We start from the raw sequence: 144,179 nt of genomic DNA, 5'->3' as shown, positions 1-144,179 counted from the left end.
AAAATTAATTTTTTGAGCGACAGCTTGAAGCTCAAACAAGTGGAAAACATGGTGCAAATTGTACCTAGCTTCAAGAAAGGGATTTTAATGATAAATGCAATGGCACAGCAATACTAATCAGTTATAAAAACACAGTCCACCTTGGGCTGCTGAGTGAGTATCATACCCTTTCCTGCATTTTCTCTTTCCTGTGCAGCACACTGGAGGGAACACAGACTGCATCCATCACCCAGGCTGAGGGGAAGTGCTGGTGCCTTTGAGAGAGCAGCTGAGTGGGTTTGTGCTCATGTGCAAATGGCTGTGGCAATGTCCTTTGGCAAATGCTGCATGAAAATATTGCCATTACTGAAAACAGAGGTGATTGAACTTCCTGTGAATGCTGTGTTATTTACTGGAAACAAGATAGCTAGAAAGCGCCCTGTGAGCTGATTTATGTCTGTCACACACTGACAGCTGCCAGGTAAGGACAGGAATGTTGGCATCCTGATGCAGGCTTCATTCTGCAGCTGCAGACAGGACAGTCATCAGGGCAGTTCCATGAGTGCCAGCTGGGGCATTAAGCCTCGGTTCCTGCCTGAAATACAGCACACACCACCACCTTCTTATATTTAGGGGGATGCTCAGCTTTGTATGCTCTGTTTCTTTGGGGTTTCCGTGTTTTTTAGAGCAGAGAAGTCTTCTGCCTTTCTCATTGACACTTCAGAGACAATCAGGCAGCCTGTCCCTCCCAAAATGCTTTTGTGCATTGATGGAAGTGGAGGAGGAGCCTGGTTAGTCTTCCCATGGATTCCTGGCTCCAGGTAAATTAATTCTCCTCTACCTTAATTGAACTTCACCTCAGTGAACAAAAGACGTGTGTAGAACCCAGCTACTTCTCAGTTTCTCTTTAACTATGATTTGGCTGCCTTTACCTGTGCTAGTATTTTCTAAGTAACTGAAAAGCTGCTGATTTTATAGCAGTGAAATATTATCCTTACTTTTCTTTGTAAGTGTTTTGAAAATATCACTATAGCCTTTTTTCTTCCAGGTTTTAGGCTCTCAACTGGCATGTGCATGGGTGCAGGTTTTATTCAAGGAAACTTCCTAAATTTTCCATTTTGGAGCTAAAAAGACTGGTTTATTTACAGTTTATTTGTTCCTTTGGTTCTTTTTATAAGTGGAAATATAAAGTTACAAAACATTTCTGTGGTTGCAGTGGTAACTCAGCTTCTCTTGGTTTTCAAATACTATTTTGGGATTGGTTTTTAAACAACAAAACCAAGCTTACAGATTCCCTAGCAGTAAGCTGTCTTCTTATTTAAGTTTTGCTGTCAGATTTATTCATTGAAAGAATACTTGAGAAAAAGTACTATGAAATACAACAGTTTAAAAACTTTGGAGGAATAGTGAAGTAATTTACTGATAAAATAATAAAATATGATTGCTTGGCTTGAAGAAGGCTTGTTGTATGTCTGTCTCAAAAGGAAGGTGTATCTTCAGTTGATGAATGATCATGTATTTATGATTCCTTAGAATGGCAAGCAATGTGCTAAAAATGTACCTTTATATGGAGGTGAAGATGCCTAGATGTGCATGAGATACAGATTAACAGTGAATATATTGAATTTTTGTCTCCTTTTTTGCTTCCCTCTTTCAAGTCCTCTCTAAAAATTATGGTAATTGAATAGATAACAAAAAAATAGTGACATGTTGAGTGATAGGCCTGACTCTCATGCAACACCCTACTTATGTTAGTGAGATTTTACTCACTTCCAAAGAGGTACTGTTGGGTACCAGTAGAACAGGGCTCACCATAATCTCTGGGTTTCTGCAGCTTATTCCCTTCACTTCTCAACATTCCATTGCTTCCATTGCATCTTTGCAGCCTTTTTGAGTGATGTTTCCTAAATACAATTAAGTGACAAAATCTATCCCTTCCCCACCTAAGGTGAGATGAACCATTATGAAATAATTTCCAAACAAATGTGTCGCCGTTGTGCTATATGAAGCTTCTGATTCTTAAATCCAGATATTTGGGAGAAAATCAGGTACAGTTAATCAACTTCCTCCCCTCTTCCCTCCAAAATGATAGTTTTCTTATTTTAATAAAAGTCACTGTATTCATACTGAAAAAAAATGTTTGTCAAAACAACACATCTATTTTGGCTGTGGAGCATGTCATGGTGTATAATTTGCTTTCTTTATCTTAGAGCTATTATTGTTCTCCTTCAAGTTTCTTATATTCAAGGCTAGATGTTTTCAATTACTTCAAATCTGCTGTAGGTCATGTTTTCTGCTCCTACAGTCATCCCCCCTTTTCATTTTAATTTTAAAGAACTGAGATAGATGAAACAATAATTTTCAAACAACTGCAACTTTAATTCCTGGTTAAAACTGGGTAAAATGGAATGGTTATTTCATTTTTTTGCTAAGGAAAAATTTGTTATGTTTGTTTATCATTTCTGCAAACAGCTCTCAGAATTCTATTTCAGGTTTATGTTGAAGCTATAGCTTTTCCAAACAATCTAGAATTCATCAATAATCATACAGGAGCATGAGTGCAGCTCAGGAAAGGCACTGGAAGTGTATCCAGTCCTTCTGAAAACTGTAAGGGCTCCAGCTGCCTCAGGAGTGACCAGCACCTTCCAGACAATCCTGACAGTGCCAGCACCTTGGCAGAACATACCTGGAGGAAAGGATGATCAGAACGAGGTGACCAACTGAGTTTGGAGGAAAAAGTCAATGAATGTTGATTGTCCAAGCCACAAACTACAGGACAACATGCAGCTGTAGATTCCTGTCACTCCAGCAGTGTCAGTAGTTTGGAAGGGAGGAGAGAAAGGACAGGGAGGTCCCAAAGGAACATGAGAAACATCTGCTGCTGCTGTCCCCTGTGACCCTGGCATATGGACCCCCCTGAGAACTGGACTTTCTGGTCTGCTTTTCAACACTTAGCTGAGACCTCTGGGGGTCTCCTTGCTCCAGTGTGCTGCAGACACCCAGCTGTCCTTGCCTTCTGGAGCAGATGTGCTCTCCAGATGTCCCTGAGACTCAGAAGTACATGTGGAGCAGCATCCAGCTTTGCTCAGCCCCAGAGGAAGAGGGTGTTGAAAAAACCAAAGATATGCTTCAGGATTTTGACCTGGTGCTGGCTTCAACTCACTGTTCTCCTGCTGTCATTGGAACACTCTGGAAGGTCCTGCCAAAGAAGAGACTTTTCTCTGCATTGTCCTTAAGAGCCTAAACACATCCTATAAACCGATCACCACTAAGATGTGCTAGTGCAAGTTGGAGGTCTCAGAACTGAGAGCTAGTTATATAGCCACTTATGGGCTGATGGGACAGTGAGTGAGCACCACATAATCTTCAGTCCTTGTTGATTTCTCCCCCAAAAGTATTTTTGAGGGAAATCTTCTAGGGGTTAATCATATATAGAACTATAAAAGGGTAATTTTACCTCCTAAAATGAAGATATTCCTTGGCAAGCCTTTTGGAATCTGTAGTGAATCCATCCAAGCATTCATTTAGTAAAAAAGCAAACATAGCTTGAATGGAGTCAGTGCAAGGGTCAGCTCCCCAGGCAGCAGACTGCAGGCCCTTTATCTGGTGTGAAATTCTGAGTATGCTGCTGCTACACTGCACCCAAATTCTTCTTGAAGAGACTTTTCCTGAGCCTCTCATCCAGCCTGTTGGTATTAGCCCCTCCTGGCCATGTCTGACTCCTTTGGTTTATTTTATCACCTGTTTTCCATCTCTTTTACTCAGTACTCTTCTACCCACCACACTCTGGTAAGGTATGCATGCAGAACATAAATGCTTTGAGGATAGGAACAGCTAAGTAGAGAAAGAATAATGATAATTAATGGGGGACTTTAGGTGACATTTATTGCCTCTTCTCCAATCAATACATTCATAGCTGGTGAACAATGCAGCAGAATAATTAAAAAAGCAACTAGCATATGTCCTTTCTCACTAGGCAAGGAACTTAATCATGCATCATTTTTCTACATCTGTCATGAGATTGTAAGTGCTGACACCCTTGAGTTGTTAGATATTTTGCTCTGTAATTTGTTGAGTATGAAAGCATCTCTCAGCAAAAACATAATATTAATCTAAAATATTGTTCTTGGACTTTTACCTACAAATTTTTATAAACATATTCCTGAATAAGGCAACATTCAAGAAATAATAAATGCTAATCCCAAGCATATCTTTATTTTTATTGTCCTTTTTACATTCCTCTAACTTCTTTTCTTTTAAGAACATATAAACTAGATTCTATTAGCAGTAATAGACAAAAGATAAGAGAGGGGAAAACCACCACACAACCCACATAACTCACACACCACAACTCAGAACGTCTGCAGTGCAGACAGAGCATGGGTGAAGCAAGGAACTGGCTGATTTTTTTTTTTCTTTTTAGGATGCAATTTCATATGAGATGACCTACCTTCCTGCTGTGTCTAAATGCACCAAAAGTTAAAACAAAATACAAGCAAAGAAAACACGGTTCTAACCCAGAAAGAGGAGTGGAGTAATTTTGATTTATGATTGCTACTTTATTTTGCATTGTTGTAAATCCCCATCAGCCAATATGACCAGTCCTTCTACTGGACCATTTTTCTTGTCAATCATCTGCTAAGAATTTCAGACTCCAATTTTAAACAGTGGGTCTTTTTTAATCAGAAATCAGCTTTATCTTGAAAATAATTATCTCTTAAATTGCCATCATGGGAGGGGTGGACTGGAGAAGGTTTATTTTCCAATTTTTTCCCCAAGAGCTTGTCTTTTATAAACAAAGCCTATGGAAGAAAAGGCATCGTTATACACAGCAGCAAAGAATCCAAAGAAAGGATAACCTTTTCTCAAAGCAGGGGCAACTATTGAATGAACAATTCTTTTAATTTTTAGTCACCTTCTCCTTTCAAATGAAAAGCAATAGAAATACATGTCAAAGAAACCAATCATGGTAAAATCTCTGTGCAATAGGCAGACTCTGATAGAAAGAGATGATGGTATAAAGGACTGAAAAAAGCAGCTCATCTTTCTTCTTCTCTCTTTTGTTGTGAACACAAAGATAAGTGCTTGCAATCAGATGATTTTAATGAACAATCCAGTTGTTTGGTCTGGATGGTATATTTCCAGATGCAATCTATAGAGGTGTTTGAATATGAATTGGTTCCTTCCTAAATGTTCACTCACCTGGCAGGAGCTGTCAGGGCAGCCCTGTTGCAGTGGATGTGCCTTCTCCAGAGAGTGCAGGCAAAGGTTTGGGAGAGAGCCCTTGCAGGAAAAGTGGTTTCAGTGCTTTCCCCCCACACACACACTGTGCAAGGGTTCTGTTCTATTATGTTGTGCAGGACCTGTCTGGTTTAAGTGAGAAGTTCCATCTGCACTGAATAGAATACCCGTGGTGGCTATAAAATCCCTAAGCTCTGGGGCTGAACATTCTGCAGTGTGCAATGAAGGCATAATGTGATCTTTGTTGCACTTATTGGCTTGTTTTGGGAATGTCTGTGTGGGAGGCCTGATGCAGCAGTGGGAGACACAAGATCACTGGTAGGAGTAATTGAGCATCATCTTACCAAGAGATTCATCTGGTAAGTACACAGAAAATCTTCAATATTCAGTGAAACTATCTGGTAGGAAGATGCTTGGAGAAGTCATATGAGGACTGTTTTACCAAACACATTAACAGGTCTCTTAAAATTCCAGGTAAGTTTTGAGCAATCCAGGATTTGTGAACAGCATTTGCTCCTAGTCATGGGCCTCTTTCCCCACACTTATTACCACAATCTGTTCGATGATATATTTAAAAAATCAGGCCTCAAGCTGTGCTTTTTCCCAGGAGTGCCTGCCTTTTTCTGCTTTCCATCTCTTCAAAATCCAAACAAGTATTTTCAACACCTGAATGTTACATTTATGCAATAAAGTCAATGTTTTCTCAAAAGCAAAGTATAAAAAGTATCTCTCTTTGTACAGAAGTTGAGATGACTCCAATGTGTGAAGAACACCTACACTGTAAACAATAATTACAGTGTTCTTTTTCTCTCACTAATGGTTCCATTACTTGTATTATTACTTCTTTTCTTATAAAATGAATTATGTTCCTGGAGCTTTGTGAAGGGATTCATATCTAGTATCTAGGCCTGGGGGGGAGAAGGAAAATTCGTATTCACTTAAAGCATCTCATAGTGAAGTATGGAAATAATAACTAGTTGGAAAATTAAAGTGATTTCCATGGTTAGTAATTTGTGTGTAGTTCTGACTGTAACTACTAAGGGCTTATATTGGATCTAAATGTATAGCTTTATGCCTAAATTAAAAAGATCAAATACAGGTGTTAGAGGTCTCCTGGACTATTATGCAACTGTGCTTAGTTCTAATCTACTGAAAAAGATGCATTTTCAGCACTTGGTTTCAGTAATTTAGTACTGAGTGTTCCTTTCTCTGCTGGACCTTCATGAAGAGCACAAAGAGCACTCTAAGTTCCATGAAATGAGGGTTTCTCACTCTCACAGCTGGCTGTATGGAGGGATTGTGCTTGGAAAGAAGTGGCATCTCTCTGTGGCTTTGCACTGCTCAAGACTACAATGTACAGGTTTAGTTCTGCAGCCTGTACCTGATGCTGACCTCCTATGAGTTTACTGAGATGGCAAATGTTCCATCCTAGGATGTTTTATGAAATGCCTCCTAGGAAATTGCTGATAAAGGAAGCTCAGCTTTATATTATTATTTCTGTTCTTTTGGGAATACATATTTATCTGCCCCGTTACAATCAGAGCCCTTGTTTGACTGTTTTTCTTCAGTGTGAATCTTGAACGGCAGCATAGTACAGCAAATGTGGATTTTAATTCATTACCTTTAGAGATACACCCTCAGATTTCTAGCTGGAAGACTCTAGGGATTGATGTATGACATTTTCTTGAGATAGTAATCCAAAGTAATTAAAACACACAAGTCACGAATAAAAACATAACTTGAACAAACCCCAGAATTAATACATATTTTACCCTTTTATCTAGCCTTCTTATCAAAATGATAATGCTTTGTCTAGCTTGAAATGTTAATTGCATACTATAGGTAAAGGTTCAAGGGAAACAGTGCACATGAAAGTGTAGCTTTGCAGATTATGTATTTCTTGGTTATGTATTTCTTGTATTTCTATGTATTTTTTGCAGGATCTGTATTTCCCTGCTATAAGTGGCACTGGGCTGACACAAGACAAAAGCAATCCTTGCCCCTCAGCTCTAAACTGACCCTGTCCCTCCACCTTCCACAGAATCCCCGAATGGTTTGGGGTGGAATGGACTGAAAGCTCATCCAGTTCCACCCCCCTGCCATGGGCAGGAACACCTTCCTCTAGACCAGGTTGCTCCAAGCCCTGTCCAGCCTGGCCATCTTTTCTTTTTTCAACCTAAACAAATGTATTTTGCTTTCAGATGATAAAATAAATCAGTATTTAATAGAAATATTTTTTTCAATTTGTCTTGCATTTTTCTTATCCCTGTTTCTGTAGTCCTCAGTTGAGAAAATCCTGCATTAAAGCTCCTTGGTCCCTTTCCTAATGAGAGAAATTAAATTCAACTTATGCGACCTGCTGTGAACTCACACAGCTCTTTTGGGAAGGGGAAGAACACCTAAAATTCACAGCTGTACTGGTCTCTTGAACAGAAAAAGACAATACCTGCTGAAAAATATAATATTCCAAGAATATGAGTGCTGGATATGATGGATGTTGACAGATAGATGAGAGTAAACAAGATAATAGGAAGATATTTGTCAGTGTGACAGGGGCTGATCTTCCCATGCTCAAAGGCAGACTCCTATCAAGAGAAAAAAATCTTGAATCTCTGAGTGGTAAAAATGGGGGGTGTTGAGATTAAACAATGAGGTGATCTAGCAAAGTTTTGGGGAGCTCAGTAAGGAAGAAGGATGGCAAGCAGGACGGTGATGTATCTTTTGAAATCTGACATGCAGCTGGGGCAGGGTCTGGGGATGGTTCAGAGCTGTGCCAAGGGCTCTGTGCTGGAGGGATGAGCTGGCCTGGGAAGGACCAGGAAAGGCTAGACACTCAGTTTATGCCAGCAGAGATTGTAGTGGGGAAGGCAGTAAAACATGTGGAAATAGAGATGTCACACCAACAGGCCATGCAAGCAAAATGATCTTGCAGCAGAAATCAGAGTGAACAAAGGGAAAAATCTCTAGTGAGGAGATGAAAACTTTAAAAAGAGCTTTGTGCCTTGAGAAATCTAGGGAAAGCTCTATATTCTGGAAAACTTTCAGTTTTGGAATTAAGGTGCATAAAAATCTGTGTGACCTAGAAGGGGAAATGAAAGTATTGCCTGGGAAGTAGGACTGGATGACTGTTGTCTACAGTGGGAGAAAAGAAGATTTGGGAGGATTATGGAAATTCCTGTGTTTAGCTATAATGGCCTTGAAACAGAGGATATAAGTCATCAAAGGAAGATTCCATAAAGGTCACTACGATGTTTTAGAGAAAACAGCAAATAGTTAAATTTTCTGATTTTTGGGAACTGCATCAATTTTCTGCCTATGAGATCCTATTTCATATGTACAAGGTACTGCCTTGCTCGATGAACAGGAAAATACATTTGTGTTACTGTTTTAAGTACCTAAAAGTTATTTTAAATTTCTGTTACTATTAAAAGCTATTTTTTTGTGTATATAAATGGCAAACATATGGAAAACTTCTACTTTCTTGTCCTTTCATTCCCCTGTTCCACTGCTCTCTCTTCTTTAATTCCATGGTCCTTTCTACACTTACCTATGCAGAATAATTTCCAGAACTATTCAAACTCTCTAGGTTATTTAAGGCTACTGCCTACAAGCCATCCCAAGAGTTTTCTCTTTCAGTGTAAAACAATATGTGTGTGTCCCTGTCCCAAAACACCATCACCAGGCTTTGCAGCATGGATCTCATGGTGTTAGAGGAAGGATGAGAAATTAATAATAATTATTCACTCTAGTTTTGTTTTTCATAGAATGAACTCTGTCTCCAGCTTAAGAAGAGATTCTGTGTTTACATTAAGAGGTCTCCAAGGACAGATCTCTATAGTGAAGTAACTCTTGCTGAGGACTCAAGACATGCACTTCAAATCGTTCAGGAGATGAAAGCTTTGGTGTCCTTGAGAAGGAGCAGCTCAGTCAGCTACAGAAAACTCTGCTAATGTGGGGATTATGTGTAAAGTGTGACTTTTATTTCTATCTCTGCCTTGAGTTGTGATGTGGGGAGTGTCTCTGTCTTGTTAGTCAAACGTCAACAATACTTCAAGTAACATTTTCTACTAATAAAAGCATTAAAGAAAGAGAGATGTCTTTGACATCTTAAACACTCAGAAATGCTCTATAGATGGGGACTACACAAGGCTGTGGTGTTCTCCCTTGTGTGGTATAGAGCTGTTCTTACATCAGTGGTTTGGATGAGTCAGTCTTACATTTGTCTCTCAGGGACTGGAACCTTTTGTTTTGGATCTAGACACTGTCGTTCAGCAATGTTTATATAGTGAGGTTTTCTATTTTAAGTCAGTTTCTATTTCCTTCCTGACTATATTTAAAGAATTTTTATTACTACAGACTATTTCCCCAGAGTAACTGGATGAATATAGCTTTTTTAGCATTCCATAAATTAGAACTTTTTTTATTATTATTACTTAGTGCAGCTGTTCCATTTATTACCTTTTGTTGGGGAGAAAAAATACTTTGGATCTTTCATTTGCAAGTAATTTACTGCAGGTTGGTTTGTTTTATTGTATTCAGTGTTAACTTCCAATATGGTAGTGGAAAGAATTAAAAATTTAAGGACACACATTTTGGCATTGCATAAAAATACTGGGTTTTGCTTGGCTCCTAATTGCAGTTTCAGCTCTTGCTGTTACTGCTGTCTGAAACCAGAACAGAATTGTTACAATTTCTTCTGTATTAGAGGTCACAGACAGGGTAAACAAACACTGCTGTATTTCCAAATCCTAAAGTTTGCCTAAAAAGGGTAATCACGCAGGCCTAATCTGATAAAAATATAAGCAGTGTCCTTGCATCAGTTCTCTGAGGTCATTTGGGACACCTTGGGAGAACTGAGAGATCCCCTGTGCCTTTTCTGCCTCTGATTTCCAGCACTAAGCAGGAGAGCAGAAATATGACATAGCCTCATGCTTTACATAAGGTCAACTCCTTTTGCACAGGGGCCAAGTCCTTCTGAAAATAACAGCAATAACTCTTAACTTATTCTAACATCTCCAAAGATTTGTCTAAATGATCTTGGTTTCTGTCTTCCTGTTATGGTCCCAGCAGTGACAGAGGCAGCCAGGGGCAGTTCTTGTCTTTCATCCCTCTCCCAGGGTTTCAATCTCACCTCAGCTCTTCCAGACAACCGCTCCTTCTGTGCCCTTTGCAGGACATTCTACTGAGCCAAATATCAAGGATAGATACTTGGAACAGAATCTTCTGGAACACTGTGTTCTGGAGTCCCATGGCCCAAATCACTGCTGCCACCTGCTCCTTCAACTCTCATGCAGTGATGGACTTTGAACTGAAGTCCAAAGTAAAGGCTGACTTTACTGAGTCAAGAGAGGTCTGTTGCTGGCTTGATTAGAGCTTGAACTTCATCTTTTCCTATGGAGCCAATGAATATCTGACTGGACCACACATGCTAAGAAGTTTAAGCCTTTTTCTCTTTGAAAAAAAAAGGTGCAGGAATGCTGAACTTCCAGTTTGAGAAAATCCGGTTGCAAAGTCAAGCAACAAGTTTAGTAAATGCCACAAGACAAAGCCACATTTTGTGCAAGCCCAGGAATATTTGAGGGATGCCAGGCTCCTTTCATCTACAGGCTGAATAGTAATGAAGGCAGAAATTTTTAGAGAAGGAAGACCAAGCCTGCTCTCAGGGTTCAGTGGCTGGAAGCAGAACACTCCAGGTGTTCCTGTGCTGGCTGTGTCAGTGCAGCCCTGGGGGGGCTGCCAGGAGTGTCTGGGCCTGGGGAGGCTGCAGTGAGATTGCAGAACAGCTTCTTGCAACTCTTTTGTGTGTCTGTCTTTAAATAAAGCATTTCTGTATGCAATTTCTATTGGTTTATAAAGAACAGTTTTCACGTCTGCTGCACTACAAACTCCTCCATCTGTGACTCATCAGGCAGCCCAGCACAAAGAAACAGCCCAGATTAAAAATGCTTTCATACATGGAGCTGATGGAGATTTGTCAATGCCTGAAACTTTCCCTTCACAAGAGATTCTTTTTTCTCTTTTCTTTGGCTGCCACTGGCTTACATTATCATTCCTAATCTTTTAAGACTCAGGGAAAAAAAAAAAAAAACCCTAAAGAAGATAATTAAAGAGTTGTTAGTGTAACAGGAATGAAGGAAAGTTACCCTCTCAGTCTGTCCTTACATGGCTGCTTCATTTTCCTGCTCTCTTTGAACAATATGAATTGGACCCATAGTTTGATTCCTTTCCATAGACTCATTTGTGGCTGTTATCTGTTTCACAAGGAAAAGCCATCAATTCTGACATAATTTAATTTACTTTTATTAGCATACAATAGTAGAAACAGATGCTTATGTGTGGATTTGATTATACAGAAAATAAATATTTTTATGCTTTCAATAAATATGAATGGTTGCCCAATACTTCTCTTTTTATTGCTCCACTTTTCAAGCTCCCTTTGAAATTACTTGAATTTTGGTATTTATCTCAAGGTGACAAGTAAGCCTAAAAATCCTCTGAAGTTTTTTTTTTTTTGTTCTTTTGCTTAAGGATGGCTACAGGACTACAGGAGTATCAGGGATGTAGTTAACACAGAAACCACAATCTTATAGGTAATTTCTTAGAGAAGAACAATTCTATTGTGTACATCCAATTACCATGGAAATCAAACCTCTGTTGTTAGAACCTTTCACAGTTCATTTTTCAGCTTAATACACTATGAACTCTTGTTCTTCAAGTGTTATTAAATTGTCTATTTAAAACTTCTTTTGAGTGGTCACACACAAACACAGAATGACAGAATCCCCTGAGCTGGAAGGGATCCTCAAGGATCGCTGAATCCCAACTCCTGGACAGGAGCCTGCACAGGACCACCCCAAGAATCACACCATGTGCCTGAGAGCCCATAATAGCAGAAGATCACTAATATTACTAAATTAGAAAGTAACTGGTCACTCTGCAAACCTTCTAAAGCCACTTTCTACTACAGGACAGGAATTGTAGCTCATTTCTAGCAGAGTCTCATTCACGATGTACAGGGTATTAAAACTCCTCTGTAGGGGACATCAAGTGTGGACATTTCTGTTTTCCAGGGGACAGCTGCCACTCACCTTTATTCTAATCAAAGCATGACCAGAAAACCTAAATTTCAAAGTGGTTAATGTATTTTAAAAGTAGAAATATTATGCTTAGAGGCCATAGATATTGGCTCTTTTTATTCTGTATTCCCTCTGCAAAGAATTGTGGCAGGCACATTCTTCTCTCTCCCAGGATTTTTTAATAGAGGAGCACAGAGGAAAGAAAGAGAAAACAAGTTCTATTTCTGCTCCTTGTTTTTCCCATGTGGAATGTGTTTGGAGAACTGTTCACCTGGGGTGATTGCTTGGTTGGATTCTGGTGAGGATTGTTTGAGCTGATGGCCAATCCAATCCACCTGTGGCTGGACTCTCACGAACAGGGTCACGAGTGGTGAGTTAGATATGGTAGTTAGAAAAAGTAGGTATATAGTTTTAGCATCTCCTTTAAATAGGATATTAATATATTGTAGTATAGTTATAATAAAGAAATCATTCAGCCTTCTGAACTGGAGTCAGACATCAGCATTTCTTCCCACCAGGTTCACCTGCATTTACAATAAAGGATAGTCAAGGTTACACGATGACTTTTTAGAAACGTTTGTTTTAGCACTGGAAGCACCACTGGGTTTTACAATGTGACCTATTTCAGCTATTATGACAGCCTCAGGATCCTGTAGTTCCACGGCGTGGTGACACCCCCTCTGTCAAGCCCCAAATGTCACCATTACAGGCTCTAAACCTCCAGCCTGCTTTTCTGGGTGTGTTTACCACTGTGACTAGACTGACACTCAGCAGACAGTGTGGTTGGGGCATTCTGCTGTCACTGAATGGCAAAATGAACATTGCTCATGGTTTGCAGAAATCGTGTGGGAGGCAGGAGCAGCATAAATGACACATCAAGTCTATTAAAGCAGCAGCTGACGTCGGTGGCAAACTGTAGTTAAATTCTGACAGGGAGAAGCTTTGTAAATTACAATGCCAGGTGTTGGTCCCTTTTACCACGCTAAAATGTCCTATTGATGATGAATTTTGGGCTAGGATTCAGCAGGAATCAGGCTGTTTATCCTTTCACATCCTCAGAGAGCCCCCCAGTAATCAGACAAGTAATGATCACAGAGCCTTGTGACAGGAAGGTGTCATCTTCTGTCTGTTATCAGCCAGAGCCTGCAGGACCTCAGCTTACAGAGGAGGGATCAGCTGGAAGAAAACCTCCTACAAAATCCCAAACTTCTTGCAGAGATGCATCAATTTTGTCAGGTATTCCGCTGGAAATTTTCTCAAAAAAAGGAGATGTGGCTAACAGTTGCCTACAATAATCCTCTAGAGGTGTGAGAGATTCAAACTCTTGGAGTTGGATTTGTGACCTGATGAGCTGCTCACCCTCAGCCCTTTCCTCAGCACCACCCAAATCCCAACACAGCCTGGCATGGGTCCAACAGGAGGGTCGTCTCTTTCTTGCCCCTCAGAAGCTGGGGATGATAGGAAATCATCCCTGGTGGATTGGGAAAAGCCAAGGAGATTACTGGTCTCCTTTCTATTGTGTTATTCACTACAAACTTCCCTTCTGCAAGAAGAATTTTAATAATGTATCTTTTTAAGTCCATGAGAGAAATTAAATAACACCAGAAAATATAAAGAGTTCAAACCTTCCTAAAGCTTTAGATGTGATTCCTGGTATTAATTCAGTAATTACTGGATTAATTACTGCATGCAAAAAACCCACAATAGCAACAACAAAAAGACCATAAAATATCCCTTAGTGCAGAAATTGCTCAGGTTTTTCTGTTTGTTGGTTGGGAGTTTTTTAATAGTAAAAATCTGCAATGAAGCATTCTTTTGAATATTCCCATTGCTCTGGTGGTGCTCAACATGATGGGGAAATTGTTTGATAGGAAATGAAATGCTAATTGTACCTAAAAAAGGCAGCATCTCTTCCATCTGCATAACCTGACCTGTATGGCTGTCAATAACGCATCAAACCTCTAAACAGACAAGCCTAGTGTTTATGAAAACAATCTTGCCTTGAAATTGTGAATAGAGCAGAGTATTTTTGGTTCTGAACAGAATTTTTACCTTGAAGCAGCTGATCCATTTGCTGAGAACCAGAACAGAAGTGGGGCTGGCAATGCTTAAATGAAATTGGGAAAGGAAAAAAACTCTGTTAGTCACTAAGGAGTGTGTATAACACTGGAAACTGTGCAAACTTCATCTTACATGAAGGGTATTGTCAAATACAGATAATCCTTGGTAATTAAGTATTGATCTCATTTGCTTTTTATGTCTGGCAGCAGGAACAAAGCCTGTCCCCATGTAGCTGCTCCAGCTGCGTTTGGCACTTTAAATGGCACAGTCCATTTGAGTAGCCCTCCCTCTGTGTTGGTAGGTTAGATGCAGCTCCCTGTGGGTCAGCTCCACTCCTCAGCTGTGAATGTAGGTCAGCTGCCCGCCGTGAGGCTGTTCCTTATCTCTAAAAGCACAAGTCCTCACACGCAACTTCCCAGCGTGCTGCATTTGTCTGTCCCGTGAGAAAGCTCATTTTTCTGGAGCAGAGAGCTGATTTTGTGCCATTAGCAGTGCTACCAGCCTCCTTTTATCTGTCCTGGCCCATCTCTGTCACCAGCCCCTGTGACACAGCACTGCCAACATCCTGCCTGCTGTGGCACAGCCAGGATGTCCTCAAGGCCAGTGCCCATCATTTGTGCTGCATCACTGTGATGTGGATGCTTTCTTCCACCATTACAAAGAGAACAATTAAGTTACAATAAACCCCCACACAGTAACTCCCAAAAAACCAAAAAAAAAGCCAAAACATGCCAGCAAACTAAAATCTCACCAACTGTTAATGCTAGAGAGGCAAATTAAGTGTCTGTGGTACCAGTTTAAAGGAAGCAGTTCAGCAAAAGTTAAAAGAGAATTAAAAGCAGTAGGTCCTACCCACTGCCCAGTTTTAAATCTGTGTGTAGGGCTTGCGGTTGAGATTTACAGGTGTGAAAACTCAGTTCTGCAAGGAAAGTGCATGGTGAGTTGATTGAAGGTAATATTTCACGCCACTGGAATTAAAGACATGTCCAGTGCCAAGCCATCTACAAGGGCTGGTAATGCACAAGGAAATGGATTTTTGCTGTGAAGGTGACTGAGCACTGGCACAGGTTGCACGGAGAAGCCGGGGGCTCTGCACCCTTAGAGATACTGGAAAGCTGTCTGGACACAGTCCTGGGCACAGCTGGCTCTGGGTGGCCCTGCTTGAGTAGGGACTTGGACCATATGAGCTCCAGATGTCCCTTCTAACCTCAACCAGCCTTTTATGCAGTGAATTCAAAATGTGTGACCTAAAATGAGCACAGCAGCCCTTGTTAAAACTTCTTTCATTAATCGCATAGCTGCTGTGACCAGACTCTCTTGGGTTTGTGTCTTGCCTCGTTTTTTGTTCAGCAAGAAATTCCTTTACTTTCCACCCAGGATGGTGCTGAACTGTTTCTGTGAGTTTTCTGCCCTGAGCTACCTCGGGGTTTTCAGACCTGAAGCCAGCTTGGTTTTGTCCTCAGCATGACTCTGTCTGACTCGTGCACTTCTGGCCGCCTCCAGGGCAGACTGTGGGGGACCATGTCCTAGAAGAAACCCTCCTGTCACTGCAGTCACAGTTTAAGAGGAACCTGATCCTCATATTCTTTCCAATCTCTGCATGTTTTCAAATGGATTTTTTCTTTTTGTTTTGCTGTTGCTTTTTTTTCCTTAGTTTCAAGCACCATTAGGAAGCCCCCTGCAGTTTTACCTCATCTCTCTGTGTTTACTGCTGTTGGTTTATAGGAACAACAGTGGCCTTCTATGATCCATGTATTTATCTAGTGAAACATGGTTATTTTTTCTCTTAAAGCATTCAAGTTTTCCCCTTAAGAAATCAATTGACTCTCCTGTATCACTCTAAATGCCTCTTTAATAGGCATATTGCTTTCTCTTTCATTAAATAACTACTTCACCATCTCCAAAATACCTGTTTTGATATGAAAAAAGACAGATTTCCTGCCCATACCAGGGGGGTCTGAACTAGGTGATCTATAAGGTCCCTTCTAACCCAAAACATTTTATGATTCTGTGAAATTAATATGCCATATTTTCTTGCTCCTGTATACAAACCTTTATGCAGCTTCTCCTGCCCAGTTTTCTCTGTTCCCATTATTTTGCCTCAATAGAAATCCACCAGCAGTACTTAAGTTCAAAACAAAATAAGCTCTAGGAAGGAACAGTTTTCTCTTCTTAGGCAACACATAATTATCCACTCCTCAGTTCCTATGGAACTTATTTTCCTATTAGGCTTACAAGGGGCTGCAGCTGTATTTTTCCCTTCAATCTCCCCCAAAAAAAACTTTGTGTTGGATTTGCTTTCTGGTCATTTTAGAAAATCAGTTCAAAGTGAAACATGACCATAAAACTGCCATAAAATCTGTTGTTGTGATGCCTTAAGATTTTAGCTTTTATATTTTTCAAATCCTGTACTGCATTAGTGCATAACTCTAAACTCCATATAGAGTGTTAGCTACTGTCTTCACGTTCTGGTCAGACAAAACAATCCCTCTAGGCCTGAAATTCAAGGGCACTCTACAGCCTCAGACCCTGAAAAGTATAAACAAAAGTGAATTGGGAGGAAGCAAACTGGGGGAATATGACTTCGTTACCTGAAGCTGTAATTGGAGGATTAACCCCTGATATGTAAATGGACCAAACTTATATCTGTCTGAAAAACCCATGACCATTGTCCATCTTGGGTGTAGCCCCTCTCAGAGGCTCCTGACTACCCAAGGTATATCTTTTAAAGGCCTTTAATAAATACCCACTTTATTCTCTTAATCTTGTCTAGGCTCTGTTCCAGGTAGCCACTCCAAGGCATCCCTTGCTGTCGTGGAAGAGAGGGTTCTGTACCCAACAGGGTGAGCATTGCAGTGCTCTGAACTTGGCCCCAGGAATCAGGAAGCTGCAGCAGTGATGTGTTGGATTCCCTGTTCTGTGTAACAAGGTGAAGTACACACACAAGCTGCTCAGGATGTTTGCTCAGGATTTCTGCTTAAAGACAGGAACTGGCTTGGCAGCCACCTTGCAAATAACAGACTCAGATTTGATGTAACAAAGATTTTGCCCATGCTGCTAAAATATTTCTCTTTGAAACATTTTTTTATTTTAGGTTTTGACAGACTAAAACTGTCTTATAGTCTCTGCATTTTTATGGAAAAAATACTCTTCTGTTCTTTATTTCTGCAGTCCAAACAGTAATATTTGAAAGACTTATTGTGAACAAAGCAGGGAGATTTTCCTTGTTTAATTTAGTATTCAAAGTGAGTAGAGACGAAAGATTCTCACCATTCTCATAGTTAAAGCAGCAGCCTGCAGAGGCAGGTGGTGTGCTGAGTTTCTCAAATCTCAAAGATTTATTTCAGTTTCTCAAACTGAAATAAATCTGAAAGCATAAAGTGGCCACAGTGACCTCTGTCTGTACAAATTATTCAGGTTGGTTTAGCTAAAAACACTCCCATTTCCTGAAAGAAAACCTTTTACAAAAGAGTTCTGAAAAGGCATTTCCTCCATGTGAGCCTGAGCAGGACCTTCAGTGCTACCTTCTAAATCTTTCCATGGAAACCTCTCAGCAGGGGAAGCATCAGGCTCTGGCCATGGTTAGATTTTTTCAAAATAAGCATGAAAAGACATTTAAAAAAATTAGTCTTGTTGTAAATGTGAGCCAAAATACATAGATCTGTCTCCAGTTATCAACTCAGCATCTTTTTTTGTAAGAAAAAATGGTTAGGAAAGCTTCAGGAGGAGCATCACTCACAATATCCGGATGTGCTCAAGGGAAGCCCTGTGAACTCAGTGCTCTTTCTACTTACTGGATTTAGTTTTACTTTAGACCTTTGGTCCTTTACTGGTGCCACTGAGCCAGAGATTCTGTTAAACAGCCCCCAGGTTCCTATTTACCGTGTGCACTGCACAGATGGACAATCCCACCAGTCATCCCTTGAGTATTCTCTTATAATTCTGAACTGGTGGAGGAAATGATGCTGGGTTTCCATTAGAACGGTGAAAAAGAAAGCTTTCTCTCTTCTCCCATTATCACCTGACAAATCTCTGTAAGATGAACCTTCTCACCCTTCCACGCTTCTCTGAAGAACAGCATAAGGCAAATGGCTTTCATGAATCATCTCTTATTGACAAGACTGTCTACCTGTGTTTTGGGGAGATAAGGGCTTTTTATCTGGCTATTGAAGTTGGTTGTGGACAGAATGCATATGGCAAAAGTTTACAGAACATTCTTTTTCCACTGCTTTAAGATGCAAAGATACTAACAAATAAAACTTATCATAGAAAGATGATTCATTTACACTCATAAAATGTATTATGAGCCTTGGCCATAAGCTTAGTACAGTGAAGCACCTCCTAAAGACTGAGACGAGTTGAAAATTACACCACTGATGAAACCAGCATTTTGTAGTGGTGTTGCTGACATGGTTGACACTTTCTTCCAGTGATGGTTCAGTCCAGGTCTGTGAAGATGACTCCAAGAGTATCACAGGCTCATTTTGTTTCCTCCAGGAAGCATTGGCTCTTGTCTGTACATGTTAGGCTGTGCCGGGCTGAAGGCTGTGTTATCCCATCAGGTCATGGGTGCCACCCCAATAATGCTCACTTGGTGTGTGACAATCAGAAGACACAAAAAACTAATCTGGCTTCATTTGAAACTTTACTGAATCTCAGGGATTTTGTCACATAACTCCTGCTGATTCCAGACAAAGCACAAAGCCTTGTAAAGATCAAGAAAATCTGACCTACCTATTTGTTTAAATGATCATTATAAAAGGATTTTCATTTAATAATCTTTATTCCAATCACCACTGTGAAATCATGATAATAGATAAAGCATCAGCCACCATGTGTTATTCATTAAGCTGTGCAAACTCAACTGCAAGTGCAGAATCCACAGTAATTACATTTGGGCAATTTTTTCAGGAAATATTTTTGCACAGCAGACATCTACTCAGACAATTTATTTGCAAAATACTGACTTGTGCTGGTTGGCATAAAAGGAGAGTTAGAACAATCAGTTTTCATGCTCACGCAGTTTGGTCTCACTTTTCTAGACCTGAGACTGCAATTTTTTGACTGAGTTTGAAAGAAGGATTTAAAAGTGATGGGTCATTGACTGCTGGCTCCAAGAAAAAAGAGTGAAATCAGTTTGAATTTTAAAGTGCAGCATCAGGACAGAGAAAGATTTAGGGTGATAATATTTCAGGGAAAGGCTTCTAAACAAATCTCAGGTTTTGGAACAAAGACCAAGGCAAAAAGGAGCTGTCAGGCTTGTCAGGGTCAAGAAGACAATAGGCTAGGTAGACTAAATTATCTAGCCCTTTTTTTGAAAGCAATTTAGAAATTAGGCAAAACTGCTAAATACTGTATTCTGAAGTTAAGGAAGATGAAGACATCCCCTTCTGATGAATAAATTTACTTCTAAAGTTAGTCAATTGTTACGTCTCCAAATTCCAGATTATTTTGTTGGATGGATGCTCGCAGGACAATCATTCTGTGGCAAGTATTCAGTCTGAGCCTCACCCACTGCAGGTTAGGTATTTTATAAATAGTGGCTTGATTCTTTCAAAGTGGGATTTGTCCTTTTCGGCTCAGATGTCTGTAACTATACCGTAAATCATTGTCTACATTAATGTCTTGTCAGGAAAAGAAGAGGTATGCTGGGAATAGATTTAAGGGACCTCAATAAAGCACACCTCACCCTGGGAGTGCTTAATTCTTTCCTTTGACAACAAAGAGAGACTGTGTGTCCAGTTCAGACTGCCATTACCTCCTCTCTCTGTAAACCCCTCACCTCAGGTAAGATGAATCCCCCCCCAGGAGGTACAGAAAGGAGGCAGAGATTTGCTACAGCCACAAGCTTCTCATGTAGAAGGAACCCTGTGGAAAAGCAAAGCTCAGGCTGAGGTGTGGGGGATCAGTGGAAGCTCCCATCATTGGGAGGAAATGACAGAAGGAAGGATGACCTGCTGCAGGTGAATAATTGCTGGGTAATACCTGAGGGTTCTCAGTTAATGGAGTTGCAGCTTAATTAAACCTCATCATTCATAGCTTCCCTTGATTGCTTCTCTTTAACAGCAAATAGAGGATGGAGGCAAATAGTACAAACTCTGACAGGTAAGTGGGCTGTTCATATTAATGAGTGTGTATTGTGCAGTAACTGCAGTCAGCAGTGGCATCAGGCTGGGCAGGAAAGGGGATTCTTACCACAACTGCTCTCCCCAGCAATTAGGAAAAGCCTCTTCAGGAGTGGTTTTTTTTTTAAGCATAAAATAAAGACAAAAATTGTGTCTAAAATGTTATCTGAAGGGTTTTGTAAATAATACACAGCATAAGAATGCTCCCAGGCTGGCAAAGTGAGGTTTCAGAAGAGCACTGTGCATATGAAGTAGGTGTGATGCTATTTATTCCACTCTTTGAGCTTTGCTTTAATTTGGGGAGAAATTAAATCCTGGGGTCTAATGAGAAGGCTCATATATAATCAAAACAAAGTAGGTTAGAGGAGTATAAGCCAAACTGGCTAAAAGCAATTACTGACATTATAAAAAAACCCCATAATTTCAAAAGTTTTCACTGAAAAACTGGTACATACTTTCTCAGACTGTCATCTCCCTGAACTGTGTTTGAGTAAAAGGAATCTTCTTTCACTTTTTCCTGCTCTTACCACATATGGATCCATCCTCTAACCTACTTGGGTAGTTGTGGCACTGTTTGAACAATAAATAATCTGATCCCTGAATCCAAGCTGAACAGCATGAAGAAGGAGAAAAGAGTGAACCTACTTTCCACCACTATTTCAGTGATCAGATTTTTTCCTCCCAAGTAAATTTCTAATCAAAAAAAAGAAGAGAATGTTCTCTTACCAATGTCCTTTAGCCAGTACCACCCCTTTCTGAAGGGCAGGGAAGGTTATGTGGAGCTGAAATATTAAATAACCACAGAGGTGTTCCAGAAAGAAACTGGCTCTGAGGGTTCAGTGCATACTATTTTATATTGCCTTATATGCAGAATGCAATACACTTTAGTAATGATGATTGAAAAAAAAATTTAGTGTCATAGTTGATCCTCTTTTGCTCAAATATTTGTATATTTTTCATCTATCAGCAATGGAGACCAAAATTCAAAACTCAGTCACCTCATGCAAAATTCTTAAATGTCACTGTTGAATATTACATAGATTAAAATCAGAATATAAACATGAGGTATTTATCATACCAGTTAGATTCACAAAGATTTGACATAAAATTCAGAATGTAAAAGGCAGGAGAGATTTCCAAGTCTTACAGCATTGTTTGAAAGGTATGCTAAATTTTAACTGGTTTCTTGTGATAATGTATCATGTGTCTATTGTTCATAAATCCTGTTTCCTTGCAATCTTCTTTGCAAAATAGGAGTATGTCAAGTGTAACTTTAAATGACTTACAGATGTACTCAACAAGGTGGAATGAAAGAGCTATTTCCCTGCCTTTCAAAGATGACACTATTGACACTTTGTTTTCATCGTGAAACAAGCATGTGGTTTCAAGAATTCTCAAATGCTGCTGCCTTTAAAAGGAAATGCATGTCAAAGGCTCTGAGGGAGTAATTTGAAATACTCATTTTCCAGTAGCAAGAATTATGTGCTCTAGGCACATGAAGAAAACAAAGTAGATTGGGGTAGTTTCAATGCAATGGAAGAGAAAGGTATTTGAAGACAATCGACACATACTGATTTACTGCAATAGTGCATGGGTTACATCTGTCCTCCTTTGAACTGGTGTTGAGGGAATTTGCAGTGTTGGGCCCCTCAGTCACAAAGTTGCTAAATAGATGCTGAGGGGCTGTATGTATTTGATTTGCTTGAGTACCCAGCAACAATCCCAGTGTAAACATCTGTGTGGAGCCAGTCTTGACTCTTTAGAACTGTAAAATGCCACACCTAATACTCCTGACCAGAGAAGTTCCACTAGATAGTTTCTGAACTGTTACGTTATAGCTGGGTTAAATAACTCCCCATGCTGAGTCTGACACTTCCCATCTCCTGTGCCATACTGGGATTTGTGCTCCAAGTTCATCCTGCACTCTGCCTGTGCTGAATCCACCAGTGATGAGAAATGGAGATGGTAACAGCAACGCTGCAGGGTGCAAAGGCTGCAGGAAAGATGTTCTGACTAAGACTGAAACTTGTTAATCCAAATATCAAAACTCACTTGTCAGCTTAAAAACTCCTATCTCTGAGCTCACTTCATTTGCCAGGGACTGTACTGAGAGTGATAAGAGAAATCTCATATAACTGAAGTATTGGTGTACAGTAGGGAAGATGAGGTAAAGGAATAAAAGCTCTATTTTTCTCTTGAGTTCTTCTTATCCAAGAGGAAGTAAACCAGTGGCCAAACTGGTAATAGGCATTTAAGGCAAGTAATTGACTGCTAGCCTTCAAAAAGGATCTGATGTGGATTTATTATCTGTCTCATTCTTCTTACAGCATATAATAGAATTTAATGTTGGAAGCCAGGTATCACATATTGAATACCGATAACTATTTCAATTAGTCTCCAGATGAATGTTTATGTAATACCTTCATTCTGTGGGTATTTTTGAAGATATATGAGATATGAACAAATAAACTTGTCCTCAGAAGAAAACCAGACTTTACTGAATTAGAGAATAAGCCCAGAAAGATGCCTATCTATGTAACATGTCGCTCAGGCTGATTTGATTATCACGGAGAGTAAGGACTTTGTTAGGCACATCTGAAGCTCACAGTCTGGCTGGCATGACGTAGATATTCTTTAATAAAGTATTTCTGAAGGCTTAACAATTGTCTATTTTCTGCAAAAATTTCTGATCATTGGTTACTTGGAAGACACTCACAGGCCTTTACTGGGATTCATCCACAGGCAGGCTCCACTTTGGCATCTGTTTTCTACTATTATGGTCATTTAATGCGAGTGTCAAATTGGACACCCTTTGAAATGCTGTTGAGATTTAGTTTTAGTTTCTTGGGTTTGTTTGTATTTTGATTCTACTATACCAATCATATTTCATAGCACAACAAAGATGACATTAACACAAATTTTGCTAAAAGGCACTAAGTCATACACATACAAAAAATATTTGTTTCAGATATTTTTTCTTCTTTTCTTCTGTGCTGAAAATGCACAGAAGAATATAAGGTACCCACAAATCTAAGCTTCATGCTGAACACAGTAAAATGTTGTGCAGAATAGACTTTCTCTTGCGGATTTTATTTAAGGAGAGAAAAACTTAGGGATTAAAGAGTTTGGGATGGAAGATCAAAGAAGGAACAAATTAAATAAGTACAGTGTGTGGAGTCTGTTGATTTCATTCAATGTCCTGTGGACAAGGAATTTATTAGTGGCTTTGTGAACTAAGCTGTCATCTCTGCTAATTTTGTCTTTTGTTCAATCAAAATGTAGACATATTATGTCAAACAAATGCATGAGATTCCTCCAGGCTAAATTTGGTGCAGTTAATAAACCTTTCAGTCATCAGCTTTCAGTGGTTAATCTGGATTGCTTTACCTCCTCCTGTTGACTCTAGAGGCTGCTGAGAGGGACTTTATTCTCCTGCATGAAAATTTAAGTTATTTCAGGGCTTGTTTCTTCCAGATAGAAAGATTGATCTGTGCTTGAGCCAATCCTTCATCTCTCTGACTGTCTCAAAGCCAGAAGAAAGACCATTGTGTGGCCTTACTGTCAAATGCTGCTGATCACACTCTGCTATTTGCAAAAGCAACTGCTTGTGAATGATTCCTTTTTTGGTTTTGAAATATCTTAAATATCTAGTTCAGATTTTTTTTTATTATTTTGAGATTTAAAGTTTTTGAGTACTGAAGGAAAGTTCACCTTCAGCCAGTTTGCTTTAGCTGATAATTCCAATAGCACTGGCATCACATCAGGGCTCTAGGCAAGCTTGGTCTGGTGATAACACTGTTTACAAAACTGCTTCAGAGAGGAAGGAAAGCCAAAACCAAGCCAGATTCAGAACAATGTTTTGAGATACTGACTTTCAGGCCCAGAACACATAGCAGGATGCTTTAGGACGGACAGTCTGGTAACTACAAAAATTCACAGCAGTGGTGCTGTACCAATATTGCTGCCACCAGCACAGTCTGAGCTCTCTGGGTTTGCAAGGACTCTGTGACATTCACATTCTCTGGACAGAGAGACATAATTCTGTCTCTCAGGATTTCTTGGAGAAGCACAGAGAGAAAAAGAGAAAACAATCTTTATCTCTGCTCCTTTGTTTTCCCCCTGTGGAATGTGGTGTGGGGATTGTTCCCCTGCAGTGATTGCTGGGATGGATTCTGGTGAAGGCTGTTTGGGGTCAGTGACCAATGGATCCAGCTGTGGCTCGGACTCTCAGCAGAGTCACGAGCTGGAGTTAGTTAGACAGGTAAGTAAGAAGTAAGTATGTAGAATAGTATAGTATAGTATCTCTTTAAATAGTATATTAATGTAATATAGTATAGTTTTAATAAAGCTATCCTTCAGCCTTCTGATCTGGAGCCAGACATCATCATTTCTTCCTTGGATCCAGGGTTCACTTCATTTTACTATAGGACTCAAGTGCAAATTTAATGGAAACCCTGATTTCAAAGGCTAAGCTTTTCATTTTGTAGCTTGTACTTCAGGTTCTTCTCAAGTAGAGTAAAATTGAATGAAGCAGATCATCATCTGCACCATGTTTTATATGGTTTCCAGTGCACAAACATTTAGGTGGAAAACCTTCTTTTACACACACAGAGTTAATCTGGTTTCTGCTTCTTGGCTTCTTCAAATGCTTGCAGAAATTGAAAAGTTATCCTAAAGTGTAATCTAACTTCTGCTGTGAAAGAGAGGAATTGGGAAGTGTAGCTGGGCTCTTGGGACCTTGTTGATGCCCAAGAGGCTCATCAGGACCACACCTGCCAGAAGGCCTTGGGGAAGGTCCCCATGGGGGTTCAGAGCTACCCTTGAGTTTCCCACAGCACTAAACTGCCCTAAATTATCCCTGATGAAAAGTGGGTGAGGGAACAGCAGCATTGATACTCTCACTGATTATTTTATTGATCTGATTGTTTTGGAAACCTATAGGATAAACACAGCTGAGGGTTTGAGCTGTCATTGGCAGAGTTCGTGTTCATTCCCTAAGAGGCATCAAAGTACAGTTTTGAAAAGGACAAGAACAGCTCATATTTCTGGGGAGCGAAAAGTGAAAACGGTTTTTGTGTTTCAAATTTGTACTAGAACTGAGAACTTAGTGTTAGCATAAGATTTTCCATTAAGTGGCCATGTCTCTAATATGTGGTAAAACACTTGCATTAAAAAAATGTTAAAACATCAATATTTTGCATTTTTTTACTATAAAATGATGCTATATTTACAGATTACACTCTAGAATCAGATAGTGAAAATAGGTGTAAAATATCTTACCTTGGAAAAGCAAAAATGTCTCTTTGATTTATAATTAATGTAATGTAAAAATAATTTGTGATTTTGTAATTTTCCAGGTTTGTTTTGCCGCCTCCCCCCCCCAAAAAAAAAAATCCAAAAAGAGAATTTGCCATTGTGTTCTGATCCTTAAACTGAATATTTTGGTTTATTTTTTGTCTTTCTCACATTCTCAAGTATTTATTACATAGAGATCTTTTTTTCTATTCCAAACAAGAAAAAACATATTGATATTTTTGGGGCTCTTGTTTCTGGTGTTCATGTGCATTGATTCCTATGAAAATGAATTACCTTATGTTGTTTTTTCTTTATGTACAATATCTCTGTGAAGAGTTTTATCAATAATTTTGTGCTTGGGAATACTTTAAAAGAATTGAAAATATTGAAAAATCACAATTCTGTGAATTCTCTCTAGTAATCACACAATTGTATGTGATTTTGTACCTTGTGGGTTTCTTTTCCCTAAAGCAGTTATTTCATTTCACCACAGAGGAAGATTTGGCACTAACGGATGTAAATGTTCTGTACTATGCAATTAGAATAAAATCCTTTTTCCTTGAAATTCTGCCAATTTACAATATTGTGAACAGAGGAACTGAAAAAAAAAATAAAGCTGAACATTGTAAAAAATCCTGAGCAGATCTGAGAGAGAAAAAAAAATAATGAAACATATAATAAGCCCTACCTGTACACCGAATATTTTTTTTTATACTGGTGAGGGATATCATATTGTTCTATGATGCTTCTGGAGGGAGCAATATTTAATTGAAATATAAGTAGTTCAGACCACATCAGTAGAACTGTTGAGAGTGGATGGACAGCACCACGAGAGCAATACATGTGCTCTGACATCTAAATGCAATTAGAGTGGGATTCAGAAACTGAAAGTATCACGGGGGGAAATGGCCATGGGGTCTGCAACCAAACGCGTTTGGGAAGCGTGCAGAAAGTGTTGCATAAAATCTGATTACAAAAGACAGCAGAGGGAAAGGATTCAGCAGGGAAATGGAAAGAGTTTAGGGCTAATTAATGTATGCTCAAGTGTAAGCATGGCCATCTGGCAACTCGTCCCTAACCTGTACCCTCAGGAGAAAGGAAACTGTGATGAGTAGAAAACATGAGCAAAAATAATTAAACACTTGAAAGAGAGAAATGGGACAAAGAAAATTATAAAAGCTCTAGAAAGCTTTGGCAAGGGTTGTGAAGAAGCAGTATAATTTGAGGAGAGCAGAAAAGCTACCTGAAGCTTTTTTTAAAAAAATATCTGAGATTGGCAATGGTTCATTATCTGACTGTTTGGTGGGAAACAGCAGCAAAACCTCAAACATCTGCATGTGCACTTCTATAAACAGCAAAGAATACACAGCCAGTAAGGCCTCACACAGAAAATAAAGGACTGTCACTGCTGTTAAAATGTGCATCAAAAATACATTTACAATGGCCTCTGCAGCTGAGATATGTGCAGAAAACATGATTAGAAACATCAGTCTTTGGCCCTGACAAAACCTACTCATAACTTTTAGAAGGAAAGCAGTCTTTAATATAAGGAAGGAAATAGTCATATTTATTAAAAGAAAGGAGCAGAATTTCTCTTTCAAGTTTAAACTTCTCCAGCTTTTTAATTTGTAATTTTTTTTCTGTATTTGTAACTTTATAATGGCAATGAGGTTCTATAGGAAATTAAATGTTTACTTGTATTCCAGAGTTTCTTCTGTTTCAAGTGTTAACTGTCCAATATATTAATAGAAGAATTTTTTAGTATAAGTAAGGATCATGCCCTTATAATGAGAAAAAAATTGCACCAGATCTGATTACCATATAAATTGTTCTTGAAAGAAAATGGGTTAAAAGAAATAAGTTCTTGTCAGACCAATCATATCACTGTTAGGATCTTAAATGAAGTCATCACATTTGTTCTCTTGCTGCTTCTTTTATCTGAGGGTTATCACTTTTTTATGATCAATTTTTTCGTTGTTGGGGGTAGATTGCTGCTAGTCTTAGTAAAGTTATCCTGAAGCTATTAGGTCAGGAAAAGAAGTTTCAAGAGAAAAAAAGGCACTGGAGTGAATGAAACTGTCTTCAATATAAAGGTTCACAGCTAGACAGAGACTGAGTAACAAAAATGTATTCTGCTTATTATGTTTTCTAATGTGAGGAGACTTTGGCATTTATTTCATTTTTTTAATGTGGAAGGATATTAGATGAGATTGTACAGCCAACAGGGTTACTATTCATAGATACCCTTGTAAGCTGCCAGTCATCAGAGCCAGTTGCTCTGGAGAATGGAAAATTCATGAGATGGTGGAAGTAATATAAAGATGTAAAGCAATATTTTGCCCTTCAGCCCTGGGTCGAAGCTGGTTCAGGTGGGTACCATTTCAGAAATAATTAGGATTGCATGTTATATAGGCTGGAATTATCTTCTTGAATTTTAAAAGATTATGCAAGATAGGTCTATGCACTAATATCTAGAGGAGTATTAGTAGTAGGATGTTGGTACAGCTGGTTCTGTGTGGGCTTGGAAGGAAATTCAGTGTGCTTTTGCTTGCCTGTGCCTTTGATGAGTTAAAAGTACTGATGAGTTTGAGCCCTTCCTGCTCCCCCTCCTTTCTTCATTGGCTTCTCCAAAGCTCAGCAGACTCTGCTGATTCTCTCCTGGTGCTTTGGTCATTTTTCCAGGTCTGTGGAACAGGAGCAGGGAGCAGTGCAAAAAAAAGTGGAAAAAGAGCTGGAATCGTGCCAACCTTGTTCATACTCTTAATGTTTTTTCTTTACTGTTTATATTTTAGCTGAAGTGGTTTGAAATGTTGGTCCTTAATACAGGCATGTGTTCGAAGGAAGGACCAAATCAAGTTTTTCAGTGACTAAACAATACAGAAGTGTCTGGACAAAATGGTTTATCAATGGTAATGACAAAATGCAAAAGTTCTTCCAAAAAATCATTGAACTTCTATTTGTCCTCTTGTATTGTCTGGTTGTGACAGCAATTAAGTGGTGGAAATCATTAAGAGACAGGAGAAATTACTCTGATGAGTAACTGGGAAATTAACTACTCCTAAATCAATAAAAAGTTTAATATCCCAATTTCTAAACTTTTTTTTTTCCCCATTTGATTTAAGCTTTCCCCCAAAAATCTTTCTTCAGTCTTTTTGTGGTGGTGCACTTTTAACTGCTTGAAACACCACACATAAGCAAACAAAAATAGACTTTTGTTTAACATGAATATGTCAAGAAGTTGCAATTCTCTTCCTTCAATATGTCTGGGAATACAATAATATTTGAAGATAAAGAATAATGAACCAAATAAGAACTGAAAAACTTTCAAAACTACAAACCTTGAATGAAAATTTGAAGTCTCAATATTCATTCAATGTCATGACATAACCATACAATTCTGTGACTTCACAAATTGCTTAATTGTTTCCATGTTTTTTGACTCTGCAGAGAAATGTGCACTTGCTTGCTTTTCGTAGGATGCAACAATTACCATGTGTTTTCTTTAGTTAAAGGCACAGGTGAGATGAAAAAGTAACAACTTGATTCTCTCATAAAAGAATGTCTTTCCCTCCCAGTTAGGCAAGAACATTTTTGGTACACTCTACAAGAGTGCAAATATTTGATGATTTTTAGAAAAAAACATGCAAGTTTTCTATGATTTTTTAGTCAATACAACTTTAGTCAGAAGAATTTTGTATAATATTAGAAATAGATTTCTCAGCACACTCTTTTCATATGAAACTGTTGCAATAGCAAAATGCAAAGTTAATCATGATGAAAGGCAACTTGCAGAAGTTCAGAACCTTCTGCTAAACTCCTTTTAAAAGAACCAAGTGTAAGATTTCTTGGTTCTGAGGCTGTGGGTTTCCACTGATTCTGAGCTGGGCGTAACCAAAAACCTACAATACTTTATACACGTTTATTGTGCATTGATAATAATAGACTACAGACATCCTCAGTCCCCTTTTTCCCTCTCCTTTTTTTTTTTTTTTTTTTGCTTTGCATGTTAATCTGGCCTAATTAATTGCAACTGGGAGTACTGTCAGTATTTTATCAGCTGCAGATTTATGGAGTGGGTAAGATGTTGATTATTAAGATTATTAAGAAGGGTCTCCTGAATACTGAGAGCTAGACATGGCTGGGGCTTTAGGGTTTTATCGTTGGGTTTTGGGTTTTTTAAAATAAAGGTGGAAAAAAGATAAGAGTACAAAAATAGAAATGGTGAATGTTTTCCAGTGAAGTTACAACTTGAAAGGGTCAGGAGATGTAATTGCAACTGTACAGACACATGGAGCAGAAATGCAGTGCATCGATTCCATACCTCAGTATTCTCCAGGATATAGGTGGGAGAAAAATTATATATATTTAGTCAAATCAATTCCATGCTCAATCCTAAAATTAATATTTTCAGATTACCTGGCAAAACTGTGTATGAACAAGATAAATGAAAAAAAAGTCTGTTTTTGTCTAAGACCCATTTCCCATCTACCCACTTAAAAACCCCAAAAAGTGAATAAATAGAACTTTTTCAAGTATTCCCAAGCCTTAGAAATGAAATAAAAAGGGGTACTTTTAATGTAAGGGCCTATAACACATTTGATTATTAATTCGTTTGTTATGGTGACAGACAAGTCAATGGCAGAAAAAGGAAACCTGAAAGAGAAAGAGTTTCACTGCCATGGTTTAAGCCTTGGTGACAACTCATCCCCACTGCTGCTCATTCACTCCCCTCCTGTGGGATGGGGGAGGGAATCAGGAGGGTAAAAGAGAGAAAACTCATGGGTGCAGACAAAGACAGTTTAATAGGTAAAGCAAGAATCACACATGCAACCCCCAAAAAAGGGAATTGAATCACCACTTCTATGGGCAGGTAGCTGCTCAGCCATCTCCAGGAAAGCAGAGCTCCATCCTACATTACAGTGACTTGGGAAGACAAACCTTACTCCAAACACCCCCTCCTTCCTCCTTGTTCCCCCAGCTATATGCTGAGAATGATGTCAAATGGTGTGGAACGTCCCCTGGGTTAGCTGGGGTCACCTCTCCTGATTTTGCCCCTTCCCAGTCTCTCATGCCCCCCCAGACCCCTCACTGGGGGAGCACAGTGGGAAGCTGCAAAGGCCTGGACTCTGTAAGCACTCGTCAGCATTAACAAATACTTCCCCAAATTATCAACATTTTCCAGCCCAAAATAAAAACACAGCCTCATACCATGCAGTGGGAAGAAAATTAACTGTACCCCAGCAAAATCAGCACCCAGACAAGTACCAAGATACTATGAGGGCTGGGTTTTTTTTTGTTTGTTTGTTTTGATTTTTTTTGTTTGTTTTTTTTTGTTTTGTTTTGTTTTGTTTTGTTTTGTTTTTTTTTTTTTTTTTTTTGCTTAGGGGAAGAATTGTCTAAAAGCAAGAGAGGCATAGGTTTTACCCCAAGCTGTGTTTAATACCTAAAGCAGAGATTTGTGTCTTTGCAGCATCATATAATTTCAAAATTATCTCAACAGCATAAGTGAGTATGTACCTGTGGAGTATTTCTTTTGTTTTGTTTCATTTTATTTTCCAATCTGCATGTGTTGTCTCTTTCCACATAATGCTGCTGTCCCATAAGCCTGGTAACATCCACATCCTTCTCATATGTTTGACAATATGAGTCCTCATTCATTTCTAAGTGAACTTCTAGAAGCCCCAAATGGGGCAAGACCAAAGCAATGGGTGCATTTTACAGAAAAGGAGGTGCTGACAGGGTCAAAACAGAGTGCAGTGAATCCTGCAGGTCTGGCTGCTGCCCTTGATCGTTAGAGGTTAATACTCTCTCCCCCTTATTCAGGACAAAACCTCTCAGCAGGAAAAGATTTCCCCTCCTCACAGCTGTAAGTATAGCTCAGGCTGGTGAAACTAGCTCCATTGCCCAAAGATGTGGGATGAAAGTCCTGCATCAGCCACCTTTAACTGTATGTAAAAGGCATCATCTGGGATGCTTTTCTAGTGCCACTGCAGAAGCCACACCAAGCTCTCTGTGGTCCTTGCCAAAATGGTCAGTGCCCTCAGGTGTTTCAATCAAATAACATCCTCAGCTGATTGCACAGATTTGAGACTGAAAGATGGTGAAAGATCTCCTCCTAATCAGTGCTCTCACTTCATGCAATGCTGTGAGCGGGTGGCAGAAGAACCTGGGGCCATCACTGGGCCGTCCTCCCATGTGTGCTGTTCTGAGAGCCCTGGACTGCTCCCACCATCACCTCTCCAAGCAGAGGGGCTCCTCCAGGCTTGAACTCCCAGAGACATGGCAGGGGAGGCGGGGTGCCATTATTTGGTACTTGCATGATTAGCTGGGGATCCCTACATCCAGGTGAGGCAAAGCAGGTGGGCAGGGGAGTTGCACCACTGGGGAAGGACATGGAAGGTCATGGGCTTGGAGAGCCCTGTGTGACTGGAGCTGTGTGGGAGGCACTGGGAGCATCCTGGGGGTGACTGGGGGAAGAACACCCGCTATTACCTCTCGGAATGGGGCGCAGAATGATGCCCCAGTGCTCCTGGATGCAACTTGAATTTGCTCTGTCAGCTCTCCTCTGCCACGCAAGGGAGGCGAGTGACTGAATTGACTGATTATTTTGCAAGTTGGTTTCACGCTCCCTCCTCTCCTAGCACAAGCATACACACAGCCCTTCTCCGCTACTTCCTAAAAGACAAGGTCTCCTGGGTAAGGGACCAAGCAGTCTCAGCCCGGGCATGGCAGACGGGGAGAAGCGGCTCCAAGCACCCCCAGAGCGCGGCGGCACAGCCGGGTGAGGCAGGAGCGGGGCATGTGAGGGGAAAGCCCCGCCGGAGCCCCCCGCCCGCCGGGCAGCCTGCAGGCAGCCCTGCCCTCTCCGGGAGGCTTCTCTCGCCACGCCTGCTCCGGGGCAGCCCTTGGGAGGGCTCCGGGCTACTCGCCCACCTCCGGCTGAGAAGGGGGCGCGCCCAAAACAGCATCGAATCCACACCTACGGGAGGACAACGGCGTGGGAAGAGGGGGAGGGAAGACGGGGAGGACAGCGCAACTCTCATGCCAACCTCGCAGCCGGCTCTTCCTCCAGGAAGCGAATCCCGGGCGCTCCCGGGGAGCCGTGCCCCAGCAGCGCCGAGGGGATAAGGATGAGCGGCTGCAGCACCGCGGACAGCGGGCGGGCCGAGCGGCACCGCGGCCAGCGCCCCGCGGCCACGGGCGGCCGCGCCCGCCCCGCGCCCCGGCACTGAAGCGGAGCCTGCCCCGACGCGCACATGTAAGATGCTGACCGGGGGATGGATGGTGCCCCTGCCCGAGCCGCTCTCCTCCCGGCTCCGCTGAGAAGCGCCCTGGCTCTCATGCCGCTCCTTTCCTAGGCGCTGGGAAGTTTTGTGGGCGTTGGAGGCGTCTCGGGGCAGCTCGGTCTCCTGCGAGCCTGAGGATGGGCTGGTGGGAGCGAGGCGGGGTGGCTGCGTGTGGAAGTGGTTTGGCTGTTTACCCTTGGAATTTGTGCTTGCTTTCAGAGTAGCGCACAGGGCTCGTTGTTTGCTACCAGCCACATGGTTTGGAGCCACGCTGTTGTCTTCTCTGGTAGCTGGGTGAAATATTTAAGGATTTGTTTTTCGTTAAAGCAGTGTGGGCAAGGTGAAATTAAAAAATTTAAAAAAAAAGTGAAAGAGGACACTGTATCATGCCTGTTGCAGCTTGCAAGGTCTAATGGTTGTCAGGGGTCCTTCTCCGCACATGTTTCCTGTCTTGAGATAGCTCTGAAGTGAGCATTGAAAAGGGTGCATCAGTAGGGGAAAATGACATACAGCCAGAACAGAGATTACTAGTTCTTTTCAAAGCTTTTCTTGCTCTTTTAAATAGAACTGCTTGTTGAAAATCAGCGTTACACTGCCCCCTGCTTGAACAATTAGAGATTTTTCGTTTCTCTCATCACTAGTAAAAATTTATGAATGAACAGGTATTTCTGTTGTGTTCTCTAGTATGATCCAAGCCTGAGTTTTGAAGTGCTTCAACAGTGAGGGTGAATTATTCCTAGTTCCTAAAGATTAAAAAAAAAAAAAAAAAAAAAAAAGTAGAACTCATTCTTCTTGTGGCAGTTCATTTGGTGGTCAAACATATTAATGAATGAACAATGGGACAGAATGTAAAAATAGCCTTAATTTTGGTACATCTATCTCAAGTGTTCTGTGATAAATTTGTAATAATTATCCAACTTCACAACCAGAGATTAAGGGGAAAGAAGGAAGGAAAGGGGAAAGAAAGTAACCTAGTACTTATTTTATAACACAAGAAGAATTTGAATAGAAGAGCAAAGGGGATTATTTGTCAGTGTCTCCTGCTGTAAAAGTCTTGTATTGGTGCATGACATTTCAATGGGATGGGAAAGAAAATGCTGATTATTAGTTTATAAGAAAGAGGAGGGTGAGACAGCTGAAAAGCAGCGGATGCTTTTTTCTGCAAGATAGCTAGCAGAAAACCAAATTCCATTTCCTTTTTTTTTTTTAATCACAAGACAGCTCTGCCTCCTTTCTAACGGAGACCAGGGATGATTTGAAAATGTAGATGCTGTTAAAGAATTGGTGGTCCATCCTAAATGTTTCTAGGATGTTTCTAGGTTACTGTCCTCAGACCTTATGCTTCATATCATGAAGAAGTTAAGAGTGTCATGTGTGTCATTGATCAGCATTTTTTAATGGCACCAGAGGCCTGGTTTGTCTTCCTGAACATTCTCATGCTGCCATTCTCTAAAAAGACTTGAAAACATGTAGTTTTGCTGACTGCTCCTGTAATTCTACAAGGAGAGAGACCTCTTTCCAAATTGTTCTTTTATCTGTATGGGCAGTGGGAATGATGGGGAGGGGATATTACTTCCTGCATTTGGTTTGTTGGGCTACTCTGCTAATGAATGAATATCTGCCTGCACAGGCTAAATGTTTCTATTAATTAATCTAAAAATCTATTAATAAAAAAATCTAATAATAGACCCTAGACATGTGCTCAATTTTCCATGTAAGAGAATGACCACATTGCTGACAGTATTTAACTGGGGTTTTCAATGTTGGTCACAATCCAAGAATAAATGAAGTGGCACTTTTTTCAAAGCAAAGAAAACTTCAGAATAAGCTGCTGTCAATCAAGGCAGCCATCCCAAATTTTACTGAGTCTGTTTACATAGTAAATCAGAAGTATGTGAAAAAGGATACTTAAAAGTCTTGTCTTACAGGAGAAAAAGCTTGTCTTAAGGTAAGATTTAGAAGGCAGATTAAGATATTGGAGAAAAAGGGGGTATCAGAGGACTCTGGCATTACAAGTCTGTGCAGCATTTGGAATGCCAGAGTAGCCTATTGTATATAGCAAAATAAATGTATGCAGTTGTGTTCAGTCTGTGTTCCTTGCCTGAAGTCTAGAGTATATGTCAAAATAAGTTGCAATTTTTAATCAAAAGATTAAACATCCTACTATTTTTACTCTGAAAATTGTGAATTATTCATTTAAATTGATTGATTTCTATATCAGTTTGTGTTTGCTTTTAGAACCCAATTTCCTTATTTTTTGTTCATGTTTATAGCATGTCTTGGCTGGCCAGGTTTTCTGTGTGGAGCCAAGGGTTAACAGAGAAAAATGGTCCTTTGATATATAAGAGCTGTGTCAATTCCAAAGAGGCCTCAGGGAGTCTGCAGCCTTTATGTGCCCTGATTCTTTTCTGAAGTATTGATGTAAGTAGAAAGAAAAATAATAAGTAAAGTGTCAATTTGACAGTTTCTGGGGCTCTGCAGGAACTGAGGGCAGCACTTTCAAAATAGCTTTGAGAAACTTAAATTTCCTTTTCAATAAGGCAGAGTTAACATCTCATCAAAGCCTGCTCTGATGGGTGCTTACAGAGCTTATAGAGCACAATAATGGTTACAAATCCAAAATCTCTTCTGTAGTTTCTGGACAAAGGGGGCCATTGAAAGGGCACAGGGAGACTCCTGCCAACCTCTCCCCACTGAGTGAAAGCAAACCCAAAGTGTAGTCAGAGACCAAGCATCCCTAAAGCTGCCTTTGTAAGTGCCTTGCTCAATTTTTAGGCTTAAAGGCAAGTAAAGGTTGACATCACCTGAGAATTCCAGAATTGCTGCAGTTCCTAATACCTATTGATTTCAATACCTTTCATAGACTTTGGGTGTTTTAAAAAACTCAAACAGGTACTATTCAGCCTCTCCTACACACTTTTAAAGCTCTGGTTCAAAGCCATGTGTAAAAACTCCAATTCATCCTTTTAAGGCACTTGGGTTTTGAACATTTTCTCCAAGCCCCAGCTCCAGGTGGTAGCCCTGCCCTTCCATAGGTTTTTGTGTGGATCTAGAGAGGCAGCAGAAAGTCTTGAATGGCAGAGTCTGGAGAACTGTGGAAAGGAAGGTCAAGAAGAGGCCACTTGCTGGAATAAGCTCCATGTGAAGCAGCTCAGCTTCTTTGTTATGTCCACCCTGTCCTACATGTTGGCACTCAGATGAGTTAAGAGAGTGTGGCTGCAAAAAAAAATGGAGAGTTTCAGCTTCAGTGTGTTTCTAATGTCACCACATTAAGAACAAATCTCGTGTTATGCCGCGTTCCCCTCTCAGACTCTGAGTGTCTGAGCACTGTCAGAGCCAATTGCAAGGACCTGCTCTCAGCCACTTTAATTAGAAACTGAAATGCTCCCAGAGGGAGATTTGTTATAAGCTAAATCACCTTTCAGAAAGGGCTATTCTTCTCCACTCCCCACAAGGGTCCAGACATCTTGTGGCTCCCTCAGCCATGGAAAGCTGGATGTGCTTTGCTGCAAGCAGTACTCAGGCCCTGAAATTTTTAATTTTCTTTTCCTGGACCATTTTGTCTCCAAGAGCACTGCATGCATTGGCATCCTTTCCTAGAAAAGCACTATTTAACTGCAGTGCCTGATGAGTTTGATCACTAGCTGTCTCAATAAAGTATGCAAATACAGAGTCATTTCAATCCAAAGCACCTTTGAAGAAAAATGGAGAGATAAATGCAATCAAGTCACAATTACTTTTATTAAGCGAGCACATTACACAGGCTCAGTAAATATGATTAGTTCTAAATCTGCCTGCACATAGCTGAAAAGCAGAATAGAACAAGGTGTCAAGTACAGTCGTGACATTGCAGTAGGGCTCAGTTTCCAAGAGCTTCAGCTACTGCATGCATTGCTCTTTGCACTACTGCTTCTCTTGTCATGATTCAGCGCTCAGGTCAAGCATAATTATAACTTTTTTTTCAGAAGGGGATTTGACAGCTGAGCATATCTAATGAAATTATTCAAAGTGTAATTTTTTATTCATCTCAACTTCTCTGTAAAGATGATAAAGTGTGATAGCTGAGATATTGATCTTCTCTGATGATGAGTAAGGGGGTGGGGGGGTCATAATTCATCTGAGGTGAAGCCCTCTGGGTGATGGTGCTCTTGCCCTTAGCTGCAGGGAGTGGAGATCAGCTCCGTCCTGTGGGGACATCCCTGCAGAACATTTGTGGCAAGATAAATATTGGATAGTCATTATCTCTGTGAAGAGCAGGTGTTCTTTCCTCTTTCCTCTTTTTCTGATGCAATTTCTGTTGTTAGAAACTGTGTATGAAACCACTGTTCTCTCTGAACTGAAGAAAGTGAAATGAAGGTCCTTTTTTTCAGTCATGTTTTCACATATGCAACAAACAGGTGTGAATTAGCTCTAGGCCAGACTCTAACCTCTTTTTCAGGCAAAAATCTTAACTAGGCCAACAGTAATATTTTATGGGTTCATGTTTACTTTGGGTGTGATTATAAGGCTATCTGTCCCATCTATCTGGGTTGTCCTTTGCAGGTAATAACAGAACTGAAGAGAAAAGTTTTTCTAACCAAAAAAAAAAAAAAAGAAGTATCAAGAACTATACTTCTACATCAGGAAAAATATCTAATAGATTTCTCACTGTTGGAAATTATAGACATTTCTGAGTTGCTTCCAGTACTGACACTTAAATATTACAACAAATAATAAGGTTGCCAAATGTCTTACCATACATGGGTTTTGAATATCAAAAAAGCCCAGTGAAATTCCTCCAGCTTGAAGCAGCCAATAAAATTAACTGTCCTAAAATATTCAGGCTTGTGCAATCCTGCTGCACTCGTGGGTGATTACTGAGCACCTACCTGGGCTGGACTGGTTTCCCCTTGATCCCAGCAATGATGGCTTAAATCATCACCAGCTCGTCCTTTCAAGTTGCTTAACATTTTAAGAGATTTAATTCAACACTCAGGAACTCCCAAGGCTGTACATTTTTAAAGTTCTTTCTGGTTCTATAACTCCCCACTTAATGAAGTAACAGCTCAGAAGTGTTTCCTTGCATGTGTAGTCCTTGCTTGAACTCAGCAAGGTTTCACTACGTGTTTAAAACATAAATGCTGTCCTGAACAGCTAAGGAGAGGAGGTCCAGTTTGGAAAAGCATTTGTGCATATGGTTAAACACTTCTTTTTAACCACATGTTACTCATCCTGGCCTCACTGGAACTGCTTCTGAGATGAAAGCTAACTGCTGAGGAAAATATATGTGTGTATGCATATATGTTTCCAAAATTTGGACTCCACTGATCAATGAAACTTATAATGTTGACTTCAAAGGGCCCCCAATTTTACCCCAGGCATTTTTTGGCTTTGGAGAACTCTATATCCCTGTCAGATATGTTAATTGCATACTTTATTTATTTGGTTGTTATTGTTTTCTCTTATAGTAAATTTCATGCAGTCTAGGGAATTCATTCACTTAACCATATTTCCTTCCTTATTCTTGTATCCCTCATCTCTGTGTGCTTCTTCAACTTCAAAACATACTGGAAGGAAGTAGTTTTAAGATTCATACAGCACTTTATCTCTCAGTGGATCCTGGGATGATATGTTCTGTTCCTACTAGCTTTTGTTAAGATGTTACAGTGACGTATCAGAGCCTGGGGGGAGAGGTTCTCGATTATGAGCCGCTGTTTCAACCTTGTGTGGTCACAAAATTGATTTCCTAGGATTTGTTTAAATTTTAATGTAACTCTTAAAAAATTGCTGCAAAATTTTGAAACTCTTCAGTCCAGATCAGCACAAAAATGATGAATTAAAATGATAGATACATAAATATATGTTAGTTCCATAAGAACAGCTACCTTGAGAATTTTGGTGTCCTGGTGTCTTTAGGTATTTTGGGTTTCTGATACCCTGTGTATTACCAGGTTCTTGCTGGTTCCTTTACTCCTTTGGTACCTATTCCTGAAGGCAATGTACCTTCTCCACTTTGTCTCCTGGCACAGTTCCCTCTCGTCACTCACTGCAGAACTTTCCAACTTCTGTCGTATTTTTTCAGAGCCACACATGAACTTTCCATTGACTGAAGGTCATAACTGACTTGGAGAAGAGATGGAGTGTGAAAGGATGAACCTTTGCCACCCACCGAGCATTAACACCTGCTTATTTGTTACATCTGTCCACTGCAGCTCAGAGCCTCCTGAAGATTTTACCAGTGATTTAGGACTTGCTATTGGGCTGAGTGCAAATGTTGTTTGTGAAAGCAGTGCTGTTTTTTACCTTTTTACTCAGGCTGCACATCCTGTGGGCTTTGGATTACAATTAAGTCCACATGCTTAGACTCTAAAAGGCACTGTGGGTGTGTTGAAATGCTGCTGCAATAAAATTTTTTAAAAGACCAACATTGAGACAGATCTGAATGCAAAATGTGAATGTTTTAAAGGCACAGATACATTCAGAATTTCCATTTATTTCATACAACAGTGTGTTTTCTCACCCATGAGACCAACTGCACATAGCATTGCTTTCTTTGGGACTTCCAGAGAAGGTGGAATAAGAATAGTTTGTCTTCATCTCACCAGCTCCAAGTGAAGGGCATTTCAGCCGCATAATCAGTGGAGAAATTTATGACCCTTTTTCTCCTGCCCTCTTTTTGTGGTGAGAGACCTGTGTCTTGTATTTCTGCCGTAGCTCTCTAAAACATGCTTCCTGGGGACTGATGTGACACTATATCAGGAGTTATTCCGGTGTTTTTCTAGACTCTCCCCTGGATTTGGGTACTTGTATTTGAAGTAGTGACCAGTTGTATTTCAGTAGGAAATTAGACAGTTCATTATTAAACTCTCTAGATCAGGAAACAGAAAAATGGTATTATGTACATTGGAAAGAAGCAGGGAATGAACAGGTGGTTTGCTTGTACTGGCTGAATCTTAGCAGAATATGCAATATAATTAACCTTGTTACCATATGTTTAAAATTAGAAACATATAAACTTCATGGAACATAGTTTATTGGCCTGATCAAAGGTCTATTGACAAGGGAGAGTCTTGCTAACTTTCTTTAGGACTCATGCCTTCAGGGAGAGGGCATTCAAGAAGAGTAGGGCAATTCAAGAAGAGTAGTTCAGAGAAATACTGTCTTGTGTATATTAATCCTAAATACAATGTAAGGAAGTTCTAAACAATACAAATGGAAAATTTTATATACGTGCATTTCTTTTCCTATTTATCAAATTAAGGATGTGCTAAGCATCCTTGTTGCAATCAGGAAGGGTGAGCAAATCACAGGAGAGCTTGTCTTCTGTTCAGAAGCTAATCTTTATTCCACGTGTGTCCTAAATGATTTTAAGTAACTGGCTCAGACCATAAAAAGCTAGCCAGATCTGGTCATAACGACACATTTCCAACCTTACTTCAGATTCTGTGAAATGTTGACTCTGCTAGGATATAACCAACATTCCTTTCTGGTTTTCTGCAGGTTGAGACACAGCAATTCTAAAGACATGCATCGGAGGCACGCGACCCTTCGGGAGAAGGGCCGGCGCCAGGCCATCCGGGGCCCTGCCTACATGTTCAACGAGAAAGGCACCAGCCTCACTGCAGAGGAGGAGCATTTTCTCGATTCTGCAGAATATGGCAACATTCCTGTTGTGCGAAAAATGCTGGAGGAATCCAAAACCTTGAACTTCAATTGTGTCGATTACATGGGACAAAATGCCCTCCAGCTGGCCGTAGGGAATGAGCACCTGGAAGTGACGGAGCTGCTCCTCAAGAAGGAGAATCTCGCCCGAGTCGGGGATGCACTCCTGTTAGCCATCAGTAAAGGGTACGTGCGCATCGTGGAAGCAATATTGAACCACCCGGCCTTCGCACAAGGACAGCGCCTGACACTCAGCCCTCTCGAGCAGGAACTGAGGGATGATGACTTTTATGCGTACGATGAAGATGGAACTCGGTTCTCCCATGACATTACCCCCATCATACTTGCTGCCCACTGCCAGGAGTATGAAATTGTTCACATCTTACTTCTAAAAGGTGCACGGATTGAAAGGCCGCATGACTATTTTTGCAAGTGCAATGAATGTATGGAAAAGCAGAGGAAAGACTCCTTTAGTCACTCTCGCTCAAGAATGAATGCCTACAAAGGATTAGCCAGTGCTGCTTATTTGTCTCTGTCCAGTGAAGACCCTGTCCTTACTGCTCTAGAGCTTAGCAATGAACTGGCCAGGCTAGCCAACATTGAAACTGAATTTAAGGTAACTCACCACTGTGCCTTTTTCCTTGGGCTGAGAGTGTTCAGGCTATTGAGTAGTTTACGTGTTTGATCAAATTTTGAGCTGCTGTTTGAGAGGTGGGGGAGGAAAACTGGCAGAGACTGCCAGATGTGTTAGCTATGCATAGATTCAGATCACTGTCATTCTCCAGTTAATAAATGCTTGGAACTGAACATTGCATATTACAGCAGAAGCTTAAGTTTCTGTGTTGCACACTGTGATTACTTAGAATCTCTAGTTTGCGGCAGGAATAAAAATTAGATTATTCAAAAATGGAGACTCGTTTTTTGTAAGAAAGGTAAGTCCTTTAATTGAGCAATCTATTTCAGAGACAGAGTTCTAGAGACTGTTTTAAGAATCCAGTACATCTAGTTCTGCTTCAATGATAAAAGGTATAAATCAAGAAGTTTTGGTTCTCTGTAAAATAATTTAAACTGCATTGCATCTTTATGGTTTGGTGCTGCATCTATACATGATGAATTGCATGAAAAAGGAGAAGAGAAACAATCAATAAATAGCTATAAAGTTTATCATCATGCCAAACGTAAGAGTAGAGCTTGTGGAACTCTCTTACAAGTTATTTGAGATTTCCATTATCATAATGAGTTTGTAAATGTCCAATGCCATTTGCAGTATTTCTGTATGTTGTTTACATGATGTAAAGAGCATTGTCTCCCTTTCTAATATAAATTAGTCATTAAACCCCTCATTTTCAGTGGCTCAGCCATCAACATTAGACTTTTTTCTGACTTATGGCTATTGTGCAGCTACAATCAGGATCAGTGACTCTGGGGTAATGAAGTCCACACTGTGAGTACACTGGGGCAGGATGCTCACCAGGAATCCATTATTTCTAATTAAGAAAACTATTCATGTGTTAAAGCAGCTGTTTCAGGATTTGTAGCTCTATACTACAAAGGTCTAGGGAGGAGATCACTCCCCCTGCACCAAGCACTGGTGGGGCTGCCTTGAATCCCAGGTTCAGTTTTGAGCCTCTCACTCCAACAAAGACTTTGGGGTTCTAGAGCAGGTCCAGAGAAGGGCAACAGAGCTGGGGAAGGGTCTGGAACAGAATTCTGATGAGGACCAGCTGAGGGAGGTGGCGGGGCTGAGCCTGGAGAAAAGGAGCCTCGGGGGGCACCTTCTCAGTCTCTACAGCTCCCTGAGGGGGGTTGTAGCCAGGTGGGGTTTGGTCTTTTCTCCCAAATAACAAGCAACAAGAGAAACAGCCTCAAGTTTTGCCAAGGGAAGTTTAGGCTGGATGTTAGGAAAAATCTCTTCACAGAGAAGGGGGTCAAGCCCTGGAAGAGGTTTCCCAGAGAAGTGGCTGTGTCACCATCCCTGAAGGGATTTAAGAGCTGTGTAGATGTGTCACTTGGGGACATGGTTTAGTGGTGACCTTGGCAGTGCTGGGTTTAAAGGTGGATCATAGAGGTCTTTTCCAACCTTAACGGTCCTATGAATCTCTGCTCTCCAATTTAAAAGTAAGAAGAAAACATATTCTTGGGCTTTGCAACCCTTTAGTAACTCTAATAGGAAAAAATTCCCAAACCACCAAGATCATTTTGGCAATAAAATCAGGGTAAAATTTTGCAAACTCATTTTGCCCATGTGCATCAGAATGCAAGGACACAATAATTTGAAGGGGAAGTTTTATTTGGATTCAGTCTGACTGAAGCTACCTCCTTGGGCTCTATGAATCTGACTGTTTGAGTGAGGGCTGCTCCAGTGGGAAAGCACTGGAGGCTCATGCCCACACTTAACAACAGTAATATCTCATTTATGCTCCAGCTTCTTTTCACAGACAACTGTATATTGAGAGCAGCATTAGCAGCCCTGTCAGTCCTGATAAGTGTCTTGCTGCAGAGCAGTAAATATATTTCTACCAGAATGCTTCCTTTTATTCCTGGAGCTGCCAGCAGGGTCTGTACTGGCACTGGCAGGTGCACGAATCCTCCAGGAGCAAACCAACATTCCAATGTTGAGGAGCTTCATGGAGGTTATATCTCTGCACTGGCAAAGGGATGGGAATAAATCAATTCCAGGAAAAAACCCAAAACATTAGAAACCATGTGCCAAATAACTGCATTTCCAGGTTTTCCAAGTTCATTGTCTTATTGGAAGGGTCTGTGCAGCACACTTCCATACATGTTAGTGAAGTACCTACCCATAGCATTAGTTTGCTTCAAAGATTTCACATTCCTTTAGTATATTAATTCTTCCAGAAATAAGAAATTTCTCAAGATTCTAATGTATTCTCACTGTAGCAAAAAAAAACCCCAGAGGTATGTATTTATGTAAAAATATTTATTCTTATTAACATAATCAGTGTGATGTGAAATAGGATATTAATAAAACAGTGGGGGGTTTTTCACAGAACACGACAATTTAAGAATTTATTTTCAGGAAAGAGCACAATTGCTGAAAATATATTTAGAAGTCCACAAATTAAGAAAATTTATGAAATTAGACAAGTTCTAGAGAGCTTTTTTTGTGACTAAAATAGAATTTTCCCAGAATCTTAATATGTTTGATTCCTAAAGTTCTATAATTAAAATTGGCACTCAACAGATTTATAAAATGATCACTTGGGATTATTTAAGAACATTACTTTAAAATTATGTGCAATTGCAGAAATGCAGTTTTCAGGAGGTACAAAGAGTCCTTGAAAGGGAAAGACACAAAATTTTAATAATGTAGGTGGACAAATAGTAATTTAGTAACCTCTGAAGAAACTGCTAGCATGAGCTAATTAAAATATAAATCCAGTGCCTCTCGCCTGCTGCTTGCTGTCCCAAATCTCTTATGCAATAGCACCTTTCAGCACATCAAAATGAGAAGCCAATACATGTGCTATTTCTTTAGAGAACGTGAAAATTTTTAAGCAAGTTGCCTCTTTGTGCAGAGAAATGTGGAACAAAACAGCCTAATGGGCCACTTTAAAGAAGAAAACTTGTGTTACCTGTGGTAAGCCAATTTATCCATTCTTTTGTTTTTTTACTGTGGCAGAAGCTGAACAGATTTTTATCACCCTAAATTACTAAGATTCAGTAATATGCTGCAAAGCTGATGAAACAGCAAAATGCTGCCAAAAAAGAAGTTTTCTTATTCATTGTAGAAAAAAATTGCTATGAAATATGTAGTCCATTAGTCTAGAAATAAATAAGGCCCCTTCCCCAAAGTAAAATGAAAAATATGGAACCAGTTGTTTCTATGAAAGTACATGTAGAAATGGGGTGGGTGGGAAACCCCCAAGAGATGGATTTCAGAAGAGAGAGAAGCAAGCATCAGAATCCCTGTGTATGTTTGCAGGTCTTTATACAATGATATTCTCCTGTAGTGGAGGCAGCCCGAGTTAGAAAAATGTAACCTTAATTGAGTACTTTGTCATTTTTCTGTATCCCATTTGAAAGCTCAAAATTAAGAACCAGTTCATGACTTTCTCTCTCTTTCTAGTTTTAATTTTGTGTTTTAAAAAACCAAACCAACATCCACTGGAGCAAAGGCAGTACAGACTGGGGGCCTCATTTAGTCCAGTGGATAGGTCCCTTCTTCTGTATCACCCTTGGAAACACAGAGAAAGAGAGAATCCCATGTGGATTGAAAGGTTCCAAGTGGCCATGCTTCTGTCGAGTGTAGGAAAAACAGAGTAGGAAACTGAGGAAACATCAATTAAAAAATCAAAAGTACAATTAAAACAAATATAGGACAAAGTTAATGGGCTTTGTAGTTTTTCATGAAGAGTGGAAAACAGACATTAGGCTAATGATTACTATGTGAAGCTGTTTTGAGGGAGAAAGCATTTTTTGTCAGTCTAGCAGAGTTAAGATCCCTCTAGTTCACTCAGGAAGAATTCTCCCCTCTCATTCTCCCTTTTTTGCTCAAAAAACCCATCTCTATACATTCCAATTTCTTTAAAAGCTTGCAGATCTTGGACCTCAGTCATAAAGCAAATAATCCTTCTGCCATCTACCAGAGGATTCTGTTTGTTTTACTCATATAAATAAGTCTGATGCACTTGCAGTATGAATAACATGGCCAGGATTTGTCTGTCTGAACCAGTCATCACCCCTGAGCCAGGCTGATGAGAATTGCTCTCCTCTTTGGTCCAGAGAAATCCAACTCCCTCGTGGCAGCTTGGTGTGAAAGCATATGCAGATGTCTGCACAGTCCCCAGCTGTTCACAGCCAGGTGACTCATTTCCAAGACTGGAATATTAAAAGCAGTGTCAACAGAATCGTTTTTATATGTCTATCAAAAACCTTAAGAGATTGGCTTTCTAGCAAACAGCCTGCAGGAAATGCCTTTGCAACTGTTTTTAACAGCAGCATCAGCTTAATATTACTGCCCACAATGTGGAAACTGTGTGAAACCCAGAATAATAGTTCTGTTTACTTTTCCTAAAGCAGTGACTGTTTACTCCTTTTTCTAGTGAGATGCCACTGCACAGCCAGGACTGTTTTGCAGCCTTGCACGCTCTCAAATTAGACCACATGCTTGTGTGTGTCAGGAAGCATCCTTGTGATGAAGTAAATCAGGCAAATGATTCCATTTAGCAATCCAGACAAATCAAATTAGAGACTCGCAAAGGAGGCTTAGAAAAGATCTCACCAACTATAAGCAGTAAATCAGATCTCAGCTCCTCTTGACTAAAATGTTACTAAAAGCAAGATCAAAATCACCACCTGGAAGACATATGGTGTGTGGTCTTTGTTTACTGCTCCCACCAACATTGTCAGTGCAATTACTACAGCAAAACATGTTCTGTTTCTCATTATATGTTTCTTACTCTTTCTTTTCCTCTAAAACACTTTCTCTAAAAGCTTTTGGGATCCAAAAGCAGGTCCTGGCAATGAGACTTCTCTCATGGGCAGGTGAGCATCAGGTCCAGGCTCAGCTGGCTGAGGGGCTGTGAGTGGCTGTGGGATGGGAGGCTGGTGGGGCAGCAAGTCAAGTGTGTGGATGCCTGCAGGGATGAGGCTGCAGGGATGAGCCTGCTGGAACTGCCTCTGGTTCCATTGGGGCTGCAGTGATGCAGAGCAGCTGAGGCTCAAATCCCTCTGTTCTCATGATGTTGAAAGAGTAACAAAACAGCCCTTGAGACTCTATGACTTGTTAGGAAGATCTGGCATTCCTCTTGCCTCAGTAAGTCAGCTCCAACTTTTATTCTACCAAACTATAAATTGTTAACTTCACATGATATGCTTAACTTAAACTTTTTAAGAGAAATTACTTAGTCCATTTTCTCAGTATTTCTGGATCATGCTGCAGGGAGTTAAAAAAATTAGACTCTTGGTCTTTTGAAATGATAAAAAGATGGAAAATGGCATAAAACATCGATGAGTGAAATAGTAGGAGAGGGAAATACTTTGAGAGAATGAAGGATAGCAGTGAACTTGGCAAGAGAAAAATACTTGAAAACCCTCAGACTGTAAACCAGCAAGGCTGCACTTACACACTCTGCTTCCTACTCAGGCTGAACAGACTCTGGGGTTTGTTTGCTCTCAGGACTGACTGATGGGAGCTGGTGCCTGCAGCTCATCTCCCATTGAAACCAGAAACTGGCGTGGGAACCTCCCTAATTAGCCTCACGAACATTCTTGTAAATCCATCACTTCATATTTCCGCTCTGACCCATTCTTCCTTGAGTGATCTTTTCATCTTTTCTTAATCTCTGCCCTCAACATATTCTCTGGCAGGCATCTTGCTTCTGTTATGTTTGGGAATACTTTTTATGACTCATATTTATTATTTCAGCAAGCTGCTCTTAAAGGCTTTAGTGTGTTTATATGGCATTTGTTTAAGTTTTAATTTTTCAGACATTCTGTTCTTTTCTTTATTTTTCTTCCAGACATGAGTTGCATATTTTAAAGAGACGTATTTTTTACTTAAGCAGCTTTCTTCTTTTTTCCTCATGTTTCACTTTGCTGGGTTTTAAGAAGAGAAGGCAGCAGGGAGCTTCAGAAATTTGGTCCAGTAGGCAGAGTGTATTCATTGCCTTTTACAACTGTTTTTTATTTCTCTTGCACATCTCTCAGTCTTACCTAGTGCCTGTTTTGGAAATTAAGTATCAACAGTATGAATGAGTATATGAACACCAGTACTCCCAAATGAATTTTCTTTGGATATTAATTTTTCCAGGTCAATCTTTAGTGAGAATATTATTATTTTCTTAGGGATGGAGCCAGGGATGTGGTTTGGTGGTTTTTAACTTTTGAAAAGAACTGAGCCTTTTTCCCCCACTCTCGCCTACAAGCCAATTTTCCCCATTGCCGTGAAAACATGCACTTTTAGAATCTATGATTTTTAAATTTTAATTTTCACTTGTGCAAAGCAAATGCATAAACAGGTACAACCAATTAATTAACCAACTCATAGTACAGGAAAGAATCAAGTCTCAATAAAGCAGGAAAACAAATTTCCTGTTGTTGCAAGTTTAACTTCTTGTTGGAACAAATTAGGTATTAAAATAAGAGAGGGAATTAAAAGTGATAATGGAAATAGCCTGGAAGAAGGAGAATATATTTAAGCCTTCTAGTGAAATCAGTTTTTGGCTCACTGAGTGGGACTCACTCTGTGCAGAAGGAACTCATTCTCTATGCTGTTCTTTTTCAGAGACAAATTCACTAATAATAGCTGCTCCACCAACTTTGTCTTGATAGCTAAATTAATTAATTGTGGTTACATTTTTCTAAGGATATATAGCAGAGACTGTGAAAAAGGATATATATAGTCTTTCTGCCCTTAAAACCCACCAAATCTGTGACTCTTATGTTGCTCTCTACATATTTATAAACTAAGAAATATCCTTTATATTTTAAGAGTTGTTTTGGTAAGTGCTCTTTTTAGGTTCTGTGATTAAATAATTTTCTGCCTGGCATATTGCCCAAGAAAAATGGTTTTAAAATGTTGCATGAGAAGAAAATCTTCAAAGCTTCTCAGAGGGGTGCAGGACCATTGCCAAAGCTGTGATGTCTGGAGCTGTCTTGAGAACTCCAGATTTGTATCTCTGTGAGTGAAGGTGTGTTAGCATCTGCCTGTGTCTGCTCACAGTCAAGCAGAGTAGTAGGTGATTCACAGTGAAGGGTATAACTCTGTCATCTACTACCCACACCTGTACCTGGGAAAATCAAGACCATTTTTCATGGAAGTTGTAACTCAGTTGGCAGCACAAGCCACTGAGCACTCACATAAAATTGGATAATATCCACTGCCCACAAGGTTATTTCACCTACCTTAGGATTGACGTTGTTAAAATCTCCCAGCTAAAAGAAAACCTCTTTAAAGTTACCAAAATACTTTACATGCAGGAAAATGTTTTCTTTGTTTTCCTGGGAACCAGCCCATTCTCTCTGTTGAAAGAGTGAAAGGAGAAAAAAGAGTCTTTCTATACATCAAAGCATAGACAACGCATCAATGTACGAAAATGGAATATTTGAATTAATGCCTCAAGGGTTTTGCTCCCTAAAAAATCTCCAAAACTTGAAGGAAACTTTCAACACTTGAGGATGGCAAGACAGATGCAACCCTGGAAATATCTGACTCTGCCAGGCAGTATAGCTGGGATACTTTTGTTTCCTGTGGTGCTACTGCAAGTGAGATTTTTGGCAATGCCAGTGTGCACACCATCAGTGCAATGTTTATTACCCTTTACAGCTCCCTGGGAAGTCATTTTTAGTCCTACTCAGTTAAGGATGAGCAATATTGCAACTGCAGCACTTACATCTTACTGCTTCCACTTGATTGAACATGTCCCTGGAGCAGGATTTTAGTTTAGGTGAGCAACAGACATGATCATAAAGATATAAAATAACATGGAATCCTCTTATAATCATTAATGGGAGGAAACATCTGGGAAGCAGAGAGCAATAGAAAAGCATCACGTAAGGAAGTAGCACAGCAATTGCCTCACCACTGCCAAGCAATTCAGAAGCATTTTTACATATAAAGCTTTTAAGCCAATCACTGTGATGCTTTAGCCAGGTAGAGAAATAAGTGTAAAATCTGGGACCAGTTGAAATTGATTTAAGGTAATTTTCCTCCTGGGATTTCAGTATTTCCTTACAAATAAGCTACCCATCCTCCATCAAGAGCCCATTTCTGAGGAGCTGGAAAATCCCTATACAAATAGTTTAGAAATAGTTTCAAAATTTAAATATAAAAAGTTCAGCTTACCACAATTTTATTATTGTCACATTTTGATCTTTATAACAGCTTTAACATGGGAGAAAAACTCAGTAGCTGGCAATATCATGACCCATTTGACCATCATCTTCAGATTTGTTGAAGCCATGATTTTGTGCTCACCCTTGGAAAGAATGATGTGCAGTTAAGCAGTGGGGTGACCAGCAGGTCTGATCTAAGGCTGCCCCCTGCTCATGGATTCCTCTCTTTATACAAATAAGGAATAACATCTCACATCTTGGATGCATCACAGCAAGGCGTGACCGGCTGGCGTATCAGTAGGTGGGATTGATCCCTAGCAAAATCTCTGCCAAAGATCTGGATTCTCCCACGGAATGAACCTTTGTCTCTCCAGGCTCTAAGCAATAAATGTGAGACAAACCCCTCTGTGCCACCTCCTGCTGTTCCCTGGCTGCCCTGTCCCAGCACCGGGGCCTTTCCGTGGTGCTGGGCCAGAGCCCTCGCAGCCGCTCTGAGCGGAGCATCCCGCACTCCCTGCCAGCTCTGCCGCCAGCTGCTCGGGAGCTCTGATCAGCAGGGACACTGATTTGGCCACTTGCCTGTGTTTAGTTAACAGTGACAGAGTGTTTTCCTTTCTTGCCCACTGAGCGTGGAAGAAAATGAGCCCTGGTGCTCAAACTGGTGCATGCTGTCAATGGCAGTGCAGTGAAGAGGGTTCCTGCTGCCCTGAGCTGGCTCTTGGAAAGGAAAGAGTTATTGGGCCTTTCCATCCCAGTCACTGGGTCCTCTGCAGGGAGCTCAGAGCTCATCTGACTTTGAGCTTGCCCTTACACACTCACCACTCATCTGAGAGAATTTTCTCAGCACACTTACTGATATAAAATGACACAGCAACACAATTCCCCTTCTTCCTCCCCTCAGCAATGAGTGGTACCAAGAGAGGTCCACCTTAGAGCACCAAAGATGAAGATATTTTTCAGAAGGCCAAAATTCAAATCTTGTTGAGGAAAACAGACAGAAAAGGCTGTGACCACTACTGTAATATCAGTCCAATCCAATATTGGTAAGCTTTGCATTTCATTAGTACCACCAAATGGCCAACCATTCAGCTGGTATCAGCACTGGGTTTTGGGAATTGTTAGGAGCCAGGAGGTTTATCATGAGCAAGATGACTGCTTTCCAAAGAGTGCTGCTCATTATTCACGTTGGGAAGGGATATCTACTGGAACTACAAATGAGCATAATGAGGATGATTGCTTCGAATGGAATAATGATGTTAGATCAGCAGATGGGAGAATGGAGTCAGGTACGTTTATCCAAGGCACTGCAGGGAATCAATATCATATTAATGAATGTAAACGAAGTAACACATTCTGAGGATCTCAAGTCTGACATCAAATAGGATGCAGATGGGAAGTGATTTGGTTTATCCCTCATTATGTTGTTAATTGTTGTTATTGTAGATAATTATGATGAACTTATCCTCACTGAGTCCAGGCAGACTATTCAGAGAATTGTGGATAAACAGTAATGGTATACAAACAATTTCATATTGCTTTAAAATTGTGCTAGGTACTGTAGTATCTATGTTTTTTGGCATTTACATGAACAAAAATGGCAATTTTCTGGAATATAATTAGTTGCATGGAAATCATCACCTTTTTAGCATGGAAACAGCTCACTGCCCACTGGGTGTCATTTCATTCTCACTGTCCAAACTCCATGATCTGAGCTCCTTTCGGAACAAAGAGATATAATTTTGCACTTTTTATATTAATACTTCTGCTCAAGAAGGTTCTGCAGCATGACTTCTCTGCTCTTCTTAGAGAGAGCACAATTTCCATATGGTCAAGAGTGCTCTGTACCAGGACTCAGCAGCTGGGATCACATTTTTCCAAAGTGGTTGGTTGCTGATTATGTGCTGTGGTAACCACAATTTCACCCGTTCTGATGCTTGTGACCAGTTTTGTAAGAAGCTCTCCTTGCTGGACATTAAGAACTGTGGTAATTGGCTGTTTGAGACCTGGAAAGCATAAGGTTATTTTAATTATTATTATCACTTGCATCGTGGCTCGCAGTTAAGCCAACATTTACTTGCAGGATGGATTTAGGAGGAGTCTTTTTCCTGATATACACGTGCTGCTTGTAGCTAAAATTCCTGTGAGAGAAGGGACTCATAGCACCTTTGAACAGATAAGTGTGTTCCTTAAGCAAGTTGAAGGTGCCAAATTTAACTCAGCCTAAGGGATAAATGAAGCTATCTTGAGCAAACAATTACTTTGAATTTAAATCCATTATTTTCTGCTGTTTTTTACCCTCTGATTTTTAGGAAACACAGAGATTTCAAGCATCTGAGCTGAAAAGAGCCACACAATTGAGGAAGAGAAGTTAATTCTTTTAGTGCAAGGAAGCTATTTCATCTCAAATTGTATATGAAATAGAAATCTTCCCCAGTGAAGCTTGCAACAAAGAGATCAGGAATGTAATATACATGGGGAAATGTCAGAGAGAAAAAGTATGGATGGCATGAGAAATGAGAAGCTTGGCCCAGAGGTAACTTTGTGCTTTGATAAATCTCTCACATCAGAGCTGCAGAATGACCTGAAAGGAGGCTGTGGTGAGGTGGGGGATGGCCTTTTCTCCCAGGTAACCAGTGATTCTCAGTGTCATATCCCCACAAAAGGAGAGAACAAATGTTTGAATGTCATGCAGAGGGATTTGGAGCAATGCACTGCATCATCAAGCAGATCTTGATTTTGCTGTTGACGTGAACAGATCCTAAACTCTTCTTCAACCAGAAAATCATCAGAGTGTCATTTTGAAATGCATAGTTTGCATTTAAAGAGAAGCTGTTGACAGGACACTGGAGACAAGCCCTCTCCTTGGCCACATTTGTGTATTCCTCACATTTGGCATGCACATTTCACTAATACCTCTGTCCTGTTTATGAGACATCCAGGGACTTGATAGTTTATCTTCTGAAAACAGGTGTTTCAGCATAAACATTCAAATGAGCTAGGGAAAATCTGCAGGAAAAAAAACACCTTTTACCTGGTTGAGGAATCAAAAGCTGTGGCTTATTTGTGATGTGTGTTTGAAAACGAGCTGAGGTGATAGGAAAGAGAAGTACCTCAAGCATCAAATGCCATCTTATGTTGAAAAGCTGCTATGCTAACCTTGAGACTTTAAATTTTCTCATTTTTTTTAAAAAATTGTATACCAGTATCATTTCTGTTCTAGGTTAATTACATATTTTCAGAGACTTGGAATGGGGTGGTAGCTCTCTGCTGAATAGCACTGATGTTCCTGCACAGGGATGCCCAGTAATGGTACCTGTCAGGCTGAAGTGACCTTGGGGGAAAGGAGTAGAGGAGATGGAGGTGTTTTTCTGGCAACTCATTAGGTATGAAAAGAAAGACTGTATTCTGTTCAGTGTGAGAACTTCGGTAAGTCAAATCATCCATTAATTTCAGTGTAGAGGGAGTTAATGTGTGCAGAAAACTTATTTTAAGTTTCAGATATTAAAGAAAATCAATAGAAGTAATAAAAAAGGCTGAGAGTGGATTGATACTGAAATTTCTTGAGCTAGGGAATCTAAAACTTTGGTTGAATAGTCAGGAATTGTGTTCAGTCTCAGTCCTTTACTTTCTTTCCTGCCTTTGCTTCCCCAAATAATCCATCCATTAATTTTAGATCCAAAAAAAACCACCCAGACACCTTTTAAAGGAATTGTTCCAAAGGGAAGTCAAAGTAAAGTATTTTTCATTTTCTAATGTTTTTATTGATGGAAAAACGGCTTCCAAAATTTATTCATTAGTTTTGGTCCCACAGAAGCTACATTTATCAAAAATATTAATAATTTCCCGGAAGGTATTATTGGTAGAGTTTGTAAGAGCTGGAGCAGAAAAGAGATAAAGTACAAAAGAGTAGAAACAAAACAGAGAGGTGCAAACTTGTCCTTTCTGCTACTTTTGATTGTTCACACTTCAAAATTCTTGGAATGTTATTGCTGAAGATTAAACACATACCTGGACCTGCAAATGATGCTGCAAAAGCATGGTAACAAATTCTAAAGGGTTTTCAACTCCACAACTAGAATTACTACCATCATCTTGTTGAGCTTCTTGAAGGATTTGATGTATCTACCAGTCAATAGGTATAAGATGAAATCCATGTGGTTTGATCGATTCCTTACTGCTCTATCCCATTGGTGGAGGGATATGCTCTCTTAGAGACGAGCTTCTGCAGTGCATATGAAGAGATGAATTGCAGCTGGAAAGCTGAGAAGAATAAAGAAGCACCAAAAAAATAGTCTTATTGTAAATCAGTCAGTGCAACTGCCATTGACATCCTTGTAATGATGCAAGGGATATTATTTCCATGGCTTGTTGGAAGTCAGAAAATCTTTGGTCCTCAATCAAATGATGTTGATGTTTTCTGGGCTTCTTTGGAGAGGAATAATGTCAACACAGGCAGCACTCTGGTTTGTCCTTGGGCTCTTATATTGGCCACATCTCTCATAGTGTCTCCTGACAGAATCTAAAATCCCCCTTTGCCTGGGGGCCCCTCTGCTCTGCCATGCTGCAACCTGGCACTGCTCAGAGGACAAACCACAGCCATGTTTATCTTGGCTCCATTTAGAAGGGTCCAAATTGCTTGGAAAGCAACAGAGTCACACTTGTGAAATGTCAAACTCTTGTATACGAACAGATTGCTTATTATATTATGCACGCTGGAGATTAAGAAGTCAAGGTCTGGATCATTTTGAAAATGAACTGAGGCATCTGTTCCTACCTCTAGAAACATTTAGCAACCTGCACCTGAGTGGGGAATGTTTTAAATGAGCACTGGGCTCTAAATTCAGAGACATGCCCACGGGTACGGCACAATGTACCCAGAGCTCCAATAATTCTCTGATGTGCTGCCACTTAAGCAAGAGAACATAAACCAACAGGATGTGCTTTCTGGAAAATTAACTGTACAGCCTTGGCATGCACTGTGCACATAGGTGTTTAGTCTGGAAACAATAAGAATGCACTCAACTGTATTCAAAAGTATCAGAAGCTGGCAAAGCTCTTTGGGAGGGGTGTTCAGTGCATTTCAGAGGATAACAAAGTTACAGGTTGGGATCAGTGCAGGGGCCTTCCTCAGCATCTTCTCTCACCACCTTTCCTGCCACAGGCCTTGTGCTTCTTTTCACTCCCAAACCTATGGCCAGGCAAAGACACTGTAAGTACCCAGAAGGAAATCTGTCCCACAACTTTTCTATACAGGCTTGTGCATATTTCATGTGATATCTAATTGATAAATATTTATAAGCATTTGACACAACGGTTTATTTAACAATTTCATTTCAAATATTGCATGAAATATTTCTACTTTTTGTCCCCCTCCTTTCTGTCAGCTTTGTTATCTTTCTACAATAATTTTTACTTGGGGAAATTTTCTGTTCATATTTACAAAATTACCTCTCCATTTTTTTTTTCTCCTGTCTCTTCTCAAAATGCTAATCTAAGCAATGCAATATTTCTCTCCTTGTTATATGTGTATGTGTGATGTAGATTAAATACAAAGAGCCAAGAGCTCAAAGACACATAAAAAGAGACTCTGTGCAATGTGCCTACAGCTTTAATTTGCACAGCAAATTTAATGCTACCCAGAAATGCCAGAAAGGTTCCTGGTCTCAGTTTTTTTCTCATTTCACTTAACTTTTTTACTCAAACTCCATCCCTCTGACCTGAAACAGTTCTTTTCTGAAAAAATCTGGTTGGTTTTGAACAGATGTGGAGACATGACAGAGTTCATTTAGAACATAATCAACAGATAATAATAGGGTACTCAGAGAAATTGTAGTGAATGACAAGTACCATCAGCCTTTTCAAAACAGCAAAATTAGACATTTTTAACTCCACATGCACAACAGTGTTAGAAGAAGCAGGAAATTACTAATTTGGAATCCTTTTATTACATTCTAGTTTTTAAAAAAATATATTGTAACATTCTCAGGCATTATACTGATCCTGCTCTGCTCACTGTCTCTATTGGAAATAAAATTCTCTTCCATGTATTTTTTGACACAGACTGACTGTCTTGCCTACTTGGTTGTGTCCCTCATCTTCTTCCCTGAGGCTTGACAGCACTCAGCCTGTCAGGACGAGGCCCCAGTGTCTCATGTACAATCTGCAATTTTCAGTACTGTAAAAATCCATCTGGTTTATGAGCCTTTTAATCCTCAGACTTCCATAACATGGCACCTAACTGAGGAGCTTAGGAAGGTTTGGGTTATTGTCATTGCCTGTGTCTGCTTCTGCTGCCCTGCCAGGAGACCTGAGCTGGATTTTGTGTCTCCAGCCCTGAGTTTCTTGTTGTGGTACAAGTCTGACCCTGCTTGCCGCCCACTGCCTGTCCAGGCTTGCAGCCAGGATGGTTCTCCACAAAATTTATTTAGACAGCAGGGCCATGAAGTGCCTGGTTTAGGGGTTGAACCTGGCTGGCCGGGCAGTGGTGAAGTGGGGACTGTCCCTTTGCACCCCAAGACACAGTGGCCATCTGCCTCTCGGTGTTCTGGGAGAGTCACGGGAGTCCTCAGGGCTATGATCTTCAAAACCCTTGGTGTAACAAGAATCACAGAGACTCACAGAATACTCTGAGTTTGAAGGCACCCACACAGATCATCAAAGTCCAGCCCCAAGAATCCCATCATGTTCCCAAGAGTGTTGAGCTCCTTGAGCTCTGTCAGATTTGGTGCTGTGACCACTGCCCTGGGGAGCCTTTTCCAGTGACCAGTCACCCTTTGAGTGAAGAATATTTTTCTAATATCCCACCTAAACCTCTCCTGACACAGCTTCATGCCATTTCCCCAAGTTCTTTAACGGCTCACCAGTGTCTGGAAGTATCTGGAAATGCATCCGTGTTCTTCTTCACCTCTTCCTCCCACCCCTTGCTAATCTCTGTCCTTCCATCCGCTGTCCCAGCACTCCTTTCTGCAGGGAAAGCAGCATCTTGCATGCTTCCAAATGTGTGAAATACAGGCAAATGTGTGAAATACACAGTGCTGGCACGAACAGCGATAGAGCTTGGATGCTGCTTGGGAATAAATCTCCTTGGCTTCCTTGGGATTTTTCCTGTGCGTCAGAACTCGCAATTCAGGATTTTAGATGCAGGTACAGAATTTCTGCTTGCGTCACCAGAACTGTGTTTTGCAAGCCAGGATCAGGAGAAGCTTGGCTGTCAGACCTCTGTTAATCTCAGTTTTTAAGAATAATGTGTGCTTGAGAAAAATACCTTGACATGAGGAGAGTCATTGAGTGTGTTCTCGCCATCAGGGTGATCAGGATTTTCTGTGATGACTGTGAGCACTAAGGAGGCCAGAACAAAGATGAGAAATGATTTTGTAAAAAGGATCATCAAAAGACACAGCAGGTTCAGTGATCTTTGAGACTTGTCTTAACAGATGAGCAATTTTCTGAGAGATGTAATCTGCCCGCCTGCCTGGCTGCAGAATTGCTGGAATGCAGTTTATTATTTTATTTTATTTTATTTTATTTATTTTATTTTATTTTATTCTTTCTACAGCCTGTATCTTGGATAGGATGTATGACTGCTTGTGTCTACTTAAAAATTAGAGTAAAAAAACTTTGAATGAGGAAATCATCCATAGTTCCTACAAATGTACAGAACCAGTAAAAACATTGAAGTTGGAGATGTGCATAAAGATGGGTCTTGATAGAGTTTGCCAGCTGGGAACCTGCCATTTGCAGATGCTTTGGAAGCACATTCTTAGTTGCTACTAAACATCTTTCCTTAAAGAAAGGAGAAGAGGGAAAATAATCTAATCTAATACAAACTAGTTGCTCAGATGATGTGGAAGTGGTGATGAGAATTACCTAAATTTTGCTGGTTAAGAGATAAGCTTGTGAACTTTGCAAACAGTACATAGAGTGGTATTAAAGCTCAGCAGAGTTCTGACCCTTGTTTTTTTTTAAGCTGCTGGGCTAATTAAGCATCTCCTTTTTCTGTGGCAGCAAGGCATTTCATTCCCACCCTACACATGTCCTCAGATCTATCTATATTTGCTGTCCTTCACTATTTCTGTAATTATTTTGAGGCTGATATTTTTGTTTGGCCACCTATTCTCTCAGTGAAGAGGTAAGCTTTCAATTTATTGAAATTCATCTTGGTGTGGGGAAGATTAAAGCATGGAATTGATTTGAGAGGAGTGCTTTGAAGCCATGAAGTACAATCTGTCTTTCATTTACATTTCAGACCTTACCTCACCCTGTATTTGAAACCATTTACTCCACAAATCCTATCTATCTTCACAAAATGCTCAGGTACTAGATTTAGATGTAAGTGGACCATCATCTTCTACCTGAGACATAAGAACATCTTAAATCTTAGTGCTTTAGCTTGGCACAATTATGGAAGTCTTGGTGCCCCAGCTTCTGCAATGGGGCATTCACCCAGATAGAGATCTGCTTGTTGTACTCTCATGTCTCCTCTTAATGAAGCTTTGAAGTTCTCACTCCTCTCTGTTAACAACACAATTAGAACACCTCGTCTGATTACAGCACGCAAGGACAAAGAGAGGAACTATGATCTAAACTTTTTTGATACATAAGAGGATGTAAACATACAAGTTTCACCTCGCAGAAGGTGTCAGCAGTAAAATCCCTGGTATTCCTCAGCTGTCTTCAGCCCCTTCTCCCAAACACAGATCAGAAATGGCTTCTTCCCTTTCCTGTCAGAATTCCCCACTTGCAGCCCTGAGGGGCTTTCTGGTTCCCTGTGATTATTAGTCTGTGATTATTCAATTATTCTGTGCTCTTCCCAGCTCTTCCGTGCATGAAAAGCAAAGCTGGGACATGCACACACGTTCATGGTAGAAGTAACCTCAAACCTATGACAAAGCCATTAAACCAACTGATTTTAAAAATTCATTATCACCTCAGTTCTGAAGGGGAAAAACTGACCAAAGAAGTTAAGCCACCTCTAATTAAGTGTTCTAGACAGTGCTGTTCTAACTAATTAACAAATGTTTGTACAGTGTTTTGAGGTCTTTGTGTAACAAGGAAGGCTAATATGTTGCTATGTGTAAATGATAGAATAGATAATTTAGAAAATACAGAAGCACAAAGCCAGGTTACCCTTATCACTTCATCAAAGACACGTTTAACTATCTTCTTCTTTTGGCTGCTGGCTTAATTAGATAAGGTTCTGAATTCAATTAACTCATCAAACCTAATTTAAAAAGACCTCTCAAGTCAGTTAGAGCTTGTCTTATGCTTATTATTCCTATTTGTTGCATGGAGCCTTTAATACCACCATTTTGTTATGATATTAATGGTAACCTTAATTGTGTTCTAATTTACAACATTTACTCAGATGGTGGCACTTTCCTTGTTTTTTTAAGTGTCAGCATGTGAAAATCAATCACAATTTAATTTAAGGCATGGAATTTGCTCTTCCAGTCCTCTGTCAAGTCAAGTACAGGTTATCTCTTTCCCCACAAGTGTAATTGGAGTTTTCAAAGTGTAATTATTTCACAGGGAATCATGTTGAGTTTCTGAAGTTCCATTTCTTGGAGAGGTGTTGTGGCAATGATCATCTGGATGCTCTTTCAGGAATGTTTAACTAAATTCTACAGTTTGAAGCTGAAGTTGGTATTGCAACTATATAATTTCATTTGAACACATCTGTGTGTGATGCTCCAGCTTGTTCTTCCAGTCTGAAACTTCTTGAAAATTACAAAAGAAAGAATTACTAGGAAAGAATCTAAACTAAAAAATTTGCTGCATATTTTAACCAGTTAGCAGGACCTTTTTTTGGCCATATTTTTACATTCCTGCAGATACACCACACAGAGAGCAGAGATCAACTGATTGCTTAAAATCAAAATTTCCCTAGAAATTATTTACTTGTTCTGTAAAACTTGTTCTATTATCATGCAAACTATGCTGCTGATAGAGACATTGCTAATTAAGTCTGGAGGAGTTCCTGTACTTTTGTGAAAAGCCATCAACATGCTGTGTAAATCAAATGCCTTCTTTCTCTTCCAGGCAGCAGTTTTGCAGAAGTAACCTTGCTCACAATTGCTCTCTCTTCTTTTTTTTCATTTGGTGTTTGCAGCCCAGCTTTCTAGCACGCAATTAAATACCTTTTTTTCTGTTTTCTTTCAGAACGACTACAGGAAGTTATCTATGCAATGCAAGGACTTTGTCGTGGGGGTGCTGGACCTGTGCAGAGACACTGAAGAAGTGGAGGCTATTCTGAATGGAGATGTGAGCATCCAACTGTGCCCTGAGCACCACCGGCCAAGTTTGAGCAGGATTAAACTTGCTATTAAATACGAGGTCAAAAAGGTAAGCTCTACCTTTGGGTCCCTGGGGAAAATGTCTTCACATTTAATTTTGCTTCCTTGATGCCACCTGAAAAATAAACAAAAGATAGATTTCAGTGGGACCAGGACTATCCCTAGAATTTTAGCACCTTGTGGCTTGATTTGCGTTTTCTCACATTGTTTAATAGGGAGAAGTTTATCTGCAAAGTGAAAAATAAATTCTTCTAGAAGTATTTGAAACAACTAGTCAGCCTTACAGAAGTGTGTTGTGTGAATGGAAAATGTTATTCTGGCAAATTCTAGGCCTGGGTGGTCCCAATTAATTGCTCTTACAATATGCTTTGATGGAAACTGGGCTCCTGCTACAGGACTTGAAGAGCATTCCAAATTTTCGAGCTAACATCTGCTCTCTCGTTCCCCTCCCAAACCCACCACCTGCTTCATTTTGCCTCTTGACTGTGCTGCTGTGCTGGCTGGAGAAGGTATTTTCCTGTTATGAAAGCCATTAATTAAAGAGAATCTTAAAACATATTTGAAATTAAATGCTTTCATGCAGAAGCACATAGTATGGAGCCAAATATTCTCTCCTAGGATGTTGTGTCTCTGCTTTGTTCCATCACTAAAACCAAGCTGGACATCTCAGTTCACTCTCAGTCAGATGTTCAGCAAGCTGGGTCATGTTTACTTCTTCAAACTGTTGCTTTGGTAACAGGAGGCCAAATTTCCTCTGGTGCTCTTTCAGAAAATGAACTGATCTAGAAGACACAGATAGTACCTCATCATGGAACAGTGCCCAGTGATCCATGACCTGAGAATCATCAGTCACAGAATCACAGAACATTCTGAGCTGCAAGGGACCTTTGTCAGAACCTTGAGCCTTTTCACTGTGTGAATTCTCCTGTGCTACTTTGCTCACTTATCCTTCTAAGAATTTGTGTCATCCTTTTGATACCAAGACCATGAGCTGGAGCTGCTGTGCTGCTCTGAGCACTTCCACCCTGACTTACCTGGTTCCAGAGGGACATTCCCCCAGTTCTTACCCTGTCTATATGTGCAACTTTTCACAATGCATGAACATTGACCTAAAGCACCAGTGGGAGGTCATGTACTGTTGATCTTTTCATGTATAAATATCTTCCTAAGCCCAGGAAAGCTGAGCATCCTTTGTGGATCACAGCAACTGGTTGCACACTGGTAACAACTGTTGAATTAAGCCGAATTTCAGGATATGAACATGAGCATTCAGCAGTCTTGTGATGACTCTCAGGTCAGCACTTTTCAGCACATTCTTTTCAGCAGCTGGTGTGTGTGTTTATGTGTAAGATGAATATTTAACTGCTAACTCCAAAACAAGACAGTTCAGACTCTGGGAGACACAGACACACTCAGATAAATGGCTTTGGCTTTGGCTTTGGCAGTGACATGATAATGGACTGATATTGGTCACACTTGCTGAACAAAATCATTGTGTTATGGTAGCACAATATTTAATTCCTTAAGAGGCAATGTATTTCAGGTGCAAGCTTTTTATTCAGTTGAGAGATATTTAGGTTTATGTGTACAGATCTTGTGATTTGAAATCCATTTCCATTTTTAGGAAATGCTGTTATAGAGAGGGGTCAGAGGGAGGGTGAAGTATTATGCATATTTAATAAACTGATTCTTGTACAGATTCTGTAAATTTCAAGTCACTTTTTCAAAGCTAATGACTCATTATGACTACACCTTGTCCAGTTCTGGGCTCCTCTGTACAAGAGAGCTCCTGTAACAGGTCCAGCAGAGAGCAAAGATAATTAAGGCACTGGAGCATCTTTCTTATGAGGAAAAGCTGAGGGAGCTAGGCCTGTTCAAACCTGAGAGGAGACCCCATCAATGTCTGTCAGTGCCTGCCGGGAGGGTGTCGAGAGGATGCTCCAGGCTCTGCTCAGTGCTCCAGCTAACAGGACAAGAGACATCAGACAGAAACTGATGCCCAGGAAGTCCCACCTGGATATGAGGAAGAAATTCTTCACTGTTCATGTGACCAAGAACTGGAAGAGATTGCCCAGAGAGTGTGGAGTCTCCCTCATTGGGGATGTTCAAGAACTGTCCCAACATAATCCTGTGCCGTGTGCTCTGGGATGACCCTTCTTGGGCAGGGGTTTTATATAAAACAACTTCAGGGACTTCAGAATGGTCTGACAACACAGGAAAAAAAAAGGTGTTAGTGGTTATGAGTTATTTTTTCATTAAGTTCATATCCAGACTAAATATTTGCACACGCATGGGAAATTTTAAGAAATATTCGATGTTTAAAAAATCTATTTCTACCGTCAGCTTCTTAATTCACATTTCCATATTAATACTCAGTGCCTACATTAGGCTTTCTTTGATGAAAAATTGCAGAAAAGCATGAAACATATTGAAAATTATTATTTAATATCCATTACTTTACTTTTACAGCTGCTGATGCAGTCTGTATTTCATCACATTTTTATTTCTAGGGTCTGGGAAAGATGTCAAGGACTCCCACCCTCGGACAGAAGAGCAATTGCATCTGCAGAGTTTCTTCAGGCCTTTGCAAAATCTTTTAAAATCTTCCTTGTTCTTCCAAATTTCTTCACTGTCCTCATACAGTGCAGTTACTGCAGTCACAGCTGTCTAAGGAAAATCATGTGTTCACATCAGAGCTGAAGCCTTCTTACCTCTCTGCTCAGTAAACCTGTAGTTGGTACCTACAGCAAGTTTTTGTCCATGCCCTAAATGATCTGTGTCTGCATTTTTCCTTCTGTGCTTCCAATTAAAGTCTCCTGTTACCTCGTTCATTTTCAACTTCAAAAAAGCAATTCTCTGGTCAAGGGAAAGGACATGGTTTTATTGATCATTATCTTTTTTCCTAATTCACAAAGTTTGAGATGAACCTTGTAAAGTCATTCAAGAAAGCATCAAAAAGTACAAGCTTCACTTGTTGGTCCCTTTTTTCTTTATTTTTTTCTTCTGCAAAGCATCCTACCAACACATATGAGAAGATGGTGAGAAGCTTAAGGCTCTAATTCAAGGACTTTTTATAATAGGTATTTGAAGAATTAATAAACTCTGCTTTTACATATTTTGCAGCAAGGAGAAACCCAAAATTACAGTAGTTTATAAAGTCTTTATAAAAATGGTGTATTGCTGTTATTCTTCACACTTTTTGAAAGAACTAAATAATCACTCTGTACTCCAGGATTTTTGGAAAAAATTCACTCAAATGTCCTCTGACCAAGTTTTCCAGAGGCATTTTTCCATTTAGATCAGCTGTCTTAATTATTCCTTGAAAATTATTAAAATGGAAACAGTTTGTCAGGACCAAAACAATTTTCAAACGCTTAAGCATTTACTGAGTCCTGGATTCTTTCCAAGAACTGAACTTTTAGCCCATGTTATGGGATTGTTGCAAATTTACCATTGTCTCCCCTGGTTTATTTAGTGGTGCTTTGCACTTGCTCACTTCAGCCAATAAGATATTTCTTTCTCTTCCAGCACTGCAGGGTCTGGGGCACAGGGAGGAGCACAGCTGGGTGCAGGAGGAGCAACCAAGCACTCTGATGATGCTGCAACCAGATTGTCCACTGGTGCTCACTTGGACACTGGAGCAGAGGCTGGGAACTCTCACAGTGAGAACAAACTCTGGTGGGATCCAGCAGCTGCTCATAGAAGTGGCAAAAGAAAAAGCAGAATTAAGGTGGAATAGGTGGTTTTGGTGGATTACAACCAAAAGTGGCTTGAGTTGCTAAGCTGAAGTTCTGGTCCCAAGGACCATGAGCTCTGTGGCCATGGATACCCTCAGCTGCTCCTCATGCAGGTTTACAACATCTGAAAGCTTACTGTGCTCTTGACTGAAAATTTTATAGTAATTGTTTTTTTCTTTTCTTGAAACATTCAAACAAATTTGTTTTCATCCAGGTACTTGAAATGTAAGGGTAACACACATTTTTTCTCTGTGTGAAGTCGTTTCTAATTAAGGCAGAATGGAATTTCTACTTTTGAGAGGCAGAGGTACAGAGGTTGGAACTACCCTTGTTCAGCCAACGGTGAGAAAATCAAAGTTTTGATGTCTCACAACAAAACCATTTTGCTGCTGTATATCAGCTGCACAGATACACATATTTTATGTTCTCATTTTAGTCTGTACCAATACAATCCTTTCTTGTCTCTCTTTAATGTTGGCAGGGGACTTGTGTCAACATTTACCGTTAGGTATAAAGCTGTGGCTTCTCTGTAGGTGTAAAGCTATTGCTTCTCTGTAGGAGGTGACATTAATTTCTCTTCTTTCCCAATGGCAAAATTATCATTACTCTAGTCTTTTAATTGCAAATGTTGAGTGCCCACCTCTGTCTTCTCAGCGGCTCTGTTCATAACCACCACAAAGCCAGAGCACCTTTCTCTTTCACGAATTTTCATTTAATTAACAGTAAGACACACAAATTGGGTTGGAAAAAAAAATAAGAATTAAACAGAACACCAGATGGCTGTGTAAATCCTATTTAAGAGAGAGCTGGAACAGGAACTTTTTTCATAACTATATTATTAATAATTAACATATGGAGGATGCTCTGAACAGAATACTCATGGCTGCATTAGATTATAACTTTTCACTGCATTGGACGCATGACCAAGATACTTGAGGGCATGAGAAGTCCCAGCTCTCATTAACTGCTGCAACAGCCTGAATGGGGGCTGGAGAAGGTTAGTCCCTGAATGGGCAAGAGAGCCAGCCCTGCCTGTGCTGAAGAGACAGTTTTGCCCCCTAAATGTGCCCCAAACAAGCTCCACTAGAGCATCCTTAGGAAGGTTACCTGGGACAACATGGGTTTTGCCCAGGAAGCACAGGAAAATAAGGGGAAAAACAGAGGGCAGGAGCAACCCAGAAGTGGCCAGAAGTTCTGGCACTAGGAGAGCAAGGAGTGTCTCTGTGCCACGTGCCATGGTGAGTGAGATCTCTCTGCTCTCAATCTGCAGTTATCCTGCAGAATCCTGCGGGGAATGACCTGGGGCAGGGGAAAGGGGAGAGGACACACCAGGGCCAGGACACACCTGCACACCAGCCTGAACACCCATGGAAAACTACATTTGGGTAGTGCAAATGAAGTGATTCACACCCACAACTTCAGTTTAGGAATTTCTCACAGGACAAAAGTTGATCTTTCAGTGTCCCAGTGTGTGTAGCACACACAGATATGGCTTGGAACAGGACAGGGTTACGGTTTACACTCTGATGAGAAGCCTCAAGGAGAAGAACTTCTCAATCAAAATGGCTTTCAGAAAGTTGTAATTTTGCTTCTGCAATCCGTCATTAATTTTTTTCCCACTTTTTAGTTTCAGGAATATGTAACTGAGGTCTTGTGAAGTCACTGATGGCCAGGACAGTGGTGGTGGGAAGAAAAGCATCTCTTGATTCTGTCAGGGGAGAGCCAGTGAATACTGTAAAATGTAATTTATTATCAGTGGAAACACTGTGGTCATTCTGGACTCTAAAGCTTATCCATGTAATTTTTCTTTTTACATTTTTAATTGCATGTTGCAGATGTTTTGACAGAGATTGGAAAGGGAAGGAGTTACTTCCCTTCCCCACAAAATGCATTTCTATATCTGAGTATTTCATTAGCAAGGTTCCTTCCTCCCACTAAAATCTGTGACTCTGATTATTTCCTTTTTCCCAGATGTTTTAATTTCTTTTATTTTCCTTGACGAATCTCATTTTGTTGTTTCCTGTACATACATCCATCCTTTTAAGGTTTCAATGAATCATTTCTCCATCCTGAATATTGTCTGCAATATTCCAGTTTACTGTAATATGCAAACAATTATTTTCATTTGCGAAGTGTCACAGGGTCTTAAATGTCCATCAAGATACAGAAAAATGAGCACAAGAACACATCAAAACCACTGGCTGGATGTACATCACTGATGAAAGGGCTTAAAATTGCCTTTATTCATAATTAATAATAAAATTAATAAATTCTCATAGGAAAAGCAATTAATGTGGTTTGCTACAAACCTGACCTTAGCTGACTCCAATTTTGATTTTTCCTAAATCCCCATAGGCAATAGACCTGTAAAGGGATGGAAAGTCAGATATGGATGGGTAGAACCCTAAAAAAATATATAAATAAATCAGTATTTCAGGTTATTGAGGGTCTTTTCCCAAGTGGTGTTCAAATGTGGCTCTGCATGGATACTGTCCCAGGGTGAGGCTCTCCTGTGTGAGACACACCTGTAGATGTTTGCATTAGGGCATGTTTTTGGGACTCTGCACCTGATGGAGAGAGGAGTCTCCTCCTATGAGCGAGTCTGTCTGCCCATCAGCCCTGCTGGGGATAAATCCATCTACACTGAGCTCCAGCACCAGCCCAGTTTCTTCACCATCTAGACAAGGGAAAATAGTTCCTGGCTCTCCTGGGGCAGGAAGAAGTGGTGGTGTTTTAAATCTCTCCTTCTGTGCCCTCTGTGGCTGTTTTTTTAGACACCAAAGGGACATTGTTGTTTGGTAGTTTTTTATTGTGGCATGTTTTCAGATGAATAATTCAATGATAAGGGTTTTCAAGTGGTTTTGATTTTGCACAGATATGAAAATCCTGGAATGTTAAAGGCTGGGACTTGCAATTCAGTCTCTTGTTTTCCGATAAATAATTCAGTGATAAGATTTATTCATATATGTAAAAAGAGGAGAAATCAGACAGTAACAATAAATCTCTTCAGAAAACATGCAGCCCACTAGAAGAAGAAACTGAAGTTTTCCAAAGAGCCAACCACCTTATTCCCTACCCTAGAGGAGAATGCTGAGCCCAAAACAGCCCTATCTTTGTCTCAGGAAAGTCAAATTATAAAGAAACTTAAAGGCAAAGCAAGGTTTAAACTGAACCAGTCAAAGAATTTGTGTCAACTCTGCATTTTCTAGTTACACACATTGCACATATCAGACTTGCCTTTTCATTTCATATGGTATAAAATTAACAAGAGAGCAACAAAAGTCCCTTCCACTATTCTTAATTTTGCCTTTCCAGTCAGTGCTGAAGAATGTTAGTGTCAATGAGCAAATTGCATTTGCAGTGGTCTTGGCAGTTTTATTTACCGCATTGTTTTTGTTTTCTATTAGACCAATTTGTTTTTATTGGGTTTTAAATTGTGCCTGATCAAAACCTGTTTCCACCCCTGTCACTCATCCTAACAGGATCATGCCTTGCCCTTTCCAGAGCTGAGCCACACAGGGGCTTTGGGACAATCACACCAGCACTGGGTGACCTTCACTGCCCTGCTTCTGTCCCCTGCCACCTTTGCAAAGTGAGACCCCAGTCCTGCTAATGCTCTCACTGATTTAGCAGGGAGCAGATCTGCCCCAAACACTCTTGTTTTTATAAAGCAGAATGAGTCACAGGAAGGGGATGTGGCTGTAAACTGAAGCTATGTGAAGGTTTTAAGTGCTCAAAAATATAATTTTGTACTGGATAACTCAGGTCAACCAGCAAGTGGATCCAGATATTGGATTTCAATAAAACTGGGGAATGTGTGAGTATCCTGGGTTTTGATGTGAGTATTTGCCCTCTGCCAAATGGCTCTAATTACAAAGGTATTTTGGTTCAGAAGGAAACAATGTGAAAGGTTTTGTGAAAGGTGCAATTTATTACTAAAACTGTTCTAAATACTTGTGGGTCTATGCCCTAAAAGTAACTCAGAGGCTGAAGTTGCACGATTAGTTGGGCTTTTTTTCCTGATAATCCTGGCTTATCTGGGCCTTGCTTACAAATACAAACCTTTCCCCTTTGCTACAGGTTTAAAAACGCTGAAGTTAAACTCCAGATAGCAGGTCTGAATATTCAGCAAGCCTGTCACAAAGCTCATCTGCAGGATGAGCAAGAACCTCATGAATATTTGTGTGATGCCATTAGAGAGTCAAATGAACCCCAGGGACAGAGGGAAAGCTGCAGCAATCCTCAGGGCAGGGACATTTCCTTGTTCTCTGGGTGTCTGCAGCAATATCTCAGAGGACCTTTTGTCACGTAGTGTTTCCTTTTATGCTGCGGTTCAATCCCATTGAAACAAGACTTGATCAGCTGAATTTTCTCTCATCCATGAAAATCTTTCTTTTGCATCTGGACAAAGGAATTTGGACCTGTTTTTACTCGCTCTTGTAAGGTTAGTCTGGTGCAAGGTGTTTTTGAAACAGGGCCTGCGGCAATGGATAGAATTTAGCTATAATTAGAGCAGTCCTTTTTTTTTTTTTGTGAAACGGTCCCAGCATCTATGGAATGGAACTTTACTTGTTATTTCCAATTCATTAGCAGTAGGGCATGTACTTTCTATTTCTTTCTTAAACTTTCTGCAGTTTTATTTGCCTCTCTTGCAGCCACAACAGCAAAGAGTGAACCAAGTTCCACCCATATTTACCCTCTGACAATTTCAGCTGTCAGAATTTAATAGCACAAGCATTTGCTAAAGGCAATTTTTTTTTCACACTCTAGAGCATGAAATAAATATATAATATATAGAATATCCCACCTGCTTCTGCTAAGGTCTCAGAATAGTTTCTGCAAAACAAAGGGCTCTTTGTTCACTTGGAAGTTCACAGAGCAGAGTACAATGTGGAGATAAGGAAAGGGTTCTGCCTGTGCTGGTCTTTCCCTGCACTGTGTGTTTTCCGGCAAACTTGAGTAATTCCCTCTGAGCTCTGTCATCTTCTGCTCTGCATCAAGTGAAACAAATCTGTAACAGGTCTTTTACTGGATAAAAAAATGTTTTGACACATTTTCCACCTGTTTTCCTGCCCCTAAAAAAGTATGTTTCAGTTCAAGAAAAGTATTTTATTCAGTGTAAGTGCAGACCCTTTATTTAGGCTTCAAGTCTTTAAAATGCCTAAAATATCAAAGGAATCTTCAAAAGGGAGAAGTGTTATAAAAGCAAAGAAACTATGTTTTGTTTTTATACATTCAGTAATTTTTTTCCCTCTTATTTGCATGTGGGTATATGTTTACCTCTTAATTTATCTGACCCTCTTTGGTGAAATGGCAGTGTATTTTTTACCCTTCAGGGGAAGAACAGTAATATCCTGCTTTGACCTTTCCCTGAGTTTTTTCCACCCCTGCCAATGTTTCCTGATACTCCCACAGTGTTCAGCGACCTGCTGAAAAAGGATGATTTCATTTCTCCTTTGGTGAAGGCTTTGCTGAGAAACACAGCACTGCCTGTGCAGCAAGCCCAGCTTTCCCTCCCTTCCTCCTTCTGGTTTTGCTCAAGCACAGCAAAGCTGCCAAGGAAACCTCAACTCCCCTTCCAGTCCAGCCCTGGCTTTGGTCCTGCTGGGAACACGAGCATGGCAAGCTCAGCTCAGGCTGTGTTTGTCTGTGAGGTGTCAGGAAATCGTCATGATTATTCTGATGTACTTTTAACTTTCCAGAGCACACAATATGTGTGGTCCAGATCCCATCTGGTTTTTCCAATGTGTGCATCCCTGCAGGAGCATTGCTCCTCTCTTCTTGACAACACAGAATCACAGAATGGATTGGGTTGGAAAGGAACCATAAAGATCACCCATGTCCAAGCCTCCTGCCATGGGCAGGGCAGGCAAAATGGGAAAAGCCATGTATGCAACCCATTTACTGCCCCCTTGTTTTTCACTTCTAATTCAGGGGCACAAGGTGCCAATTGAAGCCCTTTGGATGACTCATTTGAGTCAGCATTTTCCCTCAGGTTTCTGGCATTTGAAGCATTACACACCCAGCCCAGGGTTCCTGTGAGCAGGTGCTGCAGGCTAAAATGTGTTAATAAATGTAGATTTGCAGAAGCAAAGAGCTACATCAAAAGATAAATGCTTAATAATGAACCCTGAAAGGTTGTTCCAAGGACATGAATGCAGCTACATGATGGAAAGAGAAATTGCTCATCCCTGCCCCTGCCAGTGTCTCTTGACATCCTCAATGTTCTCCTGAAAGTCTATTTATGCAGCTCCTTTTTAGCTCACACTCAGTGATTAAACACCCCGAAGTTTGCCATAAGGCTGACAGGAAAGGCACAAGCTGGGAGGACATGACAGGAGCACCTCAGGACTTTATAGTCCCAGGTTCACATCGTTAGTTCTGATATGCAGGGTTTTATCTGCTTTCACTGCTTCACTGATGAGTTTTGCCTTCCCTATGACAGCCCCTGGCTATTCAGTGTAGGGCACATTAACAAAGTGAGATGATCCTGTCTGAGTGGTTAATTCTTTTGCCTCGGTGGCAGATTTCTGTACTTTTAAGGGAAATAGAATTATTTCAGTAATAAAAGAGATACTGGTTTCTTTCTGCACGATTAATTCCAATCATCTGAGGCTGACCTCTGTCTCTCAGCTGTCTTGCCATAAGTTTCCTTATTTCTGCTGACACATTCTTCTGTCCAAGATAGGGACTCTCCTCTCCTCTCCTCTCCTCTCCTCTCCTCTCCTCTCCTCTCCTCTCCTCTCCTCTCCTCTCCTCTCCTCTCCTCTCCTCTCCTCTCCTCTCCTCTCCTCTCCTCTCCTCTCCTCTCCTCTCCTCTCCTCTCCTCTCCTCTCCTCTCCTCTCCTCTCCTCTCCTCTCCTCTCCTCTCCTCTCCTCTCCCTCTCCTCTCCCTCTCCTCTCCCTCATTACAGGCTCTTTCTCTGTTCAATATAATAGAAAATTAAAAAAAAAAATAAAAGTCTTTCTATTGCAGTGTTTTCTATCAGAAGTAACTTTCTATATGTTTATAAAATATAAAGGTACTTTATCATCTGTGGAGTGAAACTCCTACTTTTATGAGCAACTATGCTAAGAAAAAAACTCTCATTCTGTCATAAGAGCTGAAAAGTGTTTTCCCACAATGCATATAACATGTTAAGCTACCACAAGAGCTGTCACACATCAAATTAAATAGAAATGTGGAAAAGTGATCACTTAATGTGGTATCCACAGTGGTCTCTGAAACACCCTCTTTATTCCTATATGTAAAACTCTTCCTTTGGGTCCTTTCAATTCCCACTGAAGTCTTTGAGAAACTTTGTTCCATATTCCAGATAAATATTCATGTTTCTTATTTAATCCCCTGTAGCACAGGGCAGGGGCTTTTGGAGGTGACAGTACTTACCTGAGTCTTCCACTGCCTCTCAAAAATGCTGCTTTGGTGGCTTTGTTATTTGAGCTGATTGATGTGTGATTTTATTATGTTTTTTTTTTAGCCTTTTTTAACTTAAAAAGCTGTGTGAGTGATAGGCTGGAGGGAAGAACAATTTCCTTCCTATATCAGAGGTATGCACAGTACCAGGAAAAACCACTGCCATCTACTGGGATCCCAGGGCCATGGGACCAGCTAAGCTCCCACCATGGTTTCTGAATGCAGAAGCACTGGAAAACATTTTGCTTGAGCTCGCAGATCCTGATGCATTACCTTACTGACTCTGCCCAGGAGATAAAGCACTCAATGCTTTTAAGTGGCTGGTTTTGGAGCCAGGCAATCCCCTCCACTGCCAGGGCTTCCATTTCAATCAGAGATTTCCTGCCCTTCTGCACAGCCCTGGTCACACTGCTCTTCCTTGTCTGCTGCACAGGAGCATCCACAGTTTGTCCCTAAAAGCCTCCTCGCCTCATTTTCCAGCACTGAGGAAAGGGAAAGAGCGTTTAATGGGAACATTGAAAAAGCACTGCAGCATTCAGTCCTCTAAAATTCAATATCACACATCACCATTTGTCATTATGCTTTGAAGCATTCTGCCTTGAAGCTTTTGTCTTAAGCTCTGTTCTACTCCATGCCTGTGTCTAAGCAAAGCATTAGTGTCATCTTTAACTTGAGTGCCCATTCCCAGGTAAGAGAGAATGTTAAAAGGCTCTGTCACATCTCTGAGGAGATCTAAGGTCAGTTTCTGAAATGTTGATAGAGAGAGGGCTGGCAGTGCCCAAGGGGTCACTGTGTGTTTCATTAATGTCTGACAGAGAAAACAATGAAAACTGTACTGCTTGCTGTAAGCAACTAACAGATCAAAACTCATCCATGTTCTGATCTTCCTGATCCTTAACTTACTTTTCCTTCATTTTTGTAATAATCAGAATAAGATGATGTCCTGGGGTGACTTTATGATGCTGAATTGAATCCCCATACATCTGTTTAGCCCAAAAAAAAAGTTTTGTGCCTTTAAAATTAGATCCGAGAGCAAAGCGGGGGAGAGGAAAAGCAGTGGAATTTTTTCGTGGCTGTATTCAAAACCAGAGATAAGAGCTTCAGCTGTCTGTGTTGTCTGCAGCACAGACAGGGAGCAGGAGAGAACTCTCCTTGGATTTCAGTTAGATTTTTTTTAGTTAGCTGAGGCTGGAAGGTTTTTTGGAACTGTTCAGCTGTCGTTCATTGCGGGAACACCAGGACTGTCATCCAGGGGACCCCCAGGCTGCACTGCAGCTGGGACACCGGCTGGGCCCTAGAGAGACCAAGAGAAAACAAGGACATACCAACAAAAAAGACTCTTTCTCTCTCCAATACACAGAAAGAGCTTCTGAATTTGCTATCTCTTCAGAACAACAAGAGGTTCCATTGTTTAATATTATTAATCTTTTCATGTTTGTGAGTACTTTGCTTGTTAAATAAACAGTGTTTTCCACTTTTCTCCAAGGAAATCTTTTCTTGAACCAGTGGGGGGGAGGGGCTGCTTGAATTTGCTTTTTAGAGGAACCCCCTTGGAATTTTTTTCCCAAATTTGCCCTACACCAGGACAAAAACTCTTTTGGCGCCCAACGTGGGGCTTGAGAAAGTGGAAAAAACCTGTATGGACTGCATTTTGGTTGTGTTTACTCTGTGTTGGGATAAAGCAGTCAGTAGCCACGTTGCTTAAATTCATAATGTCCCTCTGGGTGGAGGCCTTCATGTGTTTCTGGTCCCAGGCTTTTTTGAGGTTTTAGCACTTTTCTGGTCCCTAGGCTTATTTTCTTATCTGGAGATAGCCCCAGTGTTGTCCTTAACATGCCTCTTTTACAGTAGAGGGGCACGGATTGGAATAGCTATTGTGCTGGGCTCGGTGATAATGATTTATAGGGAGTTTACAAAGGTACTGGAGTTTGTTCAAGGTATGTATGGTTTGTGGTGTCTTCAGCCTACCCTGTTTCCTAGCTCCAGTAGTATGCTTTGGAAGTTTATTAGTAATTGCACCCAGTTTGTTAGAGGAGGAGCAGGGGATGAGGCTTTTCAGCCCTTCCTTTCCTTCTTCTCCTTTGAATCTGTTAAGTCACTTTTTTAGAATGTTCTGTTTCCCCTGAATGTTAAAGAGACCACTTTCCTGGTATTTAATCTGGCAAGCTTCCTCTATATGGTCTGCAGCTTCTCTAGAGTGAGGGCTGAGATTTCCAGAGGAGCTGACCCAGCAGTGGACCCAGTCATGGAAAATCCTGAGTGGCATGGGGAATGGGAGGATATGGGCCAAACAGAAGACAGATGAACACCATCTAGGCTCTATGGCACTCTGCCTGTCTTTATTGCCTTGTACAAAATAAATTGTTCCACTGAACTGGGTTTTATGGCAATTCCTTCTCAATTTTCCTATATTTGTATTTTTATTGTAGCTGTTTCCAGACACATTGAAAAAATTGAAATTAAAATGTCTGATGAAGACTCTGAAATGCCAACCAGAAGTTTTTGACTGTCTCATTGGCAAGGACAACCAAATTTCTTTGTTTGAATAATTCTCACAATGCAGTGAACAATTGCAGCAGGAGGAGGAAGTCTGGATATTACTTGGGCCCTACATCCCAGAAGTCTGCACACTCACCAGTGTCATTTCCCTTACCATGAGTCACTACAAGTGTTGTTGAATTCATGATATCTGAAAAAAAAAATTTACAAAAAGGATCAATTCTCTACTGAGCTTCCTTCCACTTCAATTTTCTGTCCATTTGCCAGGAAGATAGCAAGCATTAGGACAAACATAAACACCGGGCATTAGCAAATGCCTCCTTGTGATACTGCTGTCATCACCTCAACCTTAAACTTTAAATGCTCAGAAGGACTAGGACTTATGATTTATAATTACCTTTTTTTGAAAGCTTTCTTTTTCATGAAAGCAGCTTAAAAGAAAGCATATTAAAATGTTAAAATTTCCAGGAAAATATTCTAAAGACCAAGGAGGTTAAAAGTACCCATCAATTTTCTTTGTTCTGATTGATTTATTCAGTGGAAGGGGTAGAGTTTCATTTTCTTTTTTTTTTTTTCTTCTTTTTGAGAAATGTAGACCCCAAAGCATAATTCATCTCAAAAGCATATTTTAAACAGCTGCTAATGTGCTGTTAATGAAGGAAAAGTGTTACTCCAGAGCAATCCTAATTACTGTGCAACTGTATTTCCTCCTGAACAGTAACAGTTCTGTTAGGCAAACACCTCAAAAAGAGTCCATTAAGTTCCCAAATCAATCATCGTTCACAGGTAGTGAAGATGAAAGCACATTTAGAATTTTCTCTGCTTTTCAGTCCCAAGAAAACTACAGATGGCAGCTCAAATCCTCCAGCTGGGTGATGCTTAAAGGGCTGATTCAGGGCAAGGGGCGGCTGCCAGGCATGGTCCCTGTCCCTTTCCCTGTCCCTGTCCCTGTCCCTGTCTCTGTCCCTGTGGCTGCCAAGCCCTCAGCAGCCTCTGCTTTCCTCCTCTCTTTTTTTCTTGACCCCTTCCTCCTCCCCTTCACCTCCAGAAAGTTCTACTCTTTGAAAGAGTAGAGCATTTTACATTTCCCTCCTAGGAACATCTATTCAGCCACAGAACTAATAAATTAAACCCTCGGTTCTACTTACAAAATTAGCTGCACTAGCAACATATTTATTTTTCATTTTTTCTTTCTATTCTTTTGCATTTTAATTATCCTTCTTTGTGATTAAAATAGCCACATTCTAAATTCAATCATCTCAAAGAACAATATGAACTAAAGTTTAATCTTTTATTATAGTACTGTTAGGTAGGATCTGGTGGTGCTGTAATTTTGCCATTAAGAAACTGCCCTTTTCACTTTTCTGCCATGCACCTTTTTTTTTTGCCTCTTTTTTTTTTACTTCTGACCAGTAAACTGAAGAGTCCCCGTTGCAAGGTACAAAACAGGTACTCTCTGTACCAGAGCACCAGAGCTTTTCCTACTGCTTTTGAATTTGTCTTTTTGTCCTACCAGTAAAGAATGAGCTGTCATATTTTGAAAGGTACTCTGAGATAAAGCATTTAGAGTAGCAAAATACCAGCCAGATCTCATAATTTGCAGGAGAGCCCTGCAGAATGGCTCCCTTTTGGTCTTTACAAAGTGAATAGAACAATTTAATATTAGTGCTGTGTTAAGCTGCTGTGTCAATGGCCTTGGCAAAGTCACCACAGTGTTTTTCAGCTTGACTTCCAAGCCCCTCTCTGTGTCTTTTCTGAATCTCAGGGTACACTGTCTTACCCCAAGAGGTAAGTTGCTCAGAGGCATTTTGTCAGTGCTGACCACTGATGGATTTTGGGGTTTGGCTCACATATTCTGCTTTTTAATTATATAAATACAGCTTTTCTCTAGAGAAGACAAGGAGCAGAAGCACTGCACGTTCTGCCACTACCTGGGGGTCTGGTGTGCCTGGTTTGCAGTTTTCTGTTTGTTTATTTGTTGGACAACAAAGACACGACCTGTCATGTTCCACGGGCAAGTTCAGAAGTTTATTCCCTGGAATCTCTTCCTCTTCAGACAATGCTACTGATGTCTCTATTTCTGCTTTTCTTACAGTTCGTTGCTCACCCCAACTGCCAGCAGCAGCTGCTCACCATGTGGTACGAAAACCTCTCAGGCTTACGGCAGCAATCCATAGCTGTGAAGTTCTTGGCTGTTTTTGGGGTCTCCATTGGGCTGCCCTTCCTTGCCATAGCCTACTGGATCGCTCCCTGCAGCAAGGTACAAACTCCTGATGGTCTGGGGGGTTTACGGGCATTTTTACCCAGGGCCTGCAGTGAAAGCCCAGATTTTTCCATAAAGATGTTGGGAAGTGATTCATGGTATCCTCTAAGATTGCCCCATGGGAGAACTTGGGGTGCTGCTTGACAGACACAAATGAACTGTCATGATCTGAGATTCATCTTTACAGGGAAAGAAGTGGGGTGGGGGGAAAGAGGGTGAGGGAATGGTAACAAGAAAACAAAAGGAAAAAGAAATGTATAGGAGATAACAACATAGGAGTGAAGAAAAAATAGAAGAGCCACCAAAACTGGGAATAACTAAAGGAGGAGATTCTTGTTTTTGTTAACTCTGATGTTTAAATTCTTGTTCTTTTATGCACTTTTTGTTGTGGGTTCTACCCTTCTTCAGGGCTCCTTTGTTACCTTTCCTCCTTCTTTCTGAGCTTGTGGTTTTAATTACTGGAACATTGTTGTGGTTTTAGTTAAAGCAGCATTATTGTGGTTTTAGTTAATAGAGCATAATTGTGGTTTTAGTTAGTGGAACATTACTATGACACATGGGCCTGAAACTCTGGCAAGCCCCAGGAAACTTCTTAATGTTGCAGCAAAGACTAGACTTAATCATAAAATCTTTATGGTTTTGAGGGAAGAGATGATGAAACTTGGAATACTGCTGTATATCTAAATATAGATCAGATGGAGGAGGAGAGTTTGTTGAGACCTAGAAGTCAAAGGACCAGAGCCAAACATTAGCTTAGATAAATCTCAAGTTGTTTGTGATATGAAATCTGTAGAGGTTTTGTCCTGAAAGAATCTGCTCAAACGAGTGGAGATAAATAAGTGTGTGGCTGAGCGACAAATAGCTTTGTCACTGCTCTTGCCACAGCAAAAGGGGTGGCAGGGGAGAAGATCATTTCACATTCAGCAATAGCCAGCATCATCCCTTACAAGGTAGATGTCTTCTGCAGGAAGCTTGTCACAGGTACTTAAATTTGATCAAAATTACCTGTCACTGGTATTGTATTCAGTCTTGAAAGAATCTTCTTCCACTTCCTCTAAAAACCAGTGAGGAATCCTTTCTAAATTTATCAAACTCAGTTGTAGATCCATCAATTACTATTGAGGAAAGACTGAAATTTAAAACACATGTTAATACAATCAGAAAAAGTTCTTCAGTACATCTGAGATAACAAAACACGTTTAAGCCTTGGTCTCCTCCAAAATAGCTCCAAGAGGAGTACTTTGTGTTAGAGTATATGAGGATGTAACTTAATCTCCTCAAGGTCTGTACCAACAGAAGCCCCTCATTTTTCATGGGTAATAGACAGGACTCCAGAGGTGCTCACAGAGAAGTTCATGCCAAATCCAGGCTGTGCTGTGGGTGCTTTTGGCTGGGTCGTAGAGGGAATTATTGTGTGGAATTACCACTTCGATTCCTTCATGTCAGACCCCATAAATCCCAGTCTAGCAGGGATTTATGAAGCTGTTTAATTTCCTTCACTTCTATTGAATGTCTTGGGAGTTGGCACACCAGCCAACAGCAACATTTGTGGTGCAGTCTCAGAATTACAGAGGCCACATTTGAATATGGAAATAGGTGGAAAGAACAATTAGACTAGAAATGAGTGGAGAATTTAAAAGAAAAACATAAAAACTAAGAGGAAAGAAACTGAGGCAACCCCCCGCTAAAACTAAAACAGTTTTACAGCAGAAGTGAAAAATTATTGAGAAAGTTACTTGGTTTTAATTTCTTGAGGTAGGTATATTAAAATTTAAAAAGAGGGGGAGGGGGATACTTAACTTTTCATCAACTTTGATTTCATTATCCTAGACCTTTCATGCATTCTCATTTTTCAATGTTCCTTCATTTTCACCCCACTAGACTGTGAAAAACCACATGTAACCTTCTAGCACAAAGCCCAGTTGAAATTTCTTTCAGGCAGGTATTGTCTCTCTGGATTTGCCTTGATCAGAACAATGTAGTCTTGATTTTTGATTGGAGCCTGTGATAGAAATAACTGAATCACAAACACAATTTTTTCCCGAACAATTGGTACCTCACCCAAAATCATCACTGTTAATTTCAAGGGCTGCAGGTTGATCCAAAAGCCTGCTATCCTCTCACAGTGTTATTGCAGAAAATTCTACATGGGCAGCATCTCCACTCTGAGCAGCCCAGTTTTGTCCTGGTCAACTTTACAAGTGTTTTATTTGGCTTTTACTGATGGAAGCAATCTTGATGTTACACAATTGGGCAAATAAATCATTTTTCCACAGTAATAACCAGTTAAGATATTTAACTGAAATCAGGCCTGTCTTCAGAGACTCACAAGTGCCCAGGCATGAGTCAGGGGCTCATTTCTGGACCAAAGCAGTGAGAAAAATGGAGAAAAATCTCTAATGTGGAATACTGCAATAGGAGCTGTCCTGAGCGACACTACTGTGTGTCACATTCTTATGATGATCAAATTCTGCAGGTTCACATAGGGCAATAGAGGAATTCATATTCAAAATTCCTTCACTGATGTATCTTAGTTAGGAACATGCTTTAAAGCCTGTCCTCCCCAACAGAAAACTTTCTTTAATAAAGCTCTGTGGGGTTAGAATGTACCATACCAAATACTACCCATAAAAATTGGTACACAGTATTGACTGGAGTTTGTACCTCAACCTTACATGTTTGTTTTTCATTCAGTTGCAAAGAACTGACTTTATTAAAACCAGTTTTAGTGTCAGTCAGTCATTCATTCACTTCATGACCCATGAAGTTTAAGCTTATCCTATGCTGAAATATCCTTGCTGACTCATCCATGCCCTGGAGGCCATGACTCTGAAATAAGCTGTTGCTTTATATGTTGGTCTCCAAAACATTTTTTCATTGGTGATCAAAAGAGAAAAGAGATTGGATAGAAAAATTGCACAGTCTGTTGCCTGAAAATGTAATTACAAGAGCAAGAGGGGCTTTTTGGATTGTCTCCAGAGTTTCAAGATGTGCTTTCTTTCTTCTCTGGTTAGTTGAAGTGCACGCTCAAGCATCACAACACTGAGAGGTCACTCACACACAGCCCTCGCTGTCTGGGCTGTTCTCACATTTTCCTGAAGCCATGCTGGGGATTTGTGGAGTGCAGCTCCCACTGCAACAGACTGTGCACTGTTGAAGCACTGGAACTTTAATGGTTGCCTCTGCCTAAGCCATAGCTGTACCTTTTTACCCCTAAAATTCACGAGATCACTACAATAGTATCCTTCCTGCTTCTGCTATGGGCACAGCACTGAGCATAGTAATGGATTTTTTCCTTATGCTTCTGGAAAAAAAATACTTTTTTGTTCCCATCTCTTCGAGTATTTGAAAAATTTTGTAATGATATCACACTCTATGTTTTTGTTTTCACATGAATGTGTGCTTAATTATTTTCCTATTGTAGAGATAGGATACTAAGTTGTGAAATTACCTGCTCTCTTAAGAATGAACTTTTGTATTCACACACTGTCAGTGTTTCTATCTTAGCAGTAATAGCCAGACACTACCCTGTAATCCTGGTTTGATGAAAGGTGGAATTTTGATTTTCTAAAAAATCAAGAAATTGATACACTCATGCAACTACACACCTTGAGTTTAGCTGGATCATGTTGTTTGAAAAATCTTATTGTCATAAAGCATTGGACTGGCTGGAGGAATTGACACTTCATAATTTTTTTACAGAATATTTTAGTCAACATCTTCCATAGCTCTTAGCTAAAAATTAGATTTCTGAGAAGATATAAAAAGCATCAGCTCAAAAAAATAATGGTAAGCTTTCTGCAGTAATAAATGGGACAAATGGCTGATGTAACATTAACTAAATGCAGATTTCAATTAAATCATGAGAGAAGTAGGGGAAATTACCCACAGAATTAATTTGATTTTGTAATACACAGGATTATTTCTCTGATAACTGAGACTATGCTACTTTAATCTAAGGTCTTTTTTTTTTTTTTTACATTTCTATAGACAGCAGGAAAAGTCTATGAGGATTCATGATTCAATAGGTATTGCTTTTCCTCTTTTAGTGAATTCAGGGTAGAAATGAGTCTCATACAGATTGCAAATGTACTTCCTTAAAAATTTCTTGCTAAGGATCCATGGCTGTTGTTCCACTTTACTCTTGTAATCTGGACTCTCTCAGGTCATAGGAAGAAAACATCTGAGATTATTACTGTGTGATTTCAGACCTATCCCATCACCCCATCAGTTCAGTACTGAATGTATAAATTCTACTACAAAGCATAAATCTCCACAACATCAACCATAAAAAACTGTTGAGAATTACACCAATGGTGACAGCACAGGAGGCAAACCAGAACTATCAGGGTTGAGACTGGTTTTAACACACTTCATCCACTCCTATGTCTGCCATATTATTCCTAGACAAGGTTAAATAAACTTGGGTTTCAAGTCAGTGCAATATCTACCCAATGAAACATGTCCTTACAGACCTCAGAGAATGTTAATAAGTACCTCGGGAAAGAAGAGATATTTTCATTCTCTTTAATGGAAATTCTCTTCAGTATTTAGAAACATGCACATTTTCCAATAGGATTTCCTATTCTGTCAACTTTATAAAATGTTTTATTGACATTTTAAAAACTCTGATAAGACAAAGAAATAAACCCCAGAATCCTAGGACTTCCTTTGAATTTCTGCTAGACCTAGAGATCTCTGGTTTTGAAATATTTCCTGTTCTGCCATAAGCAGAGACCAGGGCTCCTTGGAATTAATCTGCTATTGGAGATAAATACGAAAACAAGTAATTTCCTTTTTATGTCCTTTTTCCTATGAAGCTTTATTATCAAATCAGTGGATATTTATAAAAAATGGATGATACCTTGGCATCAAGGGGAATGAATCAATGAGTAATAAACTGAAAAAATAAATTCCAATCAGCTTTGAGAGGAGTTTGGAAAGGCCCCATCCAGGCCAGCTCTTCCATTGTTTTGTCCAACAGTACAGGCTTTGGCTCTAGTGCTCCTGAAAATGCTTCTACTCTTTCTATCTTTCTGGAGTAATGTTTTCTTGGGTCACAGAAAATTTAAAATTTAAAGAGTGATATTTAAATTTATTAACCAAGAAAGCTTGTCAAGAAGAGCAGAACAACGATCTGTAGTGAAGAGACCTGCTGCTCTTGTTCTTGGCATAGTGTCTTGAAGTAAATCCTTGTGTTCTGGGAGTAATTCTCCAGTTTTGGTTCTAATTATGAGAGAAGACTATCATAGTAAAGCATATGAAAAGCATTACTAAAGCATATTTAAACAGAAGGCTATTTCTTACACATTGGTAATGAACCAAGAATTCACCATCAGTAAAATATTCTAATATATAATAATGATTTAAGGATGAGAATTGTGTCCATCATTAGGATTTATATTGGCACATGAGTGCATTCATATAACACATGCACAAACAAACATGTCTCTCATACAAATGTCCTGGCTCTTCATTTTCCACTCACCATATGGCCAGGGCAATTAGATATTACATGTGGGTTAAAGAGGCACTGTAAGACATTGCCAGGCACAGAAAATTACCCAATGCACAATGTCTAGCAATAGAAAATAACAACTTGAACAAATCTAAACCCTATTTAGCTAATGATCCAGAATCAATTACTGAATCCTTCTCACTGTGGGCAAAAGGTTTCAAATTTTTATAGTGAAAAAAACTATTGGGAGGTGGGTAAATAAAAACCTTACGGCTGTGCTTGTTCCATTGCAGCTGGGACGTACCCTTCGAAGTCCTTTCATGAAGTTTGTGGCTCATGCAGTTTCTTTCACAATCTTCCTTGGACTGTTAGTAGTGAACGCCTCAGATCGGTTTGAAGGAGTCAAAAATCTCCCCAATGAGACCATCACAGATCATCCAAAACAAATATTCAGAGTCAAAACAACCCAGTTCTCATGGACAGAATTGCTGATCATGAAGTGGGTATTGGGTAAGTAAAACCAAAATGTCTACGAGTCCTCTGTGGAAATTCAACCTCATTAGGAATAGCATGATACACTGTGACAAGACAAAGAAAAAAGAAAAATGGGAAAAAAAACTCTGAAAAAACAAGCAAAAACAAACAAAACAAAGAAAACACCCAGAAAACACAACCTAAGCTAAACAAATGAAAAGCCCGAACCAAGAAATCTCCCCAAAATTGAAACAACCCACTATGGGTCTAGAGGTTGATGTCAAGAGTTTTGATTAAAAGGGGAGTGAAGAAGACTTTAATCTTGGCCACCACTTTTGAAAACACGGAATGACACTTAGCAAATTCTATTTACCTGATTTTTCCACTTTCCATCGTAAATGCTATAGATGTTGCCTATTTATCTGTTGGTTTAATCATTGCATCTTAAAGAAGGTAATGTAATAGAAACTTGTGGCTTCACTCTGGGACAAAGTGAGCAGAAAGAAGTGTGGTGAGTCTGTCTGATTTATTACCCTGCCATGAGATCCTGCTGTAATTCACTGAACCCCAGTGTCTTTGTCTGCAAAATGAGTATTATGTCATTTGCTTTTCTTGTAGTACACTCCAAGGTCTAGTGATGAAACCTTCTAGGCAAGTAAGAGCTAGATTTTATAAAATTCATAGTATGAAATTTTTACCGGTGAGAGGACAGTGCACTGCTCAAATCTTATAATAGAAATTAAGTTATTCAACAATTACAAAGTAAGGATTCATGTGGGTGAACCCTTTGAGTGCAAAAGTGTGCCACATGGACAAGTCAAATTTCTAAGGAGTTTCAGACAAATTCAGATGTCTCACTTTTCCTACAGGCATCATTTACTCCTGGCAGGTCACTTAGCTTGAACCACTAATCTAAACAAGCTCAGGAGAATTTATTGGGAAATTGAGCTTATCAACTCTGTAGAATCTTTGTCTACCTCTTCTGTAGCTATTTTTGTTCACCACCATGATTTTGATTCTCTTCTTGCAGCAAATAATTCCACTGTTCCATAAGTACTGATGCCATTAAATTCCCCTGAAAAATAGGATATGGCTTCTCTATCAGATGACTTCCTGGCCAATGTTTCTTTGTTCCAGGTCCCCACGATAATCAGAATCCCATACAGGATATTAGGCTAGAAAATACTGAATAGATGCCAGACTGGATAGAGTAAGACTGTAAGATATATTTTTAAAATTATATTAAAGCAGTTGGACAAGATGATTAGATTTTAAACTAGGTATTCTTTTCATATAGGCAGTAGGTATCTGTCTCTTGTTGAGTTCCTGAGAGATGAAGAAGAAAACATTTCATTTAAAGCCAAGGTTTTCACTTTTCTGGGAGAAGAAAGGTGATTCATTGTACAGACTCCTGAATATAATGAGATTTTCTAATGACTACCTACATCTGCACTGACAATCTTCTCTGGCCATTTTACCTGCCTGCCTCCATAAAGTTTCAGCAATATGTTTCAGCAGTAATGTTTCAGCAATACTGAGGTTAAAGTTTGGTGCACCTGGCCTGCAGACACCTGCACTTGTTGAGCCCCATGTGTGACCCTGAATTTCAAGGATTGTAAAAGCACTAAGGATAGCAACTTTTGGTGCTAAAATCTTAGAGATATTATAAATACCTATGTACAAGTAGAAATATAGTGAAAGTGGCCAACATAGACCTCCCTAGTGGACTTCTCTGATGGAGTGACTGTGTAAGTGCACAAGGACAAGCTGCAGATGTCATTTAACTGGACTTTTGTAGAGCCTTTGACATGGATCCCCACAACGTCCTTCTCTCTAAATCAGAGATAGAAGGATTTGATGGGTGGACTGATAGATGAATAAGAGAGCTGTTGGAGGGTTGTGTGGTCAGTGGCTCAGAGTCCACTGATGGACATCAGTGACAAGTGGTGTCCCTCAGGGGTCTATATGGGGACCAGTGTTATTTTATTCCAGCATTAGTGACACAGACACAGGGCTCAAGCGCACCATATTGAGCTGGCAGATGGTAAATGTTGAGGCTGACACACCTGAAGGATGGGATGAATTGTCCAGACAAGTTTAAGGAATCGTGGGGATCTCATGAGGTTAAACAAGACCAGCATCCCCTTTGTAGATGGTGCACAGCAATTTTGGCTCATGAACCCAGGGCTCATTGCATGCCTTGGCTGCCTCTTCCCTGTGGCCAGTCTCCCATCTCTTGCCTTCAAATGAGGAAGGCTGGCACTTTCCTTGTGAACAGTATGGACTGAAGTGTGCTGAAGGCAGGAGGGTTTATTTCTAAGCCCCACTGCCAAAGCAGCTAGGGTAGCAGTTAAACTCTGGGTAGATGCAATTTAAGCACTATTAATCTCTTAATCCAGCAGCCTTTGGTGGACCCAGGAAGGCTCAAAGGCAGCTCTGCAACATCAGCTGCTCCTGATATGTACGAGGCCAGAGGATATAAAAATCTGACAAACTGTTCCTTTTTGTGCTCAGGTGGTGAACAGCAGTTCTTGCACACTCCCATTTTTCTTCCAGATGGGCTGTGCCTGTATCTTGTCCTTCCTTCCCCTGCTGAAACCAGAATTGCCTATCAAGGTGCCATTTCTGATTATCCCTGCTGTGGGAACAAGAGACATGCAGCATCTGGAGCCTAGGAGCTGCTCATATCCCACATCTCTGAGCATCAAACTCAGGGAAATTCCCCCTGCCAGAGCCATTGGGGGCCTCAGGAACACCACACTGCAATGTAATCACATCCTGTTAGAGTTGCTTTGTCTAACTACTTATTTCTTACACCTCATCTTATGTCTCATCCCCTGAATTTTAGCTGATTTTTCTCTTCTCAATACTTTTACTAAGGAAGCTTTGAATTACTCTCTCACAATGTGTATACAATTACCCAGAAGTACTGACCAATTACTGTAACTTTTCTACTTGTCCTGAATAGACATTTTTAAAAAATGATTGCCACAAAGTTGGAGAAAAGAATGGTGGAAATTATAGGCCAGTGGCATGTTAATTTCACAGATGGATTCTTATTTTAGTCTGACTCCTCAGTTTTAGACACTTCTCACTTCATTAATCTGTGACTTAGGTATATTAAAACAGCAAGATTAGAAATAAATTTGGATGGGAATCATTTCTGGTCATCAGTGAACAAGTGCTTTGTTGGGCAATGCTACCACACGTGATATTTCCTTAAGTGCTTTAGTACCTTTATAAAGCACACATGTGTAATGCACAGGGCTAATGGCTCCTATCCATCATTTCTGGAATGCTTTTTTTTCCAAAGTAGAAATGTTTCTTTAATATTTCATCCTTGCTCCAGGAAAATTCCTGAGAAACCAATTCTTCCACCTTCTCCCTTAGGCTATTTATTATTAAATCTCACTCAGGGCGAGTGACAGCGTGGGATGAAGTTCCTGCTTTTACACAGCCAAGCACCATGGAGGAGGAGAGGGGGAGGCTTCTCTCCTGCCCTCTGCTCAGCATTCTGCAGATCTCGCTCTCTCCCAGGACAGACCTATACTGGGCATAACCTAAATCAGGGTACATCTCCAGGGAGATTCCAGGGCTGTGCAGGTCACGGGCTCACTGTGACCTTGGCTGATGGTGCTGTGGATAGCTCAGCTTTCCTTTTTCTCTTTAAATCCTTCCCCATGCACAAGGACTGAGAGCAGCAGTTCTGCCCTCCTCCACCCTCAGGCTAAATTCCCACTGACCTGTTTCCCTCTCTGTAACCCGACTTCCCAGCCACCTCTGGGGACACCCCGTGCTTCCAAGAGGTTCAGAAGTAGCCAAGCAAAAGCATTTACATGCCACACCATAAGAGCTGCCAGCAGAGAGGATGAAAGGAGTTCACAGAAAGGAGAAGATTGCAGGAGGTCACATGGAAATTGGCAGGCTCTGCTCCTTCCTGATTAAGTGTGAATTTTGCTGCTGCTATGGAAACAGGACTGGATAAAGCACAGGAAATATTTATCAGTGGGTTAAATATTCCAGCACTTCAGCTATTCAGGAGCAAGACTTCGGCCCTGGAGCCCTGCTGGGATTTAAAGTTGGGCAATTTGGTGAATCTGACCTAAGATCTTTGACTGAATTCACTTGTCCACTCCAGCTCTTCCTAGTAGGACATGGATGTCAAATATTTGAATTCACTACGTTTGGCATTTAGGTTTATTTGTAAGTCTGTTGTCAGAAATCATAAATTTGGGCTAAACTCAGTGTTTTCAGAATGGTAGTTCAGACTTTAATATATGAAAATTCATTATTTAATACAGAAAGCTTTATGAAATTGGAAGGACAGAACTTCTCTCTTACCCTTTTTTAATCATACTAAACTTACTCTTGAACAGTTCTGTTTGCATTCTCAAAATGGACACACCCACTATCTTAGGGAAGGAGGAAAAGAGCAGCAGAGCAAGCAGTGCCATCTTCAGTGCCACGGTGTAGGAAGGTCATTTTGGGGACAAGAGAGGAAATCTGCATTTTTTCTGACTATATCAGCAGTAGAATTTTCTAGTGTCATCAGAATTTCTGAACAGTGCTTTTTCTGTCATCATCAGAAATCAGCTTTTCCATTGACTTATATAGTGACATTTTGGGATTTCTGCTTCATAAGCACAAAAAGGCATACAAACTAAAAGGTTGTATTCATTTTTAAGAAAAGATGACATGAGCCATTCTCAATAAATTTGTTTAATTAAAAGGTGTTTTCCTTCGGTCTTAGAAGCCACTGCAAGCAGGAAACAAACAGATCTGTCTGAATACAGAAACACCTTCTGTGTTTGCCAGTTAAAGATGCTCTGATCCCTCCACAGGTATGATATGGTCAGAGTGCAAGGAGATCTGGGAAGAGGGTCCACGTGAATATGTGGTGCATCTCTGGAACCTGCTAGACTTTGGGATGCTGTCCATCTTCGTGGCATCATTCACTGCCAGGTTCATGGCTTTTCTTAAAGCGTCTGAGGCACAGCAGTACGTAGATCAGTACGTTCAAGATGATGACCTCAATAATGTCACCCTTCCCCCTGAAGTTGCTTACTTCACCTATGGTAAGATGCTTTTTGCCATCTAACACTTCCTGTTCTTTTAGGTTAATATGTGGGAGTACTGAAAGCAGTTTTCTTTATGTGATATTTATATAGTTTTCTTCTAAATAAACCAAATTATTTTCCCTAGATCTACCCATTCCAGCCATCTTCCTAACCAGTCAGAAAGGACCCAAACTTCATTCAGCCTCTGCTCTTGTGCTACGGCTACATTCAGGTCAATCACATCCTGAAAATGTAGCTTGAGCAACAGATAATCAGGAACTCTGAGTGAGCAGAATAGAATTTAAATTACACATGAATTAATCTGCTTGGCTTTCCAAATGAGAGAGGAGGGAAATGTGTGAACAAACACAGAAGCTGAGTTTGCTGCAGCTCTGCATTTCTGTTACATCCAACACCTCTACAAAAATAAATAAGAATAGCAATAAAAATAGCTGCTGTTCATCAAAACCTACATTTCTGTAGAGCCTTTATCAGCTATAAGTGCTGACATTGGGAAATGCAAGCCACAGCAGTGCCTTGAAAATGTTCTTTTGGATGGCTGAAATGGTTTTCCTGTGCTGTACAGAAATGAACAGAGCTTCACATCCATGTGGGGACTGGAGACCCTGAACACCTCTGCAAGCTCCTGATGGCACCCTGGGCAGAACCCATGGGGATTTTTGCTCACGGGGGGGCTGCAGGAGCTCCAGAGCTGGGCACTAAGGAGCACCAGAGGCTCCCTAAGGCTGTAAGGTGGTTGTTCTGGTGCTGTGCTTGGGCTGGAGAGGAGAGCTGAGGCAGCACTTCCTCCACTATAGACCCACACAGCCCCAGAGCCACGGGCCTGACCCACAGCAGTTCCAGAGCCACAGGATCTGGGTGGCCCCAGCAGCTCAGCTCTTGCATCTCTCTCTGCCCACACAAGCCAAGAGCCACGGAGACGAGGCTGTGGCTCTTCCCTCTCTGCCTGGCTGCTCACCCGTTTAAAGTGAGTTCATGACACAAAGGTGAAAGGGTCCAGAACAGAACATCCCAATGAGGTTCTATGAATTCCTCCATCTGCTGCTTTTCCTTTGGTTCAGATTACTGCAAATAATGCCTAAGTTTACTGCTGTGGCTCTGAAGATGTCACATGTTTTAACTGTGAGTCACAATCTTTCCATCAAGAACCTGAGTTGATGCAAGGACACTTATAAGCCATATTAATATAAATGTTTACATTTCATCAGATTAGGTAAATGATGCATATCTGGGACTTTCTAAAGTAAAAATATTAGAGTAACTAGACTTCAGATAATGGTTTTAATTTAGAGATAACATGAAAATGGTACACAGTGTTTATACCTGCTTTATCTGAAAAAGTCCTAACTTTCTTATCTAATGGTGAGGATAGAGATCTTGGTCTCCCAAATGCTTCCTTTCCAAATACTGAAACAGTGCCCTGTATCCAGCTCCACTGCTATACTCCACATGTTGTGGTTTGGTTCTCAATCTCAAAAGCTTCAAACAGAGAAGGCAGAGCACTGTTGATATTCAACTAGAACACAGAAAATATCAAATTTGTTTAAAGCCATGCTGTTTTTCTTCACTGTGTGGATTCAGTAAATCCCAGTGACTTGGTCATTTCCTGCCTTTACCGTGCAAAAAATACAACTAATTCACCATATTTGTACAGCCTATTGTGGTCCAGTGAACAATTGCCCCAAAGTTGTTCTTTTTCTCTTTAACTCCCACCCAAATGCAAGACTGAGTCTGGAAAAGGGTCATTTATCACAGCAGCTTCCATCTAACCCTTTTTGTTACTAACACCTAGTGTACATGTATTGTTTTAGCCAGGAACAAGTGGCTCCCCTCGGATCCCCAGATCATTTCAGAAGGCCTGTATGCCATAGCTGTGGTACTCAGCTTCTCCCGCATTGCTTACATTCTTCCAGCCAACGAAAGCTTCGGCCCCCTGCAGATCTCTCTGGGGAGGACCGTGAAGGATATCTTCAAGTTCATGGTCATCTTCATCATGGTGTTCCTAGCCTTCATGATTGGGATGTTCAACCTTTACTCATACTACCTTGGTGCAAAGTACAACCCCGCGTTTACAACGTGAGTACCCGCGGGAAGGAGGCTGCTCTGCAGGGCTCCGTCCCCTCTGGCCTCTTGCTGCTGGTGCAAGGTCTGCTCAGGTGCTTCCTGCTGCAGCTGGGTGGGGAGATCACACCCAGGTTTTGACAGGGAAACTTGTACCACAGCCTGCAGCCCTGGCAGCCAGCTCTAGGCCTGAGTGTAGGGAAAGGAGCAGTTCAGAACCGGGTATTTCTGGAAATCAACATAGCAGATCAGGGAAATGTTTGGTGAGATGTTCAGTTCGATGTTTCATGAGAAGCAGTGGAGAACTTAAACTTAAGAATACTGTTCTTAAACCTGTAAGATGAAATGCATGTAAAATAAGGAAGGCTTTTGCTTCTCTGAGATCAGTTTTGTAGGTTCAATTCCCATAGGGGCCATTCATTTAAGAGTTGAACTTAATGGTCCTTGTGGGTCCCTTCCAACTCAGATTGTGTGGTCTTTTTTAGGACATCATCTCAGTGCAGCTGTGATTATTGGGTGCCCTTCTGCAGAGCCAGCTGGTGCTCAAAACAGAGCAAAGCCACCCAGGGTGCCTGGGTTGTGGGGTTTAAGTCCTGACTGGGAGCTTTTCAGCAGAAGCCCTGTGAAGGCTGCACAGAGCATCACACCAGGCTCCCCCCCACAGTGGCTCTGCCTGGACCATGCTCACCTGCCAGCACTCCCAGCCCTGCAGAGCTGTCTGTGCTGGGGTCCATCCCTCACCTTGTCAGGGATGTTGGGAAGAGAAAGAGGTTGGCAAATGCCAATGGAATGAGGTTCAGGGTGAGGCTGCTTTTGAACTTACAGCCTTTTGGTGGCAGGACAAAATGCAGTCTCAATTCTCCAGGACCCCAGGAACACAAGTCCCAATCCTGTAGGGGACAGCTGAGGTCCTGAAGGAGTTTTCAGAGAAGGGGACAGTCCTGCTGAGTATGAAGGATGTGTCCCATGCATCCAGGGGAAAGCCTCCTCCCTTGCACTGCAATGTGGCACCAGCACAGCACTGGGACAGGATGTTTTGTGTCTCACAAATCCACTTTGACTCGCCTTAGGGACACAGAGTGGGGCTTTCTTCCCACAAACCTGTGGCAATCTTGGCATGATGTTTTCCCCTGGCTGTGACCTGACTTCCAGGAAACCACTCCAAAGCCACGGTGCCTGAGCCCACTGTAGTTACTGTGTGCACAGCAGACATTTGATGCTGCATTTGATGTATCAGCTCTGGAAGGTGTTACACAGTGAGCCTGTGGCTAAGCTCATCACTCCTCTTGGAGAAATGAGTTTTCCAGCATCATTTCTGTCCTGCAAGTGGCTGTTGCCTTCCAGTTTTACCACACCACCCTCTTGTGCCACATGTAACCTGTAACACAATGTTTACTTTCCCTTATTGAGCCAAATTTGCCTTCTAGACCTCTCCTGGAGCCTCAGGGTGCATTTTAATGGAAGGATTTGTGAGACCAGATGCATTTACATCTATCTGTGCTCAGTAGTTAGTGAGAAGAGAACTGAGTGTGTGGGATGTGACTTGCTTCAGATTTGAAAAGAAGAAGATGCCCTTGAAGCACAAGACTTAATGAGAATCAAGTCAGTACCATCCCTGACTGCCTGATGGCACAGCAGCCCTCACTTATGGCATCCCCCAGGCACATCCCTGGAGAACAGCACTGACAAATTCCAGTCACTGGTGCAATTCAGCGCAGTAGCTCTCTTATTAGCACTCATTATCTAAGTGCATCTTCCAGTAGTTACTGTCTTTTTATTGAAATAATGATCAAACATTCACTAAGATGATGACTGCTCACTGGAGTAAAGATTGCTTAAAATGCCCAAGGGTATTTGGACTGGGGAGAGATCCTCCTTAACTTCAGCCTGCTGACTACTTCTCCTGGGGGGATTTCATGTTGTTATAAAGCAAATTTTCCATGAGCATAAATTTTCCTTTCAAGAATTTGGAAGAGACTTTAAAAATACTTACTTTCTTCTGATTATTTAAACACATTAGAGTGGCAAATGATGATCACTGAAAATGAGCCCTTTCATCATGTGAAACAAGGAGAATAGATTTACATTCATTCTGAAAATCCTTCTTAGACATTCCATGCAACAAACCAGAAGCCCTGAGGTAGACAGTCTCAAACAATTTTAATAAGCTAATTACAAGGTTGTTTTGGCAGATGGGCAGACACCAGTTGTAGCAATGCTTCCTGCTCTATTTTTGGTGGCTGTTTGTTGGCCTTGCTGAAAGTGGTGGTCTCCTGCTGCCATCAACTTACTCATGGAAAGGAGGAAGATTTCAGTATCAGAGCTTGGGTGTTACAGCTGTGCATTCACTGAAAAATCACTGGGGCAAAAAGGGATAATGTTTACTTTGGTGTCCTCATAACCCTTCAGTGACTTCAGCAACATCACAGAAGGCATTTCCTGGGAGCATGTTTGTGGACTCTCATGAGGATGGGTGAAATTTCACAGCGAGTTTTGCAGTCAGAAATGTGACTATTTAACTGTGGGACCTGATTCTCAGAGGTCACTTGGACAGTTGTGACAGAAAAAGGCCCATTGGATTTGTGCCCATAATCGACTGTGGGCAGTTCCAAACAGCATTGACAGCTCCCTGCATTGCCTCAGTGAGGAACCTTAAGCAAACAGCTGCTCACTAAAATATTTCAAATTACATCTTTAAGAAAAGCACACCTTCCCAGGGCAGTATGTAAGCAGGAAAAAATAATGTACACAGAGGGAATTGCTTGCTTAGTTTTAATGATAATAGTTTGCAAATATTTGGTTTAACTTTTGCCCTCCATTTCTACTGTACTTTGAAATTGTGTACTCAATTTCTTCTCTGTTGTCATCTACAGAGCAAGTACATAGCACTCCAGTGGCCTCTGATTTGAGTTATAATACAAAGTTTCATTTCTTTCAATTTGATGTTCTGGAAGAAAAGGAAATAAGGATGCAGTTGTCTTTACTCCACACAGTTAAATATAGAGATTATTTAACTAACCGTACTTCCAAAATTTTTTGGAAGTCCTTCAGTGCTGAAGATCAGATCATTTCCACAGCAGTTGCCACCATGGCAGCTATGTTTATCTGTTTATCAGATGCTGTGTACAGCACACAGCTCTTGAAACAGCCTGTAATTAAGAACATGCTATGCAAACAAAATCGAAATGGAGGCAAGTCTGATTGTGTTCATCCTGCTTTCTGCATCAGAAATCAGGCTGAAGGCTACAAGGCAAGGTTTTCTGTCTCACTCTCCCCAAAGGGGAATGTGACTCACTGTTCAGTGCCAAAGATACTTCAAGGCTTGAAGGCTTTTTTCTACATGTTTTGTTTTGTCAAAATGTGATAGTTTTGTAGATTACATTGCTTTTTTGGCAGAGTTAGTTCTCAAACTCATTTAAGGATATAAATCTGAAAGGATGCCTTAAGGTTTCTAAGGAGGAGGGCACAAGACTGATATGAAATGAGAGCCTTGCCATGATGCTTTTTGATGAACCGCAGCACACTGCTGTATACAAAAGTGAGGAAAATCTGCAAATAGATAATTGGCCATGGTCTGTTAGGAAGCATCACCTTCCTCAGTGCAAAATCTTTAAATTTTACTGAAATAAGTGCAATGAAACAAACAAACAAACAATCTCTGTGGTCTCCCCAGTGCAGTCAGTTCTACCACAGTAGAGGGTGATTGCTGCATAGCCACCTCCACCTCTGCCAATCTGTCACTGCCAGACCCTCCTGCTGCCAGGAGCTGTCAGTCTGGGCAGGACTCCTGATTTCCTAAATCCTTCATTTGTTTGCCTTTGAGAAGGATAAAACACCTGCTGACCTTGCAGGAAGGGGGTAAATTGTTCAGCTGGCAACAAGGAGACACATTGGCATCTTGGAATCTTTGAGACCTGGCTCCCAACGTACTCCTCTCATGTTTTAGTGAGATGTTCTTGAAAAAAAAAACAAAAAGCCCAACTGATGTTCTCTGCAACCTGTGCCAAATCTCGTGCAACCTGGCAATAATCTAAAAGGGAGAAGGAAAGGGTCATCCAGCCATTCTGAAGGGTAGGGATGGACTAGTACAAGGTCTTCTTAAATCATTTCCTCTGACACAGAGATGCCTGCATCTGCCTGGGGGCTCTGATAAACATCATTTTGGTACTACAGGTTAGGTCAGCCGCTCCAGCAGCCTCTCAGTCCCACTACCACGGGCACTGGTCCCTTACCTGACACTGGAAATAAGGTTTATGGACACTACAGAGAAACCTGGCACCCCTGCCCTTATCTCTTGTGGTCAAGGCTGCTTGCAGCTCTCAATTTACTTTTCAAGGAGAATCTGGCACTGCTCGAGTACAGAGGTCAATGTTTAAGCTGCAGAAAAGGAGCAGAGCTGACACATTGTATTAAAATCTGCCAGTGGGATGGAAAACCGAGGGAACCTTTCTAAATTGAAAAGAAAAGTTAGTAGCAGAACGCAGCTGGGCTCAAGGCTGGGGGTTATGGTTTTTATTAATTTGGGAAATCACCTCGGTGGCGGGTTTCAATGTCAAAGATCACCGGTGTATATGTGTTCCTTAGCTGGAAAGCACAATAACTAGGGAAGAAGCAGTGGCCAGATTGCCACTGTACAATGGAGTCTGACACATTAATGCCAGGTCAGCTCAGCTGCAGATGAGGGCAGGAGAAAAGAGCAGTGTGTTACAGGAGAGCAAAAGCAGGTGGAAAAGTGATGGCACCTGATGTAGCACGGTCAGAGATCCCCCAAGGTATCTCTGCAGCCCTGAAGAGCAACAGGGGTCAGGGAGTGGGGTATCAGTGACTCTGGTTATCCAGGAAGTTGTGCAACATTTATTTGAAACATCACTCAAGGTTACTCCCCACAAAACAATATACAGAGTAAATATTATACTCTTAACAGCAGTTTTACTACTAAGAGTAAATGAGATTTGGAGTACCACAAATTATGATGGGAATTAAAAACTGGTTTGCTGCAGCAGAAAGGAGCTGTCCAGGAATCTGCACCAGCCTTTCAAAGGGTTTAAATTAATTTTTCTTGCTTTTATGAATGGTGTAATTGACGCTGGAATTGATGTAAGTTTATTTTTTCTATTGAATATGCCCTGGTTTGTGTCTATAAGCTGTTTTTATAAACAGATTTAGCAGGATTAGTCTGCCACCCTAGTAAAAAACATTTCATCAAAATAATTTTATATGGCATTGTTTCATTTGAAGGTGTTACCTCCTGGCAGGCAGGAGAAGAAAGGAGGCAATTACCTGTTAATAGGCTAAGGATTGCTCAGCAAAGGCAAAATGCCTTCTAAGTTAAATATTAGGCAAAATGCTTTCAAAATGTGCCAGCATCCCTCCTCCTCCTCCTCCTCCTTCTGTCCTTTTCAGCTGTGGCTGCTCCCCTCCCCTGTTACAGCCCCAACTCCTTGGACTGGACTCTCCTTTTGACCTGTTAGTCTGCCCACATTCTTTCCAGCCCCACTTTGTCATTTGTTTATTCCCCTTTTTCCTATCTTTCAACCTTCTAATTTTCCTCTTGCCCCTTTCTACAATCAAGCAAGAATAATAATAAAATCAAAATGCCTCTCTGCAACATCTTCTGCCACTCCTTAAATCCAATTTTTTTTTCCCTACAAATGCTTGGGTGCCTGACATGTTTGGAGTCCCAAAGCAGGATGGGAAGAAAATCAGACTATGGTCTGGCTATATTTGCACTCTGTGTTCTTTATATTAATTCCACAATGCAGAACTTTTCATTCTCTTCTCCTGGGTAAAAGACATGCTTCTCTTCTGCCCTGGAAACTGCATAGAAGGAGGTCAGACTTGGTTCTATCTTCTTGGGATGAAAAAAGAGTGAGTGTCTGAGCAGAAGCAAAAGCCCTACATAAAAAGTTTCAAACTGCAAGTTGCCCATGGATTTGTCATCCCTATTAGGGACACAAAATCCAAGTGTAATGCACTTGATAAGAACAGATGGAGCAAATCAGGGCACACTGTAACTTTGTAGCATTAATCAGAAATCATATTTCTCTATCAAATCAGGAAATATGATTTGGCACATCCCTGGGTCATGGATAATGAGTTGCAAGAACTGTGCCAAGACATATTTATATTTGTGGATTGCTGCTTTTATTATTAGCATGTGGCCTGGCTAACCCAGTGTCGACTCTATAAGGAGATTGTTTGTTTTATTTTTAGGGTAGAAGAAAGTTTTAAAACCTTATTCTGGTCAATATTTGGCTTATCTGAAGTGATCTCTGTGGTGCTGAAGTACGACCATAAATTCATTGAGAATATTGGATATGTACTCTATGGAGTATATAATGTCACTATGGTGGTTGTGCTGCTTAATATGCTAATAGCCATGATCAACAATTCCTATCAGGAAATTGAGGTAAGATTAATCAGATTATAAACTCAATGTACTTAATTATTACTGATAATGAAAATGCTAAAAACCCAAGGAGGCTGTAGCTTACTCTACATCCAAGGTTAGAATCCTGAAAACATCATACATGGTATAACAGTTAAGGCTGAGTCTGTCCCCAGATTATGATTGAATTAATAATCAACAATGAATCATTTCTATAACTATTTCAGCTTCTTTGTTTTTAATGAACCTCTGTGAGTAAACCCAATTTCTTTTACATGTATTTAATGAAAGTGGCTTGTGATATTTTTTATTCCCTTTGTTGGTTATGATAATTTATCCATGTGTGTTGCCTTAGCTGCATTGTTTGCTTATGACAGAGTAATATTTCTTCTGACTTTTTGGCCTGTTCTCTACTGCTTAAGCACTCCAGTCCATGTAGATCTGAAGCTCATACGCATTCATGAAAATGTTTAGAAATTCCAAATTTTCCAATTACCAGGCATAAAACTTGATATTTTTTTTTTGAAGAGGGTCTGCAAAACATGACTTTGTGGGCATTTACAAAATCCGTCTTTTAAAGCATATAAACAGAGCCCTCAAGGAATATTAATAGGTTTCTGCAGAAAGGCATTTACAGGGTTTACCCAGCCCTGCTCAGTAGTGTGGCTATTAGCAGAGTGGATTTGCTAAATGCTTTGGACATAAATAACTCTCTACTAATCTAAATAAAGGCAGAAAAAAACCCATATTATTTGGATAATGTTAATGTTGAGTCACCTTTTACTTCTGATTTGTTAAATGTCAAACTTCTGCAGTTGGGTTTGTAGTAATTACTTGTCCTAATCTCCCCTCAAAACCTGACATTGAAAAAGGCCAGGGCTGAAAATATTTTCTCACTCTAATATCTGATTCATCCATGAACTGTAGTACAAATATAACTCTATCCTGTGCATGCTGTAACTGAGTCTAAATGTCAGAGAGACCTTACATATGCTCTCTGCCCCAAAACCTTTCAGGATTGCAGAAAGCAGAGTCATTTCTCCAGAGGTTTCTAATCACATAGGATCAAGCAATTCCCTGAATCCTATTCACTTGAAACAAGCTTTAATTCAGAAGGGGTCTCGGCCTCTTACTGCATTTTCTAATGTATTGTAGTAGACAGAGATGCTCTTGAAGAAAAAAGATCTCTAAAAATATCTGAATAGATGGCCTATATTAACTTTCCAGTTTAAACTTTATGATGGCCATTTTCTTGGCAAAATGGTTTGTCATCCTTCTTGATTGCATGGAAATTTTCAAAATTTTGTTAAAGGTTACTTGTAACTATCAGCAAGCAAAACAAGTGTGAGTGTTTGGCCCAGATCCTCCTAACTGAGGAAAAACTAGTTCTTCTCATAGTAATTCATTTCAGTACTCACTAGTGTGAGATCTCGAGAGCTCTCTGTGCATCTCTGTGAAGATTAAAGAGAGTTGTAGAATCTGAGTCATATAGGTTGGAAAAAAACCTATAACCATTCATCCAGCACTGCCAAGGCCACCACCAAACCATGTCCCCAGGTGCCACATCTACACATCTTTCAATATCCCCAGGGGTGGTGGCTGACTGCAGAGAAAGTCTCTATTGCCAAAGTGTTTGTCTGACCAGAGCAATGTCAATAATGTCCTGGGATGGACATTACTTAGGAATTAAATTCCATTATGGTAGTGGGTAGATGGTTTACTACTAGCTGGAGAGACAAGACCATATTTCCCTGCCTTCCATTTAACATCTCTTAGCTGCTTCTGGTTTTCTTCTTATGCCTCAAGTATTGGTACTTCCTGACAAATTTGGATTAATGGAAAGAAATCCTTTTGCTAGCCATAAAACAGAACTACTCCCATTAGTAGTAATTTTAGCTGCTTAACAGAAAGGCATTAGAATTGTTCACTAGTGGTTCGTTCTGCAATTCACCTGAAGGATTCTGTGAGATGCAACCCCAAACCATGAGAACAGCAAATGGCAGAAGGGAATGCTGCTGCTCTGGTGAAGACACATTGCTGTAGCTGTGGCAGAATTTATCTCCATGGTGTCAATTCCTGACCAGGTTCCAGAGGTACAGGGTAATCAGAGGTTACGAATTCCAGCAGAACACAGATGTACACGAGTACAGGGAGCTGGCAGATCCACACCTCTGCTGCTGCTTCTGCCCTCCATGTAAAGCACAATGAACACAGCAGTCCAGCAGCTGTATCTCACCCTCTCTTCTGCCTGATAAATGCTCCTGATACATGGCCCTGATCATCCTCCTGTATAAATGCCAAGTGAACGATTTCCTCCATAAAACATTTGCTAACCTTGCCCTTGTTACTTGGAAGTGATCCTGGTCCACTTTGACAATTCATAAAGGAGATTCACAGACACTGAATGATGGAGTTATTCTCCACCTTCATCAGTAGCAGGAGGTGAATAGTAGGAGAATTTAGGTGTGTAGGGGTAGATGATGGTGAATACAGACAGGACCCAAGAGGAAATCTGCTGATGGTAGAAGAAGGCAGTGTCTGAGCCTCCCTAAGGGGATTCCTAGCCAATGCAGTGGTAACAGATGGCACAGAGCATTGCAGTTCATCACAGACAGTCTTTGCTGTTCTTGTGCTCATAAAAGTTTCTTCTGCTTTTCATGTCTCTGTGTTCTGACACATTCATTTATCAGCATAGCAAAAAAAACAGATTGTTACTGAGAGAACCCCTTTGATATACAAGGAAATTGTCTAATATTTGGAAGACACACATGCTCTGTTTATGCACCACTTTGTTTAAATTTTCCTTGTTCTGAAATTACCGCAGAGAAGCCTACAAATACATGTTTTGTGCAGGGGCCTTATTCTGGTGGGCAGAATTTGGGTTGTAGCTAACTCCTACCTGTATGTTTGTCCTGGTCATAGCTGAATTCCTTCCTAGTTACTAATTTGGGTGTGGATTTGTTTTTCCTTCTTCCCTTCCCAAGGAGGATGCAGATGTGGAGTGGAAGTTTGCACGTGCCAAGCTCTGGCTATCCTACTTTGATGAAGGAAGGACTTTACCTGCTCCTTTTAATCTAGTGCCAAGCCCTAAATCATTTTATTATCTCATACTGAGAATAAAAATGTGCCTCATAAAACTCTGCAAATCTAAGGCCAAAAACTGTGAAAATGACCTTGAGATGGGGATGCTGAATTCCAAAAAACGGGTATGTTTTATCTCCACTTTTCAGCTTCTTTGTGGAAGGGATTCATGCCAGGGAGCTTGTGGAGGGGGTTGCATGGTACACAGGGACTGTGGGGGCAGCACAGCCTCTCACGGGACTTCACCCCTGCACGTTGTTCTACCACATTGCAAGCAGAGGGTCCTCCCAAAGGTGCAGCCTCATGGCACCAGGGAAAGGACAATTTTTATAAGAGAAAGTACTCCAAGGCCAAATAAGCAAGGTCAGAGAGAGGAGCAGAGGCACAAACAGGCTCACAACTTGTCTGGCTCAGGGCCATCGTTCCAGGCTCTCCCAGCAGGGACGTGTGGCACTGCCCAGGGAGGGGACTCCTACCTGGGGACTACCCAGGGGGTGGCACTCTCAAGCTGAGATGTGAGCAGCCCACCCTCAGCTGTAACCTGGAAAGGGAGACTGAGGAGAAGGGAAGGGAAGTTGGAGGAGGCTTTGCAGAATTTGCCTTTGGGACATGAAGGCTGCTTTAAGGTCTGCTTGGATCTCTTGGAGGAGCACACAACTGAGCCCTCCAGCTCGTGGTGAACCATCCAGGTCCTGGTGAGCCATCCAGCTCACGGTGAGCCTTCCAGCTCATGGTGAACCATCCAGGTCCTGGTGAGCCTTCCAGCTCATGGTGAATCATCCAGGTCCTGGAGAGCCACCCAGCTCATGGTGAACCATCCAGGTCCTGGTGAGCCATCCAGCCTGTGGTGAGCCTTCCAGCTCATGGTGAAACATCCAGGTCCTGGAGAGCCACCCAGCTCACAGTGAGCCCACCAAGTCATGGTGAGCCTTCCAGCTCATGGTGAATCATCCAGGTCCTGGAGAGCCACCCAGCTCACGGTGAGCCCCTCAGCTCATGGTGAGCCCTCCAGCTCCAGGCAAAGTCCACGGTCTCCAAAGAGGATCATCCTCCCAGGAGTCTGGGAGAACTGCTCAGGTCAGGTGTTCACCCAGTACTGCCAGCACATAAATTGAAGGGAGAAGTTTGTCCATGGGGTTTACTCTGTATTATCAAATAATTCAGCTATCAGAATGGGAAGCATTGCCAAGATAGACAAGCATGTCTACAAATCCATTTAACACTGCTATTGATTATTGGAAGAACCACTAGAACAGTGGAGTCTCAAAATGAAAGAAGTGTTTCTCCTTCAACTACCTCAAATAATGATTTTTAAATGTTTTTTAAATGTTATTTGAATCAGACTGCACTAAGCTCGCTTTGTTTGAAATTTAATTTCTGGTTCAAAGCCTAAAACAAAGTAATAAAATTTTCTCTAAGCTTCTCCTTCCCCAAGCCAGATGAGTGAAAGTGTCTGGCTTGCCCTTTCTCATGGAACTCATGCAAAGTTCATATTTTCCGTGGCTTTAGCATAAACAATTTAGAATATCAGTTATTTCTTGCTTGCCTATTGATTTTGTTCACATATCATCTTCAAGAGTCTCTGTAAGCTCATGATACACCTGATGAATAAGAAAGATTTTTTTTTTTAATTACACTACTACTTCAGACTTTTAATCTAAACATCCTGATTTGAAAGAAAAAAATAATCAGGATCTCTGGTTCAACCAGGGAAGAAAAGCCCTTATCCAGGGCCTCCCCTCTACATATAATTGGATATAGGTGCAGAAATCTGTGATATTTATTCCTCTGAATAAGTGATTTTTGTTGTTGTTGTTAGTATTAGACCAAAAACCTCAGAGGTGGATTACAGTCAAAGAAACCTCCAACAAATATTGTGTGTAGTGTCCAGAAAAGTCTACTTGGAAGCTTCTAGAGCTGTCATGCCTCTGATAAAAACTAAAAATATCTGTTTAAAAAATGTATATTTTTTTTGACCTTAAAGAAATAGCAAAGGGTACTGCTGTTTTAAAAAGACCTGTGGAAATAACAGTGTTTTAGAATTTGGTTTTGTACCACAGTCCTGCTCTTTCCAAATACAAGTAGTTATCTTGTGTTCTGAATTGATAAGCATCAGCCTCGTTAAGATAAAAGTATTTTGTGCCTCGTAACACCTTTTTGTCCAAAACTTGTGTGTGAATACTATTTCTGTCTAGATAATTTAGAATCCAGATTTTTCCATTAATTTGTGTATTTTTTTTGTTTTTTCTGTCTTCCAAAAATTTTCTTTTTTGGCCTGAATGTTCTGGCTTTTACTCTACTGCACATAGAACTATTTCCTACTGTTTTTCTAAAGCTCTTCTTAGTTTGGGGCTGTCTGGGTATGAGAAGCTATCATTGATTTAACCATGTCATGATGTTTTATAATTTCAGAAAGTTCGTTTTCACTCTAGCATTCAAAACACAGAGAGTTTTTCTGGGAAGAACGCTTATACCAAGCCCACAAGATACCAGGTAATCACAGCATGAAAGCAAGAGCCAGGGGAGAGGTCTGGCAGTGCCCAACTCTTACCTGCAAGAGCCACGTTTGCCTTCTCCCAGCCGGTGCTGTCCTGGCATGTGCCAGGCTGGGGCACTGGCACAGGGCTGTTTTGGAAAAAAAGGGAGCCTGTACCCCATGGAAATACGCATGGTGTTAGCATTTGTCATGCTAATTAATGCCACTCGAGGGGGTTTAGCTTCATACACATCACCCAACCTTTCCTCCTCCCATCTTGCATTGCCAGCATTTCATTTCCCACGGCTCAGCCATCTCTCCAGCTGCTGCGTTAACATTTGCATGTGCTTCTTCTGGCAGCAGCTCCTCCTGCCAAGCTAAACCTGCAATGTGCTACGGTTCAGAACCCCCCTGTGGCTGCAGAGGTGGCACAGGGTACCACGGCTGTCTGTCCAGCACGAGTGCTGTGCCAGCAGATGTGTTATTTCTTGTGCAAACGTGTCCTAGGGCAATACAATGAACAAAATGTGCCCCGCAGGATATTTGCCTTCTTTTTTAAAATAAAGGGGAAAGGAATCTGATGGCAAATGATGTGTCTGAAGGGATGACATTAAAGACAGATGAGGAAAATAATAGTAAAAGTGGCTAAAACGTGCAAGGGCAATTCCAGAAGTGGTTTGTCTTGTGTTGGTACAGCTTCCAGCACAATTTCTACCAAAATAGGAGGGGTATCTAAAAATCTAAGTTAGAAATGGGATGCATTCACTCTGGCATCTGGAGTTAGTTGGCTTGATTCTATCAAAAGGGATGAGAGATTGTGTCCTGCTCAAAGTGGCATTTCAGCACTTCTGACATGTTCCCATCCATTCAAACCCCCAAGTGATGTGTCAGCCTCTGCTGATCTGGTCTCTTCCAGTAGCTATTATTTCTCAATGAGACCACCTAGTGTTTGTGGTAAATTAGAACTTTATTTCCAATACTGAGAAAGCCAAAAGTAACTGTGAAAAATAGAAAGAAAAAGATAAGTACCTGTTATTTTGTTTTAATAATGCTAAATTTGTCTTCAAACTACCTTAGAACATTTCAGTTGCTGCAGAAAAAATTGCCCAAATAATAGAAGGAGAATGTAATAGTCTTGATTATCTAAACATAAAGAAGAAGCAATCTGTCTGGAAAGCTTTTCTTCTACAACTGGGAAAACCTTTGAAGCAGTTGCTTCTTGCTTAGCAGTGTTTATTGAGGGATGTATCTGCAGTCTCTGCAGTCTGTGTATTTAAGACTGACTACATATGAACAGTGCTCTAGAGGGATAACAAAAATATACAGAATTTAAATATGCAACATTTTGAAAAGCATGAGGAACAAGTCAATACATCTGCCATGATTTGGGAATAAATTAGTCTAGGAAAAACAATACCTTTATCAAAGAGAGTGTGGGAATTTGTATAAAGAGAGGTAATGTATCTTTTTTTTTTTTTTTCCAGTTAATTAGAACCCGTGTTCTGATTCCTTGTTTTAGTCTAAATCTCTTCTGACTTCTGCTCTGGAAAAAAAAAACTTATTTTTGGATCCAGGATTTCCCTACTTTCCCCAAACATTACTTCATTTATGTTTTCTCAGGTGACAGCCCTACCTCCCTCTGGATTCTACTACCTTGGCCATCTCCAGCACACCGTAGGTGCACTGTACCTCATCTCTGTTGCCTTAGTGACTCACCTGCTTAGCCAGATGCCTCTGACATACCAGGACAGTCTTAGTCATCCCATATTCCATGGCTGCATGGCATATACAAATGACTGGATCCTTCTTTGATCTTCACAAGCCTTTTGCACTGCTATAATCCTTATTTGGCTAGTCAGAAAAAAGAGCAGGTGTGCTGTTTTCTTACACTGTATTTCACACCCTTTGTAGCAATTTTCAGATGTTCCAAGCAGAGATGTGATTGCTCTGTGAAGAAGTGAGTCCATGCTGGGAGAGGCTTCTCCTTTAACACTGGACATCTGGTCAATCAAAGACTTTGAGCTCTCTTGTGTTTGCAGAGGATGCATGTAAATCTTTGTCTCTGAGAGAGCAGTTCTTTTTATGTCTATATATTTTTATTCCTTTTTTCCTTTATAGGTTTTTATTATCAGATTTTTTCCCCACTGGGGTGTTTTTTCTACAGCAAAGACAAGGCCATCATCTGTACCCCAGTGCAGCCCACGACTGCCAAATTTATTTTCCTTCTAGATAAATGGAACTTAGACATCCTTGGAACAATAGCACATTGCAAGCTCATATCCATAACTATCATCTATTTCTATACTTACTCTTCCTTACTAACAGTCATCTTCCATTTTGTAAGTTTACATGGATTTATATTTTTCACCATATGTCTCTTAAAATCTACCATTTCCATAAGAAACTTTTCTCCCTTAAGCCAAGTTCCCCACCTTTGTTCAGACTCTCTTTTCTCAGTCCTTCTCTAAATTTATTTTCTTTTAAAAACCCAATGACAAGGCTAACAGAGTCTTTCTGTGAACCTTAGGTCAGCTGCTTTGTGAGTGAGTTTTCTAACATCATTAATTAACCACTTATTTCTTCCTGTAAAGTACTATTAGACAGCAACATGCTAAAAGAAGGCTCTGGAACCCATTTCCTTAGCTTTCTATTGGATCACCTGTGTTTTCTTTCTGTCTGTGGGACATGCTTTACATTCACATGCATCCCACAGAGAACCCCAAAGTGCTTCATATGTGGGGTCATGATTGAGTGACTGTCAATCAACTACTGTAGTACAATGTTCACAATGTAAAATGTAAAATAAATGGGAAATAATAACAACAACAACAACAACAATATCCCTAGTGAAACCAGATGTTTGAGTTGCTCATAATAAGTCTGGAATGTGGACAGTGTCCCACTAAAGGGGTGTTTCTGTTCTCCTTTCAGAAGATAATGAAGCGTCTGATTAAGCGCTATGTGCTGAAGGCTCAGGTTGACCGGGAAAATGACGAGGTCAATGAAGGCAAGTGGAATTTTATAATTGACCCACCTAACGAGCATGTGCTGTTACTGCTGCTGATGTGGCTAGTATGAGGGTTGAGCTTAGTTAAGATCCTCTGTAGAGAGAGCTTGCTCATGCTCACACTCAGGTGAGCAGTGCTGGCTCTGAGCCACCCTTGTGCCCTTGAAATTCCAGGTCCTTATTTTTCCTTAGCAGAAGACACATCTCATAGGATTTTACCCAGCCCTGTTCACCCCTGTAGCTCTAACTCTCCTTCCTTTACAACTACCAGAGTATTGCCAACACCCAGCCTTACCTTGGTGTCTACATGAAGCATTTTCTGACTGCTCTACCCAGGCCTGCCCCAAGGACCCTGTTTTGAATGGGATCCAGATTCATATTGCTGTGGTGGCATGTGGGATTTGTGTGCAGATGTAAAAGAACCTCTAACACCTCTTATCTTCTACCATCCTGCAAATACCCTATGTAGGTGGAGATCAGTTTGTGGAGAGAGAACAAATTTGAGAAACAAACATCAACTCTCCACACATATTTGCTGCTGCTACCACTATTGCAAGTACAGGTTATTCCTTGTGACTACAGATATTAAGTGCATAATGCAGGGAGATCAAATGCAGCTCCACACACGTTCCTGACCAAACACACTGCAGTTATTTCTCTATCACGTCTTGGAACCATAGGGATTACTGACTTGGTTCAGTATGGCTAACAAGAACTTTTCCTCTTTCAGGAGAACTTAAAGAAATCAAACAAGATATTTCCAGTCTCCGCTATGAACTCTTAGAGGAAAAGTCCCAAGCTACTGGTGAGCTGGCAAAACTAATACAGCAACTGAGTGACAAGTTTGGGAAGACCTTAAATAAGGACATTTGATGGTGAATACAGAGAAAGACAACTTGTTTTCTAAACATTGTTCATTCTCAACCAGCATCTTAGGAGGGCAAAATACATGTGAAAAATGGGTACTACACACTCAGCTTCTGCTGACAAGCAAGTGTTGGTAGGAGCACTTTGCATTTCTCCTGCACTTGTCGAGTGACCAGTTAAAACTTTTCTGATACAAAAGTGACTTCATGGTAAAAATCTATGCCCCTCGACATCAGAAACAGATGCACCATAGAGAAGACACCTCAAATTAAAGGCAAAAAAAGGCCAGATCATCATTCATCTGACTCCAGAGAAGACAATGTAACTGTGCTTATTAACACCAAGTCTGAACTGATCAGAAATGGGTGAAGCCTGAAGAAAAATGTACCAAGCATATTCCCTACAAAATTTTTTAAATTCCTGTTCCTGGCTGTGTACTCTCCTTTTTCATTGACATTGGCAACCCTGAATATAACTTTGATCAGCACTGTGGCTAATGAAAAACTAATGAGAAATCATCTGTTGAAGTGACCAAGAAGTAGACACTGACAGCATTGGAAAAATGAAATCAAGATTGTGGGGTAAATTATCCTTTAACCTGATGAAAGGATTTCCAGCCAAACACTCCTGGCCACCTTTTCCAGCTGTATTAGCTAGTCTGCTGATGGATTTGGTCTCTTTGTATGCACTTAGCCTCTCTTTTATCTTTAGTCGATCCCATCTCCGACAACAGTGTACTGAAATACTCATAATGATGTGAAACTCACTTCCCAGGAATACCCAGAGATAAAATACCTTGTGCTAATGTATTCAGTTCAAAGAACAACATTAATCCAGAGACAGCGATGCAACTGAGCTCAGCTTTCAGATTCCAGAGGTCAAACTGCAAGCCATAGGGAGAGATCAATCACAAAGATCATTGCCCAGTAGTTTCCAGCCTTGAAATTAGTACAAAAAGGTTTCAATTGAACGTTCTGACCAAAAAAAAAAAAAAAGGAAATAAAGGAAAAACCATTGTAGAAATTGTTGTCATGTTCTTGGCTCTTACAGAGGATGAGAAAGGGATTCAAACTGTTCTAAGGCTGTGGTAGTAGAAGGATCACACTTTTTCAGTAGCAAAGTTGTAAGTCTGTGCAACACAACTGCAAACACGGATGGCTTGGGTTTTCATGGTTGGCTACATGATTTCTACTACTTAAAGCACACCTTACTACTTGGGAACCATGGAACTGGACTGTTTGTTTACAAGAGACACCTATAAAATGAACATGACATCTAGGTTTCAGCAGAGACAAACAAGCAGAGCCAGAAGGTGACCTGTGATCAGTTCTTAAGTGCCAGATGAGAATACATATAGCTTATTAGAATAATAGTTATATTTGTACAAAAATAAAAGAAAACAAAATAAAAAAGTGTACTGTACGTAGATCTGTTTAGAGAAAAAAAATACTGTATTTTTACCTTTAATAAAATTATCTTGTATACTGTAATATTTTTACCTAAAAATGGAAACAAAATAAAATTACCTCATAATATTTTGTTGTACACTGAGTGAAATATTTTCTTGATTTTTTTTTTTGCTTTTCTCCAATATGTGAACAATGAAATCATTATACAAAGTAATTTTACAGTAGGCATTCTGATGCCTGAAAGAGCCAAAATGTAACACTTCAACTAAAATACATTTTAAATGAATAAAACTAGGGAATGGTATTTACTCAGCACTTTGGGCTGTCTCCCACAGCAAACATTGCCAATATATATCCAGTTTTCCCCATAAGAAGAAGCAGTATATTTCATGGCAATACTACTTGTCCCTCCCCACCTTTCCAGCCACTGTGTAAACTTTTTTTCCATTTGGAAAACCAGCCCTGTTGTCACGGCATCATCTTAGAATTTAATTTGATTACATCTCTACACTGGGTTCCTGATCAAAGTATTCCTTCACCCTTCCCATTTAGTGTTTCTGGGATTTAAGGAGTATTGTTCTAGGTAGAACTTACAAGGACCACCATAATTTAAATTTCTCATGATATTGAATGCAAGTCCTGCAGAAAGGCTTAGTTGAAATACTAGGATGCATTTATGTTTTGTATATTTAAATGCAGCTCAGCAAAATGCCTGATCTACAGTACAGCAACACCTACAGGAATATTCTTCTACTGCTGAATACTGCAATCAGTGCACGCTCTGGTCAGCACAAAGAACACCATACTGTGGATGACTTTGGTGTATTTTTGGGTCCCAGGTGGAGGTGCAGCTGTGCCCATCAGCTCCTGCCCTTCCAGGTTCTGCACAGGTGAAGCAGGGCAGTCCTGCCACAGGGAGTTAGCATGCTGCTCTCACTCAGGAATCTGCCAAGAAAGAGCACAATATTCTCTAGGACTTCAAAAGCAAATTAAAAGATGTATTTAAAATATTGTTTAAAAAACCTGCTTCCTCTCCTTTTGCATTTACATTCTTGGAAGTATCAAAGTAAAGAGACTTTATATAAATATTCATGACAAGTAAAATCTCACTACATCAGAGCACTTTTCTCATCTGGTCCCAGAAACACACCCAAGAAAGCTGCTCTCTGTGTATTAATGGGCTGTTGGCAGAAGCAGAGTTTATTCTCCAAGGTCAGTTTATAAGAAATTAAAATTAAGAAGCTTCTCTGAAAGAGAAGCCTGAGAGAACTTAGAGAGTTTGAAGAGGAAAAATCAAGGTAGGTGAGTGCCAGATTGGATGAAACCTGAGACATGTGGGTCCCCTGTCCCATTTCCCATCACCAGGGCACTCCTGGCAGGGCAGTGTCACATCAGCCATGCCCTGAGTTGGATTTGGTCCAGTCTGTAACACCTCTACCTTTGGCTTTGTAGTGTAGGTCTTGGTATTCTTTGGACAAATTAATACTGTGAAGGGATGGAGCTTTACCCAAATTATTTGTAGATAGAGGATTATAACTTTTTATGGGAAATAAGAGAGGTCACATAAAAATGAAACTAATCTGGTGTCCTCCACACGAGGGTGAGTATTCTCCAAGAGATGGTCACAGTTCTGCAAATACCACAGTCCAATCAAACTGGAACTTAAATAGACACCCTGAGGAGGATCTGAACAAAGTCATTCTCTAGCCAGTATTGATTTATTGACTGCCCAAGTCTCTAGACAGTTGTTTCACACCCTGCAAAGGCCAAACCAGTCAGGTGCTGCCAACAGAGAGGAAAAAACAGCAGGAAGCATTAACAGGACTTGATATTTCATGGAGTTGAACTGCCTGGTGTTAAGCCAGGGACCCCTGCTGCCCAGAGATGCAGGTCCCAAAACAAAGGAGCTGCCCAAGGGCATCTGGCACCATGGCCCTGCTTTCAGCAGCAAGGGATGGGCTGTGCAGCCACAGGGCAGATGTGATACTTCATGTACATCTTTGTCCTCCAGCTGGATTAATTCTGCCTGTAACTTTGTGGAGAATGACTAACAAATACTCTCTTCAGTTCCCGAAAAACATGGTTTAAAAGTAAATATTATGAAGAATATGAATGGTGTAATGAATAATGGCTTACAAGGCTGCCTGCATCCTGACCAGAGCTCATATTAAATTGTCAGAGCTAGGCTTTATTTTTAATTAATCTACATGAGGAAAGCATTTCCAGCAGGCCAAAAGAAATTGCCCTAATTAAAAGATACAAGAAATGAATGATCACTCAGTAAGGACAAGCCAGGACACAGTCCATCACCACAAAGGCAGGAGAGCTGAGCAGCGTGGACAGGGTTCCAAACACATCTCCAGCTGAGAGCAGATCCCTGCTGCACCACAGCTGGGTCTGGCTGCAGCCCTGGGAGGAGGCAGGACCAGCCCTGCACCCTGCCACACAACACCTGTGCTGCCTGCCAGGCCCAGGCAGGAGCCTGGCAGGGCATTGCATCCCTCAGCTGGCTTCCCTGACTAACCCACAGGCAGGGAAGGGAAAGCCACAACAGCCAAGGCTGGCAGGCTGTGCTCACATGGGCAGGGTAGGTGTTTGTTTCCTCTATCCAGACACCATAAACACTTTCCTTGTGACCTGAAAGACAGTCCTGCCCTTGCTTTGGCCACAAATCTCTCACCACTGCAGTGTTAGATGCTGCAGGCAGCAGGTCCCATTACTCCCATTTCACCTTGGCTGTGACTGCACTGTAAACCCTGCAGGTATCACACCTGGTGCTGGACAGCAGCCTGCACAAGAAATAGCCTTAAGGAACTTACCTTTTATTGAGAAAGGAGGAGTTTTATACATCTTTATTCTACAAGAAATAACCTTAGCTTCCAGTTAAGGAAGGCAGACGCAGAGCAATTCAGTGATTTGCCTTAATGACCTGAAAGGAAGGGGCCAAAAATGGGGCTGTGGTTCTGAATCTTATTAGAATGAAAACATGCTCATTAGCTTTGGCCTCTCTTAGTCCTTGTTCTGCATCTTTGTAGGGCAGTATATACTCCTCAGTGAGGCATAGGAGCTGCCAATGCCTGATGCCAGCAGCACAAGAGCAAAAGGAAAAAAAAAAAAAAGAATGATTGCCTCAGTGATCATGTATAATATTGGGAAGTCATTCCCTTCAATGCCTGGGAGATTTTAGTGGGTCTATATCAATGATATGTCTTCACTTTTGTTGAATTTAAATAAAGTCAAACAGAAAGGGAGATTAAAACCAAAGGAACAAAATAATTAAACTGGTTCTGGAATTTGTGATGCCTTTTGCAGCAGGTAAAAGGACACTTGCTTCAGGTCTTTTGAAACAGACATTTAACACAAACCTGCAGTGTGACAAAGGGGATTTTGAAGAGCTTAAACAGTTAATGAGCAGCTAATGATCCTGTTAATATACAACTAATGTTTACTGTAATACAGACTAATATTTAATTCCCTTACTAATGATTAATTATTGTGCTGCAATTAGGCTTACATAGCAGAAGCACGGAGGATCTGGTGAGGAGATGAATTTCTGTGTGAAGTCACTGCCCTGAGTCCAGGCTCTTCTCCAGCAGCTGCCCCAGGGTGGGCACAGCTTTGGCAGCACAGCACGCCCGTGTGGGAGGGAGCAGGAGATGAAGGTTGCTCCCTTGTGTTGCTGTTGAGTAAGAAACAGCACAGACTCACTTGAAGGCTGGTTTGCACAGCAGCATCTTCACCACGAAAATTCTCTCTTTTTATAGACTGTTCTGATACAGACAGACCAGATTGGCCAATTAATCAATACATTTCACCTGCCTGGCTAATTAACGAAAACCACCTTTTTCATAAACAATCTTTGAGAAAGACAGGAAAACAGAGACTAGGAAAACACCACCTGCAGGTTGTTTATTATAACAAGCTATCACTGTTTCTCTACAGCTCTCTGAAATCTCACAAGCCAACCTTGAGAAAACTCACCTGGTTTTCTCGCTCTCTGACCAGGCTGTCACAGCCACACCCTTGTACATCCAAGCGGGTGGCACAGACTCATAGCAAGTTGCTTCTGAAAACAAGCTGATAGAAATCTGTGCCTGTGCCCCAGCAGCTGGGAGCATCCTGCACTGTGCCGTGCTCTCCCTCTGGAGCAGGGCTCCCAGCCTCTTCGCCCTGGTACCAGCATCCCTTCTGATGGCAGGGGCTGCAGCAGGGATTGCAGTAACTCACTCCAAGGTTTTCACTTGAAGATGAAAGCTTCCATGAAATTAAAAAGCTGGTTTGATGCAAAAGTGCTTTTTGTACAATAATATGCTTTGGGCCAAATCTTCACCATGATTTCCAAACATAATTTAAAAATTGAGCTTACCCTAAAAAGAAGCTTGTTGAGCTCATGTGTTTAGAAGCAGCACTGACTGGTTTTGTCAGTCATTCCTGCAGCCAGCTAGGACAGACAGACAGAGCTTCAGCATATGCTCAGAAGTTAGGAAAAGGAGTATTCCCAACTCTGCATTTGCAGCCAGTCAAGTGACCCCATAGTTTGGGGACTTTTATTTTTGTCACAGATCTCAGGCAAGCCTTTGGGTGAGGAGAGGCCAGCAGGCTTGTTGGAGGGCCAGCCTCTAAGCACACCTAGGAGCAGAACTCCAGCAGCAGAACTCCAGCTCCCAGCTTTCAGGCAGAGCCTTAGAGAGATCAAAGTACAGCAGGGAGAGAATTACAGACACCTCATCAGAAGCAACGTTCACTGCAGAGTGAAAAGACACGACTAGAGGGAGGCTTTCGTGCTTATTAAACACTCTGAAGTGTTTGTTGTGTACCTGGCAACAGCTGGTTGGTCCCTGCTGCCATCTAGGCATCACAGCAGAGCCACATCTGTGGTGATGCCTGCAGTCACTGTTCCTGCTGTGACAGGAATCCCTGTGGGACACACACTGGAGGGGTGTGGTGGCAGAGGCAGCCCAGCACAGGCACAGGAGCTGCAGAGAGCAGCAGGGTCTTGGGGTGAAACTGCTGCCACTCTCCTCCAGGGCAGGATGGAAGGGATGATATCGCAGCCTTGAACCACAAACTTAGAGCAGGTTTTGCTTTCAGAGCAGAACAAGGTGGGAGCAGGTGTCTGCAGGCAGGAGAGGAATGAGAATGAGAGAGGAACTTTGCACTCATGGCAGCTGAGCTGTAGCATGGAGACTGAGGTGTGCATCACCTGCCTGTGCCTCATTGCCCTGTGGGGTGAATTGAAGTCCATGCACTCTGAATTTTACCACTGGGTTTCTTTAAAGATTTAGAAAAAAACATTTGGGGCTCATGTTCTGCATCCATCCTAAAGTTAAAATGATGAAGAGGGGAAGGTCCAACTAAAAATATAATTAAATGAGAGGAAAAAATGGGTGTCTATTGTAAAATGCAGGCAAACCCAGTGGAAAGAAATGATGATGTCCAACTTCAGTTCAGAAGGCTGAATGATTTCTTTATTATAACTATACTATAATACATTAATATACTATATAAAGGAAGATACTAAAACTACAAACCTACTTTTCTAACTACCATATCTAACTCACAACTCATGACCCTGTTCGTGAGAGTCCAGCCACAGGTGGATTGGATTGGCCATCAGCTCAAACAATCCTCACCAGAATCCAACCAAGCAATCACCCCAGGTAAACAGTTCTCCAAACACATTCCACATGGGAAAAATAAGGAGCAGAAATAGAAATTGTTTTCTCTTTCTTTCTCTCTGTGCACCTCTATGAAAAATCCTGAGAGAGAGAGAAATGTGCTTACCACAGGTGCCAGCAGGCATAAGGGAAAATAAAAGCCCTTTCTCAATTGGAGTTACAGCCACCAGCATGAACTACTGCCTGTCAACACCTTTACCCAAGCTGTGCTGGCTCAGAGCTAACCCCTGGGGACAAACAAAGCATGGATCCAGCTGCAGAGTCTGCCAAAAGCCACCCCTGACCCCAGACTCTGGCTTTGGCTCAGAGACAGCATCATAAGGTGGTGGAACAATTGTGCCCGGTAATGTCAGTTGATGCCCAGCCTGCAGTAAGCCCTCAGCCCCCCAAGTACCTGGTGCTCTGAGAGGAAGAAACTGTTTGCTGTTTGTTTGATTGATTGTTTTTTTCAGGAGTTTTGCCCCTGGCTTTTAACTGTAAATGTTCAAAGCTCCTGTACCTGCAGAGAGCTGTGAGGAGTTTCTCTATATTTAATTTATTATATTTATATATAAGCTACGGTTGTCCCATAGGGATTTCAGTGGGTATGAGGTGAAAACACAGCCCAGAGCACTCCCAAACACAAACTGCTGTGGATGAGAGAGAAGGGATGGGAGAGAAGGGAGATGGCTGGAGCCGTGTCTCTTGCTGCTGGTTGCAGTGGGAGCCAGCAGGCTGTGCTCACGAACAAGAAATCCACAGCTCTGCCTCCGGGATGCTCAGCAGTAAAAGCAAAACTACAGGAAAAAAAAAAAAAAAATCTCCTCTTTCTGTAGGGTTTTTCTCCAGCTCATTGTAGCCCACGCGTTTTAACAGCCCATAAAGCCACAAGGATCAGGCGCTTATTAAACTCTGTTATTAAAAAAAAAAAAGAAATATTGATGCAGTGTTTTCTTGAGAAAGCAAATATTTCTTCAGCTGACTTTGATGCACTCAGAGAAGTTGTCTGCTTTTTACTGTCTTACTCTTTTTTTTTTTTTTAAGTGTCTGCTGGCTCCCAGAGGAAAACACCTTTCATTATCTCTCCTTTGTACCTGCACAAAATATAGATATAGAGCTCCAGAAGAAAATTCCCTCTTCAGCTGAATATTTTGTGTGGGACCTCCTGTGGCCAGAACTGCTGCTTCCCTAATATAGGTATTCTGCTATTTGAACTGATTTGAAAATATAAAGGTTAGATTTTCTTCCTATCTGTACCCACATAAGCCAACACCAAACTGATTTAAATAAGAAAAAAAAAAAAAAAGCATGTTTCTGCTGTCATCTTACTTACAGGGTTTCCTTAATCCATTCTTACAATTTTGGTAGTATTTCTAAAAAAATATGGACAATTCTTACATCTGAGGTACCAAGATGTTTGTGATAGCAGAATGACTGACAGTTTTTTCCCAAAATCTGAAGGGGAATCCCTTCAGCATTCATCCTTCTTGGAGCTGGAATGGAGCCTTAAGCCTCCTTCTTGTTGCCCTTTCTAGGCACAAAGGCTGTCCTTAATTAAAGACAGCACTCCGGTCACAAGCTGAATTCCATAAGTGCAGAAGATTATTTCTTGCTAGTCTTCTGGCAGCAGTGACTCAGACCTCGTTGAGTTATAACAGCTTAAACCCACGACCTTGGGGCTCACAGAAGCACAAAAGCCAGGTGAAGGCTCGGGAGCCAAGAGCAGCTCTCCAAAGCCAGCATCAATTTATTCCTGGTGTTCAGGTCTCCAGCAACACCTGAGATGCTCTGTCAGTAGCAAGGGACTCCTCTGGGGCTGGGGTGCAAGGCAGGAGTGATACAGAATTGTGGGGATGACACATCCACCACATGCCAACTTAAATTGGGTATTCACAGCAAAAAAGCTGAGCTGGCCCAGATAAAGAAGTTCAATTGTTTCTTGAGAAAAGAATAAAGCAGACTTAAAAGCATGCTATAATTGAATTAGTAAAGATCAGAAAAATCAAAATGAGTCCATCAACAGCTCTGTGTGTCAGTCCCACGGCTCCCAGTGCTTCCCACAGCCCTGAGCTGCAGGTCCTGGAGCCACCCCCGTGCCATGGGCACCCCCTGAACCACAGCCTGCATCATGTTCAGGCACAGGGCTGTGGTTCAGAAACACATTGTTATCTAAGTCAATCCTCTCAGCCAACCAATTCCAGCAACTCACTTTGGAAACACCACCCACATTCTGTAAAAATTCATGTTTGAGATGCAGCCCACAGAGATTAATGAGGATTTGAATTTATGCCTCAAGAACTTCCAATGGTTTGGTTTCTCTGCTACACCATTATAATCTTCCTATACATGAAGGCTGCTCACATACTTCCAGAAAGAGCTTGATTTCACAGCTAATAAAAATTGCATTCAGGAAAATTAAATAAATAAAGCCATTGCAATTCCTTGGGCTGTAATTTGGCACTAAGTCTGGTGATGCAAATCAGTGTGCAGTGGCCAAACTGAGTTTCAGGTGGTATTTTTCTCAGCTGAAGCTCTTGCCATGTGCAGGTGGGCCCCGTTAAAGGGACCCGGTGGGGTGGGGGCTCTGCACGGCCCCTCCACCTGTCCTGGCACTGGGGAGGCACTTTCCAGCAGCCCCCAGAACACCATGGGGATGTTGTCTATGGAGAGATTTTCACTCAGGGTTTGAGGAATGGCAGAAGCCAACAAGGCCCTTCCAGCATTCCTCAGCCTAGTGACAATTCCAGCAGACCTAGTGACGATTCCTCACCACCTAGGCACAAATGCTGCTGGAAGCCATCCTGCTGAGTGCACCCATAAAAAGCACTCAAGCACAGCTCTGCACATCCCAGGCACTGCAGTGCAAGCACTAAACAAGGTGTTAGCTGGGAAACACCTCTGTGAATGTATAGTTACAGTGAATTTATACTCTGTTGTGCTGCAGCAGACACAGGCAGCCCTAGCAGAGCACCGGGGTTTTGCCTTTCTGTGTGAGTGCTGCTTTTCACATTTCGTTTTTATCAAAGTTGAATTGGACACTCTGGGGGAATGGAGGGGTAAGAATGCCAGCACTGGCTGAAAAGCCAAATAACCTTGTTCACACGGACAATCAGAAGATGTCTCTATCCTGTCCACCTCTCCCAGAAAGGACAGAGAGAACATTCACCTTTTCTTAGCCCCAGGTATCACCTCATACATATTTCTGAGTGACCCAGGAACCTATAAAGCTGTAGGAAAGAAAAGGCATTCTTCCTCTCTACACATTCCATGTGAGACACTGAAACAGCTCTCAGGACTGTCCCACAGGCCAAGCCCAGAATGACAGTGTGGACCACCACTGTCTGGCACTTGTGATATTCCTGCTTCTGCATCCCTTTGAGCCTCACTGTGCACAATCCAGCACAACTGTACACAATTCATGGGTAATGTACTCCAAATAAGCATTACTCACACTGATGACTAGGTCTTCCCTTACAGCCATCTGGATGGTTTATTTTAGAAAGTGATTTGGAAAACAGTGCTTTATTCATAATTATTCTGAGGGCTCCATTAGAGCACAGGGGCTGTAGGGATCCAGCTCCTGCCTGTGTCTTGATTTTCTCTCACTGGCCTCCAGCTTCACACTCCCCTCAGTAGTTCCCACAGTTTTTGAAGAAGGAAGATCAGATTTATCATTAACCACAACATCCTCTCAGACTTTGAACTGCAGCACCAAGCAGGTCCCAGAGGTGACCCACCATAAACTCACTGACCCAGAGCCACCACACACACCTCCAGCACACGTCACCTTGCACTGGGCTGCAGCCATGTGACACAGGTGCAATTTACATAAATGCAAATTAATGTTCAAATTGCTCACTCAGCAATGCCTTTGCTGTCATTGCTGCCTTTCAGTGTGTGTCACTTGCTGCCCTGGAGCCATGGTGGGCAGAGGCAAGTCCAGGATGCCACCAACACAGGTCCCAGAGGCTGATGCCATCCTGCCATGCAAAAAGTGAGAGGCACTTTAAATTTAGGAGGGGTTCCTGTGTTTCTCATCCAAGCTTCATGGTGCCTAAATTATTAATTGTGCATTTGCTGCATTATTTATTGAGTCCCTTTTGCCCACACATGCAAGGAACATGAGCCAGTGGCTCTGCCACAGATTTCTTACCCCATCTGAGCTCCAACAGTTCCTTCCCATTCTCCTCCAAAGGACAGACTACCTTGCTGTTTTCAAGGTAAATATGTTTTCCCTTGGGTGCAGAGGAGGGAGGTCCCACCCAGACTCTGGAGAGGCAGGATCTTGCTCAGCAGCTGTGGCAAAATGAGCTGAAATTATCCCAAAAGAACACAGAAGGAGTTTTTCTATAAATGTGGTCCTGGTCGCTGTGAATAAGGAGCCATCTTTGTACCCCAGGTGTTCACAGTTCACTGAGGGCACTGCTGACTCTCCCGCTGTGGCTCCCTCTCCCAGGAGGTCATCACAGCCATGGAGCATTTCCCGTGTTTGAACCACTGAAGTTGCCAGGGACTGGCACGAAGCTGTGTCAGGGGAGCTTTAGGTTGGGTGTCTTCACCCAGAGGGTGGCTGGGTGCTGGAACAGGCTGTGGCCACAGCACCAAGCCTGACAGAGCTCAGTGAGTGCCTGGACAACCCTCCCAGGGACAGGGTGAGATCTCTGGGGCTGTCCTGTGCAGGGCCAGGAGCTGGACTCAGTGATCCTCATGGGTCCCTCCCAGCTCAGGATATTCTGTGATTCCATGGCTGGCTTTGCTTTCCCACATCAGGGCAAAGCTTCTGCCTGCTATTTCACCAGAGCCAGTGCTGCCTTTTCAGAGAACATTTCCATCTGTAATTACTGCACAAAGGGACAAAGTGAGGGTGCTTTGATCATGTATTCATGAGATCTCCCCTGCTTTGAAGATAACTCTGCAGAGTGACAGCAGCTGTTTTAATCTCCCAGGTGGTGCTAATAAATACAGGAACTGGTAGTTTAACACAAGCTATCCATGTTCTCATATTCCTCCAATATCTAATAATAGAACAGAACTGTGAACTAAAGCAATGATCCCACAGCTGCAACTACCTATTAAACCAAGACAAGACATGTAAAGGATGGCTGTTAGCACCATCCAAACCAGTGACTTGTCAAATGCCCTCCCATCTGCAGAAAGATTGCAGATTTCACTCCAATACCCATCAGAACAGAAAAAAGGAAGGATATTTTAAAAGGGTATCAAAAATCATCGCTGTCTGGACCAGGATGGAACCTCTTAAATTGTCAGATTTCTCAGCAGAGTCTGCATGGCACTTCTGCAGGTCTTTCATAATCCTGCACTATCAGAAGGTTATAGGGCTGCTTGTGATTTGATCTCTGAAATAATTGCTAGTTGGGAGAAATAAGCAAGACCATTCATTATATTTCACAAAGAATGAAACAAAACACAAAAATAACAAGATAGAGGATAGATTTGGCTTGTTGAAACAGATGGATATTCCCTCAACTACATTTCAAGGGCAGGAAGATGCACCATTCCCACTGTGGATTTTTAATAAAAGAAGCAGAAGCAAATAAGGAGGGTTGATACCATGAGGCTGCAAAGGCAGCTGCAGTCTCAAGAGAGGCAATTTTGCCTACAGTTCATGCTGTGTGGTCTCCAGGGATGTATTTTTACTGGCATTAATTGGCATGGAAAATCAATACAGACACGTGTATAAGCTGCAGTTGTTGCCTGGGTCTTTCTTTGCTTCCCCTCCACTGGCAGAGATGTGCTGTCTATTGACAAATTGCTCCTTGGAATGGATGATATGTGCTAACTCCACAGTAAACTCATTTCTCTCTAATCCCCTCTGGTGCAGAGGCTTATGAAGGCAGTTTGATTCCTGGATCTCTGCCTTTGGCTACACCTGTGATTAATGGCATTTCCCAAGTCTTGCAGATTTGGGATTTTGAGAATATGGTGGGAGAAAATTTGAATTTGTCAGGCCCCAGGAGTCTGAAGTGTTTTGTGTCAAATCTTCCCTGTGTGGCATTACATTATCCCCATTTACACATTATTTTATCCAGACTTTGCATTTCAATTAGTGATTCTTTAGGGGTCCCTTGAATCCCTTGAATGAAAAGATGAAGAAACACACTAAAATTTTTTTGCTGCTCTTTCTCTTGAGACTCCAACCATTTTTGGTTGTATTCTCCTTCATATTCTTCTCTTATTTAAACATGAATAATTTACTCTTCTTTTTTATTTCTACTCAACTTTTCACTGTTTTATTATTGGTTTTTGCATTTCTCCGGTGCTCCTGTGACACCCCAGAGAGAACAGGATGGATGCCATGCAGTCCCAACAGAGCAGTCTGCTCTTACTGAACTCTGAGACTGGGTACCATTCCTTGCTCTTTACTGGAGATCTATTAAGGGCTGATATAACAATAAATAAATAAAGAAAGAAATCCAAATTGAGACCATACTGTACATGGCTAAGGAGGAGTTAAGCTGGCTGCTGGTTTTCCTTCTCAGTGGCTTTATCTCCAGACCAGCATCGAAGAGATTTGCTTGACATCAGCCAAGCAGATGGGAAAAATAAAATAAACATGCAATAAAATAATTGCACTTACATGGGAATGAGAGCAGCAACAGGGGTGTAGCCAGAATGGTGCAACTCCACAAGCAAGAGTTTGCAAGTGTCCTGAGGAAGGGACTTTCTGTTCAAAACCTTCTGATTTACCAGAATTATCATCTGGTCTAGCAAAAGGCTCTGCCTTTCCCTAAGGATTTGGTCAGTTGTAGATGGCATTTGATGCCAGGTTGAATTTTAGTCCTCAGCTCCCCCTGTGTGAAAAGATGCTCCTGTTGGTGTCCCCACAGACATGGGCCAGTGGAGGAACATGTAAGGCTGAGAGAACTGGGATTGTTCAGTGTGGAGGGGGAAGGCTCTGGGATGGTCGTTTTTGTGGCCTTTGACTTGAAGGGGCTAAGAGAAATCTGGAGAGAGGCTTTTTACCAGGGCTTGTAGTGCTAGGACAAGGGGGAACGGCTTCAAACTGAAGGAAAGCAGGTTTAGATTGGATATTATGAGGAAATTCTTCCCTCTGAGGGGGGGGAGGCACTGGCACAGGTTGCCCAGAGAAGTTGTGACTGCCCCATTCCTGGAAGTGTCCAAGGCCAGGTTGGACAGGGCTTGGAGCAACCTGGGACAGCGGAAGGTGTCCCTGCCATGGCAGAGGGTTGGAACAAGATAATCTTTAAGGTCCCTTCCAACCCAAACCACTCTGTGATTTTATGTCCAGGCCTGACTCTTTGACTCTGCTAAACAAGGACAAAATGAATCCAACTTTGTGATGCTTTTCAAAAGAGAATTGCTCATATCTCTGAGGATTTAAATTATTCTGTCAGACATTGCTGCTGGCATGAACTGTTGGCATGGAGACTGATGTGAAATTTAATACAACATAAATAAAATATTAACGACATAGAAGAAACCAGTAGTGATTTAAAGAGATACTTAGCTGCCAACCAAGCTATGGTTTGGAGTTCATCACATGAACAACAGGGAAAACAGTGATTAAAGCTACAAAAGGCAGAGAGGAACAGTCTCATTCTGCCAAAAATCTTCTGTCCATCAAAAGCACTCAGAAAGATCTGGTTTGGCAGAGGGATGAAATTAAGAACTTCCTAAAAATGTTTTTTTATTATTTTTCCAAAAAAGAAGTATCCCGTTCTCCAATACCCAGAGCAATCACCTTTCCCAGCACAATTTTTGGCTTTAGTGTTGCATTGCCATTTTGAGAACTCTTTTTCTTCTGCAAAACTGTTTCATTGAAAAATTCCCAACAATCCCTCATTCTGAATACTCACACTAAATTATATTTGTAGTCACATGCTTCCAAAACATGCAAAGATAATAAGCACTGAGTGTAACCTAGAGCATGATGGAAAACACTAAATGAAATCAGATATTTATATGAGCTTTTCACAGGTTCAGGTAATTGAAAAGCTGTTAGTAAACTGTCAGAGAGAGTCAGCAGAGAGGCAGGAATGATCAGAACAGATCCTGAGTTACTGCAACCACACAGAGCTCAGAGTCAGAACAACTTTATTGAAATAGCTTGTCTTGGTGGACATGGAGGCAGAATTTCATCCCAAACCAGCATTTTTATTATTTATTAATGTCTAAATGAATGGGAAGTTAGTCCTCTCTGCTCACATCTTTTCTCTTTACAAGGCTTTGTCATCCACATCCCTCAGTCCAGATCCTCTTACTGGTTGTATGTAAACAATATTTAAAAAGAAATAAATTTTCTGAAGCCTGATAATTTTCCATTTACATAAACCATAAAAATTTCTCTCATGTGCGTTGGAAGAGAAAGGCTGAGTGGTTTGGGAGCAATGTAAGTATATCTGGGCTAAATATCTGAGAGAGAGAGCTGGAGATTAAAGACTCCCAAATAACATGTATTAGTCATAATTTAAAAGCTCTGTCTCCAGGAGATAAAATTGTCCCAAGTAACTACTATAAACGCTGGCTTTCTAGTACAGAACTTACAGCACTTCCTATTGAATGCTCTGTGCATCACAGAGCATCATCACAAAGAGCCACAGGAGAACATTATGTTGGGTGACAATGGAGACCAGAGCATAATCACTGGGGATTTGTGCTCTATCATTAACTTACTATTCAAAATGAACCAGAGAAAACAAGAGACACACATCCTCCAGAGCCACAGGGCAACAAATTCAAGGGCCCTTTTCTGTTTGCAGGTGCAGATCAATCAACTGGGCATTTGTGCATGTGCAAAAATTGCCACAGTGCCTCTTGCACAAATGGGTATAATTGTATCTGAAATATGTTAAGCATAATCTCGTTGTAGGAAGCTTACACAGGCACAGGGATTAGTGGGAATAGTCACTGAGACAACACACATGGCACAAAATCAGCTCACATCTCCATCAATTATTCAGGGAATGAGAGCTGATATTGGGGCTGGTCCATGGCTCTATCAGTTTATTGCACACTATCTAGAAAGCTGCATGAGGTGCTTATTGACTCATGGGGATGTGGGGAAATGCAGGAGAATGGTGTGGAAGTGCTCATTAAAGTGTTTAGCACATGCACCTATTGTGCTTGTTTTCCTTCTATTGTCTCTTGGGCAAGGCAGGAGGCTGGGCTGTCTCCCAGAGAGGATGTCTGAAGTCAACATCAAAAATATTTTCCTGGGAAGTGGATACTGATTTATAAACAAAAGCACTCCCGGGCAGAGGCCAAATGTCCTCATTCCCTGGTTAATGTCCCCTCTGCACCTTCCATGGTCCCTCTGAATGTGCCCCACAGAGGATAAAGCTCCACTCTTACCTGCTGGGGAGGGGCATCTGCAAAGGGCTGTGCCCTGCACCAGTGATGCTGAATACCTGTTCCTCTGTACCTGCTGCACAGAACTCCCCTCTATGGGCTCTGTATTCTAGACAGAACTGTCTTTTTTCAGCAACAGCTACCCTGCAATTCTCATGTCATTTTAGGAGAAAAAGACAGGGAAAACCAGTATGCCTTATTCAGTCACTTGAAAAAAAAATGTTTTCTTTCTGTCAGTGCCCATGATCCCTGACAATGCTTCTAAGAAAGGGTCCTGGTCTCCTGCTGTCCTTCATTCTCCTCTCTTCTACATCCCTACTATCTCCCTTCTCCCCAGACCCCTTGCCTGTCCACACTTTAGAGCAGTTCCTTGCACTGAGAGCCCCTAACTAAGCACCCACAACTGGGATCTTGATGTTAATCCCTCTCAGATCAGTCCTTTTGGTGGTGTTATCATGCTATCATGTCACATTACATTTTCATCAGTATAACCTCAGATGTTACTGTAGTCCCAGTAAGTGCTAACAAAATCGTTTGTGAAAGTACTTGCAATTAGGTAAATCATTATAAACACATTTATAGAAACTCACCTAGAAGCTGAGCATTAGGCTGCTCAGGAAAAGCTCATTTCCAGGCAAACAGGTTTCAGTATCAGTTCCTTCCCACTGCGGAAGGTGAGGGTGATTAGAGATGGATACCTGGCAGGAATGATCCCAGCCGTGCTCCCAGCCTGAGCCCCTGTCACCCAACCTCGGGGAAGGTTGTGGACAGCCAGCAGAGAGGGCAGCACCTCCACTGCTGACCTCGGGAGCTCGTACAGCCCCGGGATGTATTTCTCTGGAGCAGGGTCTCACAGGAATGTGTTTTCCTGGCTGTACTGAGCAGAGAAACAATGGCATCCATCAGAGGGGCTGTTGATAAAAGTCAGCAATAAGGCACAGGATTAGCACTGCAAGAGAAAACCAGCAAATACTCAGTTTTAAACAGCAACAAAGCCAGAGTACATGAGAGGTGCATTTTTTTTTTCCTTTTAACATCATGCAAAAGCAAGATCTTTCAGCAACCATACCAGAAAGTATTCCCTAAGCTGCCTGCTGAGCAAACCTCAGAGATCCAGGAAACCCACAGGAGTCAGCTGCCGCCTACTTCCCAAACAGCAGAGGTGCTGCTCTCTTCAGGCATTCACCATTGTGCTGTTTTTACAAGATGACTAAAACACCTTAAAAGCATCCGTGTTATGCCAGATTTCTCCAGAGGAGACTTGCCTAGAGGAATTTAAGAAGTTGCATGCATGCCCTCTTTCCACCCCAACCCTAGGGCTGTTTGCTGTGACCTGGAGATGCAGACACTGCCTGCACACCTTTCCCCCTCCACCCCCTCCACCGAGCTCAGCTCACAGGGTTCGGTCACTAATTGTACCAATGAAGGTTGTCAAAATAAACCAGCTGATTTCGTGCAGATACAGTAGCCTTTATGTAATTTTTGTCACCTTTGGTTGTGACAGTGGTTATTATCAGCTGAGGAGATGTGAGCATCAAGTGGAGATGTTTTCTGCAGCTGCTTCAGCAAGATCACAGCTGACGTCCTGCTGCCATTTAAATGCTTCTCTCATTGAACTTTCCAAATCTGAAGGGCTCAGACACATTCTTTGCCCCTCATTTCATCACAGCTGACCCAATAACACACAAAGGGAGTTGATTTGCCTTTGGAATGCCAGATTTTGCAACCATGGCAATACGTAAATGTGTTTCCCTTCCCCCTTCTCAGGGAAACTAGCTGAAATACAAAAGCCCAAGAGCAGAAAAGTTTGTCTGCTCAGTGCATCGGGAGTGAGCAGGCACTGTCAGCCAGGGGGAATTGCCAAGGAGTGTCCAAAGTGCCCGATACAAATCCTGGGCAAGGGGCTGACAGCTTGCAAGATTCATACAAGTTAATCTACTTAGCTGAGTTTGCTATAAGCTTGGCCCAGCTTTTAAGGTTTGCTATAAGCTACCAAACAACCCTGTCTGATTAGTTTTAGTCCTTCCAGCCCAACTTTCTGAGTCAGAAGAATTTAGTGTTTCTATGGCAGAAAATTGTAAGTTCCACTTGGACAAAGCTTGTATGCAAGGAAGTTCAGAGCCTGAGAGGAACATCAATGTAATTTTCACCTTGTGTATTCTCTGAATTTCATGGGTTTGTTTTCTTCAGTGAGAGAATACTGATACCTTAAGAGATGCTTTAGCACAGCAGAATGAAATATTCACACATCTAGTGAAACACGCTCATGGCTCACTTTGGGTGCTCATCTCACTGGTGATTCCTGCCCTAATCTTGTCACATGCCATTTCTCTGGGGGATTGTAGCCTATTTTCCAAAGGAAATTAAAAAGTCTCCTTGGGACTTGCAACAAAATCCCTGCAGCTAAATAGGAAAAAACGTTCACGGCTGCCTTGTGGCTGCTCTCCAGCCTTTCCCCTGGCTGGGCTGGCTGCTCTGTGAACGAGAGCTGCTGTTCGCTGAAGCCGCTCCTGCTGTGCAGCCTCCCACCCTCCCACACCCAGCCTCTCCCGAGCGCGTGTTTATTCCCTGCGGCGGATGCAGGCGGCAGACGTGCGGGTACCGGCAGGGCAGAGCAGAGCAGATGCTGGGCTCCATCCCCCGGCTGGGAGCGAGCGAGCGGCTTGGCTCCTGTCCCGTGCCAGCCCGCCCATGCTGCAGCCGGCACTCGTGCCAGGGAAAGGCAAAGCTGCTCTCGTGCTGCTTCCGTCGCCATGGCACAGAGCGTTTCCGTCCCCCTGGACCTGCCGGGAATAGCTGCAGGAACACACCGGCAGCATCCCGTTGTTCTGAACTGCCCCACAAGTGCTTTCCCGTGTTACCCCAGCCCCTTGCTCTCCGCGGTGTCCGTCTGTCCTGGCTGGCTGGGAGGAGCAGGACACACAGCAGGGCCCGGGGCGCAGGGATCAGCCTCTGCTCCTCTCTGGCTGTCGGGCACTGGCTGCCTGACAAAACACCCTGCTTTACTGAGGTTTTACTGGAGGTTTGCAGGGGATGCCTGGCTCTTGCACAGGTGAACGTAGGAATCGTGCTCTCCCACCTCTCCCACTGACGGCGACCTGCTCTCCTGTACCAGCCTGTCCTCACCCTATAGACCCCAAACTTCCAAACCCACAGACAAACTCAATTTAATAATGAGGTGTTTAAATGCACTAACACGCTCTTACATGCAGAAGCAGCTGTTGCTAATAGAAACAGATGCTCAATTTCTATAGAGGCAGTTTACTCAGAAATTGATGCCAACACGGGGCCTCGTCCTGCACGGTGCTGCTGCTCAAGGAGAGCAGGGAAACACGTAGGAGGTGCTGAGCGTATTTCTATTCTTTTCTATTTCACACCTTCTTGAAAGCAGGCAGTGTCTGTAGCTGTTTGGAAAGCAAATTTTCATTTCCTTATGGTGTGAAATAGTTACAGGAGGAAGGAAAACATTCCCCCATCAACAGGACATCTGAACAAATGCTCTGAAATTAGTCACTAGTTTAGAGCACATAAGCAATGCCACATCTCTGATGTCACATTTGATATTGTGGTGATTCTTTGCTGATGTTGCCCATTAGCTTCAACACCAATGTCTAGAAACCCCATGGGAGTTAAATACTCTTAAGGAATTTTTCTAAGAATTTATCAAATGGCATGTGAGCCTCACAGCTCAGGCTGTGTCTACACTCACCTGGGAATCTCAAGGCATCTCTGAGGGCTTCGCTGCAGCAGTGAAAAATGATGGAAACTTGTTCAGTTGTGACATGGATGCATACACAGCATGGGATTCCCTGGGCTTGAAGGCCCCTAGGGGTTCAGGAATGAGAATGAGCAGGTGGAAATTGGAAGGCATGAAATATCCTGTCATTCTGGGGTTGTGGGTCCTTGAAATCTGCACCTGGCTACAGGATCTCCAATCTTCCAACCACCTGAACATCCCAAGCCCTTCACTCTCTCAGGACATCTTGTGCCCAGCTCCAGGAAGGAGGCAGCAGTCCAGGCTGCAGTCTGTGCCCCCATGTCCTGGATCCCATGTCCATCCCACTAACTGGAATATCCCCTCTGGCTACCTCAACTGTCCAGAGGTGGCCGAGGTCACGCCTGAACTTCCCCTTTCCCAACTTGTCTCTACCAGGCAGCAGGTACAAAGGTTACAGGAGCCTGAGGCACCTTCAGAAAACACAAAAGACACTGAGCCCTTGATGAGATGTTGCTCTTACTGCTCACCTGCACCTGCTTCTTTCCCTCCCACCTTGGTCTAAGAGACACACATCCAGGTAAGCTCTCAATAACTCTTCTCTATTCCTATTTCATTTTGAAGGCTGTTATTCCTACTTACAAGCACTTGGATGGTGAAAAGCCCTCAGAATTTTCTGGTACTACCAGATCAATTAAAAAAAAAATCTCTCTGCCTACAGACCTTGCACTCTCTACATATGGTCTACTCTTGATTATTTATCAGTATAAAATCCAAACTTACAGTGTCAACATTTAATCTGGTTTCAGTGGTAGATTCTTCTCTGATTTCTAAAGGTGTAGCATCAAGACATAAGAAAAACTGATTTTAGGGAGCTGCTTTTTTTTTGTGTGTGTGTGTGTCTACAGAGATGGTGTGAAGCTCGATTGCATTTTCCTCCTTCTGCCCTCAAAACTGCCTTATGCCTCACATAAAAGAGCAGCTCTTTATTCTGCTGGGAACTAAACAGAGAGCAGAGACTATGGCTAAGTGAAGGCTTGTCTCTCCTGTAGCCACAGGAGAAGACACAAGGTCCCTGCAGGACCACAGCAGCCACCACAAAAGTTCATTTGCTCAGTGAAGGAAGCCTCTGAGGGATGAGGGTTTGGGGTTGGAGCACTCCCCTGACAACCCCTGCACACACAGATGCTTATGAACTTGTTTTATGGAGGTGCCAGGGATTTCTACTCCACTCCCAGCAGAAAGATGTGCTTACCTGGTATCTGCTGCCAGATAACCACAGCAGGACAAGAGCAGCACATCCTGCAGCTGGCCCTGGGCTCCGTGTGTGTACTCAGGATGATGTTGGCCAGACAGGAGTCTCCAAGCCCTTCCTGCATCTGTCTGCCTCCTGTGTGAACTGGAAAGAGACCCAGGAGAAGATCTGACCTGTAAAATCTCCACCTGCAGTCCCTCTGGGTGAGGGGAGGGCAGGCACAGGGGGCCATGAGATGCCTGAGCACAACCAGGGCTGGAGAAGACCTCCAAAATCATCTCATCCACCTCCACCTCAGGGAGCAATGACCACACCAACACCATGCCTGGCAAATGCTTCCCCAGCCTGGCCTTAGAGAGCCCAGGGACAATGTCTCAAACCCACCTCCCCAGCTCCTGATCTGTGCTGTCACCCCCACCAGTCACTCAGCCGTCTTTTGCCACCCTCCCTCCCAATCAATCACATTTTGTCTGTCTTCTTTGGTTTTGTTCTGCTTCTTTTTCTGTTCCCTCCCTGCCTGTTCTTTCTCTAATTTCTGACATTGATTTCAACACCTTTTGTTCCCCCTCATCCTTGTCTTCCTTCCCCAGAGCCTCTTCGTGCCTGTCTCAAGCACAGTCCAGGCTGTGCAAAGTAATCAGCTCTGAAAACCTTTCCAAACTGTATTTTCCTTCTTGGAAAGAATCTCAAAACCAAATAATAGATGTTTATTTTAATTAATGATAGACCACAGCCTAGTATTAAAATCACCTTCTGCTGACAGAATGCACTTAACTGACTCCTGATTTGCTCAGTCAATGAGGCTGCTGGATTCTTTCACTGATTCCAGCCAAGAAAAGTGTCCCACAGCAGACTTGGCTCTGCACATAAACAGCACTGTAATTACAGAGCTCACATCTGTAGTTAGGTTAAGGCAGTCTGCTTCTGCAACCTGTGATTTTCCAGGCTTCTAACCAGGCAATGATGGGACCTGCTGAGCCAAAACTTCTGCACTTTGCTCCTTGATGAGTGTCTCATTGCAACAGGGCTCCAGAGAGGCAGGACTGCACTTTTAGGCCCTATAAACTGATAATTGAGAACCCTTCCCACTTTTCACGTTACTCTTCCCATTAGATGAATCAGGGAGCTCCAACCCTCAGTCCTGTGAGTCCTGTGCAGTGACTTCCCTGAGACTGAAACAAGTCCTTCCCTGATGGGAAGAGTAGACAGAATATCTCTGTCAGAGTCTGTCTCCGTTTCTTCCATTGACAAAAATCAATCACGACCCAACTGAATTTTCCTTTACTCTCTAGGGCAGGACAACTCACTTGTTTAACCTTTGCAAGCATCTTCTCTTAGTACCAGTACTTCATAGAACTGTAGAATCACAGACTGGTTTGGGTTGGAAGGAACCTGAAAGATCATCTTGTTCAAACCCCCTGCCATGGGCAGGGACACCTTCCACGATCCCAGGTTGTTCCAAGCCCTGTCCAACCTGGCCTTGAACACTTCCAGGGATGGGGCAGCCTGTGCCAGGGCCTCACCATCTTCACAAGCAAGAATTTCTTCCTAATACCTAATCTAAAGCTACTCCCCTTCTTGCCCTGTTGCTACATGCCCTTAAAAATTCCTTGGTTTCCCTACAAAGGCTTTTTGATTGTTTGGAAGGGGATTTTTTGAGGCAAACATGTAAATAATATTTCACACTGAGAATTGACTTAATAGTTGTTAATATCAGCACACTGCTTCCCCCTCTGCCCAGATAAACACACCAGTGAAAGTTCCCAGTGGTGGGTTGGTATCTGGAGTGCCTCCCTTTTGCCATCCCCAAGCCACATTCCCACTGGTGACCTTTGTCGTGCCACGTGCATCTCCACATCCTCCAAGCACTGGGCAGGTTTCTAGAGGAGGTTCTGAGCAACTGTAGCTGCCAGTTCCTGGTGATCCTCAGGGAATCTCCATCCAGCCCTTCGTGCTTGTCTCTGAGGGCATGGGGAACAGGATTCATTGATGGAATCTGATCCAAGAGGAGACACAGCCCTGGGCTGGGAAAAGCAGACAGACTTGCTTCACTGTAAGGCACCATGTGTGCTGCAGCTGCCAAAATCCCCGAGGGGAGATGACCCCCGCAGATTTATCTCCGAGCCTGGCAGAGCCCGGAGCTGGGGAGGCGCTGGGTGAGCGCTGGAGATGGAGCCAACTCTCGGGCAGCAGGGGCTGCGCTGTTCCTTGCAGCCCTGGCTGGGAAGAGCGCAGGAAGCAAGCCAGGTTGTGTCACTAGCCCTGACTCGTGCTACCCCAGGTGTCATCCTGGCTGAAACACTTCCAGTGACACTCCTCTAAACAGTTTTTCCAGACACTGTTTGCAATACACCCACTGGTAAAACAGGCGATGCTGCTTTTGGCAGGACTGCTGCAAGCTCACATCATGCTGCAGCAAACCCGCTCACAGGCAGAAAGGTTTCTAACCTGTCTATTAAAGTGTTGAAGACAAACAAATATCCTCCCCCCTCCCCTAAATTTGTTTAAATTACACACTTTTTACTTTCCAATTTTATGTTAATATTTCTCATTTTTTAAGACAGAAAGCCTGGATCTGAGACATCAGCCAGCCTTCTGCTGGCTGACACATCCCTAGTGAGGCTACAAAAGAAGAAAAAGGTCTTTGGTAGAAAAAATATTCTAAAATCTAAGCAGGTATTTCACAATGGGCTGCTCTCAAAATCAAGTGCCAAATTTCTATTAAAAATTAAATCTTTAAGCCAAACACCAGTCAGGTCCCAGCCACTTGCTGGGGAAATTATCACTCTCAAGAATCAACAGAGAAAAGTCTGCAGCCACTCTGCCACACACCCCTGGGGACAGAGGAGGATTTCCAAGGTTGTGTTTGCAGCTTGCCTTTCCCCCAGCCAGGCACCAGGTAACATTTGGGAACCGGCAGCTGTCAGGCTGAAACCTCTGCTGCTGACAAGCTGCTGGGGAAAGGTCAGTGCCATGAATGAAACCATACCGAGCATCAGCAGTGAGAGAACACAGCCAGACAGTGCTGGGGAGCAGCGGCCGCTGCGCTGCCCGTGCCACTGGACCTGTCAGCAACAACCCTGGTTTTCATTTTGTCCCAGTGAAAAGAATCAGAATAAATCAGGGAGCCAGGATGGAAAGTCATCTGTCTATGTTTCTTCTGTTCCACGTCAAACCAGAACCGTATGTGAGGCTCTCTAGGAAAGGGCTCAGACGGGGATCACAGTCTGAAGCCACTGAGCTTCCACCCTGCCTTGGAAATGGGACACACACCCAAGGCTGTGCCTTCCCCTCCCCACACTGGTGTCTCTGATGGCTGATTTCTGTTCCTTCTTGTCCATGGCATGTCAGGAAGAAAGCCTCTCCTCATTTCTTGTGAGCCAGAGGAAATGCTCTTAGAAGCAAACACTGTGGTGACACATTCCTGAAAATGGCACACACTGTCCCACTGGGATAGTGCCATATGTCACCTTGCAGCAGGTACAGCTGTGATGGCTGTCCATGGCTCTGATGGACCTGTGCAGATCTTAGCTGGATCAGGCATCACTCCATTAATTATCTTTCTCCTGAGAAACATATCTATATACATATATATCTGTCTGTATATAAATACATAGATACACAGATTCATACATTATACAAAACCAAAAAGGACATATTGTATAAAATAACTGATAGCATTGGACATGAGGATGGGTTACTGAATATCTGGAATAATCAAAGAAGGCAACAATTATTTTTTTTCCCCTACAGGAGAAGGATACTTAACAAAATTACAATTTAAGCATTATTTATAGGGTAACCTTGTCACCAAAGCCTCTTGCAGTGGAAATAAATTAGGGCTCATCCATCAAGAGCAAATGCTGCTGTTCCAGTCTGCCCTGGTGCAGTTTCAAACCAGACTAAGCAATCTCCCAGCATTTCACCAAGCACCTGGAGCTGATCCCATCTCAGCTGCCTTCGGCCATGCTCAGCTGCATGGTTAATCACCCTTTCTGCACGAGCACTCCAGGTGAATCAGCACCACATTAAGGTAATCTGGAGCTGCCTGATTCAGATAATCAAAGTCACATCCCCAGGGCTTGCCTCCACTGAGAAACCAATACGAAACAGCCAGGATGTGAATTATCAGTGCCACGAGCGTTTGTCTAAAGTCCTCCTTCTCCCCACCAAAATTAATATCTCCCTGTTCAGCCTAGCCCAGTTACCACAGCTCAGTGACCCAAAGGAAATTTCAGAGTGGAGGGAAGGTGTGGTGATGGAAATTAGTGTAAAAAGCTGCACCTTGACATCATCAGCTCTGCTGCTCCTTCAGACATTCCAGGTGGGTCTTTGGGCATCTTTCCCTGAGGAGGTAGGAGAGTCATCTTCTTCATTTCCTACCCCTCTCTAATTTTAAGTAAGGAATCATGCTTTACTTTTCCTTCTTTTTGAGTCCTTCAAAGTTCCAGACTTCTGCAATATCAGCAGCAAATAACCTCTGCTGCTATGAAATGTTATTTTATCATTGTTAAGTGTCATTTGTCATAGCAGAATGACACTTCTGATTTTTTTAAAATGTTCCCCATGTGAGAGACCTTGGTTTCCCCCTAATTAGCAAATTCCTTTCTGATGTTCAGAAAGAAAGGACATATTACAGTCTAAAATTTCAGGATTAACTGGAGGTCACATCCAGCATGGCTGTGAACCTCCTGAACCATGAAAGAGGTGAGAAGACCATGGAGAGTGTTGAATCATTTTTGTCACAGAAAGATGATTTTATAGACTTTTATAACAGAACACAAGACCTTGGAAATAATTTCTATATGAGAAAATGACAGGGAAAAGCAAAGCAGCAAACCAAAGTGCCCCAGAGCTGACGGCTCATCCCCAGAGCAGCAGGCACAGTGTCCTTCAGCTGACAGCAGTTTCATTAGCAGCCAGGCACGCTGCCTTTGCTCCAAGGTGCCTCAAACACAGCAGACTGACAGCCCTCCACTTGCTTTATTGGGCCTGTTAGCGAGAGGAGCAGGCAATCAATTAGCCGACAGGCTAATTAAGTTATAGACAGTGTGGACTAACATCCCAAAGCCACTCTCAGCCCACAGTGGAGGCTGGACCAGCAGCCCATCACCCTGAGGCTGCAGGAGCTTTAAGGGAGAAGTCAGAGACAAACAAGGACAAATTTGGACAAACTGTGCAGATAGATCCATTGAATCCAGTCTGTCCCAGAGAGCAGGGATTTGCTGTGGGGCAGCTCTACCCACAGCCAGCTGCCAGGACTCACATTCCCTCCCCACCCCATCTTCACTTTTTTTGTAAAGTTCTTCTCATCCTCACATTTCTTAAGTTCTTCCCTGGTGTGAAAAACCTATTTGGACTTTGGGGAGAGAGTTTTCTAGTTGAATCCTAACAGTAAAGCACCTTTTACAGGCAGCAAATTACTGGCCAGCATAAAAAAAAAATATGGAAAACCCAGGAGGAAACAGAATGTAGGAAATCCAAGAAAATAATCACCCACTTGGCCAGACTGAAAACAGCAGATTGCTTTGCAAGCTTACCCAGACCATGTGCAAGTATCCAAGATTTCCCCCTTTTAACTGTAAAGTAATCTATACCTACCCACTTGTGAACTTTAGTGAAAATAATGAACTGGCACATATTTATAGCAAAAGTCATGGCACATTAGGTATTCCAAAGGACTTATGTAAGCATCACTTTCTTTAATACAGCTTTAGAGAAAATGCTTTAAGAAGCTTTATCAGCATAAAACATATTTTGAATTTAATGGAAATTAGTAATTGGCATGGCAAAGTCAAAGCCAGCTGGGTGGGATGACTTAACCCTGTTGGACAGTATTTTTCACTAACTATAATGGTTAATCTGCCAGTGGAGAGAGGAAAGTTCTCTTCTATTGTCAAATGCAATGAAACAAAGGAGGAAATTTCTGCAGCAGATGGGAACTTGTGGAAATAAATGGAATATGGTAAGTTCTATGGCATAAGGTGCACTCTTCAAAATAAATCCAATTAAACTTAAATTGAGGAAACTGAGTCAGAGCAATGTGCAATGTCCCTATGACTAAACTAAGCACTGGGGTTTAGTGTGGCCTCAGCCTCTCCTGAGCAGGTATTTTCTTCTGACCAGGCCAGAGAGTCCTGCTGTGAATTTCCCATTGAAGTCCTCTGCTCTGAAATATCTACACCTTCTTCACACCCATTCAGTGGTCATCTCCAAAATAAATTTTATATGCAAATGGCAGAGCCTAAGGCTTGGATTTCCTCACAGGAGTTGGTAGCAGAGTCCAGGGCAGCCAAGTCCTGTGTTGCTACACTTTGCTGAATTTGTTCAATGAGATGTATGAATTAAACATACATTTACATATGGAGAAGCCTGAGAAGGCTTTGTGGGGTTTAATTTATACCCTGAAATTTGTGGAGCTTTGTCTCTTACCCTGCCATTCTTGCAAAGAACACCCAACCCCACTTACCACAGTAGATGAATTTAGAAAAAAGCCACTCTCTCTTGGGTCTCAGGATAATTTTGTCATTTGGGGTAGTTAAGGACACCTCAGGCTTGGGATGCATCCTTCTGTAGCTACAAGCCATCTGCTGGCAATCATTCCTTCGCAAATTCACTTCTCTGCTATCATCAAATATATCCTTATTAACTGGAAATGAAGCTCCCTACAAAAAAAAAAAAAAAAAAAAAAAAAACACCAAACCAAACCAAAACAACAACAGCAATAACAAAAAAAAAAAAAACCAGAAAAACAACCCAAGCAAATTTTGCCTAAAACCAACAACATACCCTCAAACCCCTCCTATGAAGGACAAGTCAAGACTCTTGCTTATCCTAAATTCAGCCAAGCTGTGGGTACTGCTGGCTGGGCTGACTACAGCCTCCTCCTGGCCAATCCTTCTTGCTGACTCCTGCTGCTCCTTTAGACTGCAGTGGTGTTATAAAGCCTTCCTGGAGCTATTTAAAAGGAGATCATTTTGGATTACAAGACTTTCCCTGAATTCTTCTATTTTCTGGCACTTATCACTTGCTGAATTTTTGGATTCTTCATTAGAAGCAGCAACCATATCAAAGCAAGAGTGGTTACCAAGGATTGTTGGGCTCCAAATGAAAGCCCATATCCCACAGGAGTTAGAACAGTGAAGATTTGTAGCCTATTAAAATCTAAGATCTAATGAAATCTCCAGCATCCCCATTGCCACTAAAACGTTTTACTTCCCTTCAACAAAATGAAACTGCCATACCTCCAAGGTTTTCTTGCACTCAGCCAACTGTAATTTCTACTTTACATATATATAATTTGCTTTTGTTATAAAACTCTGAGAAACGTATTGTCCACCTATCACTGTCTTCCAGAACCTCCAGCACTGAACTGATAATGCAGCCTTTCATAGAAATACTCCTTACTCTTCACCATGAGCTCCTTGGGGCAAGAAATTATTTTTTCCCCTCTTTTTGTGTGTTGTGCCTGACACAGCAGGAGCCAGATTCACATCAAGCAGCACATAATAGGATCTACAGCATAATGAATGATAACAAGCAGGGTGGTAAATGATGTCATTTAGTGGATACTGTCCCTGTGGTTCACTGATGGCAGTTTTTTTTATTGAACAGGCTTTTCTTCACAGTTTCTTACTGATCTAAAAGTCTGTCTCTATCATTATGCCTGTCTGCGTCTCTAATGCTTTCCTACTGCAGATCCTCTTCTCCTGTCCCTATTTCTCAGACTGCTTCAGGGAGCTGGAAACTCTATTCCTGTGTATCCTTTTTTTTTTCCTTCCCTTTCTTTTCCTTTCTTTTCCAATTTCACTTCCCAGCTTGGTAAGCAATGTGGACAGTCAAGTGCTTCTGAAGGCCACAGTGGGACTGCTACCACAGAGAAGCAGATTTGCCCCTAAACCAGAGATGATCCTCATAACCACACACTTCAGAACACACAGCAGGAGCTAATACAAGGCTGCTTGGTATATTTCAATTAATCATCTTGCCCTCATCCCATCTGCCACCTCTTTGCTTTGGTCTGGCACACCCAGCTCCCAATTTCATAGCACTCAGAGCAGAAGAGCAAATTGAATCCAATCTTTCAGCACAACCTCCAGCATCTGCTGGCCTACATTGGGATCCCAGCACAAGCTGCTCAGTCCCAGCCTCATCTCTCCTGTTTGTACCACAGCTCCCATTAGACCAAATGAAGAACATATTCATTGATTTGTATCTGAACTCAGAAGTTTCACATGCACCGATAGAAATAACCAAAATAGCTCTGCTCTGTGTGGAAGCACCTTTTGACTATGTCATGTAATTTTTTGCAGGGCAGCAAAGCCAGGAGCCCCAGCTCACCCTGGAAGCTCATCTCTGCAGGTCAGAAGCAAGTGAGAGATGCAGATGAATAATTGGAGGGATGGGAAAGCAAAACAGGGAAAGACAGGCAAAATTCCGAGGCTTATGCCATGTGTTCCTTTGAATAAGAACCACACTGATATGAGTGTGGTTTTCATCATTAACATTTTTTAAAAGCTAGTAAAATTTAAACAGAAGTAAATAATCAGAGCAGTATGTTTACCTCCATCAGCCTTACCTGGTTTTTATAACAAAATTTCTCAGCAATTCATAAGTCTTAAAAAAAATGCTTTAAAATCATAACCATGATGTTTGATTTATCACAGATACTGAGGCCAGGGTGTTTTCTGCCACAACAGCCAGAGCAGGAGGCCAGGGCAGGAGGAGGCAGCACTGGAGTCAGGCAGTTCCAAGCACTCTCTGATGAAGAGGGTGAAGTCCCAACAGCCCCAAGCTGCCCTTTGATACCACAGCTAGCTGTTTCCTGAGTTTTGTCCATGTGTTTGCCCCTTGTCCTGCATGGCCTCTCTCTGCATTGGCCATTCATGGGTTTCAGCAGGCAGTGGTGCACAGCAGATCTTTAAATGAGACACGATTGTCCTTTTTGTACCAAAATCAACTCCGTGGAATGATGAGCCTGGGTAAACTAATGGAAATCCTATTATCTACCAGCCCAGTTCCACTCTGCTTTCTTCTGGAGGATGCTACCTCAGGCATTCACTTATTTGACATTCATTACTTTTTCTGGAGCCCAGCTGCATTGGCTCTACCCCTTATTTCTTTTCTTCACAGCACAAATGATTTTGATGCCTGCATAGCTCTGAAACAAAGCAGCCATTTCTTCCTGCTCTGCTCAGCCTGGTCCTTCTGCTGGAGAAAATTCCTGTGCCTTCTGTTCTCATCCATCCCTGGAAAGGGGGCGAGCTGGGCTATGTTTAATAAAAAATATCTTACACTGTTTACTGACCAAAGAGTTGTTCGACAGATGCTCCATTCTTAGCCATGCTTAAATTATTCCCTAAGCAAACAATACAAACTGCACACTTCATCTTACCCAACACAAAAATAAACAGAACATGCAAAATATATGGTTCTGGTTTAAGTTCCCATATAAAGAACACTGATTTCTACTTTGCTTAAATATTTTCTGCATAATGTTTACTCGGTAATTTATTCTTTTACTGGCTACAACAAATTAAATGTCAGAACCTGTTTATTTTATGAATTTTTAAGACTAATAGTGAGTCTCCTATTTCAGCTTAAATAATGTTGTTGATGAGATACCTCTTGATGGATTGTGTAAATAAAGCCAGATACAGAGATTAAAAAAACAAGAGCTAGGTTTTTTCCCCTCGTTTTTCTTAGTTTACCAAAAAGGCAATTCGATAAAGAAAACAGCTCTATTTTCCCTAAAACTTCTCAAGTGTTTGGGTCTCTTGTAGAGGTAAGAAAAGTCACTACCTGCAAGATCACTGCAGATCTGCTTTGCTGCTTTGGGGTCCTTCCTACCACATCCCCCTGTGTCCTGTCTCAGACACAGCCAGGAGCCTGGAGGGGATGGGGTGAGGCTGGAGCTGGGGTGTCCCAGGGCACTGGGAGCAGCCCCCTCCATCTCCCAGTATGGCCCAGGCTCTGGGAGCCACTGAGGACAGTGCAAACCACAGAGCCCCTGCTCCTTCCAGCCAGGGATGCCTTGGAGGGCTGGATCCTGACACTCCCAGGAACAGCCTGCCCAAGTGGGCACTCTCCACATGAGATGTAGGTCAGAGGAGTGTTAAAGAACACAGAATCACAGAATGGTTTGGGTTGGAAGGCATGTTACAGATCATCCTGTTCCAACCCCCTGCCATGGGCAGGGACACCTCCCACTAGACCAATTTGATCAGAAATGGTAACAAAGATGACAGGATCCATGCGAAATGGCTCCTTTATTTAAATAACTCTTTTACCAAAGTTTATTTCTTATGCAGCAGCAATGCTAAGAGGGAGAGAACATCTCTTGGAGCTTCTTCTCACTAAGAAATTCCAAACTCCAGAGATAAGACCTGTAACTGAGACAAAGAGGATTTCCTTCAGTTCTTTTTGTATCCATGTAGGTTGCTGAGTCTTTTCTCAGTGAATTACAATAGATCATTCAGCTCAGGATCGCTTTACAGTCTTCTGGAATTAGTTCCGATAACAAGAGATGGAAATATTCAACTCAGGCAAGGGATTAGGAGAAGATTCAAACACTCAGTGTGAAAATCAGCAGCTCATAAGAACAAAATTATTATTTCCTCTCCACCCTGCCACCAAATCTGCAGCCAGTAGTGGGTTCAACCAGCTGAAGTTAAGGGCTGTCTCACATATTATGGGAGCTGAAGGAGTCAACCACTCTGCCTGTCATCTACTGGGGGTCAGACCAGATACTGAGAAGACCTCAAGGCTCATGTAGGGGCTGGGACCTCAGCAGGAGATGGGTACAGCCCTTGGGAAGGGGCTGAGGTCCAACCTCCCCTGTCAGAGCAACCCCAACCCCGCACACAGCTCACGCTCAATGGAAACGGGGATCCTACAGGAATGGCTCTGTTGTACTTTGCTGCTGGGAAAGTCGAGCACACTCTCTCACTCCTGTGCATTGGTTACTGCCAGGACTCTGCTCTCCACTGCCGGACTGAGCTGTGTGACAAACGCTGCCTGAGGGTTCAGAGTTATCATCGAGGGAAGTGGCACATTCAGGGCTGGTTCACTGGGACTCAGAGCTGGAAAATGCTTTCAAAATCCACTGAATAGAAATATAGAAGAAATACTGTCACAGTGGGGACGGACAAAGACACCTGTGTCTTCATCCAGAAAAACCAATTTTTATTCTTCACAGCTCATATTTTTATGGTTTTCTAAGGCATCATGTTTGATTCTAATTGGTGAGTATCTTCTGGTAATTCAGTTCATTGGTTAGTAATGGCTAGTGTACATGTCCGTCAAAAACTTTCCTCTCCAGAGATATTTACATTCTTGTTTCCTGGGAAAAAGATGTTTCACACGGGTAGAATCTTTCTTCTCACAGGTGCAAATTTGTTCCCACAGGAATAGATTGGTATGCAAGCTGATTCTCACTGTTGCAATTCCTTTCTCTCAGGAACTTATCAGGCTAGATGTTAGCTGTACCCAGCCAAAGCAGCAAGTCCTGAGCCATGATTTTACAAGGGCTTTCTTTTGTCAGGTTTTACTCATATGCCACAAAATACATCATAAAACGACACTTCGAACATCACTGTCAACAGACCCAGTATCACAAATATGTTTATGGCATGTTTGCTTGAGAAAGAGACTGTTAAAGGCATTATTCTGTGAATATTGGTATATTTTCTTCTGCAGGATGATACAGCACAGACCTATCAATGCAGGCCCCAAGCCCCAACCCAGATTATCTTGAATATCAAAATATACAATCATGCATTGCCTGCAAAAGCAAAAAGATCACTTGGCATTGAGTAACTACAGCCTCATTATCTTTGTAACTTAATTATTATTTTTACTGCAAAACTTTTCCCAGTGTCAGACCCACAATCATCTCTAAGTAAGAGGTTTATATCCCTCTTCCTGTAAATCAAACTTGAAACAAATAAAATTTTGTGAAACTTTGCTGACCTCCTGCTGTTGCTTCTGTATTAACCTGTCCCAGCCAAATCCCTGTTTGTCCTCTTGGACAAATAGTCCAAGTCCTTCCACCAAAATGACACACTAAATTTGCAGACCCCTTGTTTTTCACTATTCCATTAGAGAGTAGAAACAACATAAGACTTATATAAGGAGTGACCCCAAAACATGAGAAACTTGCAACCTCTGCACAGATCACCTTTGAACTTGCAAAAGGGCTCAGTTAGTTGGCTAACAGAAATATTTACCCAGCTAGAGGGAAAATACTCAGCCACAGATTTTTATCTAACAGTGTCTCTAGTGACAGCTCAATGTGGAATTTGTACTCAAAGGGGTAATTTAACTTCAGTAAGCTTTTCCTACAAAGAACACTGAAAATTGCACTTTCCCTGGTCGATGCTTTCATTGTTTCTGGAATAATGTTCTCTTAGTGTATAGAAGATTACTAATATTTTGTTACTCATATTATTTACAGACGTAGGTCTCCACACATACACAGGTATTGTGTGTACCACTGAGATGTTGGAAAGAAAAACTGCTGAGATTTCCACCTCTCCAAGAGAGAGGTTTGAAACAGTTCCCAGATGTCACATGACAGTTAAAATAGAATTATACTCATGTTTTTATTCAAATAACTACTCTAAAATTACAAAAGATAAGTACTACCTTTCAGCATGAATAAACTTGAATACATGCTAAAAATAATCCCACATTAACTCCTGAAGTCGCTGCCTTCTGGAAGGTGTAAATGGATAGAGCTTGCTTTAGATGTTTTACATAACCATATGTCAAAAAATTCAATAGAACAAAAATTGCATATCTGAAAAGTGAATCTGCAGCTATTTGAGAGGTAGTGACACTTATTTTTTTTTAAAACAGCAACTCAGATCTTTTATCTAAGATGAAGATTTTTGATGCAAATAATCTTTTTACTCTGGTGGCATAAACATTTTAGAGGATGGACAAAAAGGTCTAAACTAGTCTAGGGATTAAGGTACAATTTTCTCACCCTCACTTAGAACTGTTTGTACTAAAGAATGTGAGTAGCCCTGATGAAATCAATGAACTCCTCTGTAGAGAAAAGTACAATTCAAAATCAGGAGGGCAAGCAGAGTCTGAGCCACTTCTAATAAATGTCCTCCAGAGGCAGACTCTGGTTTCAGCTATAAACCAGAATCCTCTCCTTTTTTTATTTTTGCATATCACAGCAGATTTTTACCTGAGCCAACTGGTAACAGCACAGGACATCACCTTTTGGCTCTGCTGCCATGGAAGATCCTGAGGCTCCTGCAAGCTCAGAGAGGAGTTGTTTACTATATGTCACATTTCTTATAAAGTTCTCTCAACACAGGGTGTGGCACGGGGCAGAGGGACAGCACAGCAATGCTTCAACAGCTGTCAGGGAGTTTCTTGAGGAAGGGCAGGGCTGGGCTGTGTGTGGTTCCCATAACTCAGAGGACAATTTCCATCCTTGAATCAGACATTGCTTTCAGAACGTACATTTCACCAGCAGAATGTCTTGAACTGTGAATAATAAAAGAAGCATTAACCCAAGTAAACAGATTACAAAATACAGCACAAACAGCTTCTTTCTATATGCAAGGGTGAGGTCTGTAAATCCAAGTAAAGCAATACCATAAGTAGGCAAAATACAATACAAAATGAATTTGTAGGTACTAAGCAAAGAGTTTGAGAACTACTGCAAATGGCAACTTCTGAGCATTTAAAACGTGGAAGATTATGCCTTACTGGAACAGAATTCTTCAGGATTCATTATTTGGGCTGTAGTGTCAAGCATAGGATCTCTAGATACCTTGGCCTCACTCTGACACTTCTGTACATATCTTAATTACAAAGACATGTTTTCAAAAATTATGGTATGTATTATTATAGAACAGTTCTACTTCCCAACAGTATGTGGTATCCAAATTCCAAGCTGATAAATGGGCAGTGAGACTCCTTAATGTTACTCAGAGTTCCAGTGTCAGGGAGGAAATTACATACTGGACCAGTTCCCAGAGAGAGTTTGTAAATTCATTTGGGGTCCCTAAACACTGTGCATGTGAGCTGGTTTTCCAATATGTTACTAGGCTCAACAACATTAAATAATTTTGGGGAAAGAAATTCCCTGTGGAGATCCCAGGAGTGGATAGCCTTTCCAGCACAGAGTCTTTCCCTGTAGTGTCCAACTCAACATCCATCACTGGTAGGACAGACTGACTTAATTTTCATTACTGAGATCTATTCAGCACATAACTCCACAGTTCTCAGTGCTCTGAGTTGGTTCTGCTCTGATGACTTCACCCCCTGGAAGTATAAATGCCTGCCTCATTTGGACATCAAATACCACGCACTGGGGGTGGGAGGGTTTTGAAAGTCCACAGCTTACCCTTCTGTATTCTGACACGCATCAGAAATTCTCCCTGCTCCAACTGGAGCAGAGAAATCCCAGCACAGGCTCTTTCACAGCCAGTTACTGCAGTCATGCATTTGTAAATCATTCTCAGCTGTGGATATTTGTGATTCAAACATTTCTTCTTTTATCAATAAACATCCTTCAAAGCCGAGCCTTTGCTCTGTAACTAACTTAAATTTAACAAGCAAAATTTAGGCATTTTTTAAAGATCCAAAAAATATGAATGTACAGTTAAGAATCTTTATCTTTGCAATCAGTCATTTGCCATCATTTTCCTTCTCTCTACTTTCAAGTTTTAGCAGAACTGTGTGATATTATGTCTGACATAATACAGACTGGATAATTACCAAATGTCCCATATGTTGTAGGTCATTCCCACAGCTGTTGATGCTTAAACTCTTGCCTCCTGTTTCTCCATGAGCAGGCATCCTATCAAGTTTTGATGTACACAATAGATTGGGTAGAGAAAAATAATTCATTTCCTTTAACAAAAAAAGGAAAGAGAAAGAAAAAGAGAAAGAAAAAGAAAAAGAGAAAGAGAAAGAGAAAGAAAAGAAAAAGAAAAAGAAAAAGAAAAAGAAAAAGAAAAAGAAAAAGAAAAAGAAAAAGAAAAAGAAAAAGAAAAAGAAAAAGAAAAAGTTTTGAACTACCAGAGCAAAACATTTTAATTAGGCTTATAAATAAATCAGTCCAAAGAAATATCAGAATCATTCATGAGATGGCAAAATTTATCCAGCTGTGAATTTGAGGAGTGGATGCTGAGGGCAGCCTGGAATCTGGAGCAGAGACAGGAAATTATACAAACAGCTGCAGGAGAAGAGGGGTTATTTTATTTACATGAGACACGGTAAGCAGCACAGCCCCTGGCACAGGGATTCACAAGGAAATCCACATTGCAGGACTGTCAGTGACTGACACTTTGAATCTTGAGGCAAGAATTCCTGGGGTTCCCAGCCTCATGTTTGGGGGAAGGTAATGAGAGGATTCTGTGAGCAAAGCCAGCCATGGCTCAGCGGGAGAGGCACGTTGTCATGTCAAACTATGAAGATGCAGAGCCTCCAGGAGGGTTTCTTTTTCTTTTTTCCTGCAGTTGTTTTGTTTAGCCAAGTATAATCTGTATTTTAAAGCAAACAAGATGGTGGTAACCAATGGGTCACCTCATTCTCTTGCAAGGGCTTTGTGAAAGGGGAAAGTGATTGTGCTGCCTCACCAGAAAAGATGGTTATTTGAGTAAGTAAGCTCAATTGTCTGAACAATATTCTGCAAACGAGCGAAAAAAATTTGTATCAGAGAACAAAGGATGAGTCACACAGAATTACTCAATAAGAAACAGCAAGTCAACTTTCATAGGATTTGGGTGATGTGGATATCTCCTGAAATTATGCTTCACTGCAGCATCAGTCATGATGGAAACAAGACACACAGCAGTGAAAATACTCTATCATTCCATAAGTGGAAAATTTCAGGTGACAAAAACCAAAGCAAAACTCAGTCACACTGTATTTCAGATAGCTCATGTAGACTCTGCAAAGTGAGCCCAGAAATCTCCCAGAGAAGTCTGAGGGGCAGTGATGTTTTACCCACCATCCCATCAGGAACAAGAAACTGATGACAGGAATGATTGAGGCTGGATTTTGACACTTGAGCATACATAGAGTAGGTGTAGAGAAGATTACAGTTATGCACACAGATGGAAGAAGTAGATCACTGGAGAACAGAAGTGTGACAGTATTAAGACAGATAAAGTAATTTATTTTATAGGAAACGATTACACAGTTGAGAATCGTGGGGTGCTTTCTTTTCCATCAGAGTGAAAAGGAAAGAATATCTGATTTTATTCCACATGATCCACAAGATGTGTCATGTGCTTCTGATGGAGTCAGAGACATAAAATGGTTTAGAGAGTGGGTGAACATTTGGATTTCTACCTGATTGACAATGTGCAAGTCAGGGAATTGGCCCAGCATCAATGAGTATCTCATCAATTTTGGCATTAAATACTGTCAACACTGAGGGAAGAAAGTCATGTAACAGGTTCAGAATCAAGACGTTGCCCTATATTTGAAGAATCAGCATTGAAATGAATATAATTTTACTAATTCCCTGTCCCAGGCTTTGGCCTGCGGAACCTGAAACAGTTCTTATGTTTAAGGAGTGGGGTTTTTTAACCAGTGTTTCTCAGTGTCCACTTAATCTAGTGACCAAACATTAAAAAAACCCAAAACTCTGCTGGCAGTCACCCACTGGGAATTATCTTGATATCAGAAAGAGCTTCCACCCAAATCTGGCACAATATGGTCTTCTGCTCAGAAGTACAGGATTCTGTATTGCTTTCCAGCAGTGGCATCATGCACAGATCAGAAAATATTCTGCATTCAGGTGCTAATGCTTCTGTCTTCTGTCCCAGGTAAGGTGCACAAAGCAGGGCTGATTCCTGGCTGCAGAAAGGTTTGTATTCATTGTGTTCTGGTATGCTGAGGCCAAATTCTCTCTTTAGAAAATGAAGGAGTACTACAGAAATTAAAATATGAAATCTGGAATTCTGCTTGAACAGGATGGAAGAAAATGAGTCTTTAAGGAGGAGAAGCAATTTGAGGTAGCTCAAAACTATTTCAGAAATTAATTGACTTTGAAATAATTGGCAATGCTATCTAGGCACCAGGTAGGCAATTATTTATTTTATAAAGTAAGAGATCTAAGGGATGTTGAAATTGGAGAGCAGAATACTTGTATAAAATATATGGGTTTTCCTGCTAGTTTTCCATAATGTTATCTGTAAAACACATACAGACAGTGCAAAGGCATCAGAGCCTTTTGTGTATTCTTCCTCTGCACATTAGAGAGGGAGATATAACGAGCTGAGCAAATCATCAAAGGAAATGTATGAGCCTAAATTCTTCTTGTTTGAGTAGACTACATATTTTCTGAGGATCTGAGTCCAGAGACACCAGATGGTTGTTTTTCTCAGATATTTAGGCACCTACACATGCAAATAGGTGCCCCGCAGTATTTTCAAGCATGTCCAAACGCTTCATTCTCTAAATAACCATTAAAAATATTGATGCAACATTTTCATCCTACGATTTTTTCCCTCAAATATCAAAGGAAAAAATACGTCTATGGAAATTTTTAACTGAAGAGATGAGCACCCCCAGGCTACAGACTGGGGACCACACAGATCTGGGATATTTCTGCCAAATACAACACTAGACAGTGGAAAGTGATGGCAGCAGCTCTAGGAACAACCTGGCACTGGAGGAGTTAAAAACTGCAGTTAAAGAGAGATTAACAGCTACAGCCAAGTTTAGTTGTGTTGCAACCATGTAGTTAAACATCTCTGTCCCTCCTTACCTTCCAGTATTCCCCAAAACTGAATGGGGACACAAAAATACACTTGGGAGGGGTGATTTGAAGAAGTTCAGCTACAAAAAATCAGCAAAGAGTCCTGAACCCCAAAATGAGAAGAAAGAAGCAGCTCAGAGAGGAGAAGATGAGAAGTATAAACACTAAACAAAAATACGAAATTTACTCCCCCTAGGACCACGGATCTTGTGTAGCTTAATGCCACAGCTTAACAACCTGTGCTGGGTTCTGCTGAAGAGGAATAGGGTGTTAATTCTGTTCTTGAGAAGAATATATGTTAAGAAGAATATATGATGTTTTGTCCTAGAGATACCTTTTTTAGATTCCTGACACTTCATTAAATTGGTTTATGGCAAAATATAGAGGAAGATGGTCTTGGGGAACAATTAAGGAGTTTTAAAATGCAACAAAAAGTTACAAGGGAAAAATCTCTTTGCTATAATTGATAGTTTTGTCT

General features: G+C 41.5%; 1 protein-coding gene and 1 long non-coding RNA gene across 4 annotated transcripts; one reads left to right on the top strand and one right to left on the bottom strand.

The window, feature by feature from the left end:
* The first annotated feature begins 32,589 nt into the window (after window positions 1-32,589).
* TRPC7 (transient receptor potential cation channel subfamily C member 7) lies at window positions 32,590-106,133 on the top strand. 3 transcript variants are annotated; one of them, XM_068205792.1, is made up of 13 exons: window positions 32,590-33,035; window positions 40,543-41,320; window positions 59,662-59,844; window positions 75,541-75,705; window positions 81,460-81,676; window positions 86,482-86,715; window positions 88,632-88,794; window positions 94,993-95,188; window positions 98,152-98,373; window positions 100,661-100,741; window positions 102,345-102,398; window positions 103,656-103,731; window positions 104,462-106,133. In XM_068205792.1, coding segments are annotated over exons 1-13 (2,514 nt in total). In that variant the 5' UTR covers window positions 32,590-33,033; the 3' UTR covers window positions 104,605-106,133. The 3 variants fall into 3 exon arrangements, with proteins under 3 accessions (XP_068061893.1, XP_068061891.1, XP_068061892.1); XM_068205790.1 differs by having other exon boundaries at window positions 88,530-88,794; XM_068205791.1 differs by lacking the exon at window positions 102,345-102,398 and having other exon boundaries at window positions 88,530-88,794.
* Window positions 106,134-116,274: 10,141 nt separating this feature from the next.
* Window positions 116,275-123,247, bottom strand: LOC137483035 (uncharacterized). The gene is made up of 3 exons (XR_011004324.1): window positions 122,484-123,247; window positions 121,585-121,943; window positions 116,275-117,033 (listed from the first exon to the last, which is right to left on the bottom strand). It is a non-coding gene; the product is annotated as an uncharacterized lncRNA (long non-coding RNA).
* Window positions 123,248-144,179: the final 20,932 nt, after the last annotated feature.

This window comes from Anomalospiza imberbis, chromosome 15, assembly GCF_031753505.1.
Source record: "Anomalospiza imberbis isolate Cuckoo-Finch-1a 21T00152 chromosome 15, ASM3175350v1, whole genome shotgun sequence".
NCBI classification, from domain to species: Eukaryota; Metazoa; Chordata; class Aves; order Passeriformes; family Viduidae; genus Anomalospiza; species Anomalospiza imberbis.
Note: the sequence above shows the minus strand (reverse complement) of the source record. Positions and strands in the feature narration are given on the sequence as shown.

Coding starts and splice junctions, on each gene's coding strand:
- TRPC7 (XM_068205790.1), top strand. Junction 41,321..59,661: donor ACATTGAAACTGAATTTAAG/GTAACTCACCAC, acceptor GTTTTCTTTCAG/AACGACTACAGGAAGTTATC. Junction 88,795..94,992: donor TACAACCCCGCGTTTACAAC/GTGAGTACCCGC, acceptor TTTTATTTTTAG/GGTAGAAGAAAGTTTTAAAA.